This window comes from Pseudorca crassidens, chromosome 3 (genome assembly GCF_039906515.1).
Source record: "Pseudorca crassidens isolate mPseCra1 chromosome 3, mPseCra1.hap1, whole genome shotgun sequence".
Taxonomy (NCBI): domain Eukaryota; kingdom Metazoa; phylum Chordata; class Mammalia; order Artiodactyla; family Delphinidae; genus Pseudorca; species Pseudorca crassidens.
Window position 1 is genome coordinate 158,435,041 of NC_090298.1, and position 138,205 is coordinate 158,573,245.

Genomic DNA, 138,205 nt, shown 5'->3' on the forward strand with positions numbered 1-138,205 from the left:
AAAAAAATAAAAATGAAGTCAGGGTAGTATAGTAAAAAAATACGGTGGAACAGGAAGTTCCACTTCTCATTCCTTCAAAGAGACACTAATTTAACAACAATATATGGACCGCAGTACATTTATAGGAACTCCAGAAACCAGCTAGGAAGTTGCAGTACCACAGGTGAGTGCAAAACTGAGCACAGCTGTTTTGAACTGGAGAAGACAAACGGTTGCATTTTAGCTACTACCCCCCATCCCCCTGCCAGCAAAGCACAGTTCAAATGGAAGAAAGCACCCAAACTGTGATTTCTCCCTTGGGAGGGAGGGGAAGAGGGAAACGTGTGTCCAATATTCTGGTTCTTTGTGGGATAGACTGAGGGACTGGTTTCTGTCTCTCCTGACGGTGGAGAACCAAAGGGAACCAGCAGAGTCTGGATGCCTAGGGGCTACTGAGAACAAAGAACAGGGCATTTGGCAGCAGTGTCATAAATTCTGAAGTGCTGCAGACAGACACCAGAGGGAGCAAGAGATTATAAGCTCCCGAAAAAAGAAACAGAGAAACCTTCCCAGTGGAGAAATACACACACAAGCCCAGAGGAGAAATCACCAGAAAAGATTTGAGAAGCCCCAGACTCCATAGCAGAGGTGACTGGTGAAGGTCTTCCCCTGCAGGAAGCCAGTCTTCAATTGTCTCTGTTTGCAGATAACATGATCTTATATACAGAAAATCTTAAAGACTCCACCAAAAAAAAAAAAAAAAAAAACCTGTTAAGATTAATAAGCAAATTTAGTAAAGTTGCAAGATAGAAAATCAATATACAAAGGTAACTTACATTTCTATACACTAATAAACTATCTACAAAAGAAATTAAGAAAACAATTGCATTTACAATAGCATCAAAAAATTAAAATATTTTTGTAAATTTAAGCAAGGACGTGAAAGATGTGAAAACCATATGATATTGATGAAAGAAACTGAAGAAGACACAAGCAAATGGAAAGATATCCTGTGTTCTTGGAGTGGAAGAATTAATATTGTTAAAATGCCCATACTACTGAAGTGATCTACAGGTTCAATGCAACCCCTATAAAAATTTTAATGGTATTTTTCACAGAAATACAATAAACTATCCCCAAATTCATATAAAACCACAAAAGACCCTGAATAGCCAAAACAATCTTGAACAAGAACAAAGCTGGAGACATCATACTTCCTGATTTCAAAATACACTACAAAGCAACAGTAATCAAAATACAGAACACTAGGGGAATTGCCATGGCTAGACTACCTGGGAACATCTAGAAACAAACAAACAAATGAACTAGGTAGTTAGTGGTCTGCTTACTCACATCTTGGTAATAGTTTCATGTCCTCTGTGAGTGGCCATGCCGAAACGTGGCCCCTGCCTAACCACAGAGTCCTTCTAGCTAGCCTTACCCAACCATGGAGCCAATCCCACTGACCCTGTCAGCAGCCCTGTCTGACTAGAAAGACATGCCAGCAGCCCTGCCCAACTGAAGAACCTATGGCTGGTCCTTCCCAACCATAGAGCACCAGTAATGGGCCCCACTTGACCATGGACCCCACAGACCCCACCATTAGGCCCCAATTACCTAAGGATGCTACCAGCTGGCCCACCTAGAGTCCCAGGTGAGGCTGACTGGTGAAGGTCTTTCTCAGCTGAACCAGCCTGGAAAGACTGAAAGGGGTGATTACTTCCTCAAATGACAGACACCAATGCAAGGATACACAGATCATGAAGAATCAGGCAAACATAACATTACAAAGGAAACTAATAAAGCTTCAGTAGCAAAAAGTAATAAAATGGAAACCTACAAACTACCTGACAAAGAATTCAGAGTAATTATTTTAAAGTAGCTCAGTGCACAACAAGAGAACACAGGTAGACAACTAAATGAAATCAGGAAAGCCATACATGAACAAAATAAGAAGTTATTACAAAGAAATAGATACCATCAAAAAGGCACAGAAATTCTATGGCAGAAGAATACAATTACTGAACTGAAAAATTCAGTAGAGAGCTTCAACAACACACTTGATCAAACAGAAGAAAAAATTAATGTCCTCTAAGTAAAGTCATTTAAAGTTATCCAGACAGAGGAGCAAAAAGAAAAAAGAATAAAAAATCATGAAGAAAATCTGAGACTTATGGGACACAATTAAATGAAACAATATATGCCTTATTGGAATCCCAGAAGAAGAGAGTGAAAGGGGGCAGAAAGCCTATTTTTAAAAAGAATGGCTGAAAACTACCCAAATTTGGGAATGGAAATGGACATCCAAATTCATGAAGTCCAAAAATCACCACATAGGTTAATACAGAAATCTACACTGAGACACATTATAATTAAGTTGTCAAAGCTCAAAGACAAAGAGAGATTTTGAAAGCAACACGAGAAAGTGATTCACCATATGCAAGGGAACCCCCATGAGACTATCAGTGGATTTCTCAGGAGAAACCTTGCAGACTAGGGAGAGTGAAATGATATATTCAAACTAATGAAAGGAGAAAACTGCCAATCATGAATACTACACCCGGAAAACTGTCCTTCAAAAATAAAAGAGATACAGACTTTTATAGATAAACAATAACTTAGGGAGTTTGTCACCACTAGAAGTGCTAAAGAGAATTCTTCAAGTTGAAATGAATATACACTAAACAGCAACATGAAATTATATGAGAGTACAAATTTTCCTGGAAAAGGTAAATATATAGACAAACACAGAATATTATAACACTGTAATCGTGGCATGTAAACTACTTTTAACCCTAGTATAAAAATTTTAAAAAAAAGTATTAAGAATAACTATAACCACAAAAAATGTTAATGGATACACAATATAAAAAGAAGTAAATTCTAACAGCAGTAACAGAGTGTAGGAGAAAGAGGAGTAAAAATGTAGAGTTTTCATATGTGATTGAACTTAAGCTGTTATCAGCCTAAAATAGATGGTTATAACATTAAGAAGTTCTTTGAAAGCCTCATGGTAACCTCAAAATAATAATCAAAGAGAAAAGAATAAGGCACATCACTACAAAAAATCATCAAACTACAAAAAGCAAGAAAGTAAGATAGGAACAAAAGAACTAAAAATCAGAAAACAAATAAAATGGCAATAGTAAAAAAATTTTTTTTAATTAAAAAAAATGGCAATAGTAACTCCTTACATATCAATAATTACTTTAAATGTAAATGAATTAAACTCAGTAAACAAAAGACAGTAGTTAAGTGAGAAAAAAACCAAGATCTAACTATATCCTTTCTTCAAGAGACTTGCCTTAGATTTAAGAACACAACAGGCTGAAAGTGAAGGGATGGAAAAACATATTCCATGCAAATGGTAACCAAAAGAAAGCAGGGTGGCTATACTCATATCAGAAAAAAAAAAGGCTTTTAGTCAAAAACTGTCACAAGAAACAAATAAGGTCATCACATAGTGATAATAAGGTCAATTCAACAGAGAGATATAACAATTATAAATACATGTACACCCAAGAAGAAAGCATCTATATGTAAAGCAAATATTGACAGGTGTGAAGGGAGAAATAGACAGAAATACAGTTAAGAGTAGAAGATTCAATACCCCACTTTCAATAATGGATAGATCATCCAGACAGAAGATCAATAAGGAAACAGCCAACTTTAACATTGTAGACAAAATAGACCTCACAGATATACAGAACATTCTAGCCCAAAGGGACAGAATCCACATTCTTCTCAAAGGCACGCAGAACATTCTCCATGATAGATCATATGTGAGGCCACAAACAAGTCTTAACAAATTTAAGAATATTGAAGTCATTCCAAGTATCTTCCAAATACAATGGAATGAAGCTAGAAATCAATAACAAAAGGGAAATGAAAAAATTCTTGTGGAAATTAAATGACACACTCTTGAACAACAACTGGGTCAAAGAAAAAATCAGAGGGAAGTTAGAAAATATCTCAAGACAAATGAAGATGAACTCATAACACAGCAAAACTTATAAGACACAGCAAAAGTAGGACCAAAAGGAAAAATCTTAGCAATAAAAGCCAACATTAAATAAGAAGAGTTCTGGGCTTCCCTGGTGGCACAGTGGTTGAGATTCCGCCTGCCAATGCAGGGGACACAGGTTCGTGCCCCGGTCTGGGAAGATCCCACATGCCGTGGAGCGGCTCGGCTCATGAGCCATGGCCGCTGAGCCTGCGTATCCGGAGCCTGTGATCCGCAACAGGAGAGGCCACAAGAGTGAGAGGCCCGCGTACCACAAAAAAAAAAAAAAAAGAAGAGTTCTGGTTCAAGATGGTGACATAGGAGGCTCCTGAACTCACCTCCTCCTATGGACACACTGGCTCTACAACTCCATAAGCAACAATTCCCTGAAAGACATCTAGAAACTAAATGAGCAAATCCTACACGTTCAGGCACACAAGAAAATAACCAGATCAAAATGTGTAGGAGAGACCAAAACACAGTATCACCATAAAACCCACCCCAGGCATGGTGACATGCAACCAGGAGGGAACTCACAACTCACAAATTCTCCCTGAGGAGCAAAGGGTTTGGACACCACAGACCTTAAAAGGTGTCCCACCTTTCAAGTCTTTCACCTGACAGGTGGGATCTTAACAAAACATTTAAAAATATAAGCAATATATAAAAAGAATTATACACCATGATCAAAGGGGATTTGATCCAGGGATAAAAGGCTAGTTCAATATCTGAAAATCAATCAGTGTAATCTACCAAGTCAACATGCTAATGAAGAAAATTCACATGATCATACCAATTACTGAAGAAAAAGTATTTGACAAAATTAAACACCCACTCATAATTTTTTTAACTCTCAGAAAAAGTAGAAACAGGAAACTTTCTCAACTTGATGAAGAGTATCTAGCAAAACAAAAAAAATCTATAGCTAATAGGGTTCTTAATGATGGAAGGCTGATTTCTTTCCCCCAAGACTGGGAACAAGGCAAGCATCTTCACTCTCACCACTCTCATTCAACATGCTAATGAGGGACTTCCGTGGTGGCACAGTGGTTAAGAATCCGCCTGCCAATGCAGGGGACATAGGTTCGATTTCCTGGTCTGGGAAGATCCCACATGCCGCAGAGCAACTAAACCCATGCGCCACAACTACTGAGCCCACATGCCACAACTACTGAAGCCTGCGCATCTAGAGCCTGTGCTCTGCAACAAAAGAAGCCACCACAATGAGAAGACCATGCACCACAACGAAGAGTAGTCCCCACTCAATGCAACTAGAGAAAGTCTTCGCACAGCAATGAAGACCCAATGCGACCAAAAATAAATAAATAATTTTAAAAAAACGTAATAAGAAAAGTTCTAACCAGTGTAATAAGGCAAGAAAAGGAAATAAAAGACCTAGAGATTGGTAAAGAAAAACTAAAACTGTCCCTATTTGCAGATGACATGATTGTCTATGTAGAAAATCCCAAGAAATCCACTAAAAAAAATCTCCTAGAGGGCTTCCCTGGTGGCGCAGTGGTTGAGAGTCCGCCTGCCGATGCAGGGGACATGGTTTCGTGCCCCGGTCCGGGAAGATCCCACATGCCACGGAGTGGCTAGGCCCATGAGCCATGGCCACTGAGCCTGCGCGTCTGGAGCCTGTGCTCCGCGACAGGAGAGGGCACAACAGTGAGAGGCCCGCGTACCACAAAAAAAAAAAAAAAAAAACAACTCTTAGAAATAATAAGTGAGTTAATCTAGATCATTGGGTACAAGATAAACATACAAAAATTAATTGTGCAATGAAGATGGGAGCACTGAAATTTAAAATACCATACCACTTATAATTGCTCAAAAAAGGAGAAACACTTTGACTTAAATCTCTTGAAACATGTACAGGACTTGCATGCTGAAAAATACAAAATACTGATAAAAGAAATCAATGAAGATTCAAATAAATGGAAAGACATACTGCTTTCATGTATTGAAAGAATCAACATAGTGAAGATACCAATTCTCTCCAATGTAATATATGAGTAAACCTGTGCATTTGTATCAAAATCCCCCCAAATATCTTGTATACATAGACAAGATTATTCTAAAATTTATATGGAAAATCAAAGAATAGCTAAAATCATTTCAGAAAAGAAGAATGAAGTACAAGGAATCAGTCTACCCAATTTCAACACTTCGTGCGTAGCAACAGTAATCAAGACTGTGGGATATTGGCTGAAGCATAAACACATAGGACAATGGAACACAATAAGGATCCCAGAAACAGATGCATACAAATATTCCCAACTGATTTTTGACTAATGTGCAAAAGCAGTTCCATGGAGGAAGGATAGTCTTTTCACAAACTGTGCTAGAATAATTGAATAGTCAAAACAAGAACCACAATTTAAACCTCACATCTTATATAAAAATGACCTCAAAATGGATCACAGACTTAAGGACAAAATATGAAACTATAAAATTTTAGAAAAAAAAAGAAGAAAATCTTCAGAACCTCGGACTAGGCAGAGTTCTTATACTGGATACCAAAATCATAACCCATAAAAGGAAAAATCAATAAACTGGACTTCATCAAAATTGAACAACATTTTCTTTGTGAAAGGCCCTCTTAAGAGGATGAAAATACAGGCTACAGACTAGGGGAAAAATTCTGTAAACCACATATCCGAAAAGGACTATTATTTACAGTCTGTAAAGAACTCTCAAGATTCAACAGTAAAAAAACCAAACAATCCAAGTAGAAAATGGGCAAAAGACATGAAGAGACATTTCGGAAAGAAGACATATACATAACAAGTAAGCACATGAAAAGATGTTCAACATAGTAGTCATCAGAGAAATGCAAATCAAAACCACTATCACCTTATATCACTACACACCTATCAGAATAGCTAAAATAAAAAATAGTGACACACAGGGAACTCTGCTCAATACTCTGTAACAACCTAATTGGGAAAAGAATTTGAAAAAGAATAGATACATGTATAACTGAATCACTTTGTTGTACACCTGAAACTACCACAGCATTGTTAATCTAATATACTCCAATATAAAATAAAAAGTTAAAAAAATTTTTTTAATAGTGACAACACTAAATGCTGGTAAGGATGCAGAGAAACTAGTTCACTCACACACTGCTGGTGGGAATATAAAATGCTACTCTGGAAAATGGTTTGGCAGTATCTTAAAAACTAAACATGCAATTACCATACAACCCAGCAATTGCACTCCTGGGCACTCATTCCAGGGAAATGAAACATATTCACACAAAAACTTGTACACGAATGTTCATAGCAGCTTTTTTCTTTGTAATATCAAAAACTGGAAACAGGGCTTCCTTGGTGGTGCAGTGGTTGAGAGTCCGCCTGCCAATGCAGGGGACATGGGTTCGATCCCTGGTCCGGGAGGACCCCACATGCCGCGGAGCAGCTGGGCCCGTGTGCCACAGCTGCTGAGCCTGTGCTCTAGAGCCCGAGAGCCACGACTACTGAAGCCCGCATACCTAGAACCCGTGCTCTCCACAAGAAGAGAAGCCACCGCAGTGAGAAGCCCGCACGCCACAACTAGAGAAAACCCACGCGCAGCAGCAAAGAACCAATGCAGCCAAAAATAAACAAATAAAAATTAATTAATTAATTTAAAAAAACTGGAAACAACCTTGATATGATATTTAAATGAATTTTGATACATCACTACCATGGAAAACTACTCAGCAATAAAAAGGAATGAACTGCTAATAAATGCAACAACTTGGATGGATCTAAAGGGAATTATGCTGAGTAAGATAAAAAGCCAATCCCAAAAGGTCGCATATTGTATATTCCTCTTATATAGCAGCCTTTTTGTAAAAATAATTCCCATGCTTAGCTATTTCTTTCTTTTTTTGTAGCAGCCTTATTGAGGTATAATTCACATACAATTCACTCATTTAAAGTATAAAATTCAATGTTTTTTACCATAGTTACTGATATGCACAACCATAACTGCAGTCAATTTTAGAACATTTTCATCACTCCCAAAAGAAACCTCATACTCTTTAGTTGCCACCTCTCGATCTCTTCATCTGCTCCTGCCATAGGCAAACACAATCTACTTTCTGTCTCTATAAATTTGCCTGTTCTGGACATGTGGTCTTTGTGACCGAGTTCTATCACTTAGCACAATTTTTCAAGTTTCATCCATGTTGTAGCATGTACCATTCCTTCTTTATAGCTGAATAATATTCCATTGTGTGGATATACCACATTTCCTGTGTCCAATTATCAAGTGATGAACATCTGGGTTGTTTCTAACTTTTGACTATTATGAATAGTGCTACTATGAACATTCATGTACAATTTTTCATGTGGACATATGTATTTATTTCTCTTGGATATATACCTAGGAGTAGAATTCCTGGGTCATATAGCAATCCTATATTTAACCTTTTCAGGAACTTCCAGCCTGTTTTCCAAAGTGGCTACATGATTTTACTTTCCCACCAGCGACCTAAAAGCGCTCCAATTTCTACATATCCTCACTAAGACTTATTATTATCTGTCTTTTTTTTTATAGCCTCCTAGTGTGTGTGAAGTGATATTTCATTGTGGTTTTGATTTGCATTTGTCTGATGGCTAATGCTGTGGAGGAGTTTTTCATGGGCTTATTGAACATGTGTATATCTTATTTGGGGAAATGTCTATTTGGATGTTCTGCCCATTTCTTATTTGGGTTATTTGTAAGAGTGATTTGTTAGAGTCCTATATATATTCTAAATACAAATCTCTTATCAGTTATTATTTGCCATTTTTTTTTCTCATTCAGTGGTTTGTCTTTTCACTTTCTTGATAGTATCCTTTAAGAAACAGAATTTTTCAATTTTAGTGACATCACATCTATCTGTTGTTTTCTTTAGTTGTTTGCGCTTCTGGTGCCATGGATGAGAAACCACTGCCACATCCAAGATTATGAAATTCACCCACTTTTTTCTCTAAAAGTTCTATAGTTTTAATTCTTACATTTAGGTATTTGATCCATTTTGAGTTCATTTTTTTATATGGTTGGAGGTAAGGATCCAGAGTCATTCTTTTGCTTGTGGATATCCAGTTGTTCCAGAACCATCTGTTGAAAAGACTCTTCTTTTCTCATTGAATTATTTTGGCATTTATGTAGCATTCTTGAAATATTAAAATTATGGAGATGGAGAATAGACTAGTGGTTTCCAGTTGTCGGGGATGGGATAGGGGAAGGGAGGGAGGTGAATGTAGCTATGAAAGGGCACAGGAGGAATCCTTGTGATGATAAAACTGTCCTGTGCCTTGCCTGTATGAATGTTACTAAAGTGTGCTATTTATAGCAGATACATATAGGTTGTGATATTACCATAGTTTTGCAAGATGTTACCACTGGGTTAACTGGGTAAAGTGTACATGAGCTACCGCTGTATTATATTTTTAGAACTACATGTGAATCTACAATTATCTCAAAATAAAAGATTATTTAATAAACATTTTAAACATGCACACATATAGACACAAATGTCCCCATCTTTTCGCTAGACCATTGTCTTGAAGCCTCAAGGATGCCTGAGAATACCAGGAATGTGCTGTTTCGGGAACTGGTATCATTTTATGATGCAGCTTCGCACTTCACAGAAATGGAAGGGGAACCTTGACCTTGGCTCAGAGGAGTCTCTAGGTATACATGAGCCTGAAGAATTATAGAACATAGTCTCTCTATGTTTCCAAAGTTGAATCAGGGGCCCCTGGGATGGTGGTTGCAGCGCCTCAGCTTAGCAGTTTGTTCTTTGTCTTCAAGGTTTTCCAAGGATCAGGCTGTAGTGAAGGATCAGGCTTCCTACTCTAACTTTGCAGTGACCTTTGTCCATGAGTGTGGGGCTGGGTTCTGTGTGCATATACAAATATTACCTTCAGAACATTTGCTCCCAGGATGCAGAGAACACCTACTGTGTGCCTGTTTTTTGTATGGACACTGGAGAAACAGTGGTGAACAACACAGGCAGGTTGACATTCTAGTGAGAGACAGAAAATAAGCACATGAACAAAGACAGAATATCAGAGACAAATACATGCTATAAAGGAAAAATAAGGGAGGCTGAAGGGACGGGGGCTCTATTAAGTAGGGTAGTTCTAGAGATTTTTGAGCAAAGATCTCCAAAAAGTGAGAGAATAAACTGGCTTGCAAAAATTTTGGAAAGATAGCTTCCAGGGAGAGGGAACAATGAGTAAAAACACTCCCTGCCCCGCCAAGCATGCCTAGCATTTCTGGGGGAATGTGAGGGGAGGGGCAATGTGACTTGAGCTCAGTAAACAGGGCAGGAGGCTGTCGGGGGAACAGTAGGGGTGGGAAGTGAGACTGAGAGGTGGGCAAGGTCACATCATACAGGGCCTTGGAGAAAATGATAAGAATCTTTTGTTTCATTTCAAGTGTCACAGGAAGCCAGTGAAGGGTGGAGAGCAGGACAGAATCATAATTTTTTTTTTTTTTTTTTTTTTTTTTTTTTTGCGGTACGCGGGCCTCTCACTGTTGCGGCCTCTCCCGTTGTGGAGCACAGGCTCTGGACGCGCAGGCTCAGTGGCCATGGCTCACGGGCCCAGCCGCTGCGCGGCATGTGGGATCTTCCTGGACCGGGGCACGAACCCGTGTCCCCTGTATCGGCAGGTGGACTCTCAACCACTGCACCACCAGGGAAGCCCGCATAATCTAATTTATATTTTTAAAGTATCCCTCTGGCCTTTGTGTGGAGGATGAGTGTTTTGGGGCTCTAGAAGGGAAGCAGGGATCCTTAAAAAACTGAAAGTAGAACTACCACATGGATCCAGCAATCCCACTCCTGGGCATATATCTGAAGAAAACCATAATTCGAAAAGATACATGCATCCCAATGTTCATTGAAACATTATTTACAATAGCGAAGACGTGGAAGCAACCTAGATGTCCATGAACAGAGGAATAAAAAGAATGAAATAATAAAGATCTACTCAACAAATTTCAAGTATATACAGTATTATTAACTATAAAAAAAAAAAGAGGGGAAACAGGGAGACCACTATGAAGGCTGTCACCGTTGTCCAAGTGAGCTATGAAGACGGCTCTGAATAGTGTAATAACAGTGCAAAGGTGAGAAGTGATTGGGCCAGAATGGTTTTGCAGGTAGAGCTGATACCTTGTTTCTGTGGATTGGACTTTGGGTATGAGAGAAAGGGAGTCCAGGTTTGGGCCCTGAGCAACTGGTTCAACCGTAGCTCTGTTTACTGAAGACTGGGGGAAAGCTAATGTAATGCTAGATAATGATACATGCTAAGGAGGAACTAGAGTAGGGTCAGAGTCTGGATCACGGTAGAGCTGGGCTGGGGAGGTGGGCAGGGGCAATTTTAGATAGGACGCCCATTGGGGCAAAGAAATATTAATAGGTGTTCCATGTAAAAGGGGGTTCCATGGGAAAAAAACATTTTGCAAAACAGTAGGTTAAAACAAATTGAAATTACTGCAGAATTCCTCAGAAACATCGATAGCCTAATGACATCATGAATCCAAAGGAGGGCAGGGGGAGGGCAGAATGTAGCACATAAAGGCTATACTCCTGTGATCATGCGTGCCCTCTGGGAACAGGGTTCCAAGGAATGCTGGTGCAGATTGAAGAAGAATACTGTTGATACACCAAGGTCCCTGCACCAGGAGCATGGGGCTCTGCTCTGGGAACCCCTGTGGCCCCTCAAGCCATTTATCATCTTGTGGTGTTTTCCTTCTTGCCTAGATGTGGTGCCCTCGCCCAGCTGGAGCCCAGAGAGCACCCCTGTGGTTTGGATTTGCAGGGGCTGTGAAAGCAGAGGCACAGAGGCCCACCCTGGAGAGTAAAGCTATGGAGCCTGTCTATGCACCCACTAAACGCCCTTACCTTTTTCCTCTCTCCAAAACATGATCAAAGCCTTTCTCACTTAACACACTCTCTGAGGCGCCTAAACTTAAGAAAGTTCTGTACCTACCCTCTGACCTTTATCGTTATCTGATTGAGAGTGACCTGGACTCTGCACCCTCCATTAGCTGACTGAGCCGCAATTGCTGTGACAAAGTGCAAGTGTATGCGCCTCTTCAAACTCTGCCTTCTCTCTGCCTTCCCTTTTTCAAACTTTCAATTTGGAAATGTTCAAACACATAGGAAGTAAAATATAATAAACCCTGATGTAAAATATAATACTTTAAAATATCTTTTATTTTAAAATATTTTTTATTTATGCTATTTTTTAAAATAACATATAATAAAATATATTACATATAATATTTTATTATATGTAAAATATAATAAACCCATCACTAGCTTCAAAAGTTACCAGCTCCTGGTCATCTTCTGCCATCTAAATTCCCACCTACTTCCCCTCAATCCTCCACATAATTTTGAAACAAATCTCAGACATTTTATTATTTCATCCATAAAGACTTCAGTGTAAATAATACCGCAATACTGTTATCGTGTTTTAAAAAAATTAATAACATTTCATATCATCAAGTATCCAGTCATTGTTCTCATTTTCCCAATTGTTTCACACAACATATAGATATATTTACTTTCTGTGTTTTATCAATATCCAAATAAATTAGAAATATCATCATTAGTTGATACATCTCTTAAGTATCTTTTAATATGACAGTTCTCTCTCTTATTTTTCCTTGCAAATTTTTGTTGAAGAGACTGAGTCATTTTTCTAGTAGTTTCCCACAGTTTGTATGTTGCTGGCTGACTCTCTTTTAACATGCTTCTCTGTTCCTATATTTCCTGTAAATTGGTAACTGGATCCAGAGAATTGATCAGATTCAGGGTTCTTTATTTTGTTTGTTTGGTTGGTTGGTTGGTAAGTTGTTTTTTGTTGGATTATTTGGGTTTTTTGTTTGTTTATTTTTTGTTTTGCTTACATCCATTCTTCCATTGGGAGTGGCAATGACATCCTAACCCCATGGTTACCCACTGATTATCAGGAAAGCTTTTATAAAGGAGATTTGTCATCAACTATTTGGTTATACTCATGTATGTACAGAATAAATGCTTGATTTCACAACCCCTCCCCCCCCCCCACACACTTTGCCAGTTTTCAATAAAGTGGTTCCCTAGCAGTAAATGAGGTTGTTACCAGACTCAGGTTTGGCAGCTCACCACTAGAAAGCCAATATTTGAGAGGCAAGTGCTGGTAGAAAGAAAAGTTGCTTTAGGGCTTCCCTGGAGGCGCAGTGGTTGGGGGTCCGCCTGCCGATGCAGGGGACACGGGTTCGTGCCCCGGTCCGGGAGGGTCCCACATGCTGCGGAGCGGCTGGGCCCGTGAGCCATGGCCGCTGGGCCTGCGCATCCGGAGCCTGTGCTCTGCGGTGGGAGGGGCCACAACAGTGAGAGGCCCGCGTACCACACACACACACACACAAAGTTGCTTTAATAGGAAGGCTGTCAGTCTGGGGAGAAGGCAGACTCTTGTCCCCAAAACCAACTCCAAAGATTCTGCTAAGCCATGACAATTTTTAAAGAGAAAAAGGGGAGAATCTCAGTGAATCATCAAGGGAGGTGGTCAAGCTCTGCATCATTTTCCATTGCATGCAGTCTGGCTGACTCCTTGTGATCTTTCTTTAGGATGTTATCTCATCTGCGTGATCTGCCTGCAGGATTGCTAAGGGGGCTGCTGGGGGTAGAGAGCTAGTCATACTTTATTTAATTCTTCATTCCTACTTCTTTTATTGTTTTTAAATTTAATTTTATTTATTTTTTATACAGCAGGTTCTTATTAGTTATCTATTTTATACATATTAGTGTATATAGGTCAATCTCAATTTCCCAATTCATACCACCACCACCACCATCCACCCCCTCCCCGCTTTCCCCCCTTGGTGTCTATACATTTGTTCTCTACATATGTGTTTCTATTTCTGTCTTCCAAACCAGTTCATCTGTACCATTTTTCTAGATTCCACATATATGCGTTAACATACAATATTTGTTTTTCTCTTTCTGACTTACTTCACTGTATGACAGTCTCTAGGTCCATCCATGTCTCTACAAATGACCCAGTTTCGTTCCTTTTTATGGCTGAGTAATAGTCCCTTGAATATATGTACCACCTCTTCTTTATCCATTCAACTGTTGATGGGCATTTAGGTTGCTTCTATGAGCTGGCTATTGTAAACAGTGCTGCAATGAACACCGGGGTGCATGTGTCTTTTTGAATTATTGTTTTCTCTGGGTATATGCCCAGTAGTGGGATTGCTCCTACTTCTTTTAATCTAGGGAAAGAGTCAACAGATTAGGCAAGTTATCGTCTGCATTCAGTAGAGCATAAGTCAGGAGTTAGGTTAAATGTTACCTAGTGGCCTCATTTCTATAAGGTTTAAGGGGAACAGAAATAGGCAAAAAGGGAAGGGGCAAAAGAGCTGCTTATAAATCTCCACTGTTAGACATCATTCCATTTCTATAGAATTAGGGGCGAAGGTCCATCTTCTGTAACTTCTTCATGCTGACATAGGGCGTCATACACTTAGAGTGGAAGATGTCGGCCTGGGTCTGTAGCATCTCTTTGCTGACAATTTTAGTTGTTCACTTATATATATGGGCAGAGTAAGCTGCAATTATTATTATTATTATTTTTGTTGTTGTTGTTGTTGGTACGCGGGCCTCTCACTGCCATGGCCTCTCCCGTTGCGGAGCACAGGCTCCGGACGCGCAGGCTCAGCAGCCATGGCTCACGGGCCCAGCCGCTCCGCGGCATGTGGGATCTTCCCGGACCGGGGCATGAACCCGTGTCCCCTGCATCGGCAGGCAGACTCTCAACCACTGCGCCACCAGGGAAGCCTGCTGCAATTATTTTGATGCCCACAAAGATATAGGTTATTATGAACGATAATGTTAATCCCATTCTCTTGAGGCCAGTTCGTGGAATTGTGCTGGCCAAAGACCCCGTAGTGCTCAAGATGGAGAAGCTTATGTCATGGCTACAGTCTGGTCATCATGCAGTTAGCTTTTTCCCTCTGGTGGCAGTTATAGCATCTGTAAAACAACTCAGGAATGTGCATCAGACAGTGAAAGATTCTGTGACTTTATTGTCCTAATCATTAACTACTGGAGCCCGCTCTTTTGTGACTCAGGGAGGCCTGGGAGATTTCAGCTTTTCTACAAACAAGAAGCAGGGGACACGGAGGGGCCTTTGTACTTGGCAAAGTGGGGGAGGGTTTTGCTCAGTTTCAAGGTGTTGGATATTTTTTGATGCCATTATCAATCCGCCGATTTAAATTTATTAGATGTGTTTGGTCCACTGCAGTTATAATTCTCACTGAAGTGCAAATCAGTTTGCCCAAAGTGGGTAGCTTCAGGTTGGCCCCGGATTCCTCTTGCCTGGCCCAGGTGTTTCAGGTTCACTCCCTCCCCAGTCAGCCATTTCTCCAAGGACCCCTAGTTTCTCTGCTTCACTAATGGGATTTATATATTTACCAGCCTTTTTTGTTCCTGGCCACGACTGGGGAGCTCAGAAAATGCTTGTTTCATTCTGCAGGAATTTCAGTTCATTCCTAAAGGTCTACAGCCACCCCTGGTTTTAGGTTTAACTTTGAAACATGGTAAACTAGAGCTCCGAAAGAGAACTTAAATTCTGTGGGTCAGCAGGGCGGCGTCAGTGAGACGCGGTCCTCCCGGCCTCCTAGAGCGAAACCAGAACTTCACCAGAGGGCCTGTAGAGCGCAGCGCCCCGGCGGCTTCTCTGTCTTGGTTACCTTTGCTCAAAGGTTGGGGTCACGGCCGCAGTTGTTGGGGGTACAGGGCAGGGGCCAAGCAGCTGTAGACTCCGGGATGTCAGATAGGTGCGCAGAGGGAAGGGCTGGAAGAGAACGTGTTCCCCTGCCTCTGGCTGCTGCGGAGGGAAACGGTGGGCAAGCGCCTGTTCGTCCTGCGCGGTCCACTGGCTGCGGGAGGGCGGAGCGAGCGAGCAGTAGCAGAACTCGCTTAACCCCAGGGAGAAGTGACAGGGAAGTGGTGGGAGCTTGGCTAAGAGGCTTGCTCTGCGCCCTCTCACAGTCTCCCCGGTTGGGATCTGGAAAGTCACACCTGCAGCGTGAGCAACACGGTGTCCTCTCCAGAATCGAAATTTCCGCGTGGCATGGTGGATTTTTTTTTTTTTTTCCTGGAACAGTGAAGAGTTATTTAAGTGGGGGTAAAATGTAGGAAAGATCATTGAATTAACCCTTCTTTGGGTGGCCCTTACTACCTCTGGCAGGGACCAGACTATGCCATCCCGTAATAGGCCCCTTCCGCATAAGGTTCGTTTTGAGCTAAAGGCAATTGAGAATCACCAGGTACAGAAAAGGGTTCTCTGCCCCTATCTGCCTAAAAACAAGGCATACATTTCCCCATGGGAAGGCGGTGCTCTGTTCATGGGTACCTGGAAGAGGAAAGCCACTCATCCCCAATGACAGAGTCTGCACCCCAGATAAGTCTGCAAAAATAAGCCTTACTAAAATAACCCTTATCTTCTGTTGGTTCCCACATATATTTCTTAGTCACCTATCCAGAAATTGTCCTTTGCTAGCCAAAACCTCTTAACTTTGTTAAGAAGGGTATATAAGCTCTTGAGTCTAATCTTTCCTTTCAGTTTTGAAACTGAGTCCCCCTAAACCGAGTTTCTCTGCCTAGTTTACGGTTAACGTCTCTGTCCAAAGCTTTTTTCTTTCTCTTATCCTGTACCTGTTCCCCTTTTGGGATGAGGAGTATCAAGGAAAAGAGGAGATTGAAACTGAGCAGGATGCTGCAGGGCCTTTCTTGTGCAAAAGCCCTGCCAGGCTGCACCCCCCCACCCCTTGAGTTTGTAGGAAAAGGCTTTAGTCTCCTAGCCCTTTCCTGAGTTCCAAAGAACAGATGCAAGCAGTTACTAATTAGGAAAGTGAGGGAATGCAGAAACAAAGGAAAAGCAGTCCAGAAATAATAGTTCAGCATAAAAACAGTACTAATTCCTCCTCAAGTGATATATATACATCTATGTCAATCTATACGTATGTAATAATCTGATACGTGTCTTTGAATATTCAACAGGAACTAAGGCCCCTACTCAGGGGGCCTTAATTTAACTTAACTACGTGCTGAGACCCCAAACTGGTCCGAACCAGAAGGTTGATGATTGAGATTCCTGGAGTACCACCCTGTTACCTCACCATCAACCAGTCAGAAGAAAGTCATGCATCCTGCAGCCCTCACCCCAAATGTTGCCTTTAAAAAATCTTCCCTAAAAGCTGTTGGAGAGTTTGGGCCTTTTGAGCACAAGCTGCCCATTCTCCTTGCTTGGCCCTGCAATAAAACTTTCTCTAATCCAAACTTCCACATTTTGGTTTGTTTCGCTTCACTGTGGGTGAGGCATATGAACTTGGGTTCAACAGCAGTTTCTTGTCTCTTCTGTGGATTCCTGTGCATGTCAAATTTTAATAGAATTATATACCTTTTTTTTCCTGTTAATCTGTCTTCTGTTAGTTAAATTCATATGCCCTCAGTCACTGAATGTAAAAGGGTAGAGGGAAAGTTATTCCTTCCTTACACTTCTAAGTAAATACCAGTTCAAAGTGAGTCTTAATCCTTTTTAAGCTCATGAGATAACTCTCTCCCTTTACAATGCTACGGTTGTCCTAAATCAGGAATAAATCCCAGTAAAGGGTCATGGTTGTCTTAAAGCAAAAGGACAGCTTTATTGTTTGAAAGGTTTGCAAACTGGGGATATGCAGCCTTTGGCTGTGACTGAAAGTACATTTCCCGGGAGTGGAGGAGGCGATGGATTTTTAAAAGCAAAAACCACAGAAGCCACAGTTGGGAGGCTTGTAAGAGACTTGGATGGCTCTTGAAGCCTGACCACAAGTCCTTAGAGCTTGACTGAAACTCCTCAATGATTTGTTGTTGGAGCTTCTTGTTAGGGGCTTTCCAGGCAGGATCCTTAGCAGAATCAGAAGTCCTTATAGCTGTGTGATTGCGGTTTTTCTAAGAATACGGAATGTATGACTGAACCCCCAGCCTGTCATAACCGCCTGGCTCCATTTTATTTTGGGTCCCTGTTAGCCATGCTGGGTCCATTTTGTATGTTGCTTCCACAGGGGATTCCTCTTAGTTTTACTTTTCCTTAAGGGATTTTATTTTATCTTTACACTAAGGAGCCCCCCCTGTACCTGCAGAATCACAGGCTGCATTCCCCCCCAGAACCTCTGTCCAGTCTCTAAACACTTTTTGTTTCTGTAGCTTTAACTTTTCCTAGCATATTTTATCTTTCTTTCCACCCAAATCTGCACCTATGTGTTGGTGTTCCTAATAATTACACCTAGATCCATCCTCTCTGTTCCTCCTGGTTTTTGTGCCAACAGTATTTTCCTCACAGGATTGTTCTGGGGATTAAATGAGATGGTCTGTGAAGTGCTAAGCCCCGCACTTGGCACATAGTAGGTGCTTAAAATGTTGGCTGCAGTTAATGTGGGTGTTTGTGTGTAATTTTCTCTTTCTTGGTCCTGCCAGCCCTGCCAAAGGGCCCTGCCACAAGCCAGGGTCTAGATGACACAAACTCAGTTTTGTCTGTCTTAACTGATTCACATTATCCAGGCTCACAGTTGACAGAACAACACAAATGCTAATTTATTCATTTACAATGGGAAATCTTATGTGTCAGGGACTGAAATATGCACATGGACAGGCATCATGAGATGCCTTGGTAACCAGGAAGCTGGATTCATAGTCAGAAGATCACCAGGATGGGCAAGGACGACTAAGAGAAGGATGTTCTTTTAAGTACATGTATGTTCTCTCCCACTAAAACTACTAAGGCCCCCACTAAAACTACTAAGGCAGGCTTTGATTACAGAAGTTTTGAAAAGCTAACAAACAAAAATGTCGAAATCCCACCACTAGAAATGAATTTCTTTCTAGCCTTTTTGCCCCACTGTAGAGAGTGTTCTTCTGCATGTCTCTTTAAATAGGTAAATCATTTACAGTATAATGCTTTTTATCCTGCTCTTTCTTTCAATAGTATTTTCCACCTTACTATTGATATTATGCCTACTGCCTCCCTATGTTCTGCAGTTCAGTGTTTCTCAGAGCCTAATAGAATTCCTTGGAAGCTTGTGACAAATACAGTCTTAAGTACCACCCAGAGCTATTAAAACAATTTCTGGAGGGTGGGTCTTCCCAGGGTGATTATTTTGTACACTGGAGCTGAGAATGAAAGACAGTTCGTTTCCATTAACCAGGACTATTTAGGAATGCTTTTGCTGCAAGTAATGAAAGACTGACTAAATGGTTTGAACAATGAGAACATTTCATTTTGTCGTGTGTCAAGAGCATGGTGGTGCAGACCAACAACAGGACTGGTGCAGCAGACCCGTGGCATCGATGGAGACTCAGGCTTACCCCATGTATTAGTCAGAGTACTCCAGAGAAACAGAAACAATAGGGGGAGAGAAAGAGAGAGATTGACTTATTATAAGGAATTGGCTCTCACAGTTATGGAGGCCAGCAAGTTCTAAGATCTTCAGGGTGTCAGCATGCTTGAGACCCAAGAGAGCCAATGTTTTAGTTCCAGTCCAAAGACAGGAAAAAAGCCAATGTCCTAGTTTGAAGGCCATCAGACAGGAAGAATTCTCTCTTACTTGGAGGAGGGTAAGACTTTTTGTTCTATTCAGGCCTTCAATTAATTGGATGAGGCCCACCCAAATAAGGGAGGGCAACCTGCTTTACTCAGTCTATCAAGTGTGAATCTCATTCAGAGGTAAAGAAAATGTGGCATATATATACACAATGGAATACTACACAGCCATAAAAAAGAATGAAATATTGCCATTTGCAATGACATGGATGGACTTGGAGGGTATTATGCTAAGTGAAATAAGTTGACAGAGAAAAACAAATACTATATGATATCACTTATATGTGCACTCTAAAAAAATTTTTTTTAACTAATGAATATAACAAAAAATGAAACAGACTCAAAGATACAGAGAACAAACTATGTTTACCAGTGGGGAAGGAGAAGGGGGGAGGGACAATATAGGGATGGGGGATTAAGAGGTATGAACTATTATGTATAAAATAAGCTACAAGGATATATTGTACAACATGGGGCTTGTAGCTAATATTTTATAATAACTATAAATGGAGTATAACCTTTAAAAATTGTGAATCACTATGTTGTATACCTGTAACGTATGTAATATTGTACATCAACTATATCTCAAGTTTTTTGAAGTTTTTAAAATGTGAATTTCCAGTATAGAAATATCTGGGCACCAGTCAGTTGAAACAAAATTAGCCATCACACCCTATCTTCTGCCCTGCACTCATCAGTTGTTTGCCTTTGGATTCTCCTGTGTGCTGCTTCATGGTTACAAGAAGACTGCAGGTGGTCCAGGCATCATACGGACCTTTAAGCAGGAAGAAGAAGGAGGAACAGGCAGTATCAGCCAGCTCTCTTCTGTGCTGGTTTCCTTTTTTTAATTAAAAACAAAATCTTTCCTAAATCCACAGTAGACTTTCCCTGAACACCTCAATGGCCCAAATTGGTTACCTGGCCTCCTTTGGCTACAAGGGGGAAGGCTGGGAAATTGAGTATCTGAAAAAACAATAAGAATCATTACACCAATCCGGAACAGTCTGGGCATATTGCTGTCCCTTATAATTTGGGGACTCTGTTAGCCAAGAAGAAGGGAGGTAGAATAACTACTGGGGAAGCGTCCAACAGTATCATCCACAGTCCACAAACTGAAATCCCATCCCCGAGTGCCTCTCTGAGACTGCACTCTTGGCATCATTGGGATTTGGGATGTTTATAAGCTCAAACACATTTCTGTAGACAATTTCTTGGCTTATCTCCCCCAAACTGATTCTCTTTATTATACTGAAGTTTAGTATTTTAATTCCTAGATGGTAGCCTTCTTCCTCCTGTTTCTGTGTCTTTTGGGGTTGAGGGAGGGTGCCTTGCTGTGGACCCCATATGTGTCCAGATTGAAACTTCTCAGGGTGGAGGATGGAGGTCCTGGCACTGACTATCAGCATCGGCGGCCATGTGGTGCCCAGATCCCAGGGGCAAACAGCTCAGCTCCAGAGTATCCTCCCACCCCTTCTGCAATCAGAAGCCTCCCCCTCTCCCCTTCTCCTGCTGGTTTCTGACAGATGTCCTGGATGTGCTCACAGGTGATGCCTGTGCCACCTCCCTCCCTCCAACAGCCCATCTTATGACCCGGTGCCCCATGCTGTGCTATCTTGGATTGGGTGGAGTGGTTGGGGGTGGGGGGAGTGTACATCTCTACAGGATGCAGATGAGATGTTTCTGCTTCCATGATTCAGTTCTTTCAGCAGATGGTACCCCACGCCTGCAGAATGAAGTCACAGGACCAGAGGTTTAGGAACACTGGTGCCCACCACGCAGGTAAAAATATGGACCTCAGCCTTTTCTGTAATTTTCCCTAGCCCAGCCAAGAACACGCCGTGATGTTTCACAAGACCTCACTATTGGGAGAAAAACCTACCACTGGCTACACTTGATACCCACAGATCCTAGGCAGTCTGGGTCCCTTACAGATACCCGCCCTGCTAGAGGCAGGCCTCTCCCCTAAGTGCTTCTCTGGGCTCCAATAGAGCCAGACCCAGCGGGAAGGAGTCAACATTTGACCCTGCATAAAGCTGCACTTCTAAGACCTCAAGTCCTATCTCAATATCTTTCTCTTCACTGGGGAATGAAGGAGGATGATCTACGCCCCTCAGGAGCCAACGCCTATAGGAATGTGACGCCAGTAACAATAGTAGTTAATACTGATATAGTGCTTATTATATGTCAGGCCCTGCTCTAAGTGCTTTATATATACTAATTTATTTTTCACAACAGTTCTGTGAAGTAGGTACTGTTATTACCTATTTTCCAGATGAGGATGCTGAGACCCAGGGCAGTTAAGTACCAGCCCAGGGTTACCCAATTACCTAGAAACCCAGAGCCCAACACTGATTCAAGATGGAGCAGGGTTCCATTTTCTAAGAACTGCCTCTCCAAATTAGGGAAATAGAGAGCTCCTTTGATTTTCAACTTCCCCAAAGTCTTATATAACTGTGGGTTGATCCATGTTTACAACAGGAAGTCTAATTCTCGCTCTCTTTTTTTTTTTTTTTAAATGGGCTCCTACTTGGTCTTGGTGTCCTGTGGTCTGTGAGCGACAAGTGGAGAAAAATGGCATCTCCAAGAGGAGATCAGTCAGCTGGGCTTGGACCAGCTGGTGCCAAAGATGTTTTCAAGACAATGTTTCAAAGATGTCAAAGATCATAGCTTCTAAACTGCCCAGCTGTGTATCCTTGGGTGATTTGCTTACTCTCTTTGTTTCCTCATCTATAGGATGCAGGGTGGTATATACCGTGCCTTCATCATAGGATTGATGAGAAAATTCAATATATCAATATATGTAAAGCACTTAGAACAGTACCTAGTACAAAATACACACCATAAGGGTGCTCAATATTGTTGATTATCACTGCAGATACAAGTTTCAGCCAGGCCTTCTGAAAAAAAAAGACACATCTACTTTTGCCCCAAAAATGAGAACAGTAGGAGAACTACTGTCCCTTCCAGATCTTTTTCCAGGGATCGTGAGTTATCCCTTAAGAGTCCCTGATAAATGATGTTTCTGCAGGTTCCTCCCTGTCTCTCTTGCAGCTCAACAGTGCCACATAAGAATTTTACACACCCATTGTGTAAAAATCACTGACATTAAAAGGCAAACAGCAAAGAGAATAGCAACATTTATAGTAAATTCAAAAGGTAAATTTCTTTAATACATAATGCATTCCTACAATGTATAAAAACTCCACAAAAGATGCCAAGATGATACTTGATCTAAGAAGGGCCAGTGGTCGATGGAGGAGATCACTATAAGGGTAAGCAAATTAAACAAGATATGATTTTTTGCCTGGAAATTTAGAGAAAAAAACACACCTGTTAAAACTTAGTCCTGGAGAGGTGTGTGTGTAAAGGGCTCTGTATTTATGGCTGGGGACCTCGTAAATTGATATAATCCTCCTTGAGAGTAGTTTAGCAGTCTGATTCCATTTAAGTTTTATTAAGCTTAAATTAAATTTTTGAATAAATACTACACTCTCATGATTCAAAATGCAAGGAGTATAAGAAGGATATGCACTGAAAATACTCCTTCCCACCTATCTCTTCCAACAACCCAGCTACCTCCCCACAGACAGCCAATGTTAGTGGTTTCTGGTGTAAACTTACAGGGATATTTTTATGTATACAAATATGTACATATTTTTTCATCCTTTCTTACACAAAGTATAGCATATGATAACTTGGAACATTGACTTCTTGCATCTTAGATATTTCCACACCATTTCATAAAGAGCTCCCTATTTCTTTTTTATGGGTGAATATTAGTCTGTTGCATGGTGTTAAGGGTTGTTTTGTATCCCCTTGAGAATTCTTCTGTTGAAGTCCTAACTCCTGACCCTGAGTAGCTCAGAATGTGATCTTATCTGGAAATAGGGTCACTGCAGACATAATTAATTAAGATGAGGTCACAGTGGAGTAGATGTTTCCAGTTCCAAGCTTGTACTACTCATTGCACGACAGGCCAATAAATTGAGAGATAAGTTGTTGGGGCAAGGAATAGCGACTTTATCTGAAAAGCTATCCGATCAAGAGGGGGTGGACTAGTGTCCCAAATAACCATTTTAATTTTCAGGCTTCTTTTATACCAAAAGGAGGGTGTGTGGCTGATTGTTGCAAACTTCTTGGCACTGGAATCCTTTGTTCATGCAACTGTCCAAGTAGGTCTGGTCACAATGTTCCTATAAACCTCCAACAAGACAAAACTTGTTCTCTGTTCTGCAACTTTTTAATGGAAAAATGTTATACCTTTAAAGGTCAGAGCCTTAAGAATGGGCTATCCTGTATATTTCAGGCTATAGGCAACATTTTTTTACAGAAGGTGCAGAGCCAGCATGACTAAGCACAGGCAACAGAGCACAAAGATTAGAGCTAAAGGAATAGATCCAATGTGGAGTCAGATTTGTTCTCTGTTACATAGATTGGGCCCTAATCCAGTATAAATGGTTTCCTTACATAAAGGACACAGACATGCACACAGGGAGAATGCTATGTGAAGATGAAGGCAGAGATGGAGTGATGTGTCTACAAGCCAAGGAACACCGAAGATTTCCAGCAAACCACCGGAAGCTAGGTGAGAAGCATGGAATAGATTCTCTTTCACAGCTCTCAGAAGGAACCAACCCTGCTGACACTGATCTTGGACTTCTATCCTCCAGAATTGTGGGACAATAGATTTCTGCTCTTTAGGCACCCCAGTTTATGGTACTTTGTTATGGCAGCCCGAGCAAACTAGTACATGTGGATGTACAAGAATTTTTTCAATTACTTTCCTACTTTGGACTTTTTAGGTTTTCTTCAATCGTTTACTTTTAAAAGTGCTGCAGTGAATGACTTTTGCACACACCATTTCATGAGTACACGACTACACCAGTATGGTGAATTTCTAGAGCAGAGTCGCCAAGGCAAAGGATGTATGCGTAATACTGTATGATATTACTTATATGTGGAATCTAAAAAGCACAACAAACCAGTGAATATAACAAAAAAGAAACAGACTTACAGATATAGAGAACAAAATAGTGGTTACCAGTGGGAAGAGTGAAGGGGGAGGGGCAAGATAGGAGTAGGGGATTAAGAAGTACAAACTAGTATGTATAAAGTAAGCTACAGGACTTCCCTGGTGGCTCAGTGGTTGAGAATCTACCTGCCAATGCAGGGGACACAGGTTCGATTCCTGGTCCGGGAAGATCCCACATGGTGTGGAGCAACTAAGTCCGTGCACCACAACTACTGAGCCTGCACTCTAGAGGCTGTGAGCCACAACTACTGAGCCCACGCACCACAACTACTGAAGCCCATGTGCCCTAGAGCCCGCGTGCTGCAACTACTTAGTCTGTGCTGTAGAGCTCGCGAGCCACACCTACTGAGCCCATGCACCACAACTACTGAAGCCCACTTGCTCTAGGGCCCGCGTGCCACAGCTACCGAGCCTGTGTGTTGCAACTACTGAAGCCCACGTGCTCTGCAACAAGAGCAGCCACTGCAATGAGAAGCTTGTGCACCGCAATGAAGAGTAGCCCCTGCTCGCCACAACTAGAGAAAGCCCGTGCACAGCAATGAAGACCTAACACAGCCAAAAATTAAAAAAAAATGTTTTTTAATTAAAAAGAAAAATAAGCTACAAGGATATACTGTACAGCACAGGGAATATAGTCAATATTTTGTGAAACTATAAATGCAGTATATCCTTTAAAAATTGTAAATCACTAATTATATATCTGTAACTTATATAATATTGTACATCAACTATACTTCAATTTTTTTGCAAGTATTGACATTTATTTTATAAATGAGACAATGGGTATCTATAATATCCAATGTTATGGTCAAGCCGTAGCTGACTTGAAGAACTAGTTTCTCTCTCTTTTTTTTTCTTTAATTTTTATTAGAGTGTAGTTGACTTAAATTGTTGTGTTAGTTTCAGGTGTACAGAAAAGTGAATCAGTCATACACAGACATATATCCATTCTTTTTCAGATTCTTTTCCTATAGGTAGGTTATTATAGAATATTGAGTAGTTTCCTGTGCTACACAGTAGGTCCTTATTAGTTATCCATTTTACATATAGTAGTATGTATATGTTAATCCCAATCTCCCAATTTATCCCTCCCTGCCTTGCCCCCTTGGTAACCGTAAGTCTGATTTCAAGATCTGTGAGTTGGTTTCTGTTTTGTAAACAAGTTCATCTGTATCATTTTTTATTAGCTTCTACAAGTAAGTGATATCACATGATATTTGTCTTTCTCTGTCTGACTTACTTCACTTAGTATGATAATCCTTATGTCCATCCATGTTGCTGCAAATGGCATTATTTTGTTCTTTTTTATGGCGGAGTAATATTTGATTGTATATATGTACCACATCTTCTCTATCCATTCCTCTGTCAATGGACATTTAGGTTGCTTTCATGTCTTGGCTATTGTAAATAGTGCTGCCATGAACATTGGGGTGCGTGTATCTTCTCGAATTACAGTTTTCTCCAGTATATGCCCAAGAGTGGGATTACTGGATCTTATGGTAGTTCTATATTAGCTTTTTAAGGAACCTCCATAATGGTTGTACCAACTTACATTTCCACCAACAGTGTAGGAGGGTTCCCTTTTCTCCACACCCTCTCCAGCGTTTATTGTTTGTAGATTTTTTGATGATGGCCATTCTGACCAGTGTGACGTGCTACCTCACTGTAGTTTTGATTTGCATTTCTCTAATAATTAGTGACTTTGAGCATCTTTTCATGTGCCTCTTGGCCATTTGTATGTCATCTTTGGAGAAATGTCTATTTAGGTCTTCTGCCCATTTTTTGATTGGGTTGTTTGTTTTTTTAATATTGAGCTGCATGAGCTGTTTGTATATTTTAGAGATTAATCCCTTGTTGGTCACATCATTTGCAAATATTTTCTCCCATTCTGTGTGTTGTCTTTTCATTTTGTTTATGGTTTCCTTTGCTGTGCAAAAGCTTTTAAGTTTAATTAGGTCACATTTATTTATTTTTGTTTTTATTGTCATTACTATAGGAGGTGAATCAAAAAAGATCTTGTGATTTATGTCAGAGAGTGTTCTGCCTATGTTTTTTGTCTAAGGGTTTTATAGCGTCTGTCCTTACATTTAGGTCTTTAATCCATTTTGAGTTTATTTTTGTGTATGGTGTTAGGGAGTGTTCTAATTTCATTCTTTTACATGTAGCTGTCCAGGTTTCTTAGCACCATTTATTGAAGAGGCTTTCTTTTCTCCATTGTATATTCTTGCCTCCTTGTCATAGATTAGTTGACCATATGTGTGTTGGTTTATCTCTGGACTTTCTATCCTGTTCCCTTGATCTATATTTCTGTTTTTTTTTGTTTGTTTGTTTTTTTAAAATTTTAGTTATTCTCCTTTTTTTTAAAATTTAATTTATTTTATTTATGGCTGTGTTGGGTCTTCGTTTCTGTGCGAGGGCTTTCCCTAGTTGTGGCAAGCAAGGGCCACTCTTCATCACGGTGCGCAGGCCTCTCACTATCATGGCCTCTCTTGTTGTGGAGCACAGGCTCCACACGTGCAGGCTCAGTAATTGTGGCTCACGGGCCCAGTTGCTCTGCAGCATGTGGGATCTTCCCAGATCAGGGCTCGAACCCGTGTCCCCTGCATTGGCAGGCAGATTCTCAACCACTGCGCCACCAGGGAAGCCCTATATTTCTGTTTTTGTGCCAGCACCATACTGTTTTGATGACTGTTGCTTTGTAGTATAGTCTGAAGTCAAGGAGCCTGATTCCTCCAGCTCTGTTTTTCTTTTTCAAGATTGCTTTGACTATTCGGGGCGGGGGTGGGTTCTTTGTGTTTCCATACAAATTTTAACTTTTTTTGTTCTAATTCTGTGAAAAATGCCATTGGTAGTTTGATAGGGATTGCATTCAATCTGTAGATTGCTTTGGGTAGTATAGTCATTTTGACAATATTGATTCTTCCACTCCAAGAACATGGTATATCCCTATATCTGCTTGTGTCATCTTTGATTTCTTTCATCAGTATCTTATAGTTTTCTGAGTACAGGTCTCTTACCTCCCGAGGTAGGTGTATTCCTAGGTATTTTATTCTTTTTGATGCGATGGTAAATGGGATTGTTTTCTGAATTTCTCTTTCTGATTTTTTTGTTGTTAGTGTACAGGAATGCAAGAGATTTCTGTGTATTATTTTGTATCCTGCAACTTTACCAAATTTGTTGACGAGCTCTAGTAGTTTTCTGGTAGCTCACTATACCTCAATTAAAAAAAATTTTTTTTTTTAAAAGGATGCATGCATGGTGATCCGTACTGCCCAGTGCCTTCCTGGGCGCTAGGAGAGTCTGCACTTCCTCCAGCACAGCAGGAGAGGGCTGTTTCCTCCCTTTTCCCATCACCACAGTGTGTTCTCAAACTTTTGGATCTTTGCCATTCTCATAAGAGAAAAATGGCATCTCCGTGAAGTTTGGGTTTGCATTGTTATTATGCATCATTTGTACATACGTTTCTGTGAACCCACTTTTCTATCAGATTGTTGGTCTTTCTTTCAGTTTTGGAAGAGCTCTTTGTGTAGCAAGGAAATTTACCCTTTGTGATACAAAATGCAAATACTTTTTCCCAGCTAGCCATTTGATTTTTCACTTTTCTTATGGTGGTTTTAAAATAAAATTTATTTGTGTGTATTTGAATTGATTACTCTTCACTTTTATGGTTTCTGGATTTTGTGTTAGAGCAACAAAGGAAAAAAAAACCCTTCCTCATTCCAGTATGATCTAAAAAATGTCCTGTGTTTCTTTTTTCTAATATTTTTATGGAGGTGCTAGCAGCAGCAGTGATGGTTAGTGTGGGCAAGTTTTACACTTAATTCTTTGACACATCTGGAATTTATCCTGGTATAAGAACAGAGGTTTGAATCCCAACATGCTTTTCTAATGCTTGACAGTTTTCCCCACACCATGTTTTCCCCACTGATTTGAAGTGCAACATTTATCAGACTCTAAATACCCATGACTCTTTAGGTCTATTTTCAGACTTTATGTCTCATAATTACACCAACTTAATTGTTGATATTCTGTAACACTGCTCCCCCATCACATTTTCTTTTTCTCAGGCATTTTCTAGCTAGAAACAAACAAGCAAGAGCTTGTTCATTTTCCCACATGAACTTTAGAATAAATGTTATGTTGCTAAAGAAGATTCTATTGCTATTTTTTTTAACATCTTTATTGGAGTATAGTTGCTTTACAATGGTGTGTTAGTTTCTGCTTTATAACAAAGTGAATCAGTTATATGTATACATATGTTCCCATATCTCTTCCCTCTTGCGTCTCCCTCCCTCCCACCCTCTATTGCTATTTTTTATTGGGATCATTAGTTACAGATTAATTTATAAATGACATTGTTCTGATGCTGAATCCATGTCTGTGAATGGTGCATCTGAGAATCTTTCCATACGTTTAGCTAATCTTTTGTGACCCCGGGAGCAATGTAACTTTTCTTCACTTAGGTCTTGCACATATCTTATTAATTTCTGGGTATTTGGCCTTTTGTATATTTGTTTCTACTGTAAACATAAGCTTTCCTTCCATTATTCTAATTCTAGTTTGTACATAAGGAAATGATTGGTTTCTATATGTTAATTTGGAACCACACCCCTTACAGAATTCTCTTCCTGTTTATTCTAGATTTTTTTTTTTTGGCTGAATCTCTAGGGCTTTTCAAAAATGAAATCTTTTAATCTACAAATAGGATAATTATACCCCTGCTTTCCAGTGTTTATATTCTGCTTTCTTTTCCCTTATCCAGCTGCAGTGGGAAATAATCGTAGGAGGGGGTAACATCCTTGTCCGTTTCTCTGCTCTGATTGCTTCCAATGCTTCTAGACTCTTCTTACTATTCCAAGGAAAACATAGAAAAGGCTTTTGCACACTAATATGTATTACAGCACCGATTTATTTTTTTTTAAAAAAAGACTTAGTAAGAACTTAAGTTATTAAAAGCAGAGAAGTTGAAGAGATTATAGGTCAGTAGAATATCACAAAGAGTAACAACATGGAAAATGATAATGTATAATTTAATTTGTAAAAACACTATCTAAAAATTGGAGATATAGTACAATTATAACTATCTAAAACTGAAAATTGGCGATAAAAAGGGAAAGAAGTTTACCAAGATGTTAACAGTGGTTGCCACGGGGTAACAGGATTAAAAGTGATTAGTTTTCCTAATTTTTCTTTTTTTTCCAAATTTTACATAATGAGGTGATATTATGCCATAGTGGGAGAAGGACTTTTGACCAAATTCAAGGACTAAAAGTGGAGTTGTAAGCAAGCTCCTTTGGGCATAGCTCAACATTAATCTCTACTTGAACCACTCCAAAGGGGGCAGATGAACCCTAAAGGAAGGGCAAACTCTGGGCAGTCATTGCCGTACCTTTTGGCCTTCTAGAGCAGCATCTAGAAACGTAATCTAGAAATGTTAATGCCAGCCATGTATGTGATGTCTGATTTTCTGGTAGACACATAAGTAAAAAGAAACAGGTGAAATTCATTTTAACAATATCTTTTATTTAACCCAATAAAACCAAAATATTATCATTTCCTTATGTAATCAACATAAATAATAACATTTTACATTCTCTTTTCCTACCAAGTCCGAAATCCAGTATGGATTTTACATTTACAGCACATCACAATTCAGGCTAGCTGTTTAATATGCTTACCATATGTGGATAGTGGCTAACATAGTGGACAGGGGAGGTCTAGACCCTGCTCTGATTTGTAGATTTCCAGAAGAGACAGGTGTTGGAAAAGGTGCACACCCGCGCGTGTGTGTAGACACAAGGCCAAACAAAAGGTGCCTGGAGTATAGCAAAACTCATGGAGGAAAAAAATTACCTAAAATAAAAATCAAGATTATGCGGGCTTCTCAATGATCCCTGTCTCCCACTCCCCACCCCACCAAATAACTTTCACTGAGCAAAGCCACCCAGCCTGGACATAAATATTTTTCTACTTTGCTACATAAAGGATAAAAACAGTCTTCCTCTGCCATGTATGGTAGGCAAGCCCAACATAGCAACCTTCAATCTAGAGTGTGAATCTTTCTGGAGGCATGTGAGGACTGCCCAAAGCAACATCTAGAGCCTTGCTGTCCAGTAAGGGGCTATTAGCCACATATGACTATTTAAATTAACTGTAATTAAAAATTCAGAGAACTAGCCACTTTTCAACTGCTCAATACCTACATGTGTTCTAGGCTACTTTTGGGGGTAGCTCAAAATCCCAGTCCTCAACATGTGCATGTGCTTTTGCCTGAAACCACGCAGCTGAAAAAGTCCTGGGACTCTCCTCCCAGGGTTTGAAGCTGCCTGGGTCTTTTCTATGACAGAGCACACCTCGTACTGGTATGGAGCCAGATGGATCAAAGACCCATTGCTACAAGGAATCCCCTTCTATTCCCACTATTTACCTGCATCTATAAAAAATGTAAAAGAAATGTGGAAATGATGCTGAACATCTGCTCACTCAGAGCAGGCAGATAGCTAGATATGAGCAGAGAAAGGAGGGGCACAGGCCAAATGGCAGGAAACCATATATCTTCTGAACACCGGGGCTCCTTGGGCAAACAAAGAAAAGCAGGAACCTCCAGACTGACAGGAGACCACATATTTTGGGGTGATGTGTCCTGGAGGCAAAGAAAGGTGAGAAAAGGTGGGAATCTCCAGGGTCCAAATGTAACATTTTGCTCAATATGCCCTCATTACAATAAAATTAGCCTTGCAGATAAGAAGTTCCCATTATGCACCAATGCCATGACACTACCGATCAAGGCTAAATAAGGACAAAAATCACTCCTCCCCTCGGGAAGGTGGAGTTGGGATGAAAATCAGGAAATACGACCCCAAACCTCTCCCTCCTCAATGAATATTCCTTCCATTCATTTCTGCACCCCACATCACCGGCTTGCCAAAGAAACTCAGGGTAGCTACTCACCTGGGTCCGCCCGCTCTTCCGTTCAGAGCCTACTAGCTAGCACTAAAACCCTCAGTTTCTTTCTTGATCTCCATGTCTCATCTCTGAATTTTTTCTGCCGTGAGACAAGAACCTACTCTCCTGTAACAACTACAGCGATAAGTAAAATCCATCCAAGTAACTTGCATATATTGAACTATTAAAAAATCCATCTTATTAAAAGTTGTGCTTCCAAAGCATTTCACTTTTTGTCTAAGAATTGATACTAATATTGTGCTATATACACTTTTTTAATAATTCAGAAAATATTTAACACGAGAAAAAATTGTAAACTAATTTTGTTATGGAAATGCATGCTAGGGTGGACGATAAGACTTACAGCATAAAACTACTTTACATTAGAATCAAATTCAGTGATGCACATAGAACTAAAATATTTTAGATTAGGATAAAAACCCTGTGAGGTACATAAAGATATAGGTTCAAGGAAAATACCCAAAAAGATGTAAAAGTCCTTACTATATAAAGTGGATAATAGTATCAAATCGTCACGTATAATAGTTGATAATAGTATCAAATCGTCTCGTATTTAGAGTCCTTTGGATGCGTCTTAATGAGAAGCTGTTTGGTTGTTATGTATTTTTTTAATGTCAGTATTCACAATGTGCCCTCATGATGTCTTCTGCAATTACTTAAACTTAAGATAAAAGATATTTAGATGTTACTTTAAAAAAAGGATCGCTTTTCAGTCATTTCAAGCTGGGGTTTCAGAAGCCGACACCGGAGGTCACTGCCCCGCTGCCGCAGCTGCAGAGTTGGGGTCAGGTCTGGTCCTTGAGCGGCCCGTCCGGGAGCACTTCTCTTCGCTCTGAGGTCAGGAGCTCTCCAGCCGCCGCGCCAGCCCCTGTTAAGACCCTCAGGGGCCCCAGTCCCCGCCCTCTCCTCTGCCCTCATTCCTCCCTCCCGGGGTCGCCCACGCAGCCTCACTTTGTAACAGGTTACGTTCAAATACAGAGGTTATCAGGTGTTTATTCTACCGAGCCACTTATTTGCTTTATTGTCTGCCCCACCCCAGAACGTAAAGTCCTTGAAAACTGGAACTTCGTCAGTTCGCCCCCTGCTCGCGCCACAACGAGCACTGAATTTATCTTAATAGTAAAGGAACAATACTCTCTCTGCGACCACTCAGTCGCAGAGCGCCTCGGGTCACGTGCCCGAAACGGGAACTATCATCGAGTCAGTCCTCCAGCCTCCCAGAGAGGACTCGGAAGTGCCCCAGAGCCGGCGTGAGTTATTCCGGCCGGGCCGTCAGCGCTTTTGTCCCGCCGGCGGCCGGGCTCCCGCGGTGCCCCCACAGCCAGTACGTGAGTCCGAGGCCGCCCGGGCTCCCGCCCCCGGCCCTAGCCTGCCACGCCCTTCCCTTCTTGGCAGGGTGCTAGCTACCCCTCGGGTCTCGGGCGGGATCCGGGAGGAAGCGCGCCCCCTCCCCACATACATCAGGAAGCGCGTTCGGGGAAGTGGAGGGGAGGGAAGATTTCGGGCCGGCCGAGGGGTTTAGGGCTCGCCCCTGGAATATAATGGGCTCCCTGCACGCCCCACCTCCGGGCGGGTGCGAGGGGGTCAGGGCCGGGTTGGGGCTACCCGGTGCGTGCAGAAGGGCTGGGGCCCCGCACCCGTGTTTTTCAACTCTTCGCTGCTGTTTCGGGCGGGAAGGGAACACTGAAAATTAGTGCTTTAAAATAAGCCCCCGTGGCAGTTCAGTTTGGCCTTGGGATTTGAGAGTGAATACAAGCGTTGGAGGGACCCCCCCCCCCCCGCTTTATTTTTCTTTGATGGGGCAGTGATGTTGAGAGACTCTTACCGCAGGTGTGGATCGAGCCGCTGGGAGGCGCTTCTCGGCCTTCGCCCTAGGGGAGCTCACCTGTTTTACAGACAGGGGATCAGGCTGCCTGTAGCTGCCTCTCACAAGATGAGAAGGAATTGACTAGGTCCCAGGGAGAAGAAGGTCGAGGAGGCTCCTAGACCTGGGGACAGCCTGTGGGAGCCCAGGCGTGGGGATGTGAATTAGGAATGGGGAATGCCGGGGCTGGGTGTGCTGCTCTAAGACTTTTGGACTAGGAGGCCACCAGGAGTGTTTTCTTTTTGAAAACACGAGGATTTTTTCTTAAATAAGTTTTTGACTATGTAATGTATTCATATGGTTCAGATATTAAATATATGACAAGATGTCAGTGAAAAGGTTTTCTTCTGCCCAGCCGTCTGCCTAGGCCCAACCCCAGTAGATAACCAACCATACTTGTTAGGTTATTTGAGTGTATCTTCCCACAGTTTCTTTATGCAAACACTGGCAGATCTGAATGTAGTTAGTTCCTCCTTTTTTTACACAGGTGGTAAGGTACTGTTCAGAGTTCTGCCCCTTCTTTTGGTAAATCTATGTTAGAGGTCATCAGAACACAAAGAGCTTTTTTTTTTTTTTTTAATACATTGCTGTGGTATTGGACCGGACATTGTTTGGATGTTTTGGATGTCCTGTAATTTTTTAGATCTATTCAGGCCATTTGCGTTGTTTCCAGTTTCTTTGTTACATCAAACAATGGCACACCCAGGGACATTGTACCAGGGTTTATCTGAGCAAGGGTTTTTAAAGAAGGGATTAACAATGATAAAAAACTTTTGTTTTACATTAACTTTGCCATTTATTGGTAGATTGTTAAATATGTCAATACATTATTATAATAAGTCATGTAGAGTGTTTAAGGAACAAATTAAACCAAGTAACTTTTCTCTCCAGAGACTTGTGTTTATGATACTTAGCCTTACAGTAGCCTAATCAACCATCTATTAATGACTGTCTTCAAGCCAGTCTTTGCCCCTTTAGCTTCAGAAAATCTCCTTTGCTTACCTTATTCCTTAGGATGACTAGAAATCTCTTCTCCCCTACCAAGTTTGAGAGTGCTCTATTTCATTTTTTACTCTAAGGAAAAATCACCTTTAATCATAAGGATTAAGCAGTAGAACCAACTTATGTTAACCAATTACAATTCTGATACTCGTAAACTTAATGCAATAACTAAATCACAAATCGTACTCTCTGTCCATCTGCGTATCACTTTTCTCACTCCTTAGTCTCATCTTTCATTTGTCCCATCCTCCCACTTCTGTCTTCTGAGTTGGTAAGCATTTTGCCCTCACATTCCCTCTTATTTTCTCTTTTTCTTTCTCTGGTCACCTCCAAGTCCAGTATAATATCCAAGAACTTAAGACACATAATTCAGATGGTAGATTGATTTATGGAATATGGTTGGTACTCTGAAAATCCACGGTAGCTGCAGGTGTTGCACCTGTTGCTTATTGAAGTGTGTTGTTAAGGGAGGAATTTTCAACCAGAGTGAGCCACAGTTCCTCTCTTGTGAGTCTACTCTTGAGAAGTGGCTCCTGACTCTCCTGGGCAGGGATAGTAAGAGTTACAGACAGATTCTTACTATCTGCATGTTCTTTTCTAGGCATTGGTGGTAGAATGTGAACAGCATGAAGCACACATTTGCCCGGAGGTGTGGGTCATGTGTAATTTGGAAGAAGTGGATGGCTTTCTGTGGCTGAAACTTTTAACTGATGTAACTAGGTTATTGGGATGTAACCAGCTCTCTCTCTGTTGAAAACTGATTAGAGAGGAGTTCCCCATCATCAGCCTTGAGAACTTTTAAGAAATTAAACCTGTCTGTCCCTCTGTCTATGCAGGAGTTGTGCTTTTGGAGCGATTCCTTTCTTGTGTCATAGGGGACACATGAGCTAGCCACCACATCAGTCTTGATTGGATTATAATAACCTTCTAGACTGCAGGACTCAGTTCCCCCCCCCCCCCCCCCCGCTCCCAATCCATTCTCCCATTGCAACTAGTATGAGTGATCTGTATTTCTTTTAATTTTATATTATGAAGAAATGTAAACATAACTGGAAAGTAGAATAGTACAGTGAACTCCATACATCCATCACTCAGATTCAACAGTTATTAGGATTTGGCTACATTTGTTTCCCTTTTCCCTTTTTCATTTTTCTTTGTTGAAGTATTTTAAAGGAAATTCCAGACTTCATGCCATATTATCCTAGCATACTTTAGTCTTAAAAAAAAAAAAAAGATAATGGCCACAATGCCATTATCTCACACCATCCTAAATTAATTCTGATTCCTTGATTTTATCTAACAGGAATTGGTAGACTTCTGGGTCTGTGGTCTGTTTTTGTATGGCCTGCAAGCTGAGAATGGTTTTTACATTTTTAAAGTGATGTTAAAAAGCAAAGCAAAGAGAAAAAAAGGAAAAGAAAAACAAGTAATAGAGTTGTATGTGGCCAACAAAACCTAAAATGTTTTCTGTCTGGCCCTTTACTAACTCCTGATTTGATCGAATAAGTGATCTTTCAAAATGCATATCCGAGTTTGTCCCTCTTTGTCTAAAACCCCTCGGGATCAAGTCTGGACTCCTCAGTATGATGGGCAGAGCCTGGTGCAGCCCTTCTTTTTGCCCACTTATCCAGCTGTGCCTGCCATCTTCTGTTCCAGTTGTCCAGAGGGTGGTGGACACCAGCCCCTTTGCACCTGCTCTTCCCTCTGTTAGAACTATTCCTCTCTTCTTGAAGCTCTTCCTAGTTCTTTGAAGCAGAGTCTATCCCTACCCCTTCTTCCCTCATCCATGACTAGTGTCTGCCATTTTTATCGTGTTGGTTGTTTTCCTGCCAGACTCTCATACTAGTTTGCAAGTCCTTATTGGCCAGGACTTGTTTTATGCATCTCTGTGTCCCTAGGACTAGCCCAGTGGCTGCAGAGAAAAGTAGGATATGGATCATTATATAAGTTTGCTGGGCAACACTCAGTCGCAGAGATAACTGAGATACTAGAGTGTATCTTCAGTAATGTTTGTAAGGATAACTTAATATTTTGTTATTCTCTTGACTGTCTTTACAATTTAGCGCTGTCTTAGTCCTTGTGGGCTGCTATAACAAAATACCGCAGACTAAGTGGCTTATAAACAAATTTATTTTACATAGTTCTGGATGCTGGGAAGTCCAAGACCAAGGCCCCAAGGGGTGTCTGTGGTATCTCTTTTCTAAGAACACTAATCCCATTCATGAAGGCTCCACTCTTCATAACCTAAGCATCTCCCACAGACTTCCCACTTCTAATACCATCATTATGTTTTAGTGCTTTTCTGCCTGTGTGTTTGACTGAACTTTTCTTAGTCTTAGTATTGATTAATATGAATTTCATTGCAAGCCATCTGTTTTCAATGGAGCTACACATTTATATTGCTCTGTTTTGATTTGTGGTTAAGGGGATTGGATGAACTACAATCAGATGATGGGAAACTCTGCTTCCACCCAAACAGAGGAGGTTAAGCAGGGCTAGAACAGGGAGACTCCTGGAGTCTGCCTAGGTTAGAGAGGTAAACAGTGAAGTATTTGTGATTTCATGTAGACCTGGCCAGTCAGCAGCCAATCAAACAAGGAATCCGAGAGGACATGAAGGGAACTGAGAATTAGCCTGTCAGAGAGAGGGGAAAGGGTCCATCTGGCTCAAGCATTAGTAAGTGTGGTGTCAGCAAGGGGTGAATTAGCATGGCCCCTTTGGTGTTTAGCAAGTCACTCCAGCTGGCCAGATGCAGAAGGCTTCAAGCACACTAGGTAGCCTGGGAACACCCACTGGGGAGTGTTCACGTGTGCATTTTACAAAATTCTTGACAGTTATTGGAAGAGAATTGGAAAGGGATAAGAATGAAGGTAGGGAGACTATGGCAGGAGTTCAGAAGGGAATTTAGGAGGGCTTAAACTAAGGCCCTAGCAGTGGAAATGGAGTGGGGGGTGGCGGCATGAGAACTGTGTAGGCAGTGGAATCAGCTGGTCTTAAGCGGTCTTTTGGATGTGGAGTGGTGAGGGAAAGAGAAGTGCCCGAGACAGGTGGATATGAGGCTCTATAATTGAAGAGAGGAGTGTGGGCCAGAGATGAGGTTCTACAAGACAGCTTGTAGGAGCCACGCATATATATGGGACTGCCCAGGGAGAGCATGTAGAGTCACAAGAGGAGAGGTTCAAGACGGGACAGGGAGCCAGGAACATCCAAGGGCTAGCAGGCAGGGGAGTCAGCACCTGGCCCTGAAGAAGCTAATGCAGCATGGTCTGAGTGGAAGAATTCAGATTAAATAGATGAGGCATGAGGGGAGACGGGACGTGAAGACCACTTTTCCAGGACACAACTGTGAACAGGAGACAGGATGGCGAAAGCAGTACCTGGAGGGGAAGGTATAGTTGAGAGAATTTTAAATTTACATTTTGACATTTTTAAACTTTTTATTTGGAAATAATTTCAAATATGTAGAAAAATTTTAAGGGTAAGAATAGTGAAAAAAATACCCTTTACTCATTTACCTGTGGTTAACATTCTACTTCATTTTGTCTTCTCTCTCTTGCTCTTTCATGCATATCTATCCATCTATCTATTTTTTTCCTAAACCATTTGAGGGTAACTTACATACATCATGCATGGCCCTTTATCCCTAAACACTTCAGTGTATATTTATAGGGATATTCTCTTGCATAACTACAGTATAATTGTCAACTTGAATAAATTTAAATTTGATATTACTTTTGCCTAACTTATCATACATACTCCAGTTCCATCAGTTGGCACGATTTTTTTTTTTTTTTTTTGCTGTATGCGGGCCTCTCACTGTTGTGGCCTCTCCCGTTGCGGAGCACAGGCTCCGGACGCGCAGGCCCAGCGGCCATGGCTCACGGGCCCAGCCGCTCCGCGGCATGTGGGATCTTCCCGGACCGGGGCACGAACCCGTGTCCCCTGCATTGGCAGGCGGACTCTCAACCACTGCGCCACCAGGGAAGCCCTGCACGATTATTTTTCATAAAGCTTGTCCCTTCACTGCATATCCAGGTGAGGTCAGGTATTGAATTTGTGGTCAAATCTCTGCAGGCTTCTTTCATATGGAACATTTCTATAGCCTTTCTTTGTCTTTTATGAAAATGACATTTTTGAAGAATACAGATAGCTTTTAGTAGAATGTTCTTTATTTTGGATTTATCTGATCTACCTGATGTTTCCCTGTTTCATTTCAGGTAATGCATTCTTATAGGTGATGTGTCCTCAGGGCATCACTTCTGGAAGCACATGATGTTTATCTGCCCCCACTGACAATATTAACTTAAGACCCCTAGCCAAGATTCTCCACTGTGTAATTACTATTTTACCCCTTGCGGTCTATGGGAGAATATTCTAAGACCATGCATATATCCTGCTCCTTGTCAGAATTTCTCCCTAGATTTAGAATCCATTGATAATTCTTCCCTGATCCAGTCTTTACCTTGATAGTTGCAGAATGCTGAGTTTTTTCTTGCAGCTCTACTACTGCCTCCACATTTACCAACCGGCCCTGGCATTCTGCTGTCAGCAAGAGGCCTCCCTTTCTCCCCTGTTTGTGCCTGTGTGTACTCAAGAAATCCTATTTTCAATGGCTTACAATTCTTTACATAATTATTATGGAGCCTAAATTCGATGTTGAAGCTGGGTCTTGTGCCCACATTTTTGTTTTGTTTTAAGCATCTCCTTATTTGCTGGCCTAACAGGATGTCTCAGCTCCTTTTGTACCTATCCTGCCCCCAGCCTGGAATCCTCCTGCTTCCTTTTACTAGGTTGTGGTAGTAGAGACACAGAACAAGGTGCTAGATGTGTGCTGGTTAACTCAGGTATTTTTGCTTCTTAGCTGTCAGCAGACAGAGCTAGAGAATATATATACATTTACACCTGTATACATACAAATTTAAATACATGTGAATATACATTTATATGATGTGCACATTTATATATAATTTAGAAATCATGAGTTCACACCAGTACCTCCAATTTGTCCACAAAGGGTTCTTTCTTATCTTCTCCTGTTCCATATTTTTATATTCCTTCTTCCTCCAGGAGGGCCCTGGCTCGCAACTAAATCAACACATTTACTCAGTCTCATAATAGATCTAAAATTGTTTCTGAATTGTTTTGCCCATTCCACTACAGAAAGCAAACCTGCTAAAAAGGATTGTTTGCAGCTCTTCCCCACTTCCCCCTCCAGCCTTCCCAAGACTGAGAGTATATAGTATAGTCACATACTATGTACCCAAGTGACATGGGTTAGTTCTTTGTTTCTTTTTTGTTTCCTTCTTGTTATGGTATTCATGTGAAACACAAATGAGTTAATTTGTTTCTGTTCAGTTTCTGGTTTCACTTTCCCGTTGTCCAGTTTTGTCACTGATTTAATTTTATTCTTTGAGTCTGCAGAACATGATCATGCTTCCGTGGGTAAAGACTATACAAAAAGCTGTACTCGAGCATCTCTCTCCCCTCTCCCTTCTGTTCTGTTCCCCCACCCTACCCCTTATAGGTAACAGGCTTCACTGTTCTGTGGATTCTCACATTACTGAAAAGATAAGCAGCTGTATGCTTGTTTTTTTTATTTTCTTACGTAGAATGTAGCATATATGCTTTTCTTCACTTTACAACCTATCATGGAAATTGCTTCCTATCAATTTATGGAAATGTTCCTCATTCTTTTTTAGTTCTCCAGTGTGTATATGTGCTATTGTAGTTTATTTAACCAGTCTTCTGTGCTTGGACATGTAGGTAGTTTTCCAAATTTTGTAATTAAAAATAAGGCTACGATGAATAACTTTGTGCATATATACTTTTGTATTGTTGGAAGTGTATCTTTGGTTTGAATTCCTAGATGGGATTTCTCTATTAGAGAATAATGCATACATAGTTGTGTAGATATTGGCAAATTTCCTTCAACAGGGGTTATGCCAGTTTGCATTCCCAGTAATGGATGAGAATGCCTGTTTCCCCACAGCCTCACCCACAGAGCATATTGTTAAGTTTTTGAATATTTGCCAATCTGATAGATGAGAAAGGGGATCTTTATATAGTTCTTATTTGCATTTCTCTTATTACGAGTGAAATTGAAAACATGTTTAAGGGCCATTTTAGTTTTTCTTTTTGTGAATTGTCTTCATGTCTTTTGCCCATTTTTCTGTAGGATTTTTAGACTCTTTTTCTTCAACTTTTAAAAATTCTTAGTATATTAGAGATATTATCACTTATATAAGCACTTATATATGATGTATCTTGCAAATATTTTCTTCCACCTTGTCATTTATTTGTTGATTTTGCTTATGGTATTTTTGCCATGAAATTTTACTTTTATTTCTACATAGTCCAGTTTATTAATGTTTTCATTTATTGCATCTGGGTCATAGAAAACTTTCTCTATACTTAGGTTATGGAGGCATTCACCCATGTTTTCTTCTAGCATTTGTATAGTGTTTTTAATATTTAGAGATCTGCTACGTTTGGAGTTTATTCCTGTGAATGGTGTAAAGAATAGATCTAGTTTTATTTTTTTCCAAATGGCTTTATACTTGTTCCAACACTATTAAAAAGACCGTTTTTGCCTCAATAATTTGATATACCATCTTTATCATATACTTGATTTCTTTGTGTAATTGGGATTATTCTGAATTTTAATTCTATTCTGTTTATTTATATACCAATACCACACTGTTTTAGTTGTAACAGCCTTTTGGCATATTTAGATATCTAGTATGGTTAGTTCTCCTCCCTTGTAGCTCTTCCTTTTCTTTTTTTCCCCCTGACAAATTTTGTGGGTTTCCCTGGCAGTTTTAGGGGATTAGTTTTATGGCTGTAGAAACTTGAACGTCTTTCTCTTTTCAGGGCTGAGGGTGAGTAGAGGTGGAGGGGCCAAGGCCAAAGGGAATGGATGGAGCAGGGTCTCTGATGTGATGGGAGCAGGATTCAGATGAACGGTGTGTTGCTGTTGATGGTCTGGAATTCCACTGCCCACCCAGTAGCACTCACATTTTAAATGGCATGGACTGTTCTGCCCAAGGAAGTAAAGAAAGGGAGCAAGGAACTAGGTCATGCCAGCATTTCTCAGTGACTTCTAATGATCTCTTACCTAATATTACTTAATAGTCATTTTGTGAAGCTTTCTCAGATGAACCACCTTTTTAAAATGTCTACTGAGTGATTCTTTGTTTTATCTTCCTGGTGATATTCTGGGTTCCTAGCTCCTCCTGTTCTGTAAATTTAAATTCAGAGTCCATCATTCCAATCCCATAAGCATAAGTTCGATCATGAGTGTGATTCTTTATATGTGTCTACTCCAGAGTATATATCTTACTTTTAGTGCCCTTGTTTTCTCGTCACATGTTCAAATATAGTTTCTAAGTAGAACTACAGAGTACCAACCAAGAGGGTCTGATACCCAGGGTAAGAGGGGAAGTCTGAATTTTAACTAAGTCTAATCACAAATGTCTAAATGTCTAAGGTTGGGGAACAACTAGTTTAGAACTGTTTGTTTTGTTCTCAAGAGTCAGTCTTTTAGCAGGTGGATGCTGACGGAGTGCCAGCTGTGTGTAGAGTGCCTTCAGGGGAACAGAGAGTCACTGCCTGGGCCCTAAAATCTGCTTTGAGAAGGGGTTTACCTTTCCTGAGTCCTGTGGATTATCCTCAGGTTGTAGCCCTGATCCAGTAACCTGACCTTGATTAAATAATAAAGTAGATGGTATAGCATATAGAACTACCCAAGTCACTGGCATTGTTCTCCATACCTTATATATGTTATTTAATGTAATACTCACAACAGTTCTGTTGCCCTCATTTTACAGATGAGGAAACTGTGGCATAAAGAGGTTAAATAACTTTCTTGAGGTCATACAGCTAGGTATTTGAACTTAGGCAGTATTATTATCCTTTGCTTGATGGTTTGTGTTTTAGCTTCTGATCTTTGATATGCTCTGACTGCAGTTAGCCGGTTCATAAAGTAGGAGTGAAAGCCTCTGCCTGGCAAGCCAGAGTGTGTTCTTCCATATAGAGTTCCTCCCTGACTAACCGCTCTCCAGGGTCAGTGTTTTCCTTGGAAGGGAAATCTAGGCGGGCCACACCAACGACAGGCAGCAGCAGCTTGTTTTCTTTCTCAAGTCTGATGTGACTGTCCTCATGATTTCATAACCAATTCCCCAATACCTCTACTCATGTACTGATTTCTCCTTTAGTTTTGCTTGCCTGCCCTCTGCTGATTATGTCTTCTTAGCTTTTGTTTTATTACTCTTTCAGTCTCCTATTTTTCAGAAATTACTTCTACCCACTGTTTGTTTTTCCAAGACTAGGTGGCATTTTTCAGAAATTGATCAATGTTGCCTTTGGTTCTGTGCGTCATTCCAACCCGTTTCAACTTGCCCTCATGCTAAGCTGTTATGCAAGAATAGAAAAGCTCTCTGTTCCATTGACAATCCAGGGCTCTAGCATTTTAGCATTAGCTCCACAGGGACAGAAATTTTGGCATGTCCACCACTGTATCCTCAGCAGTTAAAAATGGTACCTATCACACAGCATGTAGTCAATAAACAATTGTTGAGTGAATGAGTGAATTTGGATGTAATTCCTTCAGTTTCTTCTAAAGTGAAGGTATCATTTTCATTTTCTTGGTTTAGTGTCACATTTGAAGACGAGGGGCACTGAGGATGAGGAATCAACTGAAAAGTGTGAAAATATTGGAAATGCAGAATCTGTGTGGCCAAAAATGGAAGGTCTTCACAAGGATCATATGCAGGAATCTAAGGTTGGTGAAACTTGTGATTGGGATAGCAAGGTAGAGAATCAGATGGAAAAGCCTGAGGGAAAAAGAATGAAGGAAGACAAAAGTGGCATCAGGGAAAAGATTGGCAAAACCAAGAATACAGCAAATATAAAGACAGAACAGGAAGATGAGGCATCTGAGAAAAGCTTACATCTGAGCTCAAAACATGTTACACACCAACCTGTCTGTATAGAACAGAAAAGCAGTGAACAAGGCAAATGTGTGGAGAGCATTAATGGAAACTCTCATCCCATTCTACAGCAGAAAACCAGTGCTGTTAAGAAATCACATAAATGTGATGACTGTGGGAAATCCTTCAAATATAATTCTCGACTTGTTCAACATAAAATTATGCACACTGGTGAAAAACGCTATGAGTGTGATGACTGTGGGGGGACTTTCCGGAGCAGCTCGAGCCTTCGAGTCCACAAGCGGATCCATACTGGGGAGAAGCCGTACAAGTGTGAGGAATGTGGGAAAGCCTACATGTCCTACTCCAGCCTTATAAACCACAAAAGCACCCATTCTGGGGAAAAGAACTGTAAGTGTGATGAGTGTGGAAAATCCTTCAATTATAGCTCTGTTTTGGACCAGCATAAAAGGATCCACACTGGGGAGAAGCCCTATGAATGTGGTGAGTGTGGGAAGGCCTTCAGGAACAGCTCTGGTCTCAGAGTCCACAAAAGGATCCACACAGGTGAGAAGCCCTATGAATGTGACATCTGTGGGAAAACCTTCAGTAATAGCTCTGGCCTTAGAGTCCACAAAAGGATTCACACAGGGGAGAAGCCCTATGAATGTGATGAGTGTGGGAAGGCCTTCATTACTTGCAGAACACTTCTAAATCATAAAAGCATCCACTTTGGAGATAAACCTTATAAATGTGATGAGTGTGAGAAATCGTTTAATTATAGCTCTCTCCTCATTCAGCATAAAGTCATCCACACTGGAGAGAAACCTTATGAATGTGATGAATGTGGAAAGGCCTTCAGGAACAGCTCAGGCCTTATAGTGCATAAAAGGATCCACACAGGAGAGAAACCTTACAAATGTGATGTCTGTGGCAAAGCATTCAGCTATAGCTCAGGCCTTGCAGTCCATAAAAGCATTCACCCTGGGAAGAAAGCCCATGAATGTAAGGAGTGTGGAAAATCATTCAGTTATAACTCACTTCTTCTTCAGCATAAAACGATTCACACTGGAGAGAGACCTTATGTATGTGATGTGTGTGGAAAAACTTTCAGAAACAATTCAGGACTCAAAGTCCACAGGCGGCTTCATACTGGGGAAAAACCATATAAGTGTGATGTGTGTGGAAAAGCCTATATCTCACGCTCTAGCCTTAAAAACCACAAAGGAATCCATCTTGGGGAGAAGCCCTATAAATGTAGTTATTGTGAGAAATCCTTCAATTACAGCTCTGCCCTTGAACAGCATAAAAGGATTCATACAAGGGAGAAACCCTTTGGGTGTGATGAGTGTGGAAAAGCCTTCAGAAATAATTCAGGCCTTAAAGTACATAAACGAATCCACACTGGGGAGAGACCTTACAAATGTGAAGAATGTGGGAAAGCCTACATCTCACTCTCAAGCCTTATAAATCATAAAAGTGTACACCCTGGGGAAAAGCCCTATAAGTGTGATGAGTGTGAAAAAGCCTTCATCACATACCGAACCCTTATAAATCACAAAAAAATTCATCTTGGGGAGAAGCCCTACAAATGCGATGTGTGTGAGAAATCTTTTAATTACACCTCACTCCTTTCTCAACACAGAAGGGTCCACACTAGAGAGAAACCTTATGAATGTGACAGGTGTGAGAAGGTCTTCAGAAACAACTCAAGCCTTAAAGTGCATAAAAGAATCCATACTGGTGAGAAGCCCTATGAATGTGACGTGTGTGGAAAAGCGTACATCTCACACTCAAGCCTTATTAACCATAAAAGTACCCACCCTGGCAAGACACCCTACACGTGTGATGAATGTGGAAAAGCTTTTTTCTCAAGCAGAACTCTTATAAGCCATAAAAGGGTCCATCTTGGGGAGAAACCCTTCAAATGTGTTGAGTGTGGGAAATCTTTTAGTTACAGCTCTCTCCTTTCTCAACACAAAAGGATCCATACAGGGGAAAAACCCTATGTGTGCGATAGGTGTGGGAAGGCATTCAGGAACAGCTCAGGCCTCACAGTGCATAGAAGGATCCACACAGGTGAGAAGCCCTATAGATGTGATGAGTGTGGGAAGGCATACATCTCACACTCAAGTCTTATCAACCATAAAGGTGTCCATAATGGGCAGCAGCCGTATAATTGTGAGTGTGGGAAATCCTTCAATTACAGATCAGTCCTTGACCAACACAAAAGGATCCACACTGGAAAGAAGCCATACCAATGTAACGAGTGTGGGAAGGCTTTCAATATCAGATCGAATCTCACCAAGCATAAAAGAACCCATATTGGGGAGGAATCTTTAAATGTAACAAATATGGGAAGTCATAGTAGCACATCACAGAAGAGAACTCACGAGGGAGGGAATGCTCTGGATGGGACCAGGATGAGCATGTCTCTGTAGGAGGCAGAGCTTATCTAGTATTAGAGAACCCAAATGGAAGAAAAATCTTACAAGAGTGTCTGAGGTCCTTGTTCATGGCTTATAGTTTACATAGTATAAGTGAAACCATGAGTAATTTTTTTCTCTGTGATTTTCAATCATAGCCAGGAAGGAAGGTTCCAGTGTCAAAGTAGTTGAGCCCTTATGGAATATAAAATAGTTCGTACTGGGGATAAAACCTATCAAAGTTATGGAGTATGAGACAACCTTCAAAATAAGTAGATATTTCTGGACATAAAAAACACAAATGAGAAAAAGACTTCAATTAGAAGTCTCATAGTCACCATCAGAAAGTTCATATTTGGGTAAATTATGTGAATAGAAATGTAGGAAATTCAGGTGTAGCTTTGAATTCCAATTATCCATTGGTCAGTGGAAAAGATCCAAGAAGGACCTCCAGTAGGCAAATTCAGGGAGGGGCAGGCTTCAGGGAATATAAATTAATATCATAGTGGTCATGAAGAATAACTTTGATTTAACTGATTTGCGGGGAGTGATGACAACTTCTGAAATAAAATTTGGATTTCATTGTAGGAAGTGTAAAAAGTGTAGACGTATAAATCTAACAGGAGATAGAAGAGAGTCACTCATAAATAAATTCAAGTTGATTGGACTGTTGTAATGTTGTGCTATACATTATTGAATGGGTGAAACTTTAAAATTTTTCAAATGAACCCTCTCAATAAATGATGAATGTGTGATAAGTGAAAACCTCACACATTATGCTACAAATGAAGAGTTATACCATGGACAGAAATTCAGCACATTCAATAACTAATGGAACACATCTTCAACATGAATTTGTACCTTACACAAAAAGAATTGATTCAGGGATTCCTATGAATAGGAATGATGAGAAGGAGAGCATTTTATTGCAAGAGCTAAAAAGCTAAGTATCTACCAGTAATGGAGGAATAGGAGGAAATTCATGCTTCTTAACAATCCTGTTAAATGTTTGATTGTGTTACTGTAAAGATTTCATGCACTGCGTGTGTGTATTGTCTGTTGTAAAATGTTGTGAATACTTTATTCAGGGCTCACTCTCGGCCATGAAGAGCCAGATAGTTGTGGCAAGGTAAGGTGAAACTCCAATAAAGGAATTCTTCAAAAGTAAACAGGCTGTTACATACTTTAGGTGGAGTATCATACAGAGAGAGCCATTTGTTTGTCTTATCTTTGGGGGGTAAGTTATACCAGATCCAAACCAAGGAGTGCCCAGGGGACTCATCTCACAGGGCTAGTAGCTCACATTTCATGAGAAATTAGGTTGTGCCTCCACCAGGAGAAGTGCAAATTGGATTAATCCTCATACTGGGGCTGGATCATAACCCCTGGGAGTGGACAGGCTGTGTGAGTGAGGAGTCACAACAGAGAAACAGTTCTCTTGGGAACAGATAGAATTTAACAAAATATTGTTAACTATGTGTAAGACTGTTAACCCGAAGAGTGAAAAGCAAGTCTTCTGAGAATTAAGTAACCTGTCTGAGAATACTCCAGGTGGGGCTTATCAGTAGAGATGGAGTTGTAAGTCAGGTCTCTCTGGCTCCAAAATCCACTCTTTACAAGAGAATAGTCTCTGGACAGATAGTTTTCTGATTCTCTCTAGGATTCCTGTTTCCAAACATACAGTTTCCATACCTCTCTTTAGAAGTATTTCTTTCACTTTGCCTCCAAACAAGGTAAGTTTTGATGGAGGAGGGTGGAGGTGGGGGAGGGATAGTTGTAGAAAAGGGAGAGGGAAAGAGCATTTCTGCCACTCAATTCCACTTTGAAATGTCATGACCACACTTGCTCTTTGTCCTTCTCTACATGCAGCACTGGCAAACCTGACCCTATCCACAGACATGGATTAGTGTATTCAGCAAATATTGTTGAGGATCTGCTAGGCACATCCATTGTCCTAGGTACTAGGAAGCAGGAGTAGATAGAGGAGAGAGACCCACAGCAAAGCCACCCTAATGGATGCTGAACTAAACTGTGGGCTTTCCAAGGAAAGTGACTTCCACCTACTGGGAAGGGAGGCACCGATGACATCTGAGCAGGATGTTGAGTTGGGTCCTTTTAAGAGAAGAATGGGAAAAATAGGATGGCCTGATCAAAGGGAGCGTTGGAAATGCTCATGCATTGTCCAGAGTAGCCAGTCCCTGGTAGTTCTGGTGTACAGTGGGCAGAAAGGAAAGAGGCCATGGAGTATTGATTTCCAGTGGTCACTGAGCATCGACCAATCTTTTCATTGGCTGAATATAGGGCCAGCTCTAACTGTTTTAGATGATCAGGTTACTTAAGGTTTCCATGTGGCCAGGGCTGTTGGTGTGCCTGTGGCTTGAAGTCCCCAATCCCCTCACACACACACATCTACATGAGCTCCACCTGGACCTAATGTGTCACCTACTTTTGAAAGAGACACAGGTTAAATAACAAGGGAGAAGACAGCTACCACAGGAATGGGGATTCTGAGCACCCCAGCCCACTGAGCACCACCTCGTGCTCATGTTCCTACTACAGCCTCCATTGACTTGGACACATGGAAAATGGGCCCACAGTCTACCTAGGGCCAGATATGTGCTTCTTGGACTGATCCCAGATGAGGAGGGGTCTTCAGGTCTCCAGCCACTCCAGGCAGACTGTGAAGAACAGATCCAGTGAGCTGGTGCAGCTGCATCTGTTCAAGGCCACCTCAGGACTTGAGCTGGTTTAGGGACCACCAGCCACCACCACCTCCCAGAGGATGTCTGACATGCAAGAAAAATAAAATTGCCAAGGTGTAGGTAAATTGAAACACTGTGTTTTTTAAAATGCCATGTCTAATTCTCAAGGCTAAAAGATAAATAGAATTGGAATATTGGACAATAGTAGGTAAATTGGAAGCTGGGACATCTGTGTGAAAGCAGGCTAAAGTGCTTGTATTATTTAGGAGGAGGGTGAAGATGCTGTTTAACTCTAGATTTTATTGAGTTAAATATGGTAAAATGTCATGGGCAAGGACTAGAAGGATAGAAATAAAGCATATAAATCTAAAAATCTTGACTGGAAAATCTCAAAGTCTAGAAAAGAAAAAATGATGTTGAAAAGGTGAGACAGTACTTTGTTTCTGGTGAAGGTAGTCTAGGTTCTTTGGATCAGTTTCCCACCTGTTTTTTAAAATGCAGGTGGTGTGCCCTCCCTTCCCCTTAAAAGAGCATGGAGGCTGAAAAGACTGCAGTTAAAACAGGTAGGGCTGTTTTAAGGTGGGATCTCGTCATCAGAGGTGAACACCAAAGCAGCTTAGACCGCAGACTTTGCTGATGATGCAGAGTTAGGCACCACTTCACCAGCCACAGAGAGTAAGAGAGAGAGGATGATAGGGCCAGGTTCACCCAAGGTGATGAATCTTATAGGTGACTCTTCTGAAGTTAAACTGGGTTCCCAGAGTACTACACCGTCAGGACAAAAAACCCAAATCTAGACCCATCCCCCTCCCCACCCCCAGGGTACTTTAGAGACTGACCTCGTTACCGAGCATAGCAATAGGATTGAAGAAAAAGAGAAAAGAGAACATCCTGACAATTTGTGGTCCCTGACCAGCCCTTACAACCCAGGTAAACACAACTTGAGCCCTGGCAGAAGCAAATAAAAGTTCCTCAGAAGAGGACTCCTTCAATTTAGACCTCAGGTAACGATTTTTCAGGGGAAATAGTCAGCAAGCAGTCAAAGATAATCAGGCATATAAGGAAAAAAGGCAGCACGGCTGGAAACCAGCAGAAAAACAGACCCACATAGACGTCACATTAGAATTATTGGGTGCGTTTGTGAAAACGACCGCTTAAAATATTTAAAGATGTATTTGGCAACAGATTGTGAAACAGGAGGAATGAGAATTGGTGAGCTGAAAGATAGGTTTGAAGTAGTTATCCAGAATGCAGCATGGAGATGGAGAAATATGGGAAAACTCAGAAAGATGGAATGGTCTCACTAGGAAGTTTTAACATATATTTAACCACAGTCTTAGAAGGCAAAGACAGAAGAAAAGGGACAAAGGTAATTGGGCTGAGAATATTCCAGAACTGATGAAAAATAACAGGTCTATAGATTTAAAAGCTCAAAGAATACAAATTAGGATAAATTTACAAAGTCATATCTATGTGCATCATAGTGCAACTGCAGGAAATCAAAGAAAAAAATTAACAGCCGAAGATTTAAAAATTACCTTCAAAGGAACAGACTTCTCAACAGCAACAATGGAAGCCAAATGAGTGGAATGAAAATGTCAGTATAAAGGTAGAAAATAACTGTCAACCTAGAATTTTATACCTGGTGAAGATATCTGTTAGGAATGAGGACAAAATAAGCACATTTTAAGACAATTTGTTCCATTCATTCCCTGCTGACCCTCACTAAAGGAAATTTTAAAGAATGCACTTTAATATAGAAGGAAAGTGATCCCAGGTGGGGTTTTGAGATGCGAAAAGAAAGAACAAAATAGGTGAGCAAATGTAATAACATTTTATACCAAACAATAAAAACGCAGAGTTGTTAAGATAGGCTTAAAATACCAGACAAGACTGATAAATAAGAGAGAGTAAAAAGGATTGAGGTATTAGGGTGAAGGTTTTGGTTACTCTTGTGAATATTGTAAAATCTAGAGGAATCATAAAAATACAACATATAATTTCAATACTAGTAGAAAATTTTAAGCAAAAAGGTAAATTTAAAAAGAGGGGTGACACTACTGGGCATATACCCTGAGAAAACCATAATTCAAAGAGTCATGTACCAAAATGTTCATTGCAGCTCTCTTTACAATAGCCAGGACATGGAAGCAATCTAAGTGTCCATCGACAGACGAATGGATAAAGAAGATGTGGCACATATATACAATGGAATATTACTCAGCCATAAGATGAAACGAAATTGAGATATTTGTAGTGAGGTGGATGGACCTAGAGTCTGTCATACAGAGTGAAGTAAGTCAGAAAGAGTAAGACAAATACCCTATGCTCACACATATATATGGAATCTAAGAAAAAAAAAAAGTCATGAAGAACCTAGGGGTAAGACGGAAATAAAGACACGGACCTACTGGAGAATGGACTTGAGGATATGGGGAGGGGGAAGGGTAAGCTGTGACAAAGTGAGAGAGTGGCATGGACATATATACACTACCAAACGTAAAATAGCTAGTGGGAAGCAGCCGCATAGCACGGGGAGATCAGCTCGGTGGTTTGTGACCACCTAGAGGGGTGGGATAGGGAGGGTGGGAGGGAGGGAGACACAAGAGGGAAGAGATATGGGAACATATGTATATGTATAACTGGTTCACTTTGTTATAAAGCAGAAAGTAACACACCATTGTAAAGCAATTATACTCCAATAAAGATGTTAAAAAAAAAAAAAGGGTGTGAGACCAAAAAAAGATGGTAAATCTTCCCCAAAAATACCAATATTTAATTTAATTTCACTAAATGACAAAGATTGTCAGACAGTGTCTCTTCGGGCTGCTATAACAAAGTACCACAGACTGCGTGGCTTTTAAACCACAAAAATGTTAATTCTCAAGTTTAGGAGGCTGGAAGTCCAGAGTGATTAGAGATCAGCATTGTTGGGTGAAGGCTTTCTTCAGGGTTGCAGACTTCTTGTTGCATCCTCACATGGCAGAAGGGGCTGGGGAGTCATGTGGGGTCTCTTTTATAAGAACACTAGTCCCATTCATGAGGGCCCCACCCTGATGACCTAATCACCCCCCAAAGGCCCCCACCTCCTAACACCATTACACTGTGTATTAGGATTCCAACCTGTGAATTTTGGGGAAACACAAACATATAGACCGTAGCACATAGGGCGAAAGTACAAAACCCCACTATGTTGCTGCTTACAAAAGACTCAAATATAAGGACACAAAGTCTGAAAGTAAAAGAATGGAAAGAAGTTATATGAAGCCAGTAGAAAACTGGTGTAGCTTTACTAATATTAGATGGAACAGGGACTTCAAGGCACAAACCATTCCAGAGATAAAGGGAGGTTTACATTAAGACAAAAGTTTCAGGGAAGAAAAAACACTGGGAAGATAGAACAGTTATAAGTTAGTATCTACCTAATAAATATGCAGAACTCAAAGGAGAAATATAAAATCTACACTCATGATGAGAGATTTTTTTTCACCTCTCTTTAGTTAATAGGACAAGCAGACTAAAAATTGGTAAAGACACAGATTTAAACAATAAGATTAACAAGCATTCTAACGCATATGCATGGAACAATGCACCAGTGTATCAAGGATGCATATTTTCTCTCAAGAACACATGAAACATTTTCAAAAATTGATCTACACAATGGCGTGTGTCAATTATATTACAATAAAGTTGGGGGGGTGGGGATGACGTATATGCTGGACCATAAAGTAAATCTCAACAAAATTTAAATAATTGAAATTAAATTAGAAAGTAATAATAAAAAGTACCTAGAACATGTCTATTAAGAAATTTACAAATACACTTTAAAATCATGGTTCAAAGAAGAAAGTATTTTCAACTGAATGACAATGAAAATACTACATATCAAAACCAGAGGGATATTGCTTAGGCAGTGCTTAGAGAGAAATTTACAGCCTAGAAAGATATTTCAGAAAACCTGGTAATCACCAAAGCAACATCTCAAAAAGTAGAACAATCAAAATAAATCCTAACGAAAGTTAAAATAAGGAAGTAATAAAGAGCAGAAAAAAACAAAATAGAAAAATATAGAGAACAGAGCTAAACGTCTGTTTCAAATCTGGTGAGACTGATCAAGAAAAAAAGAGAAAGCATGAATAACCGAAGTCAGGAATAAAAAGGGGAATGCAGAGAACTGTAAATTTTTCTTCTCTGAACATACACTGACCTCCTTGCTCTCTGCTATTCTGAGAGAATAGCTCACTCCTAAATTCCTGAGTCAACAATTCCGAGAACAGGATGTAACAGGCCCAATGTGCCAAATCAGGAAGAAAAACTAATTTCTGTAAGATTGCGATACCAACCTGACCAAAACCCACCAAAATCGCACTGTTCAGTGCTGCTTTTGTTTCTTTCCCCTATAAAACTGCTTTCATTCCTCAAGTTTGATGAGACGTTCCCTTTCAAACTCCCTGTTGCAACAGTTTGAATAAATTCCCTTTTAGTTGAAGTCTCAGCGAATTTCTAAAGTTTTATGTTACAAATGCTACAGACATTAAAACAGTAAGATATTATGTCACAATTTTTTGCCAATAAATTAGAAATTTTATGTGAACTGAGGAAATTCCTAGGGAGGAGAAAAACTTAACCAAAACTTACTAAAGGTCTCATGGCTTATGGATGTGGGGAGTATGGGAAAGACTCTGAAATTAGTTCAGTTCATATGGAATTCACAGGAGGGGCACGCGGAGGGAGGAGCAATAAAACAGGAAGGGAAAACCATAATAAACAGTGAGTTTAGAAAAGGCTTCCATAGGAGTGTGCTCTCTATTTCTAGCAAATTTGTCGGAAAGTGAAAGCCTGAAAAATAATTTCATCTTGGTTTATGTACAGAGACACTAAGCGTGAAATGGTACTGAATACCAGTCATGCAATGCAAGGAACTTTTCCCTCATGAGATTCAAAACTGAGAAATGATCACCTGAGGATCAGTTAGCTGAGGACAGACAGTGGGGACGTGAAGTCTGCATCAGGAACTTAAGGTTTCCCACGGAATTCCCTGGGAGGTCTCTCCATGCCTCTTCCCCAGCCTCAGCTGAGGGCCTTGGCTGGAGACATGCAGAAGGAAGTCAGAATACTTAACTCGATTCTTCTTTCCATTGAGTGTTCCCATTTAGACCTGGCAGATCTTCTCAGGCTATGAATAGTATCAGTTATGCTCAGGAAGGAGTTTGTGTGAATCCCATGTAGAGAGGTGACATAGTGTAGTAGCCAAGAGCACAGTCTCTCCGCCATGAAGCCTCGGTTCAAATAAGGACTCTCACTTATTCCCTGATGACTTTAGACAAGTAACTAAACCTTCTATTTTTTGCTTGTGTGTCCTCATCTACCTCTTGTTGGGATAATAATAACAACCTCAGAGGTTGTAATGAAGGTTGGAGAAGTTAGTGTTATTAGAGCCCTTAGAACTGTGCCTGGACTGAGAAGCATTTGTAGAAGGGTGTGGGAAGTAAGTCTGGCAGTGTGGTGACCCCTGTCCAAGGACTCGAACATTTGGACACTCAGGCAATGGAATGTAGGCCCTTCCTCAAGCCAAGAAAATCCTCCAAGGACCACCCTACACAATATTTGAGACAAAAATTTTTCTTGGATAAGTTTACTCAGTGGTATCTTGCTTCTAAGCAAGCAATTCACTGTTTCTAAGCAAACATGCTTTGTCTTTTTGATTCTGGAAAAGGGGTCAACAGGAGGAGCCTCCAGCTCTAGTCCAGTGATCAAGAGTATGGGTGGGTCAAGGGCAGCTTCACACTTTCCTTGCTGGCTAGGCAGCCTGCCCACTCGTGTTGTACACATTTTGCTCCCCACCTCCTCCCCACCACTATGTTTTCTTGGCAATAGATGTGCTGGTGATTACTGAAGTAAGGGTTGTTGAGAGCCAAGCTTCCACCATCTTAACCATGGGGTAAGTGTTCCTTAAGTTCTCAGAGAATAAAAGGAGGCCCTGGGACAGGCAGAAGTTCCTCTGGTCTTGGATGCAAACCTTAGGGACAGTATTTCAGTGAATGCAATAATTATGTCTATAATTTCCCCATCTGTAAAATGAGGGAAAAGACCTAACTCACAATGTTGCTTTGAGGATTAATGAAAAAGCACTTTGTATTTTTGTAAAACTTCATACGAACATTATTGTCAAGTTAACTAATGATCTATCCCATTGTTTTAAAGTTAAAGGAAGGTAATAACGAAGATGAGAGCAAAAATCAATGAAACAGAAAGCAACACAACAGAGAGGATCAAAAGTCAAGGTTGGTACTTTAAAAAGAGAATTCAAATTGGTAGACCTCTGGTGTGATAAGAAAGAACAGAAAACACAGATAATTACAACAGATCCCATAGGTTATTTAGAAGTATATTTTTAATTTCTAAACATATAGGGACTTCTTAGTTATATTTTTTGTTATAACATTGTGGTCAGAAATCATACTCTGTATGATTGCTATCCATTGAAGTTTGTTGAGATTTGTTTATGGCCCAGTGTGTATTTGACCTTAGTGAAGGTTCCACAGGCACTGGAAAAGAACATGTGTTCTGCAAATGCTGGGTGCAGTCACCTAGATAAAGACATTAGATCAATTTTGTAATGTATTGTTCAAATCTTCTCTGCTCCTTATGAATTTTTATCTGCTTGTTCTATTGATTAATGAGATAATTGTTGAGTTATCCGTTTCTATTTATAGTTCTGTGAATTTTGCTTTATATATTTGAAGTCATGTTATTAGGTGCATGAAAATACAGACTTGTTATATCTTCCTGGTGTATTGAAACTTTAAGAAGTAAAACTCTATCTGTAGTAATGCCTTTGGCTTATTTAGGCTATTTTTTTTTCTGGTATTAATAACATCAGCTTCTTTTTGATTATTGTTACCTGGCATAGCTCTTTCCATCCTTTCACTGTCAACCTTTCTGTGTCCTTATTTTAAATATGCCTCTTGGAAATAGCATATAGTTGTTGTTGTTTTAAGTTTGATAACTTTTTTTAAGACAAGCATTAGGTCTTTAATATACAAGTTCTGTTATGTTTTGGTTTCAATCTTATTCACTGATTTTATTTATCCCACATAATCTTAAGTCCTGTTATCTCTTTTCTTGCTTTCAGGTTGGATTAGAATTATTCTATTAGAATTCTATCACAATTCTTCTATTATTCTATTTTTCCCTCTGTTGATTTGGAAGTTGTACAGTTTTTCCATTCTTTTAATGGGCAAGGAATTAAAAGATCCATTCTTGACTTATCAAAGCCTAGTGATAATTGATACTTTTTTTTTTTTTTTTTTTGCGGTACGCGGGCCTCTCACTGTTGTGGCCTCTCCCGTTGCGGAGCACAGGCTCCGGACGCGCAGGCTCAGCGGCTATGGCTCACGGACCCAGCCGCTCCGCGGCATGTGGGATCTTCCCGGACCGGGGCACAAACCCGCGTCCCCTGCATCGGCAGGTGGACTCTCAACCACTGCGCCACCAGGGAAGCCCGATAATTGATACTTTTATCTTCATCCTAGACAATGCAAGGATCTTAGAATACTTTAACTATTTATCTCATCTTATATGCTATTGTTTTTGTGAATTTTAATTATGTATGTATAAATGTATAGCTATGTATTAAAATACATTATTATTATTTTCTACACCAAATATTTATTTAGATTTATCCATATATTTACTGTTACAATTACTTTCCATTGCTCTTCATTCTTCTCTCCCTCCCTAACCTTCCTTGTGCGGTCATTTTCCTTGTGTCTGAAAAACTTTCTTTAGAACATTCTGTCCTGTTAGAGGTAGAACCTTCCCACTTTTGTTTGCCTAAAAACAGTTTATTCCACTTTTGTTCTTTTTTGGAATTGAATAATGCCATTTATTTTATTTTTTTATTACTTAATTAATTTGGCTGTGTTGGGTCTTAGTTGCGGCATGAAGGATCTTTCGTTGTGGTGCACGGGCTTCTCTCTAGTTGTGGCACAGGGGCTTCAGAGCATGCGAGCTCAGCAGCTGTGGCGTGCAGTCTTAGTTGCCCTGCATCATGTGGGATCTTAGTTCCCCAACCAGGGGTCAAACCCACGTTCCCTGCATTGGAAGGCGGATTCTTAACCACTGGACCACCAGGGAAGTCCCCCACCTTCGATCTTAACAGATATTTTTTCTGGGAATAGAATTCTAGGTTGAACATCACATTCTTTTGTCACATTGGAGGCATCAAGCCACCAATTTCTGACTTCTTCTCTAGCTGGTGAGCAGTCAGCTGTTCATCTGCCTGTTTAATATGTTCTTTTGTTAATGGCTTCTTTAAGATTTTTTCTCTGTCTTTAGTTTATTCCAGTTTTACTATGATATGTTTAGGTATGGATTACCTTTTTAGTAAGTAATCCTGCTTGGGATTCTTAGGGCTATTAAATTTGTAGATATGTATCTTTCTTCAGTTTTGGTAAATTTTCAGCCATTGTGTGCTTGAATATTAGTTCTATACCATTATCTTTCTCTTTCCTTCTGGGACTCCAAATAAAGGTATGTTAGACCTTCTCACTGTATCTCTTATGCCTCTTAATCTCTCATTTCCATCCCTTTGTCCCCTCAATCCCTACCCAGGCTTCATTCTGGATATAACTTATCTTCCAGTTCACTGTGTAATCTGCTATTAAATATATACTATAGGGCTTCCCTGGTGGCGCAGTGGTTGAGAGTCCGCCTGCCGATGCAGGGGACACGGGTTCGTGCCCCCGTCCGGGAAGATCCCACATGCCGCGGAGCAGCTGGGCCCGTGAGCCATGGCCACTGAGCCTGCGCTTCCGGAGCCTGTGCTCCGCAACGGGAGAGGCCACAACAGTGAGAGGCCCGCGTACCGCAAAAAAAAAAAAAAAAAAAAAAAAAAAATATATATATATATATATATATATATATATACACTATACTTTTCAGTTATGGACTTTCCATCTGCCTCCTTTCTTGTAATTTGCCAAATTCTCAAATTTGTCTTTTATTTCCTTAAGCATTGTTATTTTAAAAGCTGTCTCTGTATCAGCCTTCTCTGATCCCTGAGTATGTCACCAATCCCTTGCATTAGATTCCCTCCATCCAAATACTTAGAGTGGTTTATATGTTCCTGGTTGGAACCTGACTGTCACACTGCTATATGCCAAGCTCTCAACGCTGCAACTTATAACTTTCTACAGAATTCTTTCACAGCCTTTCCTTAGACTTTTAAAATCTTCTAGCAAGAGAGAACTTGGTTCAAGACCTTTAGAAGTTGTGATCTAAAGCCAAGTAACTCACTGCATATTTTATACCATAATTTATTTAACCAGTCACCTAATGATAAACACTTCAGTTATTTCCAGTTTTTTTCTAGTATAAACAGTACTGCAATAAAATATATTTCCTTACCCTCAGCAGAATTGCTAAGAAGAATTTGCTTTAAAACTTTTGATAGATATTGTAAAATTGCCTTCCAAAAATATTGCAACAACTTATAATTCCAACCATGGTGTGTGAAACTTTGTTTCCCATACCTTCACCAACACTAGGTGTTACACACGTTTTTCACCTTTGCCAAGCTGATATTTGACAAATGGTATCTTGCTGGGTTTTTTTTTTTTTCAAAATTAAAACAAAATCTTGAAATAGTCTCAAAGAAAAATGGAAATGATAGTTTAAAACTGTTTTTTTCCCTGAATCATTTGAGAATTAAGTTCCTAACAAGGCAGCTCATTACATCTGAATACTTTTAGTGTATATTTCCTACAAGAAAGGACCTCCTACATCACCACCACACAACCATCAAAATCAGGAAATTAACATGGATTCATTATTATGAATGCTCTGACTCCATCCAGATTTCTTTAATTGTTCCAATAATGTCCTTTGGAATAAAAAGACCCAGTTTAGAATTGTGCACTGCTAATTCATTTTTGCTTCTTTTTAGTTTCTTTCCATCTAGAATAGAGCCTTAGTCCTATTCTCAAACTTGAGCAAGTGTCAGAATCACATGGAGGACTTGTTAAACACAGACTGCTGGGCCCCAGAGTTTCTGATTCAGTAGGTCTGGGTTGGCTGAGAATTTGCGTTTCTATAAGTTCTTAGGAGAGGCAGATTCTGTTGGTCTGGGGACCACATTTTGGGAACTGCTGTTCTAGAACCTCCCCACATTAAAATCCTCCAGCCCTGACTGGTTCCCACGAGTTCATGAGGCAGTCAATAGGCTTGTGCATAAGGTGGAAAGTCAACACATGGTCTCGTCTTCTTAAAATTTAAAATAATGCTTCATACCATTAATAGGTACTTCTTTAAAAAAGGAATTACCAAACTTGGTTGTATTAGTTTCCACTTGCTGCTGTAACAAATCTCAAAAATTTGATGGCTTAAAACAATATAAATGTATTATCTTAGAGTTCTGGAAATCAGAAATCTGAAATGGGTCTTAAATCTGAAATTGTGCTAAAATCAAGGTATCAGCAGGAGTTGTATTCTTTTTGGAGGCTTTAGAGGAGAATCCATTCCTTGTCATTTTTAGCTTCTCCAGGCTGCCTGAGTTCCTTAGCTCATGGCCCGTTTCCATCTTCAAAGCAAACAATGCCCAGACAAGTCTTTCTCATGCTGCATCCCTCTGATACTGACTAACTCTCCTGCCTCCCTCTTTCACTTATAAGGACCCTTGTGATTACACTGGACCCAGGGGGATAATGCAGAATAACTACCTCACATCAAGGTCCTAAACATCTGCAAAGCCCCTTTGCCATGTAAGGTAACATATTCACAGGTTCTAGGCATTAGGATGTGGACATCTTTGGGGTCCATTTTTCTGCCTGCCACAGTGGTGAAAACCACTAGCTGTGTATCCAAACTCTGTTCTCTCCTGTGGGCACACAGCTAGACTAACATCTTCCAGCCCTTTTTATAGTTGGTTGAGGACACATGACTCAGATCCCTCCAAAGGAATGTGAATAGAAATGTGTGTTCCTTCCATGCCAGGTCCATGAGAACCTCCTTTGCATGCTCTGCATGTTCCCATTTTCTCTAGACCTTAGAGGATGATGGAGCCTGTGTGCCTACATGATCAACAAGAGGGGAACTACCCACTGACCTGGATACCCATCCTGGACTGCTAAGGGTACAAGAATTAAATTTCTATAGCATAGAGACTACACTGTAGAGCCATTGTATTTTGAGTCTACTTGTTATAGAACTTAGTCCTAACTAATACACTAACAAATGAGCATATTTATTTATTTTTTGAATTTTATTTTATTATTTTTTATACAGCTGGTTCTTATTAGTTATCTATATTATACATATTAGTGTATATATGTCAATCCCAATCTCCCAGTTCATCCCACCACCAGAGAATATTTCTTGATTCTCAATGCCCATTTTTCATAAGACCTAACCTCCTATTTCCCTAAGAAGACTGAGGTCATCTGAAATAGGCAACCACAATTTTTCACCTCTCCCCTTCAAACATTTATTGTGCAACAGGTACAGGGCAGGTACACTACTAAGATAAGCGATACCTGCTTTTTTTTTTTTTTATCTCTTTGAGCATACTTTACTCTCTTTATTGTTGCCTTTTCCAAACGAGGTCCCCTTCCTTCAACTCTACTCCCCTCCCCACCTTCTCAACTTTCTCCTCTCCACTGGCTCCCTCGCTTCCACTTTCAAACATGCTGGCTTTGACCCCAGTGTTAAGTCAGCCTTCCTTTACTCTGTTGTACCCTGACATACTTCTCTTTTCATGTGCTTCCTTGCACTGTCAGACTTCAGGGAAGAGTGGATGACAGCTGGGGCCTCACTTTTCTCCCGCTCTACACCTCTTTTCCACCATTCAATCAGGTTTCCACATCTGCTTATCTAACTGAAATTTCCTGAGCCCCTCCTTGGTGCTAGGGATGAGGCAAGAGTCAGAGGGTTGCTACCCTTATGCTGCTTCATTCCAGTATGTAAAACCATTAGATGGTCATGACAATGACAGGGAGACATGTAAGCAATGGTGGTAGAAATGATAGAAATCCAGAGGTAGGAGGGAGTGGAGACTGACCTGGTTTGGAGGCTCAGGGAAAGACAAAATGAAGAGGCAGTGTTCAAGCTGACAGCTGAGGGCTGATGGCTAGGTTGAGTAGGTGTTAGCCAAGCAAAGGAGGAGGGAGAAATTTACAGGTAGATGGACGCACAGCTGGAGAAAGACTGACTTTGGAAGGCACCAGCAAGCACACATGGTAATTGGGGTCAAGAACGGGTGTGAAAGAGAGAAAGGGAATACTCTGGGGACGGGGTAGGGGGTGGGGGCTAGGAGTTGGTGGTGGGGTAAGGAGAGGAGTCGTTAGGGAGCAAGATGAGGCATGGGGGGTCTGGGGGGGCGCTCCTGAAGTCATAGCTCAGACCCCAATCCCTGCCGCTGCATTTTCGGAGCCTCCAGAAATGCAATCCAGACCGCCCTGCTCCCTGCTCCACAGCCCTAGGAAGCAGGGGACTCAGATTTTGACTAAAGGCCCATTCTAGCTTATCAAACCATGAGAGAAACCAAGAAGAAGGATAGCTTGTTTCCCAATGATTTTTCCCCTGGCTGCCCTGCCTCCTGCAGAGGAGAGGGCCTGCATGTGCGGGGCTGCTAGCCAGGAAGCCCTGGATCTGATTCACTCTCCTGAGGTCCTAAGCGCCAAGCTGTCCTGGGGCCGCCCCACAAAGATCCCAGATCTGGGAGTGAGGTGGACTGCGAGCACTGCAGAAGGAGCTCTTGGCACATAACGACTCCACCCATATCCTTCATTTAGAGACAGACAAACACTAGCATAGTTTTTTTTTTTTTTTTTTTTTTTTTGCGGTACGCGGGCCTCTCACTGTTGTGGCCTCTTCCGTTGCGGAGCACTGGCTCCGGAGGCGCAGGCTCAGCGGCCATGGCTCACGGACCCAGCCGCTCCGCGGCACGTGGGATCTTCCCGGACCGGGGCACGAACCCGCGTCCCCTGCATCGGTAGGCGGACTCTCAACCACTGCGCCACCAGGGAAGCCCACTAGCATAGCTTTTAACAGCTCGAGGCCATGTCCCTGAGGATGACTACTCCAGCACCCCTGAAGTTCCTGCCTGGGAAAACAAAAGAATGTTCTGTTTGTTCCAGCCAACACTTGAAGATAGGGTCCCTGTCTCCCAGTCTCTGTAGGAGGATAGGAGCCTAGCTTCCATAAACGTCAGTTAGCAAATCCCAATGGCTTAATCACGCTTTTTGTTTGTTTCCATTTCCCTGACTCTGCTCCCACCCTTCCTCATTTCCTCCTCCCTCCTCCCTCATTCTCTCTTTAAAATGTCCAGTTTTACACAAATTGAAGTAGCGTTTAGTTTACACTGGACCCTCTTCCCTATTGCCATAGTTATCGAATAAAATCTGTTCTTACTGCTTTGATTAGTATCTAGCTTTTTCTCTGACAGCTGGAAAGTGGTATTTCACCCACCTCCCCCATCACCACCAATTAGAATGGTGACGGATGCTTTAAGTGAGATCTTAAATGAAGGTAGTTTAGACAAGATGAAGGTCTGAAACAGCAGCTCAGGGCTGCTATGGTGGCTCTGCAATCTTCAGGGACTCAGGCTCCCATTATCTTGTTACTCAGCCTTCCTTCCTGTGGGCCAAGGAGGCTACCCCAGATCCAGCCTGCATTCCAGTCAGCAGGACCTTCCTGGAGGAGCAGGATGTGACAGGCACACTTGGCTCAAGGGGATATCAGCATTTGCCTTGAGGGGAGTCCTGGAAATGGGGTGGGGGCAGCCGTGACCCCTGACAAATACCATTCTCACGTCAGAAGAAGAGCCAAATATGGGGATAACTAGCCCCCCCTCCCATCCCACCTCACCTAGTACCTCTGAGGACACTGGGTGAAAGGGGACTTTGGTGGTAATTACTGGGGGAGAGTGAAGATGTACCGCATCCATCGTGAAGACATTTCATGAGGAAACCCAGTAACTGCCCTTGAAGCAAAATGGAATTTTTCAGTCTTGGTATTCTTATTTTCTCCTGAGGTTGAGAACTGTTAGGTATGAGTGTGTGTGTGTGGGGGGGAGATTGGGTGGGGGGAGGGTGGGAAAGCAGATGAACTTCCTATGTGAGGAGGTGGAGCCTGGCTGTGGACAGCACCACCACCACTCACCTCAGATTCCCCTGACTGAGTCAGAATGGCCATGGCCAGGGCTTCAGGCCTAGTTCCAAGTTGTAACAAGTGCTTTGGGCCGAGTCACCTCACTGATTCGAGCGTCTCTCTTCTTTTTAAGCAGAAAAACTAATTTCTCAGACAGAAATTTAGATAGAAACCTCCAATAGGTGATAGGGGAGCTTCTCAGGTAGAGAATAGAAAACTGGGGTGTTGCCCACTGGGTCAGATTCTTATGAAGGATTTGAATAACCTCCAAAGAGTTAGGTATGGCAGATACTCCTAGCTACTCAGAGGCACCCGGTGTAATCAGATCCCTCCCTGCAGTTTCTGGCAGGGCATGTGCCCAGCTTCCCTTCAAGCTTTTGGACAAAGGGATGTGAGCAGGATTGAAGGACAACTTTCAGGTAATGTCCTTAAAAAAAAAAAAGCTTTCTAGCCCTCTGCTTCTTCTGCCCCTTCCACCTGGCTGGGAAAGGGGACAACTGAAGTGGCACTGGAGTGACATCTTGGATCCACAGGTGGATCGTGTATCGATGATGGCAATGCCAACATTCCTGCCTCAGTACCCAGTGACCTCGTGGAGCGGTTCAGCTAGTGCTCTGTACCGTCTACCTGCCCATCTCTGTACCGTTACCTAAAAGAGAAACGGAGGCCTGTCTTGTTAAAGCCAATGTGTTTGGGGTCTTTTTGTACAAGTGGCTTAGCCAGTTGCCTAACTAGAAAACCAAGTCTAAAAGGAGCACTGTTTGATACCCTCTACATTACTTACTCCAAACCTTCAGCAACACTCAACTTATGAAAGACCATGTTGCTTATTATGACACATGTCCCATGTGGCTTTGGCCCACTTTTAAAGCTTCCTCAGTTCCACCCCAATGGAGAGATCTGTAGCCTGGCTGGCTGAGAGTATCAGAAAAGTTGGTTTGTCCAATCAGTCAGATGCTAATTTATAAACTGACACAGAACCACCAAGAAAATTAGTAGAAAATATGATTTCTGTTCCTTTTTCTCCTTGCCTCGTTTCCTGCCAACTCCCACCTTTTCTTTATTCCTATCACTCTTCCTCACTTCTCTTTCCCCTTGGATTTTCTCTGGAGTGCCTAAATAAGTTGTTCAAACATGCGCCATTGCATGGGTCATCAGTGATGGCTCATGGAAAAGTAGGAAGGCAAAGCATCCCGGGCACAGCTGACTGCTGGCAACTCAAGTGCCAGGAGATGGTGAAACCACATGAGAACTATCCACTGTAGCAGGGAATTTTCTTCTTGTTGATACACTGCTCAGTTTCAGAAGGAAAACAGAAAGGGTGGAGAGTCACCTGCAAATAAAAAGCATCAGTAAAAATACTGATACGTAGAGTGTTCAGTGAACCTTGTTTTCAAATTGAAAACTTAATAATTGTCACCATCTGTCAGGCGTAAGTCTAGGTGTCTCACATATATGATCTCTTAATTTTTACAGATCCACTCAAGGTAACCATTCTTATCCCCATTTTACGAATTAGAAAACTTGAGTTCAGATGAGTAAGGTTTGGGATTTGAACCCACCCTTTGACTCCCCCCCCACCCCCACCGCCATATCACTCTGCCTCCCACTTTAGACAAGAAATATAAAGTGTTAAAAACTAGCCTTGGAAGATGTGATGTTTAATTTCATATGTCAGCTTGGCTGGGCCATGGTGCCTAGATATTTGGTTAAACATTATTTTAGATGTTTCTGTCAGAGTCTTTTTGGATGAGATTTACAAACTGATTGACTTTATTATGGGTGGGCCTTGTTCAATCAGCTGAAGGCCTGTGTGGTGCAGAAAGACTGACCTCCCCTGAACTAGAAGGAATTGTGCCAGCTGTGAGCCTTTGGACTTGAACTGCAACATCAACTCTTTCCTGCAGCTCTCCAGCCTGCTGGCCCACCCTGCAGGTTTTGGACTTGCCAGCCTCTGTAATTGCATGAGCCATTTCCTTAAAATCAATCACTCTCTTCTCCTTTTCTTCCTCCTCCCTCCTCCTCCTCCTCCTTCTCCCTCTCTTCCCTTTTTCTTCTTCTTCCTCTTCCCCTTCCTCTTCCCCTTCTTCTTCCTCTTCCCCTTCTTCTTCCTCTTCCCCTTCTTCTTCTTCTCCTCCTCTCCCTCCTCCTCCTTCTCCTCCTTCTTCTTCCTCTTCCTCTCTCTCTCTCTCACACACGATAAGTAGATAGACAGATAGACAGACAGACACATGCTCTTTATTCTGTTTCTATGGAGAAGCCCAACTAATACGAGGAGGAGAGAGAATTATAAAATGGAGGGAAGAAAACAGTGTTCTCAGAAATGAATGGTGGTAGACTGCAACCGACAAGAATCGGAGGAAGTGAAGGAAGTTGACTTACTGCTGTATGCTGCTCTGAACTGCTTTCCTGCAAATTTCAGGGATTACTCTGGGGATGGCACAACCACACACATACTCAGGAGGTAAGTGAGCTAATCTAAAAAGGCTGAGGCCAGAACAGAGTCCTCTCCTCGTTTATAACTATGCATCTGTGGCAGAGTTCCTCTTCCTGGCTTTGTAGGAGGACTACTATTCCCACTTTCCTTTGCAGTTAAGGGTGATCACGTGACTGAGTTCTGGCCAAGGAAATGTGGATGGTGTGATATAAGCTACTTCCTGGCTTGGCACATAAAAAATTCTGTAATCTTCCAGCTCTCTCTTCCACTGTTCCTGAAACCTGGGAAGTTTATATTTCAAAATTAGTTGACTAGAAGATGTAGGAGGGCCACCAGCACCATATTAGACTTCGCATGAGCAAGAAATAGACCTTTAAGCACATTAACTCACTGAGATTTGGGGTTTATTTGTTCCCTTCTCTAGGCTACTCTGTCCTAAGGAAGGCAACATCCATTAGTCTCTGTCTTGCTTTTGCTCATTGTCACTTCCTCCAAGGCCTAGCACAATGCCTGGCACAGAGAAGACACTCAGTAAATACTTGTTGAATGAATGAATGAATGGTGTACTAGCTAACTATGGTTCTAAGATGCCGTTACAGAGGTGCAAAAATCCAGCAGTGTAAATGCCATACGTGTAACAGTCCAGAGGTAGGACTGGCTGTACCATCTGCCTCTGGGCCAGATGACTGCTGCAGTCCCACCATGCCCCCAGGTGATGGGCAGGGGAAAGACAGGGCATTCCCAATCCTTACAAGGGCAAGGCTGCACACATTGCTTCCCCTCGCATCCCTTTGGCCAAAACTTAGTTGCAAGGACACACCAAGCTGCAAGGAAGGCTGAGGTCAATTGAATGATCTGCCTGCAATTCTTCCTCTCCTCCCGGCTCTTGGCAATGTTCCCCAGGATGGAGAGTACTTCCCTACCCCATTGATCTTGGGCTTCGGCCAGAGGCATATGTGGCAGAAGCGACCGTATATCAGTTCTGAGCCAGGGCCTTAAATGGCCCCTTGTGTTTCTGTTCGCCCTACCGGCACAGCTGCCACCCTACATTGAGAAGAGCCTGCCCCAGGTAGCCATTGGTCCAGAGGATGAGAGACAAGTGGAGCAGCCCAAATCAGTTCATAGCCTGAAGCAGAGCTGCCTCTGCTGATCTGAAAGAAAAATAAATGGCTTTTTTGGGAAACTACTGAGACTTTGGGGTTGCTTATTACGCAGCATTAATGCAGCAGAAACCTAATGCTGTGGTCATGAACTCAGCCTTAACCAAAGAGTTCTACCATTAAATATGGGAAAATGAGCATTATTAGTGTACTATGACCATTCTGTGGGTATAAGAAGGACCCCTCCCTGGATGGAGCAGAAACAACCTGACCTGTGGGGGACTCCTTTCTGAGTCCAGAGCATTGCCTAGCCAGCCTAGTTAGCATGAATATAATGTGAGGTGGCACGCTTTCCTGGGACTCTGTCATGGGTGGAGGCACTGAAGGTTGGCTAACCTGGGGCCAGTCACCTTGGTGAGAGCAGAAGGGGGCGTGGGGGTAGCAATTCTGTCTGGAGGCATCTTGGGAATAAAGTGCTAGTTGTGGTGATAATAGAAAACTCTGTCAAAACAAATGCAATAGTCACATTAACAAAAATAGTTTGGGAGGAGTTTTCCCGATGAGTCAAGAGGTGGTGCTAATAATAGAAGCCTGAAATAACTGTGTATATTACTATATTTGTTAATTCGTGTCTATCTGTTGCCAATACAGCTGTAGAGAATGATGCTATTCGTATCTGAATCCTATACGAGATTTGCAATGCATGGAAAAGATAACTGATGCCTCTATCAGATCAATCAAAATTACGTCTAAAATACATTTTCTCCATGGTGCCTCAGTGCCTCAATGCTCACAGTTTGCTCCCTGGAAAGGTTTTTCAAAGGAAGCGGCTCTGTACTGCTCGCTGGTTATTCTGCCAGCTAAGAATTGAGGTGTGCGTAATGGCATCAAATATTTTCTCCTTGGGAAATTGCTAGAGACCTGCAAGAGGTAAAAAGCTTTTGAAAGCATAGCAATTTGGGTGTGACTATCCATTTTGAGGTGGATGAATTAATCCCTGATAAAGTATTGGCTGCTTACTGAAAAATGAGGAAAATAAAACATGGTTTAAAACGTTTCTTCAAATGTGTATATATCCTACATTTTACCTAGATTTTTTCGGTGTTTATCTCCTGACATTTTATTGTGAAAATTAAAAAACACTTAACAAGTACGTTATGCCTTCCACCTAGATACAATGGTTGTTAATGTTTTACGATATTTGCGCTCTCTCCTTCTTCCCCACCCCCCAACCACACATACACCAAGACACATCAGTTTTGAAACTAAGTTGTCAGTATGACATCACGGTTCTTAAATACTTCAGCATGAATCTCCTAAGAATTAGGACAATCACCTGTATAACCACAATGCCACTATCACACCTAAGAAAATTAACAATCACAACTAATATCCAAGCCATATTTAAATATATATATATATATTTTTATACAGCAGGTTCTTATTAGTCATCCATTTTATACACATCAGTGTATACATGTCAATCCCAATTCATCACACCACCACCACCACCACCACCACCACACCCCGCCGCTTTCCCCCCTTGGTGTCCATACATTTTTTCTCTACTTCTGTGTCTCAATTTCTGCTCTGCAAACTGGATCATCTGCACCATTTTCTAGGTTCCACATATATGTGTTAATATACGATATTTGTTTTTCTCTTTCTGACTTACTTCATTCTGTATGACAGTCTCTAGGTCCATCCACATCTCTACAAATGACCCAAGTTCGTTCCTTTTTATGGCTGAGTAATATTCCATTGCATATATGTACCACATCTTCTTTATCCATTTGTCTGTCAGTGGACACATATTTAAATATTTTTAATTGTCCCTTAAAGACTTCTATGCAGTTTCGCCTGTCATCTAATCAAGGTTTGTGGAGTCTATCTGGAGGTTAACCTAGAAAATCTCTCCCACCTTAACTTCTGTTTGGTTTTGACTTATGACATGGACTTTTGAAGAGTCCAGGCCAGGGGATTTATAGAGAGTTGCACATTCTTCATTTGTCTGATTGTTTCCTGACGGTGTTCTTTAACTTTTTCTTTTATGCCTGTATTGCCCTTAAAATGGAAATTCAGTCTGGAGGCTTGATTAGTTTTGGGTTAAACGTCATTTGCAAGAATGCTTCAGAGGCATCTCATGAAGAGGTTCACATGTTGGGTTTTTCCACTACTAGTGATGCTAAAGGTGATGACTGGGTTGAGAAAGTGACTGCCGTACTTCCATGGAGAAGCACTTGCCTGGGAACAGAGACTGAAGCAAAGTTTACATGCTAGTGTTTTATGATGGGTACGATCCACGGGAGCCAAAAAGGGGAATCAAAGGTGGTTCATTGCTGAGCTGGCAATGGCTTCATAAGCAGCCTGGCTGGTCACTTGGTCATGTATGACATCTTCAGAGTTGCCGTGTGACACTATTACCTCCTGGAGGACTACTCCAGGATAAAGCCTGTGGGGTGTTGATGTATCTGTACTTCTGGACTGTGTTACTCAGTGCCTCTGGGCAGCCACTGGAAAAACCAGGGCCTCCGTGGGTCCTGCTGCATTGGACCTGGCCATGGGAGCGGCTGCAGCTTCGGCCCTGGAAGGTGTAATGACAGCCTTGCCAAAGCAGAGACGTCTGTCATTGTAGGAGATGAGGTGACAAGGTGGAGGCTGAAGCTTTACCACCATCACTGGGACCAGCTTATCCAGCAATCAGGGCAAGTGGGTCCTGAGGGACAGGCAAGGCCAAATGCCTCTGTGGGGGTGGGTATACATTGCATCGGGTACCAAAGGAACATCTTTCCCTTTGAAATTAATAATGATCTGTGGAGTGGTACTTCGCCCCTGTGGGAATAACCTAGTGCCCAACCACCTTTCATGTAGTGATTGTAGTACCCATTTGATTATTCTTGCCTGTGCCAGTTATTATATTGGGAGATGCAAGATAAGGGGGCTCGTTGGACTCATTGCCACTAGAGTGTTGTTTCTAGGCTCTTTCAGGAACACAACTAGGAGACCATATATACATATATATATATATATGGGGGGGTATGAATTGTATGAGTTCATATTGTCATGGCATTCAGCATAATTTTTTTTCTTAAATTCTCTTTTATTTTATTTTTTCCCTCTTATACTAGAAATTCCTTGTTCCCAATAATATTACTGTATGTACAGTCAGAGTAGATTGTTCAGGTTACCCCAAATAAGTTTCTTTTTCATTGTTGTTTGAATAACCAATTTCATATAGAATTGGCCCATTTGTTTCTTTTAAGGTCCAACTTTAGGGCGGCCATTTGTTTCTTTTAAGGTCCAACTTTAGGTCATTTTTCCTTTATGATTTACTCTTATTTCTGAATATGTAAACTACATGGTTCAAAAACCAATACTGTATAAACACGTTTAGTCAGAGAAGTCTCACTGCCATGAATATCATGTCCACCCTGTTCCAAGCTACCCCTTATAGATAACCATTTTTATTAGTTTCTGGTTTCTCCTTTCCTATACTTTTTTTTTCAAAGATAAGCAAATACATATGTACATCTTAATTTCCGCTTCTTTCTTATACACGATGTGGCACAGTATATATTGTCTCACTTTTTTTCTCTTAATATATATCAAAGGACTCATTCCATATTTTAAGGTTCATAGATAACTTAAATGCTAAAGTTTACTAGCTGTTTACTATCTATCTATCTAGTCTATATCTCTCTATATATCTCAAGTGTATTAGTCAGAGTAGGCTAGTCAATGCTGCAGTAACAAATAAACCCCAAAATCGTAATGGCTTTACAAAGAAAGGTTGATTTCTTGCTTACATAAAGTCTTATGTGGGTTGGGCAATCTTCCTTTGTCTTGTAGCCACATGAGCTAAAACATGTGCCCGCATGGTAGCCAGGTTAGGTAGCCAGGCCTAGAAATAGCCCACACCACAGCCCAGTCACACAACCCCAAACTAACTACAAGGGAGGTTGAAAATGTGGTGTCAAGCTTCATAAAGAGGAAATAGAAATGGAATTTGGTGAATATATAGCATTGTCTCTCCCATGCCAGGCTTTATTTTATATTTATTCTCTCATATAAACCCACAACAGCTCTACAGTTTAGGTACTTTGGTTTTTCCCACCTTACATTTAAGGATGTTGAGGCTCCAAAGCCTTATGTGCCTTCAAAATCACAGTGTTCCTGTGTGCCAGAATTAGTTTCAAATCCTGGTGTATCTGCCTCCAAAGCCGGTACATTCCATGGCCAACCAGTATCGTCCACTGCAAAAAGCATGGCAAATCCATTTCATCCACACATAAATGCAAAATTTGGAGAAACAGAGGTTGGAGCAATTGGTAAAGGACAATAAGTATTTATACTTAAGATTTATAAGCTATTTTCCTACAAAAGAGCTCAAGATAAAAGTTAAATCCCTGGATCAATAAAGACTAAAACATCACAGGACACAATGTTTTAGTAACAGTGGATGATAAAATAGCTTTATTTATTTATAATTTCTGAATCAAGAGCTAATTGTTATAGGAATTTTTTAAAATTTCCAAGTGAAACTGCAAACATTTTTTCTTCCTCTTTCTAAATAAAAGCATCATATATTCTTTGAATGAGAGAAATTATGACTCTTTCAAAACCATTTAGGGTAGTTTTGGGGAATTATCCCAAGTAATCTCCATGGATTTCAAAGTTGAAAAGCTTTTCCTTTAGAGGAGGAAATAAAACAAATGTGAAAAACCACTATGGCCATTTGGACAGTGCCTTTAGTTCCACATTAACACTTTTATTTAATGCCTAAGATTGGGTACAACAATATATGATTCCAATGTATGCTTTTAGTAAGTGATTACAGCAAAATGAACAACACTGGGAACTCTAAGTGATTTAAATGAAGGATTGGCCATCTATATGCAGAGACTGCAGATTCCGTGAAAAGATAAGGTGGTTCCAGAGGGTGATTTTTTCTAGAACAAGGCAAAGCTTACCCTATCCTGTAAGTGTGAAACCAAATCATCCTGGCTGTTGATCCAATACAGTTTTCACAATAATGCCCTGCAGGTCTCAACATCATATCAGTACCTTTCAAACATTTTGGACCCTGACCACAGTAAGAAACATCATTAACTATGTATACACACAGTGACTCACAGACACAGAAGATTTTTTTGAGATAAAATGCAGGCAGTACACTCTGATTGCCTCCCCTAACCCACCCTACCCCCTACTCAAAATGCTGGCATGACCTGGGTTCACAACCTGTAGGAGTTGTGACCCGCAGTTTGAAACCCCTGAGCTATTGCCTATTACTTTGGCTGGCCAATCAAACTAGGCTGTGTAGAACATTTCTTTTCTCTTTTTGTCTCACAGCTCCCAGAGGGAAGAGGGACCCAGTGCTTAGAGAGGGAACTATCACCTGGGAGTTAGTAACCAAATCCCAGAGCCTGGAGAAGTCAGCACCATTTGTGGAAGCTCCCACCTTTGCCAAGACATGACAAGACCCTACTACTTTAATACCATCCTCAAAATGTTGAGGTTCACTTAGCATGTTGTCCTGTTACTAGAAATGCCAGATTTAGCAAAACAAATTTTTTAAAAAAGGACACCCAGTTAAATTTGAATTTCAGATAAACAAGGAATAGTCTTTTTTACTGTAAGTATGTCTCATGCAGTAACAATTATTTCATTTGTCTTTTTTTAGCGTAAGTATGTCTCATACAATAGCAATTATTCCTTGTTTGTCTTTTTTTAGTGTAAGTATGTCTTATGCAATAACAAATATTCCTTGTCTGAAGTTCAGATTTAACTGGGTGTCCAGTATTTCATCTGGCAACTCAACTGGTTGCACGCCCTGTCCCTTTACTTTGAAGGTCCTCAATCTGATGGATGGATCTAGGCTGTACAGGATGTGGGCACTGCTGCTGGGAGGAAGGGGGGACACCTAGTTCAGTCTCCTTCTGCTCCTCTCAATTTTCATCACTGGCTTCACACCCCGCAGCCCCCTGAAGTGTTCCCTCATCTGGAGGGCAGTGTATTTCAGTGGATTGGCAAGGTGGCACAAACCCTGCTCCTGCTGTGTCCACTTGACTCCTCGGTCCTCCTGGACTTTGGCATGCCAAACCTCTGCGATATATGCTGTCCCACTGCCACCTCTATCTCAGTGGCAAAGGGACAGTCACCAGCCCTATCCAGCTGTTGAACAGAACACCAGTCTCTCCTTCGTGTAGTCACTCCAGTCTCTGCAAGTGATCTGCTCAGTGAGGGAGAGCCCACTGGGAGGACAGGAACTCACTTCCTACTTCACTCCTCCAGCACCTACATCCCCAAGCCCCCTCTGCCTCCCCTTGCCCCCAATTCTATACATCCCAAAGGAGAGTCTTGCCTTTCCATCGAAGCGCACTCTCTGTCCCACGTCGGCCAAGTCTATTCACCCCCTCAGAATTAGGAACACTGGACTTGGTTTTTCTTCTCAGTTCCCCTTCCCCACCCCCCGGCAGAAAATTGGTTAGTTAGAAATGGTTTACAAATGGATGGTTTAGTGAAGTGATTCGATCTTCCCTGCCTCCCTGCTGTTCCCAGTGGTTCCCTTAATGTTTGATGAACAAGAAGGACAAATGTCACCTCCTGGTCAAAGCTTCAGGTTGAGTTCTGAGCTCTGGGGCTTTGCAGGGCCTCCCTCCATGGCCTGGGTTGTGTTGTGAGGCTGCTGACCTGTCTGTTTCTTCAATGGGCTGTGAGCAGCCCGAGGACAGGGGCTCCACATTTGTGTATGGGCCATAGTCCTTGGTATACCTTCTGTTTGCTTTCATCAGACTTTTTCAGTGAACACGCCTTCTTCCCTCTGACTACCAAGACCCAGCGAGACCTGCTGCCCAGGTCACAATTCCTTCTGGGGCCTTCTCTCCCTTTGTTAACACTTACTCATTCAGACCTTTCTGCCAGGGCCCTCTGTGTCTTCCAAAGTGGCATTAAAATAAATAAATAAATAAATGATTCATTGCTAATGTGTAAATGATTGTCATTGGGATACATTTGAAAGTTTGTATTTTAAAGAAACTAACAGGTATTATTAAGCTCCGCTCTACGTGCCTCATATTGTTAGTGTCACGTAAGGTTAAGACAGAAGTTCCTGCATTCAAGAGTCACACTGGAAGACAAGATCTAAATACATAAAAACCCATTTTAAAATGACCCAAAGAGACTAGTGGGTAATAAAATGCATTTCAAGTGGCTTATAAAGGTCGTCTAATGACACTGTGTTTCATCATCTGTGGAGGACTTGATAAGGTTATTCCTGAGGTTTCTTTATTTGTTCCAAATAAATCACCAAGCGGATCTTTCAAATTTTATAATGTATAGTAAAGTAACATGCTATGGTACTCACTGTGTGCCAGGCACCATTGCTGGCAACTCCTTCAATCCTTACAAGAAAACCATGAGGTGGTCATTATTCATTTCCCATTTGGCAGGTGGGGGGAACTTAGGCATTGAGAGGTTGAAGAATTGCCCACGGCACAGAGCTTTGTGGTGGAGCTGGAAGTTGAATCCAAGGCATGAGGACCTTGAGTGTGAACATAATGGCTGTGCCACGCATGGCGTCTCTCTACACAGACCTAAACTTGCGCTTTCCCATACTTTTCAGATGGTACTTCCTTACTTTTGAACTGGGAACATCATATATTATTCTTGGAATGCCTATTCTATTTTCCGTTACCCCACAAACTTGGCCCTCTTTATTGAAACCTGTACAATCTGCAACGAAGTTTCTAACATTTTCTTGGCTGTATCTCTTCTCTAGGGATTTGGTTGAGCGGCATCTATAAATTTCATTCAGATTTGAGCCCAAAGTCCTGCCTCATCCACTACACCACATTTCTTCTTTTTCTCAAAATGTATCGGGTTAAATCTTCAACATTTTGTATTTTTCTTTTCTACCTTTCTTAATTTCGATTCCACAGCCTCCCTGGGAGGATTTCCATGCTAAAGGGCTTCACTGAAACTTTGATTTCTTCCGTGGCTTCTCACAATCCACCGGAGTCTCTCGAGATACTGCTGGGGGTGAGGTGGAACTGAGGGATGAGGAAAGGAGTGAGACTAGGGGCAGCTGTACCACAATGAATTCCAATACAAGGCAAAGAAGAATCAGCGCTGACAGCTACTGAAGGTTTCAAGGAGGGAGTGGCGTTTGAGCCGGTAATAGAGGACTTCTGAGGACTTTGGTGGGTGGAGGAGGAAGAGGTGGCACCCCAAGCTGAGGGAGGGGAGATGAATCTGGAGTCTCTGTGCTCCTCAGACCAGCCATCCCTGATCTCTTCCCTGGAGCAAACCGCCTCTGGTTTTTCAGGTACTGAGAAAGCCCAGAAAAAAAAAGTAAATCAAATGTTTTACTTGAAATCTTCTCCTCGCTCTGGGTTGCAGCTGAGTAATGCGATCCATTTCATACATCACACCCAATTCTCTACTGAAATTCCAATTATTTTTCGCCCACTCAAGAAGGCATGTCAGAATGCAAGTTTAATATTCCCCGAGACGTGACCTCAAATGGGTCTGATTTTATTTAAAAGTAGCAATTATCTGAAAAGCTCAGCCCTTTAACAGTTACCAGGAGTGAATCAGTGCATGACACAATGCAGAGGTGATTGCCACACAGCAGTGAGATAACTGGGAGGTGGCAGGCAGAAGAAGGAGTGGATTAACTCCAAGAAACTGGTGGCTCCTTAAAAAATTTTTTTACTTTGCCATGAACAGTTTCCAGATGATACCTAATGAGTGTTTGCTAGGGGTGTTGGATTACTTTTAATTTCTGTTCTTCCATTATTCTGGAGGAGTCTGTATTGGTTTGGGGGTGGGGGGTAGGGCATGTGAGAATCACACCTTTGTCCCCAAACAAGGTGGAAAACAGTGAATCACACACCTAGCAAAAGATCAGAGATGGTATTATTTTTTTAGCATAAAAAAATTTTATTAGAATGGTTCAAATATGGTTGTAATAGTTTCAAGATGGAAAATGCTATGATTTCCTGACTGCTAGTGTATATTTCCTCATGACACAGAATTTTTTTTTTTATACAGCAGGTTCTTATTAGTCATCCATTTTATACACATCAGTGTATACATGTCAATCCCAATCTCCCAATTCATCACACCACAACCCCCTCCCCCTGCTGCTTTCCCCCCTTGGTGTCCATACGTTTGTTCTCTACATCTGTGTCTCAACTGCTTCCCTGCAAACCAGTTCATCTGTACCATTTTTCTGGGTTCCACATATATGCGTTAATATACGGTATTTCTTTTTCTCTTTCTAACTTACTTCACTCTGTATGACAGTCTCTAGATCCATCCACGTCTCTACAAATGACCCAATTTCGTTCCTTTTATGGCTGAGTAATATTCCATTGTATATGTCTACCATATCTTCTTTATCCAGTCATCTGTCGATGGGCATTTATGTTGCTTCCATGAGCTGGCTATTGTAAATAGTGCTGCAATGAACATTGGGGTGCATGTGTCTTTTTGAATTATGGTTTTCTCAGGGTATATGCACAGTAGTGGGATTGCTGGGTCGTATGACAGTTCTATTTTTAGTTTTTTAAGGAAGCTCCATACTGTTCTCCATAGTGGCTGTATCAATTTACATTCCCACCAACAGTGCAAGGGGGTTCCCTTTTCTCCACACCCTCTCCAGCATTTGTTGTTTGTAGATTTTCTGATGATGCCCATTCTAACTGGTGTGAGGTGATACCTCATTGTAGTTTTGATTTGCATTTCTCTAATAATTAGTGATGTTGAGCAGCTTTTCATGTGCTTCTTGGCCATCTGTATGTCTTCTTTGGAGAAATGTCTATTTAGGTCTTCTGCCCATTTTTGGATTGGGTTGTTTGTTTTCTTAATATTGAGCTGCATGAGCTGTTTATATATTTTGGAGATCAATCCTTTGTCCGTTGATTCGTTTGCAAATATTTTCCCCCATTCTGAGGGTTGTCTTTTCGTTTTGTTTATGGTTTCCTTTGCTGTGCAAAAGCTTTTAAGTTTCATTAAGTCCCATTTGTTTATTTTTGTTTTTATTTCCATTACTCAAGGAGGTGGATCAAAAAAGATGTTGCTGTGATGTATGTCAAAGAGTGTTGTTCTTCCTATGTTTTCCTCTAAGAGTTTTATACTGTCCGGTCTTACATTTAGGTCTCTAATCCATTTTGAGTTTATTTTTGTGTATGGTGTTAGGGAGTGTTCTAATTTCATTCTTTTACATGTAGCTGTCCAGTTTTCCCAACACCACTTATTGAAGAGACTGTCTTTTCTCCACTGTATATCCTTGACTCCTTTGTCAGACTGGTTGACCATAGGTGCATGGGTTTATCTCTGGGCTTTCTATCTTGTTCCAATGATCTATATTTCTGTTTTCGTGCCAGTACCATATTGTCTTGACAACTGTAGCTTTGTAGTATAGTATGAAGTCAGGGAGTCTGATTCCTCCAGCTCCGCTTCTTTCCCTCAAGACCACTTTGTCTATTCAGGGTCTTTTGTGTCTCCATACAAATTTTAAGATTTTTTGTTCTAGTTCTGTAAAAAATGCCATTGGTAATTTGATAGGGAGGGCATTGAATCTGTAGATTGCTTTGGGTAGTATAGTCATTTTCACAATACTGATTCTTCTAATCCAAGAACATGGTATATCTCTCCATCTGTTGGTATCATCTTTAATGTCTTTCATCAGTGTCTTAGAGTTTTCTGCATACAGGCCTTTTGTCTCCCTAGGTAGGTTTATTCTTAGGTATTTTATTCTTTCTGTTGCAGTGGTAAATAGGAGTGTTTCCTTAATTTCTCTTTCAGATTTTTCATCATTAGTATATAGGAATGCAAGAGATTTCTGTGCATTAATTTTGTATCCTGCAACTTTACCAAATTCATTGATTAGCTCTAGTAGTTTTCTGGTGGCATCTTTAGGATTCTGTATGTATAGTATCATGTCATCTGCAAACAGTGACAGTTTTACTTCTTCTTTTCCAATTTGTATTCTTTTTATTTCTTTTTTTCTCTGAATACCATGGCTAGGACTTCCAAAACTATGTTGAATAATAGTGGTGAGAGTGGACATCCTTCTCTCGTTCCTGATCTTAGAGGAAATGCTTTCAGTTTTCACCATTGAGAATGATGTTTGCTGTGGATTTGTCATATATGGCCTTTATTATGTTGAGGTAGGTTCCCTCTATACCCACTTTCTGGAGAGTTTTATCATAAATGGGTGTTGAATTTTGTCAAAAGCTTTTCCGGCATCTATTGAGAAGATCATATGTTTTTTATTTTTCAATTTGTTAATACGGTGTATCACATTGATTGATTTTTGTATATTGAAGAATCCTTGCATCCCCAGGATAAATCCCACTTTATCATGGTGTATGATCCTTTTAATATGTTGTTGGATTCTGTTTGCTAGTATTTTGTTGAGGATTTTTGCATCTATATTCATCAGTGATATTGGTCTCTAATTTTCTTTTTTTGTAGTATCTTTGTCTGGTTTTGGTATCAGGGTGATGGTGGCCTCATAGAATAAGTTTGGGAGTGTTCCTTCCTCTGCAGTTTTTTGGAAGTTTGAGAAGGATGGGTGTTAGCTCTTCTCTTAATGTTTGATAGAATTCACCTGTGAAGCCATGTGGTCCTGGACTTTTGTTTGTTGGAAGATTTTTAATCACAGTTTCAATTTCATTACTTGCAATTGGTCTGTTAATATTTTTTATTTCTTCCTGGTTCAGTCTTGGAAGGTTATACCTTTCTAAGAATTTGTCCATTTCTTCCAGGTTGTCCATTTTATTGGCATAGAGTTGCTTGTAGTAGTCTCTTAGGATGATTTGTATTTCTGCGGTGTCTGTTGTAACTTCTTTTTCATTTCTAATTTTATTGATTTGAGTCCTCTCTCTCTTTTTCTTGATGAGTCTGGCTAATGGTTTATCAATTTTGTTTATCTTCTCAAAGAACCAGCTTTTAGTTTTATTGATCTTTGCTATTGTTTTCTTTGTTTCTGTTTCATTTATTTCTGCTCTAATGTTTATGATTTCTTTCTTTCTGCTAACTTTGGGTTTTGTTTGTTCTTCTTTCTCTAGTTCCTTTAGGTGTGAGGTTAGATTGTTTATTTGAGATTTTTCTTGTTTCTTGAGGTAGGCTTGTATAGCTATAAACTTCCCTCTTAGAACTGCTTTTGCTGCATCCCATAGGTTTTGGATCGTCATTTTTTTTGTTTGTTTGTTTGTTTTGCGGTATGCGGTCCTCTCACTGCTGTGGCCTCTTCCGTTGCAGAGCACAGCCTCAGGACGCGCAGGCTCAGTGGGCATGGCTCACGGGCCTAGCTGCTCCGTGGCATGTGGGATCTTCCCGGACTGGGGCACAAACCTGTGTCCCCTGCATTGGCAGGCGGACTCTCAACCACTGCACCACCAGGGAAGCCCTGGATCGTCGTATTTTCATTCTCATTTGTCTCTAGGTATTTTTTGATTTCCTCTTTGATTTCTTCAGTGATCTCTTGGTTATTTAGTAATGTATTGTTTAGCCTCCATGTGTTTGTGTTTTTTACGGTTTTTTCCCTGTAATTAATTTGTAATCTCATAGTGTTGTGGTCAGAAAAGACGCTGGATAGGATTTCAATTTTCTTAAATTTACTGAGGCTTGATTTGTGACCCAAGATGTGATCTATCCTGGAGAATGTTCTGTGCGCACTTCAGAAGAAAGTGTAATCTACTGTTTTTGGATGGAATGTCCTATAAATATCAATTAAATCTATCTGGTCTATTGTGTCATTTAAAGCTTGTGTTTCCTTATTTATTTTCATTTTGGACGATCTGTGCATTGGTGTAAGTGAGGTGTTAAAGTCCCCCGGTTATTGTGTTACTGTCGATTTCCTCTTTTAGAGCTGTTAGCAGTTGCCTTATGTATTGAGGTGCTTCTATGTTGGGTGCATATATAATTGTTATATCTTCTTCTTGGATTGATCCCTTGATCATTATGTAATGTCCTTCCTGTAACATTCTTTATTTTAAAGTCTATTTTATCTGATATGAGTATTGCTACTCCAGCTTTCTTTTGATTTCCATTTGCATGGAATATCTATTTCCATCCCCTCAGTTTCAGTTTGTATGTGTCCTTAGGTCTGAAGTGGGTCTCTTGTAGACAGCATGTATATGGATCTTGTTTTTGTATCCATTAAGCAAGCCTGTGTCTTTTGGTTGGGGCTTTTAATCCATTCACGTTTAAGGTAATTATCGATATGTATGTTCCTATTACCACTTTCTTAATTGTTTTGGGTTTGTTTTTGTAGGTCTTTTTCTTCCCCTTTTTCCCACTTAGAGAAGTTCCTTTAGCATTTGTTGTAGAGCTGGTTTGTTGTGGATCTGGTGCTGAATTCTCTTAGCTTTTGCTTGTCTGTAAAGCTTTTGATTTCTCCATCGAATCTGAATGAGATCATTGCCGGGTAGAGTAATCTTGGTTGTAGGGTCTTCCCTTTCATCACTTTAAGTATATCATGCCACTCCCTTCTGACTTGTAGAGTTTCTGCTGAGAAATCATCTGTTAACCTTATGGGAGTTCCCTTGTATGTTATTTTTCGTTTTTCCCTTGCTTTCAATAATTTTTCTTTGTCTTTAATTTTTGCCGATTTGATTACTATGTGTCTCAGCATGTTTCTCCTTGGGTTTATCCTGTATGGGACTCGCTGCGCTTCCTGGACTTGGGTGGCTATTTCCTTTCCCATGTTAGAGAAGTTTTCAACTATAATCTCTTCAAATATTTTTTTGGGTCCTTCCTCTCTCTCTTCTCCTTCTGGGACCTCTATAATGTGAATGTTTTTGCATTTATTGTTGTCCCACCCAGATGTCTCTTAGGCTGTCTTCATTTCTTTTCATTCTGTTTTCTTTATTCTGTTCCCCAGCAGTGAATTCCATCATTATATCTTCCAGGTCACTTATGCGTTCTTCTGCCTCAGTTATTCTGCTATTGATTCCTTCTAGTGTATTTTTCATTTAAGTTATTGTATTGTTCATCTCTGTTCTTTAATTCTTCTAGATCTTTGTTAAACATTTCTTGCATCTTCTCCATCTTTGCCTCCAATCTTTTTCTGAGGTTGTGGATCATCTTCATTATCATTATTCTAAATTCTTTTTCTGGAAGATTGACTATCTCCACTTCATTTAGTTGTTTTTCTGGGGTTTTATCTTGTTCCTTCATCTGGTACATAGCCTTCTGCCTTTTCATCTGGTCTATCTTTCTGTGAATGTGGTTTTTGTTCCACAGGCTGCAGGACTGTAGTTCCTCTTGCTTCTCATGACTCAGAATTTTGATGGCTCTCTCTTACCTGTTTTAGCATGTAGATATCTATATTTCTCATCCTATTAATTACTTAGACCTCCTTCACTGACTTCCATCCCCAACTTAAATATTTCTCTTTCATTCTGTCTCCCATCTCAGCCTCTTTGTTTTGTTAGGTCCAGTTATGTTATTGTCCCTCACATGCTTTTGCTTGCTCTTTTCTGCTGTTTTTTTCTTAAATACTAAAAAGGCCTAATATCAGAGATGGTACTTTCAAAGACTAATGTATATGTTTCTCTTTTTATGATTAATAAAGACTACTACTGACAATTATTTAAAATGTTTCTAACAATTTAAAATAGTTGTTCTGGTTTAAAACCCATTTCAAAAAAGATAAAAGAATTATGAAAAGGTTATAATTTTGGTTTGGGGGTAATAGTTGTAATTGTTTTTTCCCCAAAGTACTTTTCAACTGCTCCTGCACAAGGAAATGCTTTAAAGGATTTGATGGGGGTGTGTGAAACCTGGTCTCTGCAATCAGGACAAGCATCCAAGCTCCTGGCACCAGGCCCAGCTTAGATGATAAGGATTAGAAATATTCCTATTTGAGCTTGGTTCTACTTGAAGTAAGGGAGGATTTATGACACCTAAACCAGGGGTTCCTCTCTCCTGGTTCCCTTCAAGACCTTGCTGGTGAGCCACCTACCCTCAGGAAGTATTCCTAATTTAAGCTTACATCCCTCTAAACACTTCTTTATTCTTTACACCAGCACTTCTGCATGTCTTCAGTGTTTTACTTGTAAGCTTCTTTGTTCTTTCTTGAGAACCAGTCTCCTCTCTCCCTGTGAACTGATACATCCTGAAGGCAAAAGACACTTTTATTTCAGAGTGTTCTCACTTGACTGCCCCTTCTCCCTCTCCACCCCTCTCCCCACCACTCCCCACCAGTGGAGGCCCGTACAGGAAAACCTCAGCTTCCTGGCATCAGTATCTGAGGTTTCAAATATTCACTAGGTAACTGGACAACCCCTGCTGATGGAGCTGGTCTAAGGGAATACTGACCTGAGAAAAATGCTTCTGGTTTAAATGCAAATTCAGATTTAAAACCAACCAACCAACCAACCCACCACCCAGTGACAATTAGAACTTATAATATTGTTAAAGAAAGGTGTTTAAGAGTAGACTGGCTTTCTCTATGACAATGATAGCACTTTGAGAGCCCTGAAAAAGGGAGAGGCCAGGTGAGAAACGGAAGCAGCTTCCTAAGGGAGGGGATGCTGAGGGCTTTCTCTGTTCTCAGATGGAGAGGGCATTGAGGGGTTCTCCCCTGAAAGCGCAAAGCTACTAGCACCCTGGCACTTTCTGATTGCTATCTGGAAACTTCTAAACACAATAAATATTTACATAGCTCTTTTCAGTTTTAAAAGGGTTCTCACAGTCTTGGTTTCATTTGATCCTCATGAATGCCTTGCCAGGAATGAAGGATAGATTTTACAACCTGAGCCTTGGGAAAGCAAATTGAATCTCCTGAGTCCACTGAAATCAGAGGAGCCAGAATCTGAGCTGGCAGGTAAATGTTTATTGAATTGAACAAATTCAGAAATATATGAGTATGATAAGGTAAACAGGGTCTCTTCCTTTCAGAAGCTCATAATCTAGTTGGGGAGGAATGCCCCAAATTAACATAATTAAAATAATACTAGGATTAAATAAGACCAGACACAAGATAGTAAGTTCATCCTTCATTGTGAAATGAAGCAAGAAAGTGCTATGATTTTAAGTGTACTTAAATAGCTTTCATCCCATGATTGAACTGAGATTCCCAAGTGTCCTCCATCCACCACCCCACCTTCATCCTAAGTCTCTGCTTAATATTCTGAGTTTCACGCAGATTCCTTACAGCATCTACACAGTCTTCAGCTTTACACCTTATCTCTGGAGATGTCTGGGCTTGTCACATCCTCTTCATTTCCATATTTGCAGTGCAACTCCGGGCCCCCACACCCAATTATTAATTTATTTATTTACTTTTAGCCACAAGGAACATAAAAAAGGGAGTGGGGGTTATCTGTCTTCAGTGTTCCAGAAAGTCCACCCTCACCTCCTGGAAGTGCTGAAGGGAGCAGATATTAGAAAATGGTATAATGACTAATAAATCACACATGAAGAGAGACCTATAGGCAGAGGGCATTTCAGGAAGGAAATCCAACCAGGCCAAGGACAGAGTGAGTGAGAAGACAAGGGGAAAGTCAGAACATGCCTATAGTCAGGACTGTCTCCACCTGACACAGAAGGAACATGGTGTGATAATTATGTGCATACTAAGAGTAGGGATAACAGATCATTTAAAATTGGGATTTCCCCACATCTAGGAGGGCACTGGCCCATATCCACTGCTTTCCAGAAAACACAAATTCCTCCCAAATACCACTTTCTTCATCTGGGGATTCTGTAGGCTTCTATGTAGAGGCTGTGGTCCAGTCTCTTTATTCATTCCTTATATCACACTGGGAAAAACAGATACTACACAGTGGAAACAAGTTAAATATCCATCAACCAATGAATGAATAAACCACATACATACAGTGGAATGTTATTCAGCTACAAAAAGGAACGAAGTGCTAATACATACTATAACATGGATGAACCTTAAAAACTATGCTAAGTGAAAGAAGCCAGACACATAATGTCTTATGCCATTCATATGAAATGTCCAGAACAGGCCAACTGGTAGAGACGTAAAGTAGATCAATGGTTGCCAGGGGTGAGGGAGGCAGAAATGGGGAGTGACTGCTAATGGACATGGGGTTTCTTTCAAAGGTGATGAAAGTGTTCTGGATTAGTGGTGATGGTTGTATAACTCTGTCAGTATACCAAAAACCACTAAACCATACACTTTGGAAAGATGCAAAAAAAAAAAAAAAAAAAAAACCAGGTGTACAATGTTAGAGTTTTAGTTATCAGGTTAATACAATTTACTATTAACTAAATTGTATTAACTTGATATTTGCCTGGGAACATTAGAAACATCAAAAATAGAATAAGCATAACTAAAAAACTCTTCACAAAACATGAAAAATGGCAAAGAAACAAAGACATAAAAATGAGGGAGGTGGAAGACAGTCAAATGAGTCCCAACATATACAAAATGGGTATTCCTAAGATGAGAACAGAACAAATGAAACAGAAAGAAACAGTAAAGAAGTACTAGCCTGAAACTTTTCTGAATTAATCGTAAGAAGAGTAACCGACATTTACTGAGCACTTACTATATAGGTTGGGCATAGTTTGAAGAACTTGACATGCACGATCTCATTGAATGCTCATGATAATTGAATAACGTTAGGTAGTGTTATCATCCCCACTGTATTCATGAGAAAACTAAGGCACAGAGAGGGTTAGTAACTTGCTAAAGGAAATCCTGCAGTAAGTGGCATAACTGAAATAAAATAAAACTCGTACCTGCAGATTTAAAAGGTGTAATGTGTCCAGGAAAAACTGGTATAACTAAGTCATTCTGGTTAAGTGTACTGCACTTCATGGATAATGGAAAACCTACACGGGCAACAGACTGAAAAATCTATTTCTCCCAAAGGGAAACATCAAGTGGCTTCAGATTGCTCCTTAGCATCAACTCATGTCAGAAGGTCAGAAGGTTGAGCAGGGCCAACAAATCTTGAGCAAGTGTCCTCCAAGACTTTTGTCCTTTAAGTAGAAAATTTGAAACTATCGCCATTCATGCTTGAGCTTTGCTACCTGAGAGAAACTTACTCTGAATTCAGCAAATCTCAGGAAGGAGCTGGCTGGCCAGGCTTGAGTCCTGTGTGACCCAATTCCTATGGTCACAGTATAAGCTGTACTGACTGGCCCAGGTTGGGAAGAGACAGAGAGAAGCGCAGAGTCATGAAATAATTGGGAGATGAACTTTGAGGGGTGTGCTGATTGGCTGGATGTGGGAACTTTGTGGAGGACTTGGATTTCTGGCACAAGCGTTTGGCTGGTTGATGGAGCTACTCACTGAGAAGGGGAATGCTGGGAGAGGAGCTGGGAGGAATACTATGAGTTCAGTTTTGGACACTTGAATTAGAGCTACCTGTGAGGGGACCAAGTTGAGATATCAAGCACACAGCTGGGTATATGGGCCTGGAGGACGGAGGAGAAGGGACCTGGGGGGCTTATTTGGGTGTCTCTGACACAGAGTTGATAACGGAAGCCACGTGACTTCAGTGGGATTGTAAGCAGTTTTTGGCAGGAAAGAGCTCTTTGCAGGAAACAGCTCTCTGCGGGAGGCCCCTTTTGTCTTGACACTAACGTTAAACCTGGCATTCCCGTGCTCTACTCATCTCTGGCCCTAGCACACCTTTCAAATCTTTTGATCACATAATACCTTGCCTCACATGTGAGTTCTTTCTGTAGATCAAAGAAGTAGAAGTGAAGAATAAGTAACCGATGACCAGATCTCTTCCCTAGCTTCCCCTTCAGTAACCTCGTGAACAAACTGTGTGAACAAGATAGCATCTAAAGAAAAATCACAGGAAGTCGACAAACATGCACACAGTGGGGAATCGCCGATTCTGACCCCCTGTTTCAGTGGTTAACTGAGATTACTTCCTTTTTTCCCTTTAAAAACTTTCATGGCTGAGCAGGATCTTCAGAGATGGCTTTGGGGGAAAACTGAGTCCACCATCTCCCCAGATTGCCCGCACTCGGATTAAAAGTAACTTTCCTTTTTACCAACATTTGTCTCTCTTGAGTACTGATTTTTGAGCGGTGAGCAGCCAGACCTGAGTTTGGTAACAGGATCATCTAAAGAGAAAGTGTTGGGTAGAGAATAAGAGGGAGGAGGAAGAAGCTAGTCAGGAAGGCTGAGAAGGAGTGGTCAGAGAGGGAGGAGGGCACCCAGGAAGAGTGTGGTGGCATGGGAGTCAAGGGGGAAGAGTGTTGGAAGGAGAGGTGCACAGTCAGAGGTGCACAGATGAGTGGGTCAGAAGTTGCTAAGAGGTACAATAAGATAAAAGGAGAAAATGAATATGGCTGTTTCCTTATGGGTCAGAATTCTAAAATACATTCCAGGATAAAAGAACATGTGACAAATAGCAAATATACAAACTGACTTTTTTATCTATCTGACTTTGGACTAAAATCAGTACAAGGAACACTTGAAAAGGTAAGGAGGAGGCCCTTAAATTATAAAAGAGTATCTAGCTTCTAAAATGAATCCAAAATAATTATCATCTGAAAAATATATGTTGGAAAAAATATGTTTGTGAAAATATCCAAGAAAACATTGCAAAACAAGATAATAGGGAAGACTTAAGATGGTGCTGGCAGGGTGTGAAGAAAAGGACCCTCCTGCTCGCTGGAGTCAAAGCAGTGACACCTTTCTGTAGGTCTCACATGCGTCAAAAGCCTTCAACAGTGACTACACCTTTTGACAACAGTTTCAGGATTTTATCCTGAGGAAATAATTAGGGATATGCTCAGACATTTAGCTACAAGTAATTTTGCCAAAGTAAAAAGTTGGAAACCAAATGTACAAAAACAGGGACAATAATTATGGTACATTTGTATAATGGGAGATCACACAGTCATTAAAAATGCCATAGATGTATATTTTCTGACATGGAAATATGTTTACAATGTATAAAGCAATTATAATAGGATCTCAAATATGCATATATATGAAAAGAACAAACTGATTATTTCTGGCTGCTGGCTTTACATATGGTTACTTTTAAATTTTGCATATTTGTGAGTTACTATTTTTCTGTAATGAATATATACTTCTTTTACAATAATTTTTAAAAGCTTGGTAATTTTGTAAAGGTGAAGAGAGAAAAGAGTTCACTAGAATTAAACTATAACTGATCATTAATAAATAAGCAAATCATAAAGTGCTAACATTTATCCTGAGTTAACCAGACTCAGTTTTTCTGCTATCAGAGGCAGTGAGGCCTAAAAATAGAAAGTGCCTTGTGTTATACAAAATAAAGTTACAGTTTAGTCATACTTGTCTTTGAACTGTGACATCTGTATCTGTTACATATATATGTGGGTATGGAGAAAATATTTGGAAAGATATCCACTAAATTTAAAAGTAGTTCCCTTCGGCAGGAAGGGATTAGTGGAGGTGGGACGATAGTAACTTTTTCTTTACACAACTCTGTTGTTTGCTTTATTATAACAAGCATGCAAAAAGTCTAAGTACGTTTTAAAAAGTGGTTATAATTTTGAAAGTATTTAGAAACATGATACTATCTTATGATGATAAAATATCATAATGCAAAATATGCATACTATGCTTATCACTATGTTCAGGTATCTGCAGGATAAGAAAACTCCACCATGAAAACAGTTGTTCAAGTTCATTCATTCATTCATTCATTCCACAAATGTTTGTTGAGCACCTACTAAGGGCCAGGCACATGGCCCTGTTCCAGGGATACAGCAAGGAATCAAACAGCCAAATATGCCTCCCCTCATGGAACTGACATTCTAGCGGGGAGAGACAGACGGGAAACAGTAAGCATAATAAATATGTTGGGAGTTGCTAAGTGAGTGCTACTGAAAAAATTGAGCAGAGTAAAGGGAAACTGGCAGTGCTGTGGCTGAGGGGCAGGGTTTAAATAGGTTGGCCAGGGAAGGCCTCACTGAGAAAGGTGACATTTGAGAAAATATTTGAAAGAGTAATGAAAGTATCCGGAAGAAGAGCTTTATACCCAGAGAGAACAGCTAGTGCAAAGGCCCTGAGGTGGGTTCAAGGAATAGCAATGAGGGTAGTGTGGCTGAGACAGAGTAAGCAAAGGGAGAGCAAGTTAGGGGTAAGCAGGCCAGTTGGTGTTGGGCTCTGTAGGCTGCTGTAAGGACTTTGGCTTTTTATTCCAAGTGAACGGGAGACCCACTGTGGGGTTTTAAGCAGAGAAATGCCAGGATCCCTCTAGCTGCTGTGTGAAGACTAGGCTACTGGAGGAGGGGAGTAAGGACAGAGGGACCTTGTTGTCCAGGTGCGCGATGAAGGGGGCCGTGAGAATGCTGAGGTGTTGAATCCTAGACAGAGCTTGAAGATAGAGCCAACAGAGTTTCCTGACAGACTGGATAGAGGATGTAAGAGAGGAAGATGAGGATGGCTCTTGGCATTCTGGCCTGAGAAAATGAAGTGGAGTTAACATTAATTCAGATGAGAAAGACAGCTTTTTGAGAAAAGATCAGGAACTTATTTGTGGACCTGTATTGTTTGAGTGTAGCAGCAATATAAATTTTGTTTTAAGAATGTTTCTAATACTATGACATCTTTCCAAATAAAAAAAAATCATTTCACGACTCCTGACCTAGCAACTATTACATTCCCAGTATTGAAAATATGCAAGTTGGTCACTGCTAGTAATCTGGAGAAATCACATGGATAGAAGATATTCCAGAAGACTGGAACCTAGGTTCCAGTTTTCAAAAAAGGGGGAAAGACAGATGCTGTAAATCCGTCCATAGTCCTGGCAAGATTCTAGAACATGTCATTAAATGGATGAACTCTTAAAATTAGTAGTAGTTCCTCTTGGATTCAGCCTTAAGAGCAAGTCAGATCAACGTATGTACTAGAAAAACCCAGTCTTTTATCCTATGTGTCTTCTTTACTACTCATACAGAGCACTTAACTTCTGACACCAAATGTGTGGAGGTTTTCTCCCACCAAGCAGTTCTCTGTGACACCGGCTGCTTGTCCTACAATTTAACTCAATTCTGACACAATCTGGAATAACATCAGATCCCACAGGTTAGGGGCTCAGTACCACCAAACTGACTCTGCTTCAGATACCAACTGCAAGTCACAACTTTTGTTCTACCTGGAGGTTCCCGTGACCTCCTACCCCTTGGATTCGATTATTTGCTAGAGCAGCTCGCAGAACTCAGGGAAACACTTATGTGTATTAGTTTATTAAAGGATACAGATGAATGCCAGATGAGATACAGCGGTCAAGGCCTGGGAGGGTCCCGAGCACAGGAGCGTCTGTCCTTCTGGAGTTGGGGGTGTGGCACCCTCCCGGTCTCTGGATGTGTTCACCGACCTAGAAGCTCTCTGAACCCCATACTATTGGGATTTTAATGGATGCTTCATCACCTAAGCCTAATCTATCATTAGCTCCATTTTCAACCCTTCTCTCATCTCAAGAAAATGGCGGGGGTGGGGGAGTGCCTGGGGAGGGGGTGCTTAAAAATTCCAACCTTCTAATCACAGCTTGGTCTTTCCAATGATCAGCCCCCATCCGGAAGCTATCCAGGAGCCCACCCAAAGTTGCCTCATTAGAAAAAATGACACTCCTATCACCCAGGAAATGCCAAGGGTTTCAGTGGCCCTGTGTCAGGAACTAGGGTCAAAAATCAAATATTGGAACAAAAGATCCTCCTAGTGCTCTTATCACTTATGAAAATTCCAAGGATTTTAGGAGCTCGGTATCAGAAACTAGACAAAGACCAAATACATATATTTCTTCTTATAAATCACAGTATCAAAGAAGATATGCCAGAAGACTGGAGCCTAAGTTCCAGTTTTCAATAAGAGGGGGAAAAAGCAAAGGCTGCGAATCCGTCCACAGTCCTGGCAAAATTCTAGAACACGTCATTAAATGGATGACATATGAACAAAAATTAGTAGTAGCTTCTCTTGGATTCAGTTTGAAGTCAAAAGCAAGTCAGACCAATACATTTAGAAAAAAGCAACCAGGGAAATTTTGGAACTTGGAAGTCCAATGTTTGAAGGTGTAGAAAGGTTTAAGAGGAGAATGGTCACAGGTGGCACACGATAGTGGCAACATAGGTTAGTGTCACAGACTGGGAAGTTCGCGTCCAGCCTCTATCACTGTCTAGCCACGTAATCTCGGGCAGAGCTCTCTGCTGCTCAGGGAATGGTAACCGTGGTTCCGACCTGTGGGTACTAATAATTGAAAAGTGTTTCACACGAGGCGTGTACAACAGAGAGCTGTCGTGGGGGCGCGGGGGGAGGGCTTAATTTATGAGTAGTCTCACTCTTTTCTTTCTCTTTTCAGACCCAAGGAAGGTCCTGCCTCCGTGAGAGATGCAGCGAGAAACAGTAAGCAATGAACAAAACAGCTTTCCTTCAGTACGGCTATAGAGCTCTCAGCACAGGGACGGGTGAACACAACCCTTGGTGCTTCCAGAATTGCTTCTCACCAGGACTCGCATCCAGAGAGGGTAGCCCTCGGGGCTTTCTCCAGAACCCTGAGCACGCGGGCGGTTGCTAGGCGACCCTAAGACCAAAGTGGACTAGGTGAACCGGCGCCAGGCCGGCTCCGCCCCCACTTCCGGGCTCCTCGCTCCGCCCCCTTCCCGCCCACTCCCTCCGGGCCAGGCAGTCCAAGCACCCGACCGAGGCATCGTGACGCATGCGCTCTTCTTCCCGTGCGGCTCGACTTGACGCGAGCTCCCGCTTTCCGCCACAAACTCTGTCCCGCCCTTTCTTGCACGGCCGGTACTGTCGTCCCCAGCTCCGTTCTCACACCCTGTCCTGCCCACGCCTCGTCCCCAGTCCTGTTAATAGTGACTGCAGAGCAACCTCAACTCCTGCTCCCTTGGTGGCGGGGGTGATGGGTGGTGGCAGTTGCCACGGACTCACTTCCGGAGGACGGGCGGAAGTGGCTGCGGTAGATGGTGGGAGGGGGAAAGGAGTGCGAGGGGAGGGCCGGGTCGCCGGGGGTCGAGGGGGTGGGGCCTGGGCGGGCAACGGGGACCCGGCCTGGGCCCTGGAGTCCGACCTGGGGCGGGCCGCGGCTCCCTGCTGAGGTTGGGGGAGGGGGGAGGGCCCAGGTAACGACCCAGCGCAGATAGGGCGAGGGTCGTCTGGGCAGCGGAGGGGAAGGGGTCAGAACCTAGAGAGGGTCGCGTTGTCACCCCTTTCCCCGTGAACACCGAACGCGGGGTTCTGAGAAGGGTGGGAGGAGCTAAATTCTTTCCTGGGTTGGGGGGCGTTCTTGTGGGCGCCACGCCCCTACAGGAAGGAAGGGGGAGAGCGCGCGCGCGCGATTGTGTGTGTGTGTGTGTGTGTGTGTTTGTGTTTAGGAATACACTTAGAAGGGAGGGGGCGGCCAGGGTGGGCCACCGGATTGAAAAATTGGAACATCACTGGGGCTATTGCTGGTAGGACTCAGGCTTCTAACGTTTCAGGAGAGTGCTCTCGGGAGTTGGCCCCGGGAAGGAGTTTGACGGAGATTGGGAATTACATCCATGGCACAGTTTTGGAAGCAGAGGGGGAGGTGCGGGTGAAGGGAAGGGAGCAAAGAATGGTTGTAGAAGGTGCCAGCATCTAGGTGTGGAATGGATTTAGTTCAGACTGGGAGAGCTGGCCGATTAAAACACTGCACACCCTAAGAAGCTTGGGAGATGTAGGGCGATTAGTGTGTGGCACTCACAAGGCGAGAACAGGGGGAGAATGTTCTTTTCTGTATTTCTTAGAAGACAGTCTCCACACACTAGTGCTTTTGGTTACTTTTCCTATAGTGCGGTTAGGTGCTGTCTTTCCTGTATCTTGAGCCTTATACGTGTATACATATTGATGAGATGACTGTTTTGGGGTGCAATATGTGAGTGAGGTAGGAACTTTGTATAACCTTGTGGAGTGTTTAAGGAAGGGTTTTTGATGATAGAGTCAAGGAGTCTAATTTAGGTAGGGAGTCTTAGACATCCCTCTGGGTATATAATAGATTAGAGAGTGTCATGATGTTTAAATATTCTGCAGGTTAACACAGAAATCAGCCTCCTGGACCATGTCAGTTCTCAGGCCTGTTTCCTCTCATGAGCCTCAGCAGAAGACGGACTCGCCAGCCCTCACAGTGGATGACTTCCCCTCCCTGAACAAGAGATGGGATAGTACCAGGGATCTGCCTATCACCAGACTCTGGGCTTAATAAACCAGCTGAATGAAGGGATGTAATAGACCTCTGGGAGGGACACTGAAGCCTGCAGTTGGGGGGGAGGGGCCTGGACATAACCCTTCCCCCCCAGACTCCTCCCCCTCAGAGTCCACTCAGCCATGGACTTTGGACCTGGACAAGAGGAGAGAAGCCGCACTTTGTTTGGTGTATCTGATTTGGGATTCTCAGTTTGGAAATGGAGTGCTGGATGGGGGTTTGATGATCTCCAGGGGAGCAGAAGAAAGGTAAGGTTTGTGTCTCATTTCCCACTTGGTGTCTTGCTGCTCCTGTGCAGAAAATGTTGAGTGGGGTAAGTCTGGGGACACTGTCATTGAGGAGTTGCCGTGATGGGAACCCTTACCCTGAGGGGTACACAGGAAACTTCACCTCTCCTTCACTCTCTGGGTGCAGGCTTGTTCCCAGCTGCTCCTTACCCAGGTAGGATTACCTTGTAAGGGGTTGTGAGCGATGGCAATTGTGAGGTTAGTCCAAGGAGAACATGAAAATTATTTAGGCCTCTGAAGGGAGGTTGTGTTAGATTACTTGTAAGGGCTTTTTCAATGCTGAGGTAGTAGGATTCCAAGCCAGTTTGGGCTAAGCACAACACTGGAATGGATTACCCAGGCTGAGGCAGGCTGCTGTGTTTTGGGCAGCTAACTGAATAGAACTGCCTTGGGGGGCAGGTAGCAGATGGTCTAGGTAACCTCCTAAGTTGCCTCTCCTCCTTCCCCTATAAGGGAGTGTAGGCCATGAAACCTCATGGTAAGAGCAGAGGAACAGAACACAGGTTTGGGAATCAGGATTTGTGTTCTAGCTCTGCCTTTCTTAGTGTACACCCCTAGGTATGTTGGTTAAGCTCTGCCATGTTCTCTTCACTTGCAAAATGGGGATAACTAACTTTCCAAGTCCCTCACAGGTTGTTCACAAGGAACAAATGAAATGATAGATTTTGAGAAGTATCCAGGGCCATGTACATGTAAAACAGTAACATTGCCATTGCTTCATATGCTTGTATAGTTACATAGAGAAAAACTCTAAATTAGTTTTGTTCTTTTATTGAAATAGGGTTCTGGCAAAAGCCTTATTTGTCCTTAATTAAAAGCCTGCCCTGAATTTGTCTCATCCTGTTGCTGTTAAACAATACCTGGGATCATGAAGTGGTGGCAAAGGTGCACGGGTTCAAGGAGAACTGAAATTGAGGGATTCTGCCAGATACCTTGTTGGCTCTCAGAGCTCTCCGGTCAGCTTGGCAAGTGTGCCTCTTTGGGGTAGCAGATTAAAGAGGGGTGGAGAAAAGTGGAAGTTTCAAGGACCGAGTGTCTGTTTAGGAGATGGAACCCTGGGCCTTTCCTTCCTGTGCCATATCGTGGTCTTCTCTCCTGCTCTTTAAGATGCCAGTGCTTTTCAGACTGTCATTTTTTAGCCCTCTATAGGCTGTTCATGGTTACCTTACTTTCTGCTCACTCCTCCTTTGAACTCCAGTTTACCTCTGCCAAGATGCCTGCTTTTCTCAGTGACAGTAACAGTAGAAGGGAGAGGTGTTGGGAATTTTGATAGACAGTGGGGTCTGGTGGCCTGGGCAAGGGGTAGGAAGCTTGGCTTCTAGCATTTCTTTGCCTCTCACTAGCTGTGTAACACCTGGGCCTCACATACCCTGGGTGCTGGCAACAATAACAGAGGTCATTTGCAAGCTGAAAATCACATATTTATGACTTAATTTCTTTTTTCCCTTCCTTCCTTGCCATAGGAGTCCCTGAGTCCCCCAGGGGCCTGAGGGCTGGGCAGGCAGACCTGGGTGGAGTTCCTGGCCCTAGATGTTTCTTCTCTAGTCTGATGCCTCAGGTAGCCCCTTTGAGGCCAGGCTTCTACTTTAGAAGGTCTGGATTTCAGGGTGGGCCTGTCATCTCCCCTAGCTTTGTCCAGCAAATTCCTGGTGCTAGTCTTTGCTTAGATACCGGGATCACAGTGATCCCTCAGGGATGTGTGGTCCCAGGATGCCTCTGCAGCCCTCATCGTGCCTGGGAGGACGGTGAGTGCTTCGAAGCACTTGAAGTACCACAGAGTCGTGCTGTATTTGTACAGTGCTTACATTATGTGAAGTGTCCAGGCTGTTGTGTTGTGTAAGTTTTTCGTCACGACATTGTTGTGGGGAGAACAGAGCAGGGATTATTCTCCCAGTTTGATACTTGAGGGGAAGCTACAGAAGCCCTGATTAGGAAGGGCTTGCCCAATTGTGGAGCGGCAGATGCTGTGATTGCCTGCCCAGTGCTGTGCTGCTCCTACAGCATCTGACCTGAGAAGGGCCATTCGGATTCTGCTGCAAACCTCCAGGGAGGGGAACTCAAGTGCCCTGTCAGACGGCCTCTCTGCTAAGATGTTTATTCCCTGGAGTGAGCCAGAATTCCTCTCTCCTGTTGTTTCCACCAAAAGCAGTAGCCCTGCCCTCAGCCTGACCCTTCCACAAGACAGTCCTCTCAAGACAGTCACAGCCTTCTCACAGGGGTACCAGGATGTCAGGGCACAGCACTCATTGGGTGTCCAGCTACTTATCCACAATGATAGACTGAAACCACATATTGTGTGTGTGTTGTAACTGAATTTATTTATACCCTTTTTTTTCCCAAAAGGAACTGTAGGTGGCTAACCAAAAGTTCCATTTCCCAGACACTGCTCAGTGATTATTGTATTAATCTTTTTTCTTTTATCTTAATGAACTGAGTTTCTGGGTCTTTATGGGGAGAAGGGATATTGAGAGGAAGGGAGAGGGAAAAATAGATCCATCATTGATTTAAAACTTTGCTTTTACCACTACTGATGGTTTCAGAGCATGAATTCTTAAGTTCAGAACATGAATTCTTTCCAAATTATACAAAAATTCAGGGTATCTTAGGCATTGTTTATGGGAGGGTAGTTTCCTGGAACAACTTTCACTTCCTTCTTATCTCTCCTCTCCTCTTTTGGAAGTAGTGGGGGTTGGCTGGGGCCAGATCTTCCTATTCCTTCCATTTTCACATAATCCATTCCCAGTTTCATCCCCAGAATTCAGGCACCTGGCTCCTTGTTTCTGCCCTCCTTCCCCTATAACCCTTCTGCCTGAAACCTCCATCAGGAGCCCAGGACCTCTTTTCCCAGGTCAGTTTGGCACTCATCACCCTGTTTCTTGCCTCTCAGACCAAATGTTTTCTCTTGCTTCCATCCAAGAATTCAGCTCATTCTTGTTCTCTAACCAGGCCCTTTGTTTTGGGACAGTCATGGAATTTCTACTCTTAGATCTTCCTGTGAGCCTTGGAATTTAAACAGAGGACTATAATGATGGGGCGAGAGTTTTGGTACACAGTTACCTGTCCTGTTCCCCATTGAACAGCCTTAGATGGAGAAGGATTATTGGTAGAGGTGGGAATCTGACATCACATGGGCTGGTTGGTTTCCCCACCTTTCAGCATCCCACTCTGGCCTTTGTCCTGGGACAGTGATTTTAGCTCCTGATATCTTGGCCCTACAGTGTTTCCCAACTTTTTACATTTTAAGAAACTCTGGTTTTCCCTCTTGCCTTGACATGGAGTGTTAGTATGTAGGCCTTCCATGTCTCCTACCTGAGGAAAAGCTTAGAGAAGGGGCAGAGGTACAGAAGCATTGGCTGCTGGCTGGCACATGGGAGCTGATTGGCTCCCATCTCCTGCCACAGTCCACACAATCAGCTAAACTGGAGACCTTGCACACACACACACACACACACACTCACACACACACGAGTCCAGCCTCACTGAGGTGTCAGCTCTTCTTTCACTCTTCTCCTTCAGGGGTGGGCTCCAACTGCAGGATTTCCCTGCTGCCCCACTGTGTGCCTGTCATGCTGGACACACAGCTATAACAAAGAGCACTTGCACTCAAGGCTGCATGAGGAGAGGGAATGAGTGCCATCTTTGGAAGCAGGAATGCCTGGGGCTAAAACTTGGCCATGACCCTCATTAGGTCTTGTGACCTTCAGCAAGTTGGCACTTAGCTGGAGTCTCAAACTCTTCATCTGTAGAATGGGATGACAATGTGTACTCTGCAGAGCTGCTAGGAGGGTTAAAGGAGAGGTTGGGGGTGGGGCAGGATGCAGGTCTGGCATGTGATGGCCTCTGTGCAATTTTGTTTTAGCTCCTCACCCCTACGCAGGGAACTTTAGGGCATGTCCTGCCTTTGTTTCTCTAAAACCCCACATAATTCCTAGTTTCACCTAGAAACAAGTTAGTGAGTGAAGTCAGTAACCATATACCACAAAGTTCTGGCCTGCTCTGTGCTCTGGAACACAGGGGAGGGAAGTGGGTGGGGGCACGTGCTGGTGCCAGAGTGTGTCCTGATCACATGGTAGCGCTGGCCCTGGACTCAATCCTTCTCAGGAAAGTCATCTGCACGAGTAGCCGGTAGTTCTCAGCTCCCCACCCTCACTTGTTAGGGTCAGATACGGACATCTAGGCTTTTCCAGGGTCCCCCCTCACCCCCTTTCACAGGGCTACCACAAAGCCTGATTGAGGCCTTTTCTCTTCAGGTCTGGTGGGTCTACCCTAGGGAAAGGTCTGTCTCTCTTTGCTCTTTTGCTCCAAACTAACAGCACTCATTACCCACCCCGAAAGGAAAAAACAAACAAAACAAAAAACAGGAAGAAAAAAAAGCCAGCTTGCTCTTTCTCGATTTTGGCTGCAGGTGTTTCCTCCTTGGCTTCCTTTTTGGCATCCTGGTTCGTGTTCTTACTTCCCTGCACCCTCTAGCCTCTCAAATGCCCTGGACTCCTCCCTCCTGGAAGCCAGGGGTTGTGGGGAGGATCCTTGGCTTTGGGTTTGGTAAACGCACTACTGAGGCAGGCTGCTTGGCCTACCTCTGGCAGGGCTCTGCCCCTCAACCCCACGAGGCCCTGGGCTCTGGGGCTGGGGAGACGCAAGAAGTCTGACTGGAATGGGTTGAGTGTGGTTGGGTTGATGGGTATAGACCCGTGGAGTTGCGATTGAGAGCGGCAAAGGGCTCAAAGGTAACAGCTGTCTCCACAGCATCTCCAGAAGTTGGGGACCCCGGAAAACTTGGGGTGTCCAGACCGCGAGTCCTTCTGAGAGGTCGAGCGTTGGAGGCGAGCCGGGGAGAAGGGGTCCCGGGCGAGTAGGGGCAGCCGGCCCCGCCCCTCGGCCTGCCCCGCCCCGCCCTCCCCGGGGAAGGGCCACGTTGCCCGCCCGGCGGTCCGGCCCTCGAGCGCCGCAGGAAGAGCCTGCCTGGCGGAAGGTGCCGGCGGCCTCCGTGCTAGCGCCTGGAACGCGCCGGGGCACCGGGCTCGCTCCCCAAGCCCCGGGGCGGGCCAAGTTCAGGGCCGGGAAGTTGGGAGGACCTGGTGAGTGGGGGCCGGGGGACGCCAGCGTCCGTCAGTTCTGGGGCTTGTCCCCGGAACGGGACCGAGGTCTGACTGAAGGAGGCCCCGCAGGAGCGGAGAGGGCGCTCCGGAGCTGGAGTCCCGGCTTGGGAAGCTGTCCCTTTCCGAGCCCTCCGTGTCCTCCGACAGCCCCGGTGCCCGAGAGAGGGACTTGGCCCGGGCCGCCCCGGGTCCCGGCCACGGGCCCCTTTGGAGCCGGGAAGTGGAGCTCTGCGTTCCGCTTTCGGAATCCCGGGCCTCCAGCTGGTGAGAGAAGGCGGGCTCCGCGGGGAGGGGGCTGGTTGTGAAACTCAGCCTCTGGGCCGACGTGGGTGTGGGGCCTGGAGGAGCTGGGGTCGCTGGAGAGGGTTTGGGGAGCGGAATGCGAGGGGCCTTTCCCCAGACCCCACCCGCGCGTCCATTCCAAAAGTTACTAGGGGTTCTTTCTCCTCTGCCGGGAGGAAGAATTGACTCGATGTGGAAATAAGTAAATTGTCAAGAAAACTTTCTCGTACTTGTTTGCTAATGTGTGTGGAGTAGGGGGCCCCTGAGACGTGCAGGGCCCCATCTTATAAACCCTGGAGCACAGGGGCTGTGGCCGGCTGGTCTGTGTCCCCACGGGACAGTGAACCCTGGAGTGAGGCTCCACCTTGGTTAACCTTTGACCCTGTGATGTGTTTAATTAGTCCTCCCTTTATGAACATCACTGGCTGAGATTGTCCAGCTTTATCTTCTGTCGTTTATAATACTTTTCAGACCATGTAGACTTTTCTTTTAGATGCTTACATCACCCCTGCGTCTGCCTCGAACTGTGAATCACCCCTGCCTGACCCCATTACCCGAGACCATTGAGGCCTCTCGGATCTTCCCTGTCCTTTTCTCAGATTAGAAGGCAATGTAGTATGTCTAACCTCAGTGGCCTATGTGACAGGTTAAACTCATTTCCTGTTTGGGACACTGGGGAAATTGTCACTGTCCTTTTCATCATCAGAGCCCAGGGGCCTTGGAGATGATCCAAATCAACCCTCTCCCTGTTCAAATGAGGGAACTAAGGCGCAAGTGACTTGCCCAAGGTTACTTGGTTTCCCAGGGCTTCATCCTTTTTGCTGCGCTAGCATCATATATCCCTTTAGCCTGCATCCCTTTGCTCTAGGTCTTATTCTCTAAGTCCTTCAATTATTTAGTGTATCTTCTCCGACTCCCTTTCAGTTCTAACATCCTTTTGAAATTATGGAGCCTGGTACAAGGTACAGGAATCTAGCAGAGGTCTAATGAACAAGAAGGTGATTCAGTTAGGTCTCCATTATCTGTGGCATGTTCTATGCTTTCTGGTTTTTTTCAGGCAGTGCTTTTGAACGTACTAAGCAACACAGAGACAGAAAGGAAGGTCTGTCAATGTTCCTTCAACTTGCATACTTTCTAAAAGCTAAATAAGACTTCTCCATTATTGCTTACAGTGAGAAGTTGACTATCTGGTGTTCTCTTGCTGTTTAAGAAACATTTTCTTGTCACAGAGAGAGAACTGGCTAGAGAATACCATAGGAATCAGAGTTTTAAAAAGGGATCTCACAGCTCATAGGCAGTTTTTCAAAAGAAGAAACTGAGCTAGCTAAATGTCCATCAACAGAGGAATGGATAAAGAAGATGTGGCACATATATACAATGGAATGTTACACAGCCATAGAAAGGAGCGAAATTGGGTCATTTGTAGAGACGTGGATGGACCTAGAGAGTGTCATACAGAGTGAAGTAAGTCAGAAAGAGAAAAGCAAATATTGTATATTAACGCATATATGTGGAATCTAGAAAAATGGTACAGATGACTTTATTTGCCAAGCAGAAATAGAGACACAGACATGGATAACAAACATATGGACACCAAGGGGGAGAGGGGTGGGGTGGGAGGAATTGGGAGATTGGGATTGACACATATACATTATCGATACTATGTGTAAAATAGACAACTGATAGGAACATATGTATAGCACAGGAAACTCTACCTAATGCACTCTGGCGTTCTAAATGGGAGGGATATCCAAAAGGGAGGGGCTATATGTATATGTATGGCTGATGCATTTTGCTGTGCAGTAGAAGCTAACACAACATTGTAAAGCAGCTATACTCCATAAAAAGTAAAAAAGAAAAAAAAGAAGAAGCTGAGACCCACGGGAGTTGGTGGAACCTGCCCAGAACCTCCTGGGTTTTTGTTGAGGGTCTTATTCACTAAAAAGGCTCACTCCTCATCTCCCACCACAGTGCAGATGTCTTTGTACTTGGTGGTGTGGACCAGCTATGTGACTTCCCTGAAGGAGTTGTGAAAACTCTGGCAAAAAAAAACTACTGTGAGTTTGTGCCTTGCAGGCAAATGTCATTAATAACAGAACATCAGGTACTCAGGTCAAGGTTAAGGACTGTTGTTCTATTTTAGAAAAGGAAGATGTAGCAAATTGTATTTTCCCAAAATGGCCACAACTTTAAATATCCCACTCTATATTGTTACAATAGGACATTGCCCTCCTCCCACCCGGTGGTGGGGAGTCTGTGTTCCTTTTCGCTTGAATGTAGGCAGCGACTCGTGATACCCCTGGCCTGTGAGTAAGTCAGAAGTGATCCAGGGCTTCCCTGGTGGCGTAGTGGTTGAGAGTCCGCCTGCCGATGAAGGGGACAAGGGTTCGTGCCCCGGTCCGGGAAGATCCCACATGCCGCGGAGCGGCTGGGCCCGTGAGCCGTGGCCGCTGAGCCTGCGCGTCCGGAGCCTGTGCTCCGCAACGGGAGAGGCCACAACAGTGAGAGGTCTGCGTACCGCAAAAAAAAAAAAAAGAAGTGACCCAAGGTTTTGGATCACTGTGATTTTGCTCCTGGCCTTTCATGTACTTGCAGTCATATGTGGCTGGGGTCGGAATCATCTGGAAGGCTTCCTCCCATGTCTAGTGGCTGATGCTGACTGTTAGCCAGACCTTAGCTGTGGTTGTCAGCTGGAATACCTAGAGGTATCCTGTCCACATGGCCTGGGCTTCCTCTTACTTTGGTGGCTGGGTTCCAAGAGCAGGCATCTCAGGAGCACCAAGTGGAAACTGTATTGCCTTTCATGAACTAGCCTTGTAAGTCGCATAATCATCACTTCCTCTGTAGTCACAGATCAAAGAGAGGGAACATAGACCCCGTCTCCCCCAGCTCTAGAGGGAGGAGCCTCATTGTCACTTTGTAAGAAGAACATGTGGGATGGGATATTTGGTAGTCATCTTCGGAAAATGTAATCTTTCACTGTTAGGCTGCTAGTTTGGTCTTCTTTCTCCCCGATTTAGTGAATAATGCAAGCAGCCCTCCGTCTAGCTACTTGAACTTCGTACATGTGCCAAGCACTGTCATAGGTATACAGATCATAGAGCCTTTTTTCTAAGGAGTAAGGTGAGAGCCAGGTAAGTACAGCCACAGATTCTGTTACAGTGTGGAGAGGAAAGACAGGAGGTATGGATAGAGTACGGTGGGATTATAGCTGTGGGAAGCCTGGCTCTGCCTGGATGTTAAGGAACTGCGTTCTTAAGGATGTATAATGCTTGTAGGTGGGGCTTTGGATAATATTTCAGGATGCGGGACCAGCCAGAGGAAAGAAAGCAGTGTACAAAGGGTACTTATTGAGGGAGAAAGTAGCCTGTTGAGGCCAGAGTACGGGGTTCATGGGGTTAGTGGTTGGAGGTGAGGTTGAAAAGGAATGTTGGAGTCAGTTTGTTGTGAAGGCCCTGTGTGTCATAATAATAATTTTGAGTTCTAGTCTGTGGGCAGTGGCAGTATGGTTTTTAAGGCAAGTTAGTGTTGGGACCAGTTGTGTACTTTAAGAAGGATGCTCTGTTACTGTTGGGAAGATTGCTTAGAGGGGAGCAAGGTGTGTGATAGGTGAACCAGCTGAGGAGCCACATCAGGAGTTAAGTATTTAATAATAAGGAAAGAGAGTTCAGCTTAAAGCGTTTGAGATCTTGAAATGGGATGATGGCAGTGGATGGGTAACTTTCTCTTCCATTTTCATAACTCTGAAATTCTTGGGGCTGGATATGTTTCAGAATTTAGAATTTTTTGGATTTAAAAAAGATGATCTGGTGCATTTATGGTGTAGTGAAGGTCTGGAGCAGCATACGATAATCCAGCATGTTTATTTTCTGTAGCAAAACATATGAATGGGATAAATAAAGACTGTAAGTAGCCTCACATTAGATCAGATTTCTCCAAATGAGGTTAAGCCAAACAAGTGTGGAAAAGTTCGGCTTTTCAGCACTTTTTGGACTTGGGAATTGCAGTTAAGTGATTGTGGGGGTGTGGCATCCACATGGAAGCCAGTTTTTTGTTGCAGGCAAATCTGAATGTCGAGGATCCTAGCATAGCAGCTTGGCAGCACTGGGGGAGTGGGTCTGCCTCCTCAGGTAGCTGGTGGTAGAGGGGATTTGACAGATGTTGAGCACAGCGTTGTGCTGGTGCTGTTGGTTGTGAAGGGGAGGTGGGCCTGAGGTGGGCCACAGGGTCCGAAAGCATCAGGGAAGGTGTCCTGGCGAGGTGTGAGTCAGAACACACTAGGTGAAGAAGAGAGAGAAGAGCCGACCAGGCATACCGGCACATGCACAGGCCCTGAGGCAGGCTCGAGTGTTTGCGTCCTGGAAGGAATCTAGTAGAGTGGAGTAAAGAGAGCCGGCGAGAGAGGGGACTGGCTAGCAATCACGTACTCCTTCGGCAAGATAAGCAAGTCCTGTTTGAGAATTTAGAGAAAAGGGTTGTGGGGTGGAGAACAAGGGCCTGAGGGCTAAGGTGGAGGCCTGGCTGGACTGGGGCAGCTGTCTCCTGTGGGCTGTCTAACATTTCTCAAGGTTTATAGACTTGCTAGGAATACAGTCTGCAGAGGGGCTGAGAAGATTGCTTTGATCTGCCTGGCTTAGAAGGTGTTGGGAGGTCTTCCAGGCCTCAGGGTAGTGGGTGTGGGCCACCTAATTCTGATGTCTGGAGCAGGGTGCAGGGTGGAGAGGATGTGGTCCCGTGGGGTTTTGCTACCCCTCTGAGAGCCTGCTGGTTTGAGGTGGCTCATTGATAAGTCAGAGACAAGCCTGCTCTCTGGCCCTGAAGCCAACACTTCAGCTGAAGGAGTCAGTTTCTCTTTTCTTTCCCCCATCTCTTTATCTAAAGACTATTCCTGCCCAGTCAGTTGGGAGGCAGGATGTTGGGGGTTAGGGACTCCAACATTGACCACATCCTGAGGGGGGAGTGAGGAAGAAACTGGAAATCTGTGTGTGTTTCTCTTCTAGGAAACCCTAATTGGTATATGAGCACTAATAAAGTGGAAATTTAATGACACAGTAAAACTGAAATGGACTTGAGGTTTCTGAGAAGACTGCTGCGATGGAGTTGTGAGGGTGGATGATTTCTAGGAGGAAGACAGGGGGTGGTAGTGCTTGCAGGGGCTGGAGGGGTCTCTGAGGAGGGAGGCAGAATCCATTCCCTTTAGAGACTCTTAAAGATCAGCCCTTTGATCCTTGGATACTGGATCTGCCTGCTTGAGCGTCCAAGAGCACAGAGATGAGATCTGGGACCCAAGATTTTAGCTAGGGTTAGAGAACTGGTCTGTGAGGCAGAGGGGAACTGGCAGAGCAGTCAGCACAAGAGAGTGCAGACCTGAAGCTTTGGGATATGAAGTGTTGAGACCAGAGGCAGGAATGCCAGGGAGAGAGTTGCATGGTCAGGAATGGCAGCTGTCCTGGAATGGGAGGGTATGGTAGATCCTTTCAGTAATGAGGTCTGGTAGAGTGAGGGAGTTGGCAGGACCATGCCTTTTTCTTGTTAGATGTGTGTCCCAGTCCCTTCCCAGAGCCTGGCAGAGAGCAGGTGTGTGATGCATGTCATGGTGTGATTGAGGAGTTCAGGAAAAATGGATTGTGTCCCAGTTCTTCTTACTGATGTGCCCAGCTGGGGCCATATTGGATGAATCTAGTCAGAGCTGTGGGCTATGTCCCTATATTTGATTTTAAGAAATTTTATTTGACAATAACTTCAAACTATAAAAAAGTTGCAAGAATAAAAATGGTATAAGAATACTCATATTCCCATTACTCAGATCCATCTGTTAACATTTTGCTCCATTTGCTCTTCATATACATACATGATATTTTTGTTCTGAACCATTTGAGAAGTTGCATCTACCATGGCCCTCTACCCCTAATTACTTCAGCGTGTATTACCTAAGAACTGGGATATTCTTTTATATAATCACATTATGGTTATCAGTCAGTCAACACTGATACTTTGATCTACGGTCTATATTCTAATTTTGTCATTTGACCCAATAATATCTTTTTTAAAAAGTTTTATTGAGGTATAAATGATATACAGTAAACTTTACATAGTTAAAATCGTAAGTTTTCATAAGTTTGTACATATGTATATACCCATGAAACTATGATCCCACAAAGTTTCCTAGTGTCCCTTTGTAATACCTCCCCTGATGTTCTCACTGGCCCCATCCCCAGGCAGCCACTGATGTGCATGTACTCTTTCACATCTTGAATAATTATTTTGAGATTTGTCCATGTGTCGTGTGTATCAGTAGTACGTTCCTTTTTAATTGCTGAATATTATTCCATTCCATGGGTAAACCACAATTTGTTTATCCATATTCCCATGTTGATGGGCATTTGAGTTGTTTCCACTTTTTGGCAATTATGAATAAAGCTGCTATAAACACTCCATATAGGTTTTTGTGTGGACATATGTTTTCATTTCTCTTGGGTCTGTATGTAGGAGTGGACTTGCTGGGTCATATGGTAACTCTCTGTTTAGCATTTTGACTAGCTGCCAGACTGCTATAAAAGGACATTAGTTCCATATCTCACACCATATACACGAATTAACTCAAAATTGTAAACCTAAATGTACAACCTAAAACTATCAAACCTAAAAAAGAAAACATAGGGAAAAATCTTTGTGACTTTGGCAAAGATTTCTTAGCTACAACGCCAAAAGCATGATTCATAAAAGAAAAAAAACCCTGATAATTGGACATCATCAAAATCAAGAACTTCTGTTCTTCAGCTGACTCTGTTACGAGAATAGGACAAGTGTTTGAATTTTTGCCAGTCTGATGGGTGGAGAAATGTTATCTTAGTATAGTTTTAATTAGAATATTTCTTATGAGTGAAATTAAATACCTTTTCGTATGTCTAAGGACCATTTTAATATTTTTGTGTGTGAGTTGCCCTAGTCATATAGACAAGAGTTTGGGCCTTTTTTCCCCTCAGTTTTTAAAAAGTCCTTTGTCTGTGAGGGTATTGGTTTATTATTTGTGATGTATGTTGCAAATATCCTCTCCCAGTTTGTTATTTGTCTTTTGACTTGGCTTATGGTGTTTTTAGCCATGCAAAAAGTGTCTTATTTATTACTGCATCTGTATTTTAAGTCATACTTAGAAAGCCTTTCCCTACACTAAGGTTACAGAGGAATTGACATACATTTTCTTTTAGCACTTGTATGGTTTTATTTTTCTCCTTAGATGTCTAGTCCACTTGGAATTTATTCCACTTGGAATTTATTGTGTACGGATCTTATTTTTTTCCCCCAAGTAGCTATATAATTGTTGTAACACCATTAATAAGACCATTTTTTGCGCCAGTAATTCTAAATATCCCCTTTGTCATACATTAGATTTCTGCGTGTAGTTGGGTGTATTTCTGGCGTTTAAATTCGATTCCTTTGGATGATCTGTTTGTTTACATACCAGCACCACATACCTTTAATTATAGAGGCTTTGTAATGTTTAGTATGTTAATATCTGGTAGGGCTAGTCCCTCTTCACTGCTCGTTCGTTTTCATCATTTTCCTAGATGTTCTGTTATGAACTTTTGTCTAGCTCTATAAAAAAGTATTTTTATTGAGGTTTTTGATGATGCTGAGATGCCCTAACCAAGAACAAGGGATATTTAAGTCTTATTTTGTGTCTTTTCGGGAATTATAGGTTCGTGTAGATTTTTGAATATTTCTTGTTAATTCCTAAATAGTTTATCATTTTCATGGCTATTATAAATAGGGTTTCCTCATTTGTTGTTTTTTTAATGAGTTATTATTTGTGGATATGAAGGCTATTGATTTTTGCATGTTAATTTTTATATCCCACTACCTTGCTCAATTCTTTGATTGTTTAGGTTGGATTTATCATTGATTCTCTTAGACTTTTCCAGGCATATTCTCATAGCATCAGTACATTGAGATACTTTTGCTTCTTCTCCACTTCCTCTGCCTATGATTGTGTTCTGCAGTCCAGTTGCATTGGCTGATCCCTCCAACAGAATGTTAAATAGTCGTTAGATCTGGGGTGGCTTGGCTTTGCTCCTGACCTTCGTGAGAATGCCTCTGGTGCTTCTTTATTAGGTAAGGTGCTGGCTTTAGCCCTGAGGTGTGATATTAGAGTTTTAAAATCAGTAATCTTTTTTTTTTTTTTTTTTTTTTTTTTGCGGTACGCAGGCCTCTCACTGCTGCGGCCTCTCCCGCCGCAGAGCACAGGCTCTGTGCTCCGGACACGCAGGCTCAGCAGCCATGGCTCACGGGCCCAGCCACTCTGCGGCACGTGGGCTCCTCCCGGACCAGGGCACGAATCCGCGTCCCCCGCATCGGCAGGCGGACTCTCAACCACTGGGCCACCAGGGAAGCCCTAAAATCAGTAATCTTTGGGTAGTTTGATTTGAGGCATGGGAGGCAGGTGGTCTAACCCCTACCTCTCCTAAGCTCTGGACAGAAGATGATAAACAAAATCTGTCAGGTAGGGAAGGGGGAAGTGGAATTCCTTTGCTTCCTCTCTTCCACCAACGTCACTCTCTACACCCCCCCCACCCCCCACCCCCCCCCCAAAAAAACCACATTGCTTTTCAGAGGACTCATGAACTCATTTTGGAGTGCGGGAACATGCTCTCCTAATCCTATTCTTCCGCAGAGATTGACCCTCCAGATTAGGGAACAGGCAGCTATCTTTTAAGAGAGCTTTGGAGTTAACGTCCTGGCCTTCCTTGTCCTGCACTTTTCCATCTGTTTCTGCGCCCCATTCTTCCACTCCAGGGCAGCCCCATGCCTCGTGATGATGGTTGTTTTTCTCCTCTCCTCAGGTGCATGGCTGCTTCCTAATCCTGGAGCCCAGAGGAAACATCCCTAGAACTGTGCGCGTGTGAGCCAGGCAAGCCAAGGGCAGCCTTGAGCCCCACCCTTGCCCGCCTCCCCCGCGGGGGCCAGGATGCTGAAGAAGCAGTCTGCAGGGCTCGTGCTGTGGGGCGCCATCCTCTTTGTGGCCTGGAACGCCCTGTTGCTCCTCTTCTTTTGGACGCGCCCGGCGCCTGGCAGGCTGCCCTCAGACAGTGCTCTCGATGACGACCCCGCCAGCCTCACCCGGGAGGTGATCCGCCTGGCCCAGGATGCTGAGGTCGAGTTGGAGCGGCAGCGGGGGCTGTTGCAGCAGATCAGGGAGCATCATGCTAGGTGGAGCCAGCGGTGGAGGGTGCCCACCGTGGCCCCGCCTGTCTTGCCGCGCGTGCCTGTGACCTCTCCGCCAGCTGTGATCCCCATCCTGGTCATCGCCTGTGACCGCAGCACCGTCCGGCGCTGCCTGGACAAGCTGCTGCATTATCGGCCTTCGGCCGAGCACTTCCCCGTCATCGTCAGCCAGGACTGCGGGCACGAGGAGACAGCCCAGGTCATCGCCTCCTACGGCAGCGCCATCACGCACATCCGGCAGCCCGACCTGAGCAACATCGCAGTGCCGCCCGACCACCGAAAGTTCCAGGGCTACTACAAGATTGCCCGGCACTACCGCTGGGCGCTGGGCCAGGTCTTTCACACGTTCAAGTTCCCAGCAGCCGTGGTGGTGGAGGATGACCTGGAGGTGGCTCCAGACTTCTTCGAGTACTTCCAGGCCACGTACCCGCTGCTGAGGGCCGACCCCTCCCTCTGGTGTGTGTCCGCCTGGAATGACAACGGCAAGGAACAGATGGTGGACTCAAGCAAGCCTGACCTGCTCTACCGCACAGACTTCTTCCCTGGCCTGGGCTGGCTGCTGTTGGCCGAGCTCTGGGCTGAGCTAGAGCCCAAGTGGCCCAAGGCCTTCTGGGACGACTGGATGCGCCGGCCAGAGCAGCGGCAGGGCCGGGCCTGTGTGCGGCCTGAAATCTCCAGGACGATGACCTTTGGCCGCAAAGGTGTGAGCCATGGGCAGTTCTTTGACCAGCACCTCAAGTTTATCAAGCTGAACCAGCACTTCGTGCCCTTCACCCAGCTGGACCTGTCCTACCTGCGACAGGAGGCCTATGACAGGGATTTCCTTGCACGTGTCTACGGTGCTCCCCTGCTGCAGGTGGAGAAAGTGAGGACCAGTGAGCGGAGTGAGCTGGGGGAGGTGCGAGTGCAGTACACGAGCAGGGACAGCTTCAAGGCCTTCGCCAAGGCCCTGGGAGTCATGGATGACCTCAAGTCTGGTGTCCCCAGGGCCGGCTACCAGGGCATCGTCAGCTTCCTGTTCCGGGGCCGCCGTGTCCACCTGGCCCCACCCCAGACCTGGGACGGCTATGATCCTAGCTGGAATTAGCAGCACCTGCCTGTCCCTCCTGGGGCCCCTCCTGGCCTATCATGGCCTAAGATGGGACCGTAGTCCCTGGGCTGCATCATCCTCTCTGTGTTTCTCTCTTGGGTCCATTTATCTTGTTTTTTTTTCTTTCTTTTTTTGAGTGGCATTCAAGTGCACAGATGATAAGGTGAGGGTTATTCTCCTGTTCTCAAGGGGGTCAAATCAGGGGAATCTTTCTGGGGTATGTTGGGGGAGTTATTAAGCAGGAAACCACTGTGTGGTAGGGAGAGACTTGGGCTCATTGGGGCCACAAAATCCACGTTCCAGGTTTTCTCCCAGGACATCTGTGGAGAGGTTGGCAACCTTAGTTCTCTTGATCAGGCCTCTTTTCCCTGTCCTGGCTATTCTAGCCAGAGTATGAGCCCTCCTCCTGTACCTGTCCCCCACCTTCTCCACCTTCCCCCAACTGGAGCAAGGTGGGAGGCTGGATTATGTGAGAAGGAGATGTATTTGTGGCCAAAATGAGACTAACCAAAGGGGTTTCATCATCATCAGGGTCTGGGCAGAGCTGTTAGGTTGTCAGGGTTCACTCCCTCCTGCCTGTATTTCTCTTCTTCCCCCTCTCGTTTATCCCTGACCACCTCTCAGCTCTTCTTTCCCTGCAGCCTAGCAGTTCGTGATCCTAAGATGAAACGGTGAAGGGGAAAAGCAGAACCTCTCCTCAGCTCACCCGCTGGGGTGGGGGGAAAAGCCTCGGGTGCTGGGGCGCCCCTCCCTCATCCTTCCTCCAAGAAACAGACTGCCCCCTATCCGGTCCTTTCTGAAAACCAATCCTTTCCCTGTCACTCTGGGACGGTTCATGCTAGCCCGGCCCGTGGCTTCTGGAGGCCCTCTCAGTGTGAGGTAGGGCAGCCAAGACCGTTCAGCCCAGCCTCCTTCCCTTCTCCCCCAAGCATTCCCTTCCTGTGTGCACAGATTAGGACGCAGATGGAGGGTTGGAGAGCAACATGTGTGTTTTTCTTTCTTGCCTGACCTCAGTTCACGGAAGAAAGTTGAAGCTACAGAATTATTTTCAAAAATAAAGCCTGAATTGTCTGAAAAACTCTGTGTGTTTGTGTGTCCTGGTAAAGGAGTTGGGGGTGGAAAAGGGAGGAGAAAGGTGGAGGAAGCAAGGAAAAGAATGAGGCCTAAAGGAAGGGGCTGCACAGGTGAGAGGAAGGAGGTCAGTTGGAGGAAGGAAAGCAGATGACGGGAAGATAGGAGCAGGGAGTAGGAGAGCTAAGGAGGGGCCTAGGTGGGAAAGAAAGGCCAGGCTTGGAGGTGGAGAGGGCCCAAGGCTTCACTCCCCCAGTGCTAATCTTCTCTAGAGGTGGGCAGTGGGGCCCTCAAGCCCTGGTCCGAGAGAGAATGCAGGCAGTCCCTCCTGAAATGGGCACGTCGGGTGGGATGCCCTCTGCTGGCCCAGGCAGCATTTGCTAGGCATCCTCCAGCACCTTCCAGGATGCAGACCTGACAACTGGATCAACGCTGGCAGTAGCACTAAGAGTGTGAGGATGCCTTTTACACTGCCACCCAAGACACCCACACGTAAATGGCAAACTTTACCTGAAACTATCCTAAGAGTTTCTATTTTCCACAATTTTTATTTTTTTTTTAATGCTGCTTGTGACCTACCAACTTGATTTCATCAGTGGGTTTGAAAACCCTGAGCTAGGTGACTTTGTTGACAGAAACCATCCTCGAGCTTCACACCAGATGGATGAGTTGTGGAGAAGGGGGTGTCACCAGGTCACTGAGGGAGCAACTCTGGCCTCACTTCTGGGCTAAGGGAACCAGGGTCAGACATTCATCTTAACCTTTTAGATTGTTGTAGAGCTAGTTTTGTCTTCCCACGTGCTCTTAGGTGGATGTTTAAACCCTGTTTGGGGGTAGAGAGGTGATCATTAGCTGTGATTGGCAAGGCTCTCTGTCTCGACACAATTGGGCCAGGTGTGTTTTGGCTGCCAGAATCCATGTTCTTAGCACTAAATTAACAGTTGCTTACCAAGTGCATTGTTCTGAGCGCTCCACAAATTAGAATGAACTCCTTTAATCCTCAAAGAGATCATGGGTAGTTAAGTATTGCTCCGTTTTACAGGTGAGGAGCAAACTGGGCAAAGAGAGGGTCCTTTGCCCAAGGCCACACACCTGGTTGGGGTGGAGCCAGGATTTGAATGGAACCCATGTTAATCACTACTTAATCAGGACCCTCCCCTTTCTCTCCTTTACAGCCTTTGCTCCAAGGCCGTCTCCTCTGCCTCCCTTGTACTCTGGTCTCCCCTCCCACAGGCTCCAGGTTGGTGGGTGGGCCTGGGCTCCCAGGCCAAACAGCAGGTGGGGGTGGGAGGGCAGCCCTCCCAGGGAGATTGTAGAGGAGGAGACCCTCTGAAGATTCAGGCAGGTTTCTCAGGTTTGTCCTTAAGTGAGGAGCACTTTCAGGGGTCTCTGTGTCCTGTTTCTCTTCCTTTTGATGCGGGTCCCCAGAGAGGCCACATTCACTATGCCAAGGCATCCTCAGGTGTGATTCATGTGTGCATGGCTGCCAGCCCTCATAGAGCATGAACCTCCTGTGGATAACAAAGCAAGCGGACATACCAAATGGAAAAACATGGTGTCATTAAATCCTTCAGAATTCTGCTAACCTTGACTTTGGAGATTAAAGATAATACCAAAGAGCTCACCCAGCTCAACACAGGCCAGGTGGGCCTGATCTCGGGAGAGGGCAGTGAGTGGTGGCTTAAAGCAGGATCTTAGTTCCCTGCCCAGGAATTGAACCTGGGTAACCTGGGTGAAAAACCAGGAATCCTAACCACTACACCACCAGGGGCTAGAGACTAAAAGCAAAGTTCCCCTGGCTCTTGCCCCATTTGAAAAATGAATTTCTCAATGAGGAAAAAAACTGTAAAACACAGGTACAGAGTTTATTATCAGAGACACAGCATAACATGTGGGAGAGCACACAGAGAAACTGTTGATTTATTTAAGACAGAAGCAAGGCAGAAATATACACCAGGAGAGAAAGGGTGTAGGTGTCCTCCCTGGTGGGGAGAAGCACAGTAAAAGGGCAGTTAAATCATTTATATAGGGCAGTTTTTCCCGGTCTCTGTTTACCTTTGGCCAATTATCTTGTTTCTTTTCTCACACCTGACCTGCCCTAGGACCCTCCCCATATGCGTGCACAACATTTTGCCAAGATGGATTCCAGCATAGAGGCCTGTGGGAGTTTTGGCATCACCTATTGTGCTGTGGCGCCCCCTCCTTTTTGACCCCCTAGGAGCCTTACTGCGCATGTGTAGTCAGGGAGGTCTCCTTGGTCTCAGGAATGGTCATCTTATCTCTTTACTCCAGCAGAGCTCAGCTCCTGCCTTTAACTTTGGCCTTGGAGTGTCTAGGGAAAAAAAGCTCCAATTTTACTCCACTTGGCAAACACCAGCTGTCCAGCCCAGGGGCCCCTCTACCTCCTACCTCAGGCCCTCACTGAAACGTCGGTGACCGACTGGCAAGGCGCTTGCAGGTTGCAAGTTCCCGTGGGCGGAGGGTTTGTCGGCGTCTCAGCTGCCCACAGGAGGCCTCACGGGGACCTGGTGTGTTTGTGGGCCCAGAAACGGCTTGAGCCATCCCACCACTCCTGCGCCTTGGCCTTGGCCCTTCAGCCTCTGCCAGGGACCCAAAGCCCTTCCTCCTCCATTTCCTGCCATTCTCTCCAACCACTGGTGTTTCCGCCTTCCCTCCACGGCACAAGTCTCTTGGCCTAGGTCCTCTTCTCTTATCTGGGTCATTCAGGTGGGATTCTATTTGTGGGCTGAGTCATCCCGGTGTGGACAGATGTGTTGGATAGAGTCTCTGGCCAGGGTCCCCCTGAGCCTTGGGTTGATCCCCTGGGGTTTGTTCAAAACCGGACCAAGGCTGGGGGGTCGTACCTGGGGGCGTGGTAGGGGGCCAGGTGTAGGGCTGACAGCGGAGTTGAGGATGGGGATTGGGACCGGTGGAGCTGGGGTGGGGGGAAGGGGAGCTTAGGGGGTGTGTGTGCTGAGTTTAGATTGTTAGATGCAACAACCTTTTAAAGTGAAAGGTGGGCTTCCCAGGTGGCGCAGTGGTTGAGAATCCGTCTGCCGATGCAGGGGACACGGGTTCCTGCCCCGGTCCGGGAGGATCCCACATGCTGCGGAGCGGCTGGGCCCGTGAGCCATGGCCGCTGAGCCTGCGCGTCCGGAGCCTGTGCTCCGCAACGGGGGAGGCCACAACAGTGAGACGCCCGTATACCACAAAATAAATAAATAAATAAATAAAGTGAAAGGTATCATTTCCTTTTTTCTTGTTACAAAAGCGAAATATATTCATTTCAGAAAGCAGATAATAAAACATTCACACGTACATACCACACTCCTCCCCCAGTCCCATCTCTGTTTACTCCTATCAGGCATCTTTCTCCTATATGTAGATAAATCGGTAAATCATCTATAAAAGCCATAACTTTACATAAATATTTATTTAGCTTTATGTAAGTTAAACATTTACATGTAACCATGTCAAATATTCACCTTCACCATAATTTTCATCATTTACCCTCTTCCTTAAATATCTTTAACAAACACTTGGGACTTCAGGCTACCTGAAAGGATTTCCTTAGCGATCAGGGGTTTGCCTACAGCCCAGCCGGGGCCTTGAATCTCTGTCTGTTCTCCCACACACCCTCCACCTAGGAGCAGAGGTCAGGGCCCTTGCTGGTATGGGGACAGACACCACATCTCCTGTCTTGAGGCACAGAATCTTGCTTGACTGTTTTCCAGTGCTTCTGCATTTTCTCACTTCTCTGATTAAATCTGCTCTTTGGAACTCAGGGAAGGCCTAGAAAATGAAAAGCTTTTTCACAACAGGAGTGCGGGTGGGGGTGGAGATCTGTCCCCAGAAAGGCCCCACGGGGTCCTGCTCTGTTTCACAGGGATCTGTGTCCCTTCCAGGAGATGCACTTGTATTAAAAGCAGCAGACTTTTACCTTATAGGGTATCGAGTCTGGTAGCCAAAACACAGAAACGCAACACGATGGTGGCCTAAATAAGATGTTTTATTCCTCATTCACTCAGAAGTCCAGGTGGGTGGTATTTTGAGGCTGCTACAGCAGATTCACACCCACCAAGAACTCAGTCTTCTGTTTCTTTGTCCTACCATCTTCAACACATGGTTCCCAGCACCCAGTCCAAGATGGTGCCCTGGCTCCAGTCAGATAGGAAGGAAAGAGAAGGGGAGGGCAAGCCTCTTTCCTTTTAGAATGAAACCTAGAATTTGTGCATATCTCCTTCCCTCATCTCCCAGTCACCAGAACTTGGTCTAGTCCCCCCAGTTGCAGGGGAGACAGGGAAATGGAGAGGTAGCCGTGTGTTCAGCTAAAACTTCTCTTACTGTGGTGGTACTAGCCACCTTGGCCTACATGAAACCACGCAGTGGGCAGGAGTGAGGCCCCAGGTCATGAAAGGGGAGCTGGGTTCTGCCTCATTTGCTGGACTGCACAAATTCTGAGCCTTGAGCTGTGTGGAGCTGCCTTGTAAGAAGTCCAATGACCCTGAGGCTGCATTGCTGGAGAGGCTGCAGCCCTGTGAGTCACCCACATTGCATATCCAGCCCAGGGGTGGGTGGGGTGGGGTGGGGTCCTTGGACGTCTGCTGCTCTGCTGACACCTACCTGAAACTGCATGGGACACCCCAAGTGACAACTGCCCAGCCAAACACTTCCTGAATTTATGACCCACAAATAGGGAGTAAAATAAAACAGTTGTTTTATGATGCCAAGTTTTGGGGTAGTTTGTTAAGGGACAGTGGTACCTGGTGGTCTTAGGTACTATGTTCTGTCCCTGAAATGTAAGATTTATTTAACCAGAAGGGAATGTTTAAACAAATATTTTGAGAATAAGAATTTTTTAACATTTACTCACCAATCCCTAGGGGTGAGGATATTGCTATCTAGGAGACTGGCTCTATTTTTTAGGTAGAAGTGGTCCTTGAATTAATAGATGTGAATATCTTTTATTTCCTCCCCAAGCTTTTTTTTTTTTTTTCAAATTTATATTCAAGATATTCCCCAAGTTTTTATTATGAAAATTTTCAAGCCCATAGAGAAGTTGAAAGACTAGTACCAAGAAGACTCATATCCCTTCCATTGAGATGATATGACAATTAATATTTTGTAATATGGCAAATATATATAACTTTCTATACCATTTGACAGAAAGTTGCAGAATAAATCTTATTTTCACATAATTTTGGTGATCTTATAAGTAGTGTATATTTGCATTGTATAACTCTTGTAAGATGTAGAAAAAGAAAAAGAAAACAAAGTTCATCCGTAACCCTACTGCCCAGATTAACTGCCTTGAAACAAGTTTTTAATTTGCATTTGGTCTTCATTGGGCAGGGGCGCCCTCTGCTGACAGTAGTGTGAATTGTCAGGGAGTGGAATTTTCATTTACATAGTCTCTTGGGGACTTTGGTTGCATTGCTTCCTCAGATTTATGAATAGATCAAGAAACCTGAGTTTCTGAAACTGTAGCCCTGAGCCCCATGGCCACCTACCTGGGGATTTCATCAAAGTCTTGGGCGAGGCCTCACCTGAAACACCTAGTCTGACCTACCATTCCTTGTTCTATTGCTCTCTTTTATGGTCCGAAAGAGATGGACATCCAACCCCAATCCACACCCTGGCAGTTCTACATCCGGTTACACGGCACACACATGTGGTTCCAACACCTCTCTCCCCAAACTGAACTGTTTTTTCCTAGATTCTTTTTTTCCCCTTCCTTTGATTCATCCTCCCTATCCCCTTTTCTCCAACCACATCTTGTCTTTATACTTCCCACCTTCTAGGGCCTCTGGTGTAAATTCACTTCACATTTGTTCTTTTTTCTATCAACTTCTGCCTTACTGAAAATTAGCAAATTCACGTATTCACATTTATACAACAAGGCCTCTACAAGATTTATAAAAAGAATATTCTCCTTCTCTCCCTTTCTATTCTTCCCTCCCTCCCTCCCCACAGGAAGTCACACTTTCCCTGGAAGTAGCATTCTGCCTGTTGCTTCAGGAGTTCCAAATAGCCATGGCAGTGAGCTCACACTGAATTACCTTGTTGTCTGCCTCCATTCCATGCTAGACAGGAACTAAAGTGATTTTAAAGTTACAGTGAATGAATAAAGTAATTAAACATTTTCAAGGTTGATTGTCATACCCCTTCTATCAGGAAAAATTCAAGGAAAATAGTCTGGCTTTGTGGTAAGAGTGTGGGGAGAGGAGTGAAGGAGGGAATGAGCATTTGAACATTCCAAACACTGGAAGCATCAATGTAGAGTGGGCTGACATGCAATGAAGAGATGGGACCGTGTCACTCTCAGCCTTTTTTGGCCAACAGTCTTGTCTTGCTGCCTCACTTTGCCTTATGTCACACAGCTCCTTCTCAAGGGGCTCCAGAGCCTCATACTATGGAATGTGAAACAGTCTCAAACCCTCTGCTTGTTTGGCACATGGCAATCCATGACATGACATCTAGAGGAGATGCATCTCTCTCAGTGCTCTCCATTTAAGCTGACCTGGACCTGCTCTCATCTTACCTCCACTAGCAGGTGGGAAGCCTTCCTAAATAACTGACCTCTGCCACTGCTCACAATGTCAGACCCAGTTTTCAGTGGGTACCAGACAACTGCCCTGCCTCAGGCCACACAGAGTTCTTTGAGCTACAAACCTGTGGAAATAGACAAGCTCCACCTAGACAGGTCTCCGACCCCCATTCTTGTTTTTCAAAACACCCTCCTTCCTGGTCTACTCCGATGTTCGGCAAAGTCACACAGACAGGGAATACTTTTTTTTTAAATTGAAGTATAGTTGATTTACAGTATTATGCTAGTTTTAGGTGTACAACATAGTTATTTGATATTTATGTAGATTATACTCCGTTTGAAGTTGTTATAAAATATTGGCTATAGTCTCCGTGCAACATATTATATTGTATCTTATTTATTTTATACCTTGTATTTTGTACCTCTTAATCCCCTACCCCATATTGCCTCTCCCTCTACCCCCTTTCCTACTGGTAACCACTAGTTTATTCTCTGTATTTGTGAGTCTGTTTCTGTTTTATTACATTCGTTTGTTTTTAGATTCCACAGATACATGAAAACATGTACTATTTGTCTTTCTCTGACTTATTTCACTCAGCATAAAACTCTCCAGATCCATCCATGTTGTTACAAATGGAAAAACGTCATTCTTTTTATGGCTGAGTATTATTCCATTTTATAGCTATCTATACCTATGTCTATAACTAGGTATATAATTATATGTATAACTAGATATATAATTATATGTGTGTATATATATATATATATATATACCAATATATATAACTATATATATATATATATCACATCTTCTTTATTCATTCAACCATTGATGGACACTTAGTTTGCTTCCAAATCTTGGCAATTGTAAATAATGCTGCTATGAACATTGGAGTGCATGTATCTTTTTGAATTATGGCCTTTGTTTTCTTCAGATATATACCCATGATGGAATAGCTGGATTTTTAGTTTTTTGAGGAACCTCCACACTGTTTTCCGTAGTGGCTGTGTTAATTTACATAACTGTCAACAGTGTATTAGGGTTCTCTTTTCTCCACATCCTGCCAACACTTGCTATTTTTGGTCTTTTGATGATAGCTGCTCTGATAGGTATTAAGTGATATCTCATTGTGCTTTCGATTTGCTATTCCCTGATGGTTAGTACGTTGAGCATCTTTTCGTGTGCCTGTTGGCCATCTGTATGTCTTCTTTGGAAAGATGTCTATTCAGGTATTCTGCCCACTTTTTTTTCACTTTGATCTCTCAGATTCATTTTAATTAAAAAAATTTGAAGTATAGTTGATTTACAACGTCGTGTTAGTTTCAGGTGTACAGCAAAGTGATTCAGTTGTATACACACATATATCTATATACACATATATTATTTTTCAGATTCTTTTCCCTTACAGGTTATTACAAAATATTGAGTATAGTTCCTTGTGCTATACAGTAGGTCCTTGTTGGTTATCTATTTTACATATAGTAGTGTATACGTGTTAATCCCAACCTCCTAATTTATTCTTCTCTCCCTTTCCCCTTTGGTAACCATAACTTTGTTTTCTGTGTCTGTAAGTCTACTTCTGTTTTGTACATAAGTTCATTTATTTGATTCCACATATAAACAATATCACATGTTTGTCTGGCTTACTTCACTTAGTGTGATAATCTCTAGGTCCATCCATGTTGCTGCAAATGGCATTATTTCATTCTTTGTATGGCTGAGTACTATTCTGTTGTATATATATACCATATCTTCTTTTTTTTTTTAGAAGGACAATACCATTTATAACAGCTCCAAGAAAATAAATACTTAGCTATAAATCTAACAAAACTTATATAGGATCTGCATGCTGAAATTACAGAATGCTGATAAAAGAAACCAAAGATGTAAATAAGTGAAGAGATATATCATGTTCATGGATTAGTAGCCTCACTATTATAAACATGTGAATTCTCCCCAAACTTATATAGATTTAATGTAATTTCAATCAAAATCCCAGCAGTGTTTTTGTATAGATAAGCAGATTCTAAAATTTATACAGAAAGGCAAAATTGATAGAAAAGCCAAAATAATTTTGAAAAGAATAAAGATGGAGAAATCACACTACCAGATTTTTTTTTTTTTTTTTTGCGGTACGCGGGCCTCTCACTGTTGCGGCCTCTCCCGCCGCAGAGCACAGGCTCCGGACGCGCAGGCTCAGTGGCCATGGCTCAGGGGCCCAGCCGCTCCGCGGCATGTGGGATCCTCCAGGACCAGGGAACGAACCTGTGTCCCCTGCATCGGCAGGCGGACCTTCAAGCACTGCACCACCAGGGAAGCCTCACTACCAGATTTTTAAGACTTATACAAGCTACAGTAATCTTGGCCATGTGGTATTGGTAAAAGGAGAGACCCATAGATCAATGAAAGGGAATACAAAGTCTGGAAATAGACCCATACAAATATGGCTGATTGACTCTTGACAAAGATACAAAAGAAATTCAGTGAAAAAGAATAGTCTTTTAAACAAATGGCTCTAGAACAACTGGACATCCATCTATATGCTCCCCATTGACATTGTGGTTTCAGGCAAAGACACACTCACCAGTTGACTCAACACAACAGTTTCTCATCAGAGAACATATGGAACAAATTTAAATTCGCACCGTATTTGAATGAACTGTAAAATGATTTTCTTTGCATGGTGGAATCTTCTAGATTTCAGCCTGTTGTGTGCATTCACTCTTTACTCATTTTAAAAAGCTCTCTTATATTCAGCCTTGATTTTGTCCTAAAGCAGGGTCAGCAAACATTTTCTGTAAAGGTTCACAGTAAATATTCTCAGCTTTGCGAACCATAAGGCCTCTGTTGTAACTACTTAACTCTGCCCTCAGCAGAGCAGCCGGAGACAACAGGCATTCATTTCTACTGGGCGGGTTCCAATGAAACTTTACAAAAATGGATTGCGACTTGACTTGGCCCATAGGCCCAAATTCACCAACCCCCATTCCAGGGGCTGGAGTAGGAGATGATGAAGCTGTGGCACGTTTACAACATGGTTGGCAGCGATGGGGCAGGGCCAGCTTCCATGGACACTAAGCATTTAATTAGCAGCTGCCTGGATTTGTTGGAGAAACATCTCAACTACTTGCACGTACTGGTCCTGAGGGAGTTTCAAGAGATGTTCCCTTCCTAACCCAGATCTCCTGCTTCAGCAGCACGTCCACGTTCTTAAGTCCTTTCACCATCCGTGCAGCAAGGGTGGGTGGAGCCTGAGGCGTGGAGGGGCTGAGGGCCTCTCTTAAGTGGCAGAGCTGTGTCAAGAGCCCAATTCTCCTGACCTCAACTCCAGGTCTTACCACTGGAATGAGGCCCCCTTTACAGGCAGGGCGCTCCCCAGAAAAACAGGAAGTATCGTCACCTGCCCCAACATGAAAGTAACTGAAGTGTTTCTCAGGGTTGTCCAGGGCTGGCATCAGAATCACCCACTCCATCGGCATCTCTGGGGGTGGGACCCAGGAGACCTTGACGCACACCCCAGGAGTATAAGCAGTTCCTATTCCTCTAGCCCATCCAGCGGCCCGAGACGGGGCCAGGGTCCAGGGCTTTCTGAAGAGAAGCCCAGTCTTCATGATACTCACAGCAGGCTTGAAGGAATAGACTTTATTACTCTAGCTCTCAAACACTAGAGGCTAAAATTCAGCTGAACTCTAACAACCTATTTACAGAGTGCTGTGAGCAGACCAGGCAAGGCTGGGCCTGGGTCTTCCCCGAACACCCAACAAGCTCAGCCTCCCAGCAGGCCCGAGCCGCCTTCCCCCTGTAGCACACAGAGGACGTTTATATACACTTGACCGAACCCTCAGCGACAGGATACCAGGCAGGATGGCACCAGAGACACAGACGTATAGACACAGATGAAGGCTGAGGCTGCCGAGCAGGCCCGAGGACCTGGCTCAGTGCTTCTTCAGGCTGTAGGCCAGGCTGCCAGGGACCCTGGTGCCCTGCAGGGGCGGCGAGTTCCACACGGCAGAGCTGGTGCGCTTATGGTAGCGGGGCTTGCTCTTCTTGAAGATGTCCTCCAAGTCCAGTGGGAGAATGGTTCCGAAGAGCTGCAGGAGGTTCCGGGGGTGGTAGTACTGCCGGATGATGGCCTGGCTAAGCTGGGTGCCTCTGGCCCAGCTGGGGATGGGCTTCCGGGGATGGGCCTCGTCATCAGGGGAGTCATCGCTGTTCAGATCCATCCCGTAGTTATCTGGGTTGATCTTGGGGGGGGGCGGTGCCCTGTGGAGTCATTTGATGCGAGGTACAAGCTGCAGACTGCACGTCCACGGTCACGTTCAGGCTTTTGCTGGCCACCGCGGCCTCCTTGGCTTTTCTCCTGCTCCTCCTGCAGCCGCTGCTCAGCCAGGCGCTGCTGTTCTTCCTTCTTCTTCTCCTCCAGCTCCCTCTGCAGCCGCTCCTTCTGTAGCCGCAGGGCCTTCTCCCTCTCCTGCAGCTCCCTCTGGGCCTGGAGCCTCTCCCGCTCCGCCGCCGCTCCCGCTCCCGCTCGCGCCGCCGCTCCCGCCGCCGCTCCAGCTCCCGCCGCCGCTCCCGCCCCCGCTCCCGCTCCCGCCGCCGCTCCCGCTCCTCCTCCTTCCTCTTCGGCAGCAGCTCCTGGGGGCGCCTCTCCTCCTCCTCCTCCTCCTCCTCCTGCTGTAGCCACCTGAGCCTCCGCGCCTCCTCCTCCTGCTGCCTCTTGAACGCCTCCACCCCCTCCATCTTCTTGGCCTTCTCCTCGGCTAGACGCTCCTCTTTGGCCTTCTCCGTCTTCTCGTCGATTTGAGCAAACTGCCGCTCGATCTGTTCCTTCTTCTCCTGCTTCATCCTTTTCACCCGTTCCCGGGCCTGCAGCGCCTTAGGGAGGCGCTCCTCACGCTTCAGCTTCACCTCCTCCAGCCGCCGCCGCTTGTCCTCCACCTTCTGCCCGCGGAGCTGCTCGGCCTCCTCCTAACGCCGCAGGTTCTCCAGCCGCTGCAGCTCCTCCTTGGGGTCCACGCGCAGGGGAGCGTTGCGCTTCAATGAAGGATTTCATGATGCTGCTGTTGGGGGTCGAGGTCGGGGTCATGAGCAGCTCGTTCCTCTGCACGGTCTACAGGAGGGGCCGGAGGGGCCGCACCACCTTGCTGGCGGGACAGGGCGGGGAAGGGGTCTTGCTGCTGGGGGGCTGCAGCTCCTCACCCCCCAGCTGCTGCTCCTCGTCCAGCTCACTCACTGCCTGCTTGTAGCTGCGCTTCCTCCTGACACTCGGAGGCGGCTCCTTGGGGGCCATCTGCTTGGTCAGTCTCGGCCTCCCGCCACCCTTCGGAGGGCGTTCCCTGGCCGCCGGCTGCAGGCTGCGAGCCGGGCATGCTAATGGCGATCTTGGTGGCACTGCGGAGCCGCAAGGCACTGCCATTGCTTTGGGGACCTCCGGCTCGGCCGTCCTCTCCGGCTCAGCTTCCTTGCTGGGCTCCTCCGCCTTGGGGCTCGCTTTCTGGGGCACCTCGACATGCAGGAGCCTCTCCAGGTAACTGTGGCAGATGAGGCGGCCGGCTCTTTGGTGGCCTTCCTGGCAATCCTTCTGCTTGATCTTCGGACGGTGCTCTCCTCTTTGGAAACCAGGGAGTAATTCTGGGCCAGCGAGACCTGGGGCCCCGGGGAGGACGGGGCGATCAGGCTGCGCCGCACCGATCCGCGGCCCACATGGGAGCGCGTGGGCGTGGAGAAGTTATCTGTCAGGATGGGAGTCAGCACCCGCTCCCGCCACGGGGAGGCCAGAGAGCTGGGTGAGTCCTGCGGGCCTGGGGAGGTCGCGGCAATTCTGAGCTTGGAGGCGGACCTTTCTGCCCCGCCCCCTCGGCTCTTGGGGTCCTGGGGTGTAGTTATCAGGGAGCTCACGGGGACAGACTCCAGTCTCTCAGCCTCTGACTTCTGGGGTGTTGAGTCGTCCTCCGAGGTCAAGGTGATATGGGAGGCCGAAGCCGTGGCCGGAGCCGGGGTGGGGGACGGAGCCTGGGCAGACTGGAGCTGGCTGAGGTGCTGCTCAGCGCTCCGGCGCTCGCTGATGCCAGTCTCCACCACGGGTACCAGCTGGCACAGGGCCAGGCTGTCCTTGGGCTTCTTGGTCAGCACCGTGGGAGACTCAGGGGTGGGCGAAGGAGCGGCTGCCGCGGAGGTCGCTGCAGCTGCGGCCGCCGCACGGGTCACCCGCCGCAGGACGGAGCCGTTCTCCCCCACCACTGTGGCCAGCTTGTCCTTGTTACGGAGGCGCCGGGAGCTCTGACGGCTGCTCCGCGTCTTTCTGTGGGACAACGTTCTCCGGATGGGGTCTCTCTTTTCATCCTGAACATAAGAAATCCGTCTCTTTTTCCGTCGGTTCTTCTGAGAAGGTGTTTTGGGCATCAGCTCGGGCTCTTTGCTGAATTCTCTGGTGAACGTGCGCTCGGCCTCCTCCTCGATCTCCTCCAGCCACACTATGTCCTTATTGTCCACGTTGTAGACAAGCCCCATGAGCTTCTGGTCACAGAGCTCCAGCAAGTGAATGGGCCCTAGGGCTGTCGTCCTCATGATGGCTCTGTTCAACTGCACCGTGTCTCCTAAGTGCTGCTCCGATACAAGTCCGGCGCCCTTCCCAGCACAGATCTCAGCCCGCCCGAGTTCCACCGCTCCCGGCCTCCAAAGCTCACGGCTGCAAGGAAGCAACCTACCATATCTTCTTTATCCATTCATCTGTCGATGGCCATTTAGGTTGCTTCCTTGGCCGGGCTATTGTAAATAGTGCTACAATGAACGTTGGGGTGCATGTCTTTTTGAATTATGGTTTCTCCAGATATATGCCCAGGAGTGGGATTGCTGGATCATAAGGTAGCTCTATTTTTAGTTTTTTAAAGGAACCTCCATACTGTTCTCCATAGTGGCTGTACAAATTTACATTTCCACCAACATTGTAGGAGGATTCCTTTTCCTCCACACACTCTCCAGCATTTATTATTTGTAGACTTTTTGTTTTGTTTTGTTTTTTTTGCGGTACGCGGGCCTCTCACTGCTGTGCTCTCTCCCGTTGCGGAGCACAGGCTCCGGACGCGCAGGCTCAGCGGTCATGGCTCACGGACCCAGCTGCTCCGCGGCATGTGGGATCTTCCCGGACCGGGACACGAACCCGTGTCCCCTGCATCGGCAGGCGGACTCTCAACCACTGCGCCACGAGGGAAGCCCTGCCCATTTCTTGATTGGGTTGTTTGTTTCTTTGATACAGAGTTGTATGAGCTTTTTGTGTATTTTGGATACCAACCCCTTATTGGACATATCATTTGCAAATATTATCTCCCATTCAGTAGGTTGTCTTTTTGTTTTGTCTATGGTTTCCTTCACTGTACAAAAGTTTTTAAGTTTAATTTGGTCCCATTTGTTTATTTTTGCTTTTGTTTCCCTTGCCTGAGAAGACAGATCCCCCAAAATATTGCTAAGACTTATGTCATAGAGTGTACTGCGTATGTTTTCTTCTAGGAGTTTTATGGTTTCTGGTCTTACATTTTCAGGTCTTTAATCCATTTTGAGTTTGTTTTTTTTATACAGTTTGAAAAAATGTTCTAATTTTATTCTTTTACATGTAGCTGTCCAGTTTTCCCAACACCACATATGGAAGAGACTCTCTTTTCCCCATTGTATATTTTTGCCTCCTTTGTCGTAGATTAATTGACCATAGGTGCATGGGTTAATTTCTGAGCTTTCTATTCTGTTCCATTAATCTATGTGTCTCTCTTTGTGCCAGTACTCTTTTGACTACTATAGCTTTATGGTATAGTATAAAGTCAGGGAGCATGATACCTCTAACTGTGTTCATTTTTCTCAAGATTGCTTTGGCTATTTGGGGTCTTTTGTAATTCCGTATAAATTTTAGGATTATTTGTTATAGTGGAAAATGTTATGGGTATTTTGATAGGGATTGCCCTCAATTCTTAGATTGCTTTGAGGAGTATGGACATTTTAACAATATTAATTCTTTCAATTCATGAACAAGGGATATCTTTCCATCTCTTTGTATTGTCTCCAGTTTCCTTCATCAGCATTTTATAGTTTTCAGGGTATACATCCTTCACCTCCTTGGTTAAGTTTATTCTTTGGTATTTCATTCTTTTTGCGAATGGGATTGTTTCCTTGCTTCCTTTTTCTGATAGTTTATTATTAGTGTATAGAAAAGCAATAGATTTATGTATATTAATCTTGTCTCCTGCAACTGTACTGAATTCATTTATTAGTTCTAATAATGTTTTGATGCAGACTTTAGGGTTTTCCATATAAAATATCATGTAATCTATAAATAGTGACAGTTATACATCTCTCCTTCCAATTTGTATGCCTTTTATTTCTTTCTTTCTTTTTTTTTTTTTTTTTTGGTCTGATTGCAACATTAAATAGAAATGGTAAGAATGGGCATCCTTGTCTTGTTCCTGATTTTAGAGGAAAAGCTTTAGCTTTTCACCATTGAATATGATATTATCTATAGGTTTGTCAAAAATGGCCTTTATTATGTTGAGATATGTTCCCTCTATAGCAACTTTGTTGAGAGTTTTTATCATGAATGGATGTTGAATTTTGTCAGATACTTTTCCTACATCTATTGAGGCAATCATGTGATTCTTATCCTTTCTATTGTTAATGTGGTGTACTGCATTGATTGATTTGGGAATATTTAATAAATCCCATTTGATTATAGCATATGATTGAATTTACTTTGCTAATGTGTTGTTGAGGAATTTTGCATCTATAAACATCAGATATATTGACCTGTAATATTACTTTTTTTCATGTCTTTGTCTGGTTTTGGTATCAGGGTAATGATGACCTCACAGAATGAAGTTGGTATTTCATGGAAACAGAAATGACAAGAAAGCAGTGTTAGCAATACTCATATAAGACAAAATAGACTTTAAAACAAAGTCAATAATGAAAGACAAAGAAGGGCATTATGTAATGATAATAGGATCAATACAAGAAGAGTATATTACACTTGTTAACATATAAACACCCAGTACAGGAGCACCTAAATATGTAAAGCAAATACTAAGAGACATAAAGGGAGAAATTGATGATAATATAATAATTGTAGGGGACTTTAACACCCCCACTGACATCAACAGACAGATCATCCAGACAGAAAAGCAATAAGGCTACAGTGGTCTTAAATGACACAATAGATCAGTTGGACTTAATTAATAGCTACAGGACTTTACATCAAAAACCAGCAGAATACACATTCTCTCCAAGTGTACATGGAAGCTTCTTCAGGATAGATCTCATGCTTAGTCACAAAAGAGGCCTCAACAAATTTAAGAGGATAGAAATTATATCAAGCATTTTTTGTGACCCAAATGGTATGAAACTAGAAATCAACTAGGGAAAGAAAAATGGGGAAAGAACAAGCATGTAGAGACTAAACAACATGCTACTAAAAAAATCGATGAGTCAATGAAGAAATCAGAAAATACCTTGAGATGAATGAAAATGAAAACACAACTTTCCAAAATCTATGAGAGTTCTAAGAGGGAAGTTCATAGTGATACAGGCCACCCTCAAGAAAGAAGAAAAATCTAAAATAAACAACCTAATCTACCACCTAAAATAATTAGAAAAAGAAGGACAAACAAAACCCAAAGTCAGCAGAAGGAAGGAAATTATAAAGATCAGAGCAGAAATAAATAAAATAGAGATAAAAAACAATAGAAAAGATATATGAAACCAAGAGTTTTTTTTTTTTAAAGGCAGACAAAAATTGATAAACCTTTAGCCAGGCTCACCAAGAGAAAAAGAGAGAGGACCCAAATAAAATAAAAAATCATACAGGAGAAATAACAACTGATACCACAGAAATACAAAAAATCGTAAAAGAATACTATGAACAGCTATATGCCAACAAATTGGACAACCTAGAAGAGATGGACAAATTTCTAGAAACATAAAGTTCTGCCAAGACCGATTCAAGAAGAAATAGACAATTTGAACAGACTGATCACTAGAAGTGAAATTGAATTTGAAATTTAAAAAACTCTTAGAAAACAAAAGTCCAGGATCAGACAGATAACAGGGGAATTCTACCAAACATATAAAGAAGAACTAATACCTAATCCTTCTCAAACTTTTCAAAAAATCAAAGATGACGGAACACTCCCAAATTAATTTTATGAGGCCACCATTACCCTGACACCAAAACCAGACAAAGACACTACAAAAAAAAGGAAAATTACAGGCCAATATCTGATGAATATAGATGCAAAAAACCCCAACAAAATATTAGCAAAACAAATACAACAATACATAAAAAGGATCATACAGCATGTTCAAGTTGGATTTATTCCAGGGATACAAGCGTGGTTCAGCATTCACAAATCAATCAATGTGATATACCACATTAACAAAAGCAAGGATGAAAATCACACAATCATCTCAATAGACACAGAAAAAGCATCTGACAAAATTCAACATCCATTCATGATAAAAACTTTCATCAAAGTGGGTACAGAGAAACATATCTCAACATAATAAAGGCCATTTACAACAAACTCACAGCCAATATAATGCTTAATGATGAAAAGTTGAAAGTTTTCTCACTAAACTCAGGAACAAGGCAAGGATGCTCACTCTAACCACTTCTACTTAACATAGATTTGGAAGTTCTAGCCACAGCAATCAGACAAGATAAGAAGTAAAAGGCACCCAAATAAGAAGGGAAGAGGTTAAACTGCTGCTATTTGCAGATGACATTATATTTTATATAGACAATCTTAAAGTCTCCACCCCAAAACTATTAGAAATAATAAATTAATTCAGCAACGTTGCAGGACACAAGATCAATATACATAAATCTATTGCTTTTCTATACACTAATAATGAGCTATCAGGAAAAGGAAGCAGAAAAAAATCCCATTTAAAGTCACATCAGGGGCTTCCCTGGTGGCGCAGTGGTTGAGAGTCCGCCTGCCGTTGCAGGGGAAACGGGTTCGTGCCCCAGTCCGGGAAGATCTCACATGCCACGGAGCGGCTAGGCCCGTGAGCCATGGCCACTGAGCCCGTGTGTCCGGAGCCTGTGCTCCACAACTGGAGAGGCCACAACAGTGAGAGGCCCACGTACCGCAAAAAAAAAAAAAAAGTCACATCAAAAAGAATGAAATACCTAGTAATAAACTTAACCAAGGAGGTGAAAGATCTGTATGCTGAAAACTATAAAATGTTGATGAAGGAAAGTGAAGATGGTACAAAGAAATGGAAATGTGTTCATGAATTGGAGGAATTAATACTGTTAAAATGTCCATACTCCCCAAAGCAATCTAAGGATTAAGTGCAATCCTTATCAAAATACCCATGACTTTTTCACAGAACTATAACTAATAATCCTAAAATTCTTTTTTTTTTTTTTTGCGGTACGCGGGCCTCTGGGAAACTGGGAAAACTGGACAGCCATATGTAAAACAATGAGATTAGAATCTTCCCTCACATCATATACAAAAACAAACTCACAATGCTTTAAAGACTTAAATGTAAGAACAGAACCATAAAAGTCCTAGAAGAGTACATAGGCAGAAAACTTTTTGACATAAATCATAGCAATATTTTCTTGGATCTGTCTACTAAGGCAAATGAAATAAAGACAAAAATAAACAAATGGGACCTAATTAAACTTAAACATTTTTGCACAACAAAGGAAATCATTGACAAAATGAAAAGACAACCTACTGAATGGGAGAATTTATTTGCAAATAATATGGCCAACAAGGGGTTAATATCCAAAATATACAAACAACTCAATATCAAAAAACCCAAACAACCCAATGAAAAAATGGGCTGAAGATCTGAATAGACATTTTTCTATAGAAGATATACAGATAGCTAACAAGTACATGAAAAGACACTGAACACTGCTAGTTATTAGAGAAATGCAAATCAAAACCACAATGAAATATCACCTCAGAATTGCTATCATCAAATGTCTACAAACAACAAATGTTGGATAGGATGTGGAGAAAAGGGAATCTTTGTACATTGTTGGTGGGAATGAAATTGTGCAGCCACTATGGAAACAGTATGGAGGGTCCTCAAAAAAATAAAAATAGAACTTTCATATGATCCAGTAATTCCACTCCTGGTTACATATCCAGAGAAAATGAAAACACTAATTTGAAAAGATACATACACCTCAATGATCATAGCAGCACTATTTACAATTGCCAAGACATGGAATCAACCCAAGTGCCCATCAAGAGATGACTGGCTTAAGAAGATGTGGTATATATCAGCAGTCCCCAACCTTTTTGGCACCAGGGACTGGTTTCATGAAAGACAAGTTTTCCACAGACTGTGGGGCAGCGGATGGTGCAGGTGATAATGAGAGCGATGGAGAGCGATGGGGAGCAGCAGATGAAGCTTCGGTCGCTCACCTGCTGTGCACCTCACTCACCTCCTGCTGTGTAGTCTGGTTCCTAACAGGTAGCTGTCTGTGGCCCCGGGGGTTGGGGACCCCTGACATATATAAACAATGGAATTTTACTCAGCTGTAGAAAAGAATTAAATGTTGCCACTTATGGCAACATGGATTTCCCACTAGTTATCTATTTTACATTTGGTAGTGTATATATGTCAATGCCACTATCTCACTTCGTCTCAGCTTACCCTTCCCCATCCCCATGTCCTCAAGTTCATTCTCTATGTCTGTGTCTTTATTCATGTCCTGCCTCTAGGTTCTTCATAACCTTTTTTTTTTTAAAGATTTTTAAACTTAGATTCATATGTGTTAGCATATGATATTTGTTTTTCTCTTTCTGACTTACTTCACTCTGTATGACAGACTCTAGGTCCATCCACCTCACTACAAATAACTCAATTTCGTTTCTTTTTATGGCTGAGTAATATTCCATTGTATATATGTGCCACATCTTTTTTACCCATTCATCTGTATCTGTCAATGGACACTTAGGTTGCTTCCATGTCCTGGCTGTTGTAAATAGTGCTGCAGTGAACATTGTGGTACATGACTCTTTTTGAATTATGGTTTTCTCAGGGTGTGTGCCCAGTAGTGGGATTGCTGGGTCATATGGTAGTTCTATTTTTAGTTTTTTTTTTTTTTTGCGATACACGGGCCTCTCACTGTTGTGGCCTCTCCCATTGCGGAGCACAGGCTCCGGACGCACAGGCCCAGCGGCCATGGCTCACGGGCCCAGCCGCTCCGCAGCATGTGGGATCTTCCCGGACCAGGGCACGAACCCGTGTCCCCTGCATCGGCAGGCGGACTCTCAACCACTGCGCCACCAGGGAAGCCCCTATTTTTAGTTTTTTAAGGAACTTCCATACTGTTCTCCATGGTGGCTGTATCAATTTACATTACCACCAACAGTGCAAGAGGGTTCCTTTTCTCCACACCCTCTCCGGTATTTATTGTTTGTAGATTTTTTGATGATGGCCATTCTGACTGGTGTGAGGTGATACCTCATTGTAGTTTTGATTTGTATTTCTCTAATGATTAATGATATTGAGCAGTCTTTCATGTGCTTGTTGGCAATCTGTATGTCTTCTTTGGAGAAATGTCTATTTAGGTCTTCTGCCCATTTTTGGATTGGGTTGTTTGTTTTTTGGATATTGAGCTGCATGAGCAGCTACATGTAAAAGAATGAAATTAGAACAGTCCTTAACACCATACACAAAAATAGACTCAAAATGATTAAAGACCTAAATGTAAGGCCAGACACTATCAAACTCTTAGAGGAAAACATAGACAGAACACTCTATGACATAAATCACAGCAAGATCCTTTTTGACCCACCTCCCAGAGAAATGTAAATAAAAACAAAAATAAACAAATGGGACCTAATGAAACTTAAAAGCTTTTGCTTTTAAGCAAAGGAAACCATAAACAAGACGAGAAGACAACCCTCAGAATAGGAGAAAATATTTGCAAATGAAGCAACTGGCAAAGAATTAATCTCTGAAATTTACAAGCAGCTCATGCAGTTCAATATCAAAAAAACAAACAACCCAATCCAAAAATGGGCAGAAGACCGAAATAGACATTTCTCCAAAGGAGACACACAGATGGCCAAGAGGCACTTGAAAACATGCTCAACATCACAAATTATTAGAGAAATGCAGATCTAAACTACAATGAGGTATCACCTCACACTGGTCAGAATGGCCATCATCAAAAAATCTACAAACAATAAATACTGGAGAGGAAGTGGAGAAAAGCGAACTCTCTTACACTGTTGGTGGGAATGTAAATTGATACAGCCACTATGGAGAACAGTATGGAGGTTCCTGGAAAAACTAAAAATAGAACTACCATATGACCCATCAATCTCAATTCTGAATGTATACCCAGGGAAAACCATAATTCCAAAAGATACATGCACCACAATGTTCATTGCAGCACTATTTACAGTAGTCAGAACATGGAAGCAACCTAAATGTCCATCAACAGAGGAATGAATAAAGAAGATGTGGTACATATATACAATGGAATATACGCAGCCATAAGAACGAATGAAATTGTGCCATCTGCAGAAATGTGGATGGACCTAGAGACTGTTATACATAGTGGTGTAAGAAAGAGAAAAACAAATATCGTATATTAATGCATATATGTTGACTCTAGAAAAATGGTACAGATGAACCTATTTGCAAGGCAGAAATAGAGACAGATGTAGAGAACAAATGTATTGACACAAAGGGGGAGGGGGGTGGGATGAACTGGGAGATTGAGATTGACATGTATATGCTAGTATGTATAAAAGAGAAAACTAATGAGAAAAAAATAGCGTTCAAGTTAGATACCAAAATAATTCTCTCTTTCAGGACTATTTTTGTCCACTGAGGTGTTTTAGTTTAATGGAGAACTTTAAGTATAAGACTGCTGTACTTCTCTCTGAAGTGAGTGTTGCCTGGCTTGTACAGTATGGACTGAATGAGTTTTGAAGGTCTCTGAAATCCCTTGATGATGAAAGTAGAATATGCGGTTGAAAACACCTAGATGAGAGACTGGGGAGGACCAAAGTTACCCTTATTTCATCATTTGTTGATTTCTTACTCCAAGCCAGAGTAAGAACAGGTGATGAGAATGTACCCCCACTATTTCTGTTTTGGAGATTTTGCTGATGTCCTTGCTGGCAGTGGAAGGCACCTTGTACTTGCTTGCTGAATAGGCAACAGGCTGGTTGGACATCAGTGGTGTGATAAGCAGGTAAGAGGGTTGCTACATAATGCCACCTGCAGATGGGTAAATGCAACTTTGGAATAAAAAGTAGTCAATGTAGAGTAATCCACCAAAGGAAAAAGAAAAAAAAAAGAAAAAGAAATGAGGGCAGTTTAAGATACCTCTGGGACAACATCAAGTATACTAAAATTCACATTACAGTGAGTCTCCTACATACGAAGTTTCAAGGTGTGAAATTTCAAGGATGTGAATGTGTGTTCCATCAACGTCAGGCATGAGTGAAATTGCAGCTTGCCCTCCATCTCCTATTGCTGATGATCCTTCAGCTCTACCATCTCCCACCTCCTCTCTCTCCTGCAGTCAGTAACTCTTCTTACCTCTTCACTTGATGCCAGCCCCTGTAGGCCAGCTGTTTTACTGTACTAATGTACTTTTCAAGGTACTGTACTGTGAGATTAAAAATTTTCTTTTTATTTTTTGGTTTATTTGCTTTTTATGTATTATTTGTGTGAAAATTATTATAAACCTATTACAGTACAGCACTATATAGCTGATTGTGTTAATTGGGTACCTAGGTTAACTCTGTTGGACTTATGAAAAAATAGGACTTATGAACACACTCTTGGAACAAAACTTGTTCATATGTAGGGTCCCAGAAGGAGAACAGAGAAATAGAAAAGGCAGAGAACATATTTGAAGATATAGTAGCTGAAAACTTCTCTAACCTGGGAAAAGAAAAGAATCCAGGTCCAAGAATCACAGAGAGTCCCAAACAGGATCAACCCAAAACAGACCACACCAAGACACATTGTAACTAAAATGGGATAAATTAAAGATAAAGAGAGAATATTAAAAGCAACAAAGAAAAAAGGATGAGCTATGTACAAGGGAACTCCCATAAGGCTGTGAGCTGAATTTTCAGCAGAAACCTTGCAGGCCTGAAGAGAGTGCCATTATATATTTAAAGTGATGAAAGGGAAAAGCCTACAACCAAGAATACTTTACCTAAGGCTTTCATTCAGATTTGATGGAGAGATTGAAAGTTTTACAGGCAAGCAAAAAATGAAGAATTCAGCACCACCAAACAAGCTTTACAAGAAATGATAAATGGACTTCTATTAAGTGGAAAAAGAAAAGACCACAACTAGAAACATGAAATCTCTGAAAGGAAAAATCTCATCAGAAAAGGTAAATATAGAGTAAAGGTAGTAAATCAACCACTTATAAAGCTAGTAGGAATGTTAAAAGAGAAAAGTAATAAAGTCATCTATATCCACAATAAGTAGTTATGGGATACACAAAACAAAAAAGATGTAAAATATCATGTCAAAACAGTAAACATGGCAGTATGGAGGTTCCTTAAAAAACTACAAATAGAACTACCATATAACCCAGCAACCTCACTACTGGGCATATAGCCTGAGAAAACCATAATTCAAAAAAGTCATGTACCAAAATGTTCATTGCAACTCTATTTACAATAGTCAGGACATGAAAACCACCTAAGTGTCCATGGACAGATGAATGGATAAGGATGTGGCACATATATACAATGGAATATTACTCAGCCATAAAAAGAAACGAAATTGAGCTATTTGTAATGAGGTGGATGGACCTAGAGTCTGTCATACAGAGTGAAGTAAGTCAGAAAGAGAAAGACAAATACCGTATGCTAACACATATATATATGGAATTTAAGAAAAAAAATGTCATGAAGAACCTAGGGGTAAGACAGGAATAAAAACACAGACCTACTAGAGAATGGACTTGAGGATATGGGGAGGGGGAAGGGTAAGCTGTGACAAAGTGAGAGAGTGACATGGACGTATATACACTATCAAACGTAAAATAGATAGCTAGTTGGAAGCAGCTGCATAGCACAGGGAGATCAGCTCAGTGCTTTGTGACCACCTAGAGGGGTGGGATATGCAGGGTGGGAGGGAGGGAGATGCAAGAGGGAAGAGATATGGGAACATATGTATATGTATAACTGATTCACTTTGTTATAAAGCAAAAATTAACACACCAGTATAAACAGTTATACTCCAATAAAGATGTAAAAAAAAAATCTGAAAACTAAAAAAAAAAAAAAAAGAAAGAAAGAAAACCCAGTAAACATGGAGAAGAAGAGTAAACATGCAGGGTTATTAAAGTGCACTTGAACTGAATAGATCAGCAACTTAAAATAATTACTTATTTAAATAGATTGCTGTGTATAAACCTCATGGTAACCACAAAACAAGAATCTATAATAGACGCACACACAAAAAAGAGAAAGTAATCCAAACATAACATAACACTGAAGATCGTCACCAAATCACAAGGGAAGAGAGCAAAAGAAGAAGAAAGGAACAAAAAGGAAGTACAAAAAAAAAAAAAACCACATCCAAAGCAATTAAAATGTCAATAAGTACATGCCTATCAATAATTACTTTAAATGTATATGGACTAAATGCTCCAATCAAAAGACAAAGATTGGCTGAATAGATGTAAAAACAAGACCAATATGTATGCTGCTTACAAGAAATTCACTTCAGATCTAAAGACACACATAGACTGAAAGTGAGGTGATGTAAAAAGGCATTCCATGTAAATGGAAATTAAAAGAAAGCTGGGTGGCAATACTTATATCAGGCAAAATAGACTTTAAAACAAAGACTGTAACAAGAAAAAAAGGACATTACAGAATGATCAAGGGATCAACCCAAGAAGATACAAAAATTGTAGAGATATATGCACCCAACATGGGATCAGCTAAATACATAAACCAAATATTAACAAACATAATGGAAGAAATTTAGAGTAACACAATAATAGTAGAGAACCTTAACACCCTACTTAATTCAATGAACAGATCATTCACATGGAGGAAACACAGGCCTTAAAACAACACATTAGACCAAATGGGCTTAATAGATAGATATAGAACATTCCATCCCAAAGAAACAGAATACACATTCTTTTAAATTTCGCATGGAACATTCTCCAGAATAAATCTCATGCTAGGCCATGAAACAAGTCACAGTAAATTTAGAAAATTGAAATCATATCAAGCCTCTTTTCTGACCACATGCTATGAGACTAGAAATCAACTACAAGAAAAAAACTGCAGAAAACACAAACACGTGGAGGCTAAACAATATACTACTAAACAAACAATGGATCACTGAAGAAATCAAGGAGGAAATAAAAAATACCTAAAGGAACTAAAAAAGAAGAACAAACAAAACCCAAAGTTAGTAGAAGAAAATAAATTATGAGGTTCAGAGCAGAGATAAATGAAACAGAGACTGAAAGAAATAGAAAAGATCAATGAAACTAAGAGCTGATTCTTTCAAAAGATAAACAAAATTGATAATTCTTTAACCAGATTCATCAAGAAAAAAAGGAAGAGGGCCCAAATCAATAAAATTAGAAATGAAAAAGGAGAAGTTACAATGGATACCACAGTAATACATAGGATCATAAGAGATTACTATGAACAATTATATGGCAATAAAATGGACAACCTAGTAGAAGTGGAAAAATTCGTAGATACATACAGTCTTCCATGACTGAACCAGGAAGAAATAGACAATATGAACAGACCAATTACTAATTATGAAATTGAATCAGTAACAAAAATACTCCCAACAAACAAAAGTCCAGGACCAGATGGTTTCACAGGGGATTTCTACCAAACATTTAAGGAAGAGTTAACATCTATTTTCCTTAAAATATTCCAAAAACTGCCAAAAAAAGGAATGCTTCTAAACTCGTTTTATGAGGCCAGAATCACCCTGATACCAAAATTAGACAAATATATTTTAAAAAAGGAAAATTACAGGCCAATATCACTGATAAACACAAATGAAAATATCCTCAACAAAATACTAACAAACTGAATTCAACAATACATTAAAAGGATCATACACCATGATTAAGTGGGATTTATCCCAGGCATACCAGGATGTTTGAATATCCTCAAATCAATCAATGTGGTACACCACATTAACAAATAGAAGTATAAAAATCATAAGATCACCTTAACAAATGAAGAAAAAGCTTTTGACAAAATTCAACACCTATTTATGATAAAAACTCTCCAGAAAGTGAGAATAGAGGGAAATTACCTCAACATAATAAAGGCCATAAATGACAAACCCACAAAGCTAACATCATTCTCAATGGTGAAAAGCTGAAAGCATTCCCTGTAAGATCAGGAACAAGACAAGGATGTCCATTGTCACCACTTTTATTCAACATAGTTTTGGCAGTCCTAGCCACAGCAATCAGAGAAGAAAAAGAAATAAAAGAATTCCAATTCAGAAAGGAAAAAGTAAAACTGTCACTTTTCAGGTGACATGACACTATACATAGAAAATCCTAAAGATGCTACGAGAAAACTACTATAGCTCATCAATGAATTCAATAAATTTACAGGATACAAAATTAATACAAAGAAATCTCTTGCATTTCTATACAATAACAATGAAAGATCAGAAAGAGAAATCAAGGAGACAATCCTATTTACCATCACATCAAAAAGAATAAAATAGCTAGGAATAAACCTACCTAAGGAGGCGAAAGACCTTCACTTGGAAAAGTGTAAGACATTAATGAAAGAAAGTTGATGATGATACAAACAGATGGAAAGGTACACTATGTTCATGGATTAGAAAATTTAATTGTCTTAAAATACCATATCACCCTAGGCAAACTACAGATTCAATGCAATCCCTATCAAAATACCAAAGACCTTTTTCACAGAGCTATAACAAAGGATTCTAAAATTTTTGTGGAACCACAGAAGAATGCAAATAACCAAAGCAATCTTGAGTAAAAAGAACAAGGCTGGAGGTATCATGCTCCCAGACTTCAGATTATATTACAGAGCTACAATAATCAAAACAGCATGGTACTGGCACAAAAACAGACACAGAAATCAATAGAAAAGAATAGAAAGCCCAGAAATAAACCTACACTTATATAGACAATTCATATGCAACAAAGGAGGCAAGAATAGACAATGGAGAAAAGACAGTTTTTCAACAAGTGGTACTGGGAAAACTGAACAACTCCATGCAAAAGAATCAAGCTGGACTTCTCTCTCACACCATGTAGAAAAATAAATTCAAAATGGCTTAAAGACCTAAATGTAAGACCAGAAACCATAAAACTTGTAGAAGACAACCTAGGCAGTAAGCTCTTTGATGTTGGTCTTAGTAATATTTTTCTGGATAGATCTCCTCAGGGAAGGGAAATAAATTAAAAATAAACAACTGGGACTACAGGGACTACAAATCATTGGCACAGTGAAGGAACCAATCAACAAAACAAAAATGCAACATACTGAATGGAGGAAAATATTTGTAAATGTTATATCTGATAAAGAGTAATATCCAAAATGTGCAAAGAATTCATAAACTCAATATCAACAAAACAAGAAACCTGATTTAAAAATAGGCAGAGGATCTGAATAGACATTTTTCCAAAGAAGACACAAAGATGGCCAGCAGGCACGTAAAAAGATACTCAACATCAATAATCATCAGGGAATTTCTCCATTTCTTTCAGGCTGTCCATTTTATTGACAAATAGAAAATATGAACAGACCAATCACAAGCACTGAAATTGAGACTGTGATTAAAAATCTTCCAACAAACAAAAGCCCAGGACCAGATGGCTTCACAGCAAATTCTATCAAACATTTAGAGAAACACCTATCCTTCTCAAACTATTCCAAAATATAGCATAGGGAGGAACACTCCCAAACTCATTCTATGAGGCCATCATCACCCTGATACAAAAACCAGACAAAGATGTCACAAAGGAAGAAAACTACAGGCCAATATCACTGATGAACATAGATGCAAAAATCCTCAACAAAATACTAGCAAACAGAATCCAACAGCACATTAAAAGGATCATACACCATGATCAGCTGGGGTTTATTCCAGGAATGCAAGGATTCTTCAATATACACAAATCAATGTGATAAACCATATTAACAAACTGAAGGAGAAAAACCATATGATCATCTCAATAGATGCAGAAAAAGCTTTCAACAAAATTCAACACCCATTTATGATAAAAACCCTCCAGAAAGTAGGCATAGAGGACACTTACCTCAACATGATAAAAGCCATATATGACAAACCCACAGCCAACATCGTTCTCAATGGTGAAAAACTGAAACCATTTCCTCTAAAATCAGGAACAAGACAAGGATGTCCATGATCACCAGTATTATTCAACATAGTTTTGGAAGTTTTAGCCACAGCAATCAGAGAACAAAAAGGGATAAAAGGAATCAAAATCAGAAAAGAAGAAGTAAAGCTGTCACTGTTTGCAGATAACATGACACTATACATAGAGAATCCTAAAGATTCTACCAGAACACTAGTAGAACTAATCAATGAATTTGGTAAAGTAGCAGGATATAAAATTAATGCACAGAAATCTCTTGCATTCCTATACACTAACAATGAAAAATCTGAAAGAGAAATTAAGGAAACACTCCCATTTACCACTGCAACAAAAAGAATAAAATACCTAGGAATAAACCTACCTAAGGAGACAAAAGACCTGCATGCAGAAAACTATAAGACACTGAGGAAAGAAATTTAAGATGATACAAACAGATGGAGAGATATACCATGTTCTTGGATCGGAAGAATCAACATTGTGAAAATGACTATACTACCCAAAGCAATCTACAGATTCAATGCAATCCTTATCAAAATACCAGTGGAATTTTTCAGAGAACTAGAACAAAAAATTTCACACTTCTTATGGAAACCCAAAGACCCCAAATAGCCAAAGCAATCTTGAGAAAGAAAAACGGAGCTGGAGGAATCAGGCTCCCTGACTTCAGACTACACTACAGATCTATAGTAATCAAGACAATATGTTTTTTAAGGACTCTCCATACTGCTCTCCATAGTGGCTGTATCAATTCACATTCCCACCAACAGTACAAGAGAGTTCCCTTTTCTCCTCACGTTCTCCAGCATTTACTGTTTGTAGATTTTTCGATGATGGCCATTATGAGTGGTGTGAGGTGATACCTCATTGTAATTTTGATTTGCATTTCTCTAATGATTAGTGATGTTGAGCAGTCTTTCATGTGTTTGTTGGCAACCTGTATATCTTCTTTGGAGAAATGTCTATTTAGGTCTTTTGCCCATTTTTGGATTGGGTTGTTTGTTTTTTTGATATTGAGTGGCATGAGCTGCTTGTAAATTTTGGAGATTAATCCTTTGACAGTTGCTTCATTTGTAAATATTTTCTCCCATTATAAGTGTTGTCTTTTCATCTTGTTTACTACCATACGACCCAGCAATCCCACTACTGGGCATATACCCTGAGAATACCATAATTCAAAGAGAAGCATGTACCACAATGTTCATTGTAACTCTATTTACAATAGCCAGGACATGGAATCAAGCTAAGTGTCCATAACAGATGAATGGATAAAGAAGATGTGGCACATATATACAATAGAATATTACTTGGCCATAAAAGGAAACAAAATTGAGTTATTTGTAGTGAGGTGGATGGACCTACGGTCTGTCATACAGGGTGAAGTAAGTCAGAAACAGAAAAACAAATACTGTATGCTAACAAATATATATGGAATCTAAAAAAAAAAGATTATGAAGAACCTAGGGGTAGGACACGAATAAAGACACAGATGTAGAAAATGGACTTGAGGACACGGAGAGAGGGAAGGGTAAGCTGGGACGAAGTGAGAGAGTGGCATAGACTAATATATACTACCAAATGTAAAATAGATAGCTAGTGGGAATCAACTGCATAGCACAGGGAGATCAGCTCGGTGCTTTGTGACCACCTAGAGGGGTGAGATAGGGAGAGTGGGAGGACACAAGAGGGAGAAGATATGGGGATATATGTATATGTATAGCTGATTCACTTTGTTATACAGCAGAAACTAACACACCGTTGTAAGGCAATTAGACTCCAATAAAAACGTTTAAGACAAAAAAAAGACAGTATGGTACTGACACAA

General features: G+C 42.4%; 2 protein-coding genes and 1 pseudogene across 13 annotated transcripts; 2 read left to right on the forward strand and 1 right to left on the reverse strand.

Moving 5' to 3' along the window:
- The first annotated feature begins 32,849 nt into the window (after positions 1-32,849).
- MGAT1 (alpha-1,3-mannosyl-glycoprotein 2-beta-N-acetylglucosaminyltransferase) lies at positions 32,850-108,457 on the forward strand. Of its 12 annotated transcripts, XM_067733005.1 has the most exons (5): positions 43,121-43,248; positions 54,729-54,808; positions 89,522-89,565; positions 91,228-91,647; positions 105,908-108,457. In XM_067733005.1, exon 5 carries the CDS (start codon positions 106,033-106,035, stop codon positions 107,374-107,376), a length of 1,344 nt encoding a protein of 447 aa, XP_067589106.1. In that variant the 5' UTR covers positions 43,121-43,248; positions 54,729-54,808; positions 89,522-89,565; positions 91,228-91,647; positions 105,908-106,032; the 3' UTR covers positions 107,377-108,457. The 12 variants fall into 12 exon arrangements, with proteins under 12 accessions (XP_067589110.1, XP_067589106.1, XP_067589112.1 ...); XM_067733009.1 differs by lacking the exons at positions 43,121-43,248; positions 54,729-54,808 and adding an exon at positions 32,850-32,927; XM_067733011.1 differs by lacking the exon at positions 91,228-91,647.
- Positions 35,581-46,991, forward strand: ZFP62 (ZFP62 zinc finger protein). The gene is made up of 2 exons (XM_067732985.1): positions 35,581-37,858; positions 43,121-46,991. Exons 1-2 carry the CDS (start codon positions 37,831-37,833, stop codon positions 45,835-45,837), a joined length of 2,745 nt encoding a protein of 914 aa, XP_067589086.1. The 5' UTR covers positions 35,581-37,830; the 3' UTR covers positions 45,838-46,991.
- A 7,781-nt stretch (positions 108,458-116,238) lies between the features above and the next one.
- On the reverse strand, positions 116,239-121,597 carry LOC137222182 (inner centromere protein pseudogene; annotated as a pseudogene).
- Between the last annotated feature and the right edge of the window lie 16,608 nt (positions 121,598-138,205).

Bases quoted from the DNA above. Each gene is read 5' to 3' on its own strand.
- ZFP62 (XM_067732985.1), top strand. From the start codon at position 37,831: ATGGCGAAAGCAGTACCTGGAGGGGAAG. The intron at 37,859-43,120 runs GTATAGTTGAGA...TTCTTGGTTTAG, and splicing joins AGCAGTACCTGGAGGGGAAG to TGTCACATTTGAAGACGAGG.
- MGAT1 (XM_067733009.1), top strand. From the start codon at position 106,033: ATGCTGAAGAAGCAGTCTGCAGGGCTCGTGCTGTGGGGCGCCATCCTC.